This window comes from Pinus tabuliformis, chromosome 2_1 (assembly GCF_031772625.1).
Source record: "Pinus tabuliformis cultivar Carrire ecotype Pingquan chromosome 2_1, CPIR1, whole genome shotgun sequence".
NCBI lineage: Eukaryota > Viridiplantae > Streptophyta > Pinopsida > Pinales > Pinaceae > Pinus > Pinus tabuliformis.
The window spans coordinates 938692043-938812676 of record NC_142299.1 but is presented as its reverse complement, the minus strand read 5'-3'; the positions used below and the strand labels follow the sequence as shown (position 1 = coordinate 938812676).

The following is a 120634-nucleotide window of genomic DNA, read 5'->3' as shown; positions in this document are numbered from 1 at the left end:
TTGATATTATGCATGTGATGTTTCTATGAAGATTAGTATGATGGTGGATGATGTTTATATTGATGAGTGTGATTGTTGATGTGATATTGTTGTTGTCATTACATCTTGTCGCTTTTGCCAATTTAGTTTATCTTGCAGAAATGCATCCTCCATATGATGATTATTGTTGCTACTATGTCTTACTATAGAGATCTGATATATTGGGCTGATTGGTGTGCTATATTTCTAATTCATGGTGCTTCCATATGCTTTTGGTTCATGATATTGCTGATATCTGCTATTGTTAGGCCATCGTACATTGCTTTCTGTTGTTAATTACTACTCGTTATATATAATTCCATGGTTAATGATTTGGAGAGGCAGACACATGTATCTTATGTTATTTATATTGACATTATATTGTTTTCATAAATATGACATATGGTTGATCATATTCTCTATCTACTTGCATTATGACATTGTATTAGACATGCATTACTAAGAGGATTTTATGATTTCTATGTATAAGAGAGTCTCATTCTTCTATGTTTTATGCATAACGTTGAGATCCATGTTTTTCATATGTGTATAATGAGTTATGTGAGTTGATGCAGCTATGTATGGGCTTTTAGTAGTTTCAGTACAACCATGTATTTCATGTGTTATTCACGTATACTCTCACAATTATCATGGAGAGACTATCTAGAGTCATGTATGGATTGAGAGAGAGTCATGTGACTCATAGTTCAACCATATGTATAGGCTTATTAATTTCATTGTACAATCATGTATCATCTTTTATAGCCATGTAATAAGTCTATGAATCCTTGTACTCTATTGCATATCATTTGGTCATAGTAATTGGTCCATGTGGAGTAACCTCTTGCATATGGAAAGGAGGCATTGGCAATGATATATATATATATATATATATATATATATATATATATATATATATATATATATATATATATCAGTTCAAATTCAATCATGGAGATGTTTGCATTCGGTGGAGTATGGTTGGTCATGCCATTGTGGCCTTGTCATCATATTTGTGCTGCCACCATATTTTCCTTAGAGGATGTTATAGCTACTCATTGAGATAGGAGTGATAGATGATGCTTCCAAATAATCATTGCTTTTGTTGATGTATGAGTTTTCTGCTACTGGATAGTATATTATGGAGAGGATGTATTTGCTGTTGTGTTGGATATATGTTGTTGCTACTATACATTTTATCAGAGCTGCTACTACTAGTTGGTCACACTATGTTGTTGTTTCTTTGTGTTGGTGATTTGATCTATTGCTACTATTATGACATCAATTATGCTTCTACTACTTTAGGAGAGAGAGCATATCTTTCATTTATTGTTTTTTTTCTTATTGTTATGTTGCCTTAGGAGTGAGAGAGTTTAATATTGTTGTCAATAGGATATGTTTACTACTACTCTAATGTGTTTTTGATTGGGAACATCTTGTGTCCAGCGTGGCTTTATTACACATATTTTTCATTTATGTGGAAGAGTGTTGTTGTCTTTCAGCCTTGCAATCCATTTTTAATCACCTGCATATGATTTTTAGTGAAGTTTATGTTTTTGTTGATGGAGCCCATTACATGCAGAAGAACATATAGAATTTATCCTTGACATGTTTAGCCATTTTCCGTTGATGTACAAGGGAGAGAATGTGACGATGAGAATCATTTTCTAGACGATAGTTTCAGATGCTTATTTAAGTTGGAGTTCCTATCAACGCCATACATGGATATTGTTGGCATTGATGTGTGTTGTAGTGTTCTAGCTATGTTGTTCATTGGAATTGATGTCAACCTCATTTCTTGGGTTGCAGATGTTGGTGGTTGCTACACGGTTTAGAGTTGAGAAGCCTTGCTGATTAGGCCTCCATGTCCTAGATCAGGTCCACATGTTGATTCTATGATGTATATAGGGCTTGGATAGGACTTGAGATGGATTTACATGTATTGGAGTATGTCTAAAAATAACTAGAGCTACATATTGATGGAAGAGATGTTGTCAAGAAGTTTGATCGCCCAGATATTTAGTATGGTTGTTTGTTGCCATCCTATTCAACCTTGTTTGACTTGTGTGATGATACTAATATGGAAGTCACTTAGTGAAGTGTTGAAGAGCTGTCAGTAACTTCTAGAGCACTTCCAAAGGTCCTACAGAGGCTTGTCAAGATCTAGAAGAAGGTTGAGCAGGATCTAAGTTGATTTGACTAAGTTTTGACCATCCTTTGCCCTAGTTGTATGGATGATGTCCCATGGGAGCAACTAAATATCTCCATTTGCTAGTAGATAGGCCTCTACAAGTGACTAAGAAGCTTTAGTCAAATCTAGCTAGTGTTGTGCATGCAACTGGAATTTTTCACGAGAATTTCTCCGCATTCCTTACACAACTCAGCTCATTTCAGTAATATGGAAAATTCCATAATTGGAATTTTCCAAAAAAAAATTGAATCAAGTTGTGTGGTCTATATAATCTTTTCAAGGCTGAAGTTATCAAACATATAGTGGATTTAGTGGTTGATTTGGTGAAGAAGCCTATCTCAACCAATCCAAAGTGTGTAAAAATAATTGTTGAGTGATCCATAACCTGTAGCATTTAGTAAGTTACTGAACATATAAAAATGATAAATAGAGGAAGGATTTGAGTCTATTTGTTTGGTTGTTTGAGTGTGTGAGAGAATGCCATTGTGAGGTTCTTGAGAGTGAGTGTAGATTGTAGCTGCTGCATACATTGTTTTGCATAGTTATATCAGAGTATTATGTGCAGAAATATCAGATAGAATTGATAAGAAGATTTAGAATTTATGTGTTGTTTGTGGTAAAAAATTGGAAGCTTTTGGTGTGCTTGAGAGTAGTGTCTGGTGTGATAAGAAGTGAAGGCATGGATGCTTCAAAGTAGATAGTGATTCGGTGGATTCAGTAGAAGGAGCAGATTTCTCCATCCAACAAAGGTTGGACAGTCCAATTTTTAATCTTTATCTTTCAAGTTCTGATTTAAAATATCTTTTGTAGCTAACGTGTGAAACAGATCTGTGGTTTGAGAGTTAGCTATGTTTATTTTGTTTATGAGATACCTTTCTTGCATTTCTCTTATTCTCAATCTCTATTTTAACTCATTTTGATCGGATTGTGCAGAGGACTCTTTCCTGCACCAATGCATGTTGTTGCCTATACTTTGTTTTAATCATTCTTTTGCAGCGAATAGTGAATCACTTCTCTACATATTGTTTCCAATTATTACGCAAGTGACTAAATAATTAATTTAGTAGTTGTCTTCGGTATCAAAAGTACATCTTTTAGAGGATCTAGAAGCAGATGCGTAAAAATCATCATAAACATATTATGCTTGAAAAGAACATAAGCATCTTTGAATGGATTAATAAAGTTAGATAACACATGGAAAAAACTTAGACTACTGTCTAATTCTTTTGAAATGCTTTTACTTCATGAAGTTTATTTCATTTGCAAGGTTTAATGAATTGACACATTTCCCTTTTCACAGATAATTTACTTCAGAATTTCATTTACAGTTGCAATTCTTTTCCAACATATCTTTTAGTCTTTTCGAAAGTAATTTGGAAACTAGGTGAAGGAAGCTCTGTTTTGGTGCAAGAGGTGGTCTCTTATCACAAGAACAAAGTTCTCTAAGCCCCTAGGCTTAGATCACCTTCCCTGAGACATAAGTCTTCAGTAAGGTAGGTCACATATACTTTTGTACAGAGACATTGTACCTACACTAGTGAAAGCATATTGTAATAGTGCAAGGACATGTTGTTTGTGTGGAAGGAAGATCAGAAGGAAGACAAAATTCTACAAGGGCCCACTTGTCAGACTGTTAGCCATCCATCTGAAGATGAACATAGAATTTCATTTCAACATTTAAGATTGTTTCCATTGTGTGGAATTTCTTTACTTTATTTACATGCAAATTGTCTTTTACATTCCAACACTAGAGTTGCTTTGGTGTTAATTACCTTTCTGATTGTTTTCTATCTGATTCTGCAAAGCATTTCCTTTAAGAAGTAGGATTAGAGATAGGAAAATTTCATACCATTTCTGGCATTTCCTATGCTTCGTCTCTAAGTTTACGAAACCCTCAGGTTGACAATTAAGTTTTGAGGAGTTTTCTCAAGCACAATTCCTCAACCCAACAGTTACCATGACCAACAATCCTTGTCCAACTTCCAACATCACACAACTGCAAACGAAATATCCACACCTTCTTTCTGAATAACGAAAGTGAGAGGAGTAAATGAGCTGGGTTGGTTGGGCCCTAGCCAACTAGCTTGTTACCCTTCTAAGGAATGAAAAAGCTTATCACTTCGAAAGATAGATCAAAGATAAACTAGATGTTGTGTATGAAAATCATGACAATTCTATTGTATTACTTGATTCGGCAAATGTACATGACAGAGCAGTCAAGCCCCCAACTTGAGTCGATAACCAGATTACATAAAAAAAATTGAAATCAATGGTTCTCTACCTACCAGCCTTCTCTTACCTATATCTATATCATATATATCCTTTCGGCTCTAGTCATTTCAACTAATTACAGACATTTCCTGTTCAGGCCTTTCGGCCGAACAGACTTAGAAACCAGAATTATAAACTTGGCCAGTAGTTATAATACACATGCATCTTGCTTAACCGAAACTTAACTTTGGAAAATATTCCCTGATTGCATGCCACCTGTTATCTTGCTTCAGTTCATCAACAGCTAAACTCGGAGTCAAGGATTGCAACCCGTCCTCATGGAAGATTTGGCTTCTCGGAAATCTTGGACAATCCTCATGGTGGTGTAGGAATCTACCTGCACTAGTCATACTTATTCATAATTAATACTAAGTTCCATGAATACTCTAATAAATTAATATGATTTACAAGAGATATGTAAATATGCATGAAATCCATATAAAATTATTAATAAAGTGCTGAAATAAATCTTAATATAAAATATGAGCATGTGAAGGAATGGGTAACTATATTGTACTAGTGCAGGAAGGAAGGGTCTTTTATTGAGATAAAACAGAGGTTGATTTTGATGGAAATGGGGTAGAAAATAGGGAAATTTAGGATACCAACATCCTCCCATCCCTAAGTTGTTGTGTGTCCTCACACAATGTTTTACCTCTGCAAAAAAACCTTCAAAAATGAATGGCCAACTCCTCAATCCTGAACTTCAATGTTTATTCCTGCCATTACTATCTTTGGCTTCTTGTCTCGGGCTTTTCACAACTACTTAGTCACCTTCTTGAGGCGTCTATAGCATTTGGAAGCCCGATACTTCCATACCTTTACTTGCTGCTTCTGCCTCTTTACTTCTGCAAGTAACTCCACCTCAGTCTATTTCTGCCAACTATGCTCTTTCATGACCTTGTTCAAAGCCTCCAGGTCATGGACTTGTTGCTCTAGATCTACTATTTTTCTATTGAGGAAAAGAGTGGACAGTGTTGTGCTAAGAGCTTTGGGTGTGAACGTCTTTTCTACCATGGACTCGAAACAAGTCCCATCATCATCAAGGTCAAGGGTGTCGAAATCTTGCTTTATAACATCGCCGAGTGTTTCTATACTCAGGGGTTTCTCATTATTGAGGGTTTTGATGTCCTCACCAATCTCCGTGCCTTGTGCACTCAATTCCCTAGGGCTCTTAACACCTTGTTCTCTCAACTTCTCTGGTGATTCAACACCCTGTCTTCCTAAATCAGTAGGAGTTTTGGTTCCTTTCTCTTCTACAACTGCAGGGACTTTAGTACCCTATCCTTCGAACATCGCAGGATCTTCAGTACCATGACCTTCTAAAATTGTAGGGTCTTCAGTGCCCTGACCCTCAAAATCATTAAGGGTTTCTACGTCTGGTTCACTGAAATTATCAAGACCCTTTGCATGTTGTTCCTCTTCATTCTATTTTTCTTGCACTTCACCAATATGCGGTGTCGATGTCATCTTCCTGCTTTTTAGCCTGCTGAAAAATGTTGACAACAGAACGTCATCTTCTGCATTCTCCTCATCGTCCACAGTGTGTGCCACTACATCTGCAAGCACCGAGAGATTGGAGAACTTGACTAGTTCATTCCTTGTGGACAGTTTTTCTCCTCATGGAGGCTCTAGTCTTCCTCTTCCTTTCTGTGGGTGGAGTGTTCTCAACGGTCCTCTTCTCTGCTTGCGCTGGTCAACAACTACAATGATCAGATTGCAGTTAAGCTAGTAATGGTCAGGCAGTGCAGAATCATTTCAAGGAGGGTGTGCAGGTTATCGGACAGTAGTACCATCCCGTAGTCAGCTTTATAATTCAATCAGACATACTTCAAGATGTATTAAAAATATTATATTCCAAACCTTACACACCTTTTAATCTAAAGATTTGTTCCCAGATTAGTAAATAACGAAACAAAGCATCAATTAAAACATGGAATCAGATAACATATTAACATATGTGTAGGGAAGTACAGGGCCATAAGTATCCCTGATAAACCACTCCAAGATTATGTAAATTGCTTTCACAGTCAACTGTGTTTCTGCACTAAACCTGCTTGTACTGGTGTGCCTACACTATGTTGTGCTTGCATTGCACTGTACTTACACTAGAGAATTTTACCAAACAGAGAATCTGATAAGACGTACTCCTGTAACTGGACTTAAAAAATTTTCCTTGTTATACAAGAAAAATTATTCGCCATCCTTTGGTGTTTCTTGAACATGCCTTCTGGATTGACTGCACCAAATTCTGCAATCAATTTATGAGGAAATAAAGGAGTGGGAAAGGGGTAAAAAAATTAAAATGGGAAGGAATATGATAGTAGGGATTTCAAAAACAATATCACCAAGAGGGATAAATGAAATGGGATGTGGGAAAAAATTTAAGGGAAAAGAGGGATTTTACGAAATCAGGTAAGGGTAATTTCTTAGAAGAAAGAGGAAGGTAATTCATTGGGGAATTTAGAAAAGAAATAGTGGGAAATTTCAAAATGGGAAATAGAAGAAAGACAATCCTTTTATCTTGAAATCTACCTGCACTGGTGCAAGAAAAATAACTGGAGCGAGAAGTAAGCGTTTACTTGGATAAAAATGTACATGCTAGTTACCCCAAACATGGGTAAGTGCTCGGTTTCATGAACCTGCTTCTTCTTGGTGGAAGCCAACATATCTAAATATCAAGTAACATTCCCTTTTTATTATAATTTTGATCTTCCTGCCAGCATGTTGGTTTTCAAGTCGATCCTTCTGTATTCATGTCAGTCAACTGATTTTCATAATTACAAAAATTTCTTTTTTATAATTTTTATTTTTGTCATTTTCTTCTTTTTATTTTCTTTGATTATTTTTTCTTAATAAGGAAAAGAAGGAATCAGTTCTTCAATAGGTTGGTGTTACCACCTACTAACTCATTTTCAAATGGTTATTAGACTTGCTGCATAAAATCTCCTTTAGTAAGGGGCTGAAAATATACCTTCAATCTATGCCCATTTACCAGGAACACAAAATTTCATCCATCAATAGTTTTGATTTCTGTCGCTCCATTTTCGAACACTTTGACCACCTCATAGGGTCCCATCCAGTGTGTATGGAATTTTCCTTTAAAATGTTTGAATCTTGAATCCTAAAGGAGTACCTAATCACCTAGTTGGAACTACTTCTTCTGAATGGACTTGTCATGCCACTTCTTATGCTGCTATTGAACCAAGATGTTTTGCTGAACATCATCCCTTCAAATTTCATCTAACTCATTTAATTGTAGAAGGTGTTGTTGTTGTGCTTCAGAGAGATCTAGTCCCAATTGGATTGCAGTCCTGAAAGTCTTGATCTGGAATTCTATCGACAAAAGGACTTGTTTCCCGTACACCAACTCATATGGTGTGTGTCCTGTGTTGTTTCTCCAAGTGCTTCGGTAGGTCCATAATGCTTTCAGTAATTTTTCAGCCCAATCCTTTCTGTGCATGTTTACTGTCTTTGTGAGGATGGACTCAATCACCTTATTCGTGGACTCCACCTAACCATTTTCTTGTGGATGATACGGTTTAGATTTCCTATGTCATACTTTGTACTGCTCCATCACACCCTGTACCAAATTATAAATAAATTGTGATCCATTATCAGAAAAAATTTCTCTAGGCACACCAAATCTAGTAAATATTTCAGTAGAAAGAAAATAAAAAACTCTTTTGGTAGCAAAAGAAATAGCTTTAGCTTCTACCCATTTTGTAACAAAATCTGTACAAACCAAAATATGCTTTTTATTTGATGATGCAAGATTTATTGGTCCTATGAAATCAATGGCCCATTTTTCAAAAGGCTCAATAATAACATGAGCACATGGAGGAATTTCATTGGTTTGATTAGGCTGGCTAATTCACTGACAACTATCACACCGCTTGACATATTGTTTGGCATCCTTGAATAAGGCCAAAAATAGCCATCTTGTAATACTTTGTATGCAGTTTGCTTATCGATGAAGTGACCTCCACCAGGTTAATCATGGGCAGATTTTAAGATATCAAACACCTCTTCCTCTCTTAAACATCTACGGATAATGAGATCTGCTCTGGTGTAAAAGAGGTATCCTTGGATCCAAGAATATGTAACACTTTTCTGAATGATATTCCACTTTTCACGAGCAGATAAGTGAGGTGGTAATTTTCTAGTGACTAAATAGTTAGCTATGTCAACAAACCATGGAGATTTTATTGACAGAGAAAAAATATGTTCGTCAGGAAAATCATCATCAACAGGAATTTCTTCACCAAGATTATTTAATCTTGACAGATAATATGCAACTACATTTGACTTTCCTAGTGTATCAATAATGGTAATATTAAATTCATGCAATAATAGCAACCACCTAGTCAGTCTACCGCTAGTTAATGGTTTACTCATCAAATATCTTATAGCAGAATGGTCAGTGTTTTACAAAAACTTCATATCCTGTAATATAATGTCTGAATTTATTAATGAAAAAAATTACGACCAAAAACTCTTTCTCAATAACCGTATAATTGAGTTCAATGGGTGACAAGTTTTTACTAATGAAATAAAGAGCATAAGATTGTTTATCTTCTTCATGTCCTAAAGCTACACCTATAGCAATATTTCAGGCATCAAAGGAAATATGAAATGGCAGGGACCAATTTGGTCCTCTCGACACTGGTGTTTGAACTAATTTTTCGTTCAATATCTCAAAGGACTGTTGGCAAGTTGTAGACCAAGAAAACTCATTATCTTTATCCAATAGTCGGAAAAGCAGGGTAGCTATCCTTAAGAATTTCTTAATGAATCTCCTATAGTAGCCTGCATGTCCTAGAAAACCTCTCACTTCCCTTTGAGTTTTGGGTATAGGAAGACTCGAAATGACTTCTATTTTTCCAAGGTCAACCTGGATACCTTTGTCGGAAATAAGATGGCCAAGAACCACTCCTGCCTTGCACATCAATCTACATTTCTTGTCACTCAAGGTGAGATGAGCTTCTTGGCAGCGAAGAAGAACTTTTTCTAGATTCTTGAGGGCTTCTTGAAATGAATCACCAAACACAGAGAAATCATCCATATGGATTTCTACGCATTCAAGGTAAGCAAAGATAGCCAAGAATGCCCTTTAAAAGGTAGCCAAGACATTGCATATCCCAAAGGGAAGCACTCAATAAGAAAATGTACCCCACGGACACGTAAAAGTGGTTTTTTCTTGATCCTCAGGTGCTATCTGTATCTAGTATATCTACTAAAGCCATTTAGAAAAGAAAAGTACTTCTTACCAGCGAGGGTACCGAGTACCTGATCGATGAAAGGAATGGGGAAGTAATCTGTGAGAGTGGCTTTATTCAATTCTCTGTAGTCAATACAAATGCACCATATCCCATCTTTCTTCAAGACTAATACTAATGGAGAGACCCATTGGCTATTAGAAATGGGATAGATAAAATCGAGATCTAAGAGTTTTTGCAATTCTTCTTTTACAATGTCTCTTAGAGGTGGGTTCATTCGCCTTTGGGGTTGTTAGACAGGTCGGGCTCCATCCTAAATATAGATATGGTGTGTGCAAGTTTCAAGAAGGATGCCTTTCATATATTCATAACCCCATGCAAAGGCATTAAGAAGGTTTTGCAAGAAATTCACAAGCTGCTCTCGCTGAGAAGGATCCAAGTTCGAACTGATATACAAGGATTTACCTAGACTAATCTCAACAAGAGTAGTATCAGGCTCAAGAGTATATAAGGGTGTTGCTAGAGATGGTGATGGTGGGGGTATAGAGTCATATCCTTCCTAAAAATCTAGACTAAAAAATTGACTCAATGACACGAAATTAGGCATGGTGTCTAGATTGTTTAGGAAGTCTTGAATCTCTCCCTCCAGTGAGGACTCAGCATTTTGATGTATCAAGGAAACAGGCTGAGTCTCCTCATCACTACTGTAGTCTAACCATAAAGTGTCTCGAAGCTCCTGAATGGATTTAGCAGGTGGATATAGGGTGACTTTCCTTTTGGAATCTCCATGGGAAATATACATGTCACCAGAACAACATCGGATATAAGCATTGGTCGTAGCAAGCCATGTTCGTCCCAAGATCAAGGGATGCCCTCCCACTGGGTTCTTTGGCTGAAGTACAATGAAATCTATGGGATATTCCAAATAATCTAAGGAGACAACCACATCATCTAGATCTATTTGCCAGTTTAAGCACAGTGGGAGTAGGACGAATATTGACCAGTCCAAGTTGATCCATGGGTTTCTTGGTCATAACATTAATGGCTACCCCTAGGTCTATAAGTACATTGGATACAAGAAAATCACCTATCTGATTAGAGACAATAGGGTCTCCAGCATCAATATATTTTTCCATGTGAATACATCCCATCGTTAACTTTGCTACTCTACCAACAAATTGAATGGTTTAGGGTTCCAATATTCTCCTTCCTAGCTTCTTAAGACAGAGTTCCCTAATGATTTTTGTAAAAATGGGGATCTCTTTGATAGCTTGGAGCAAAGGTACCCTTATGAAAAGGTTCCTAAGCTCAGAATCCGGGCTAGACTCAAAAAATGGGATCTTTCTTCTCCACCAATAACCTCTCTGGATAGGGAGGTCGATTGGAAGAAGATGACAAGGGCTTAGAATGTACAGGGATAGGTTGAATGGTGTCATCTTTTTTGGAATGGTAAGGACTTTCCTCCTCTAATTTCTCATCGATAATCACCATGGGCTGCTTTTGATTCTTTGAGGTTACTACCTTCCCTGATCTCAATTGGAGATCATTGACTCCAACTGGCATAATCTAAAATTTGGGTGAAGAAAGTGGGGTCATAGAATGTATCATTTGTACCACTTTATTTTTGGGGTTGGGTAAAGGTTGAGTAGGGAGCTGAGAAGGTCGAAACGGTGGAGGTAATGGTAATGGTGGCATAGGTTGACTCAACTGAGGAAATGATGGTTGAGGCATTTGGTAAGGTACATATGTAGGAGGGTATCATTGCATAGTTGCATGATAGGAATTATGTGAATGATGTGAGTGGTTTCGCCCCCTCCATCCTTGTTGCCAAGATTGGGGGGTTTTTCCATATTGATATTGATTCCCTTTCTTCCAATGTTGAGAGTGACCAGTGTTAGGATAGGAATATGAATGTGCATTATAACCAAAAAAATGTGGTGGAGATTTAGGAACCATACCTGCACTTACATGAGGCCAATTCCTTCTTGCTCCCATAGCATGCAATGATTCGGCTTCAGGTTGTCCCCCTTCCAATACAACTTTCAGCCCAGGTATAGAGGGACATTTATCCATAGCATGGTTATCTGCACAAATTGCACATTTATTAGTTTCTTTAATATCTAGAGGAAATTCTCTTAAAGGATGCTTTCTTCTACATTTAGGACAGAAAATAGACTATATCTCTTGCTCTTCTACAAGTTTTTGTTGAAAATTTAGAGTCTATTTGTTTACTAACAATATTTATTATTTCAATTTTGATATTGTCCATTTGTTTTCTAATCCAATAATCATAGCATCAGTAGATTCGATTTTTCTGTTTTTATTCTGAATTCCTTTACCGAATCTATATTGATTCCTCACAAATTTCCTGCACAAGTCACAGATCTGATCAAAAGTATTTTGAGCAATATTCCCTTGTCCTAACAGATTTAAATTATTTTTGGCGTTATCAGTGAGCCCATGTAAGAACAAGGTTCTAATGGTACTTAGATCAAATTTGTGCTTTGACCTTTGAAGGATATACAAGAATCTATCCAAGTAGTCCTCTAGAGTCTCATCATCGTTTTGCACAATTGTAAAGATTCATCTTGAGTATCTCTAGTTTTACAATATTCCTGATATTTTGATAAGAACACTCTCTTCATTTTCTCCCAAGAAGACATAGTGTTTCCTCCTAGTCCTATGAACCAGCGGAGTGTTGCGTCCTTAAGGGTTGCAGGAAACAACTTTAACTTTTGGGCATCAGATGAATAATCATAACTCCTATGCAAAATATCAAACTCAAATAAGATAGATTCTGGGTCTTCATGTACCTTACCATAAAAATGAGGAAGAGATGATGGTCAAATGTTTTTCATTTGTACTTGTGTATCAGGATCCACAATCGGGAATCTGAAAGTGGATTGTTCCTCATTTACCTGATTTTCACCACTTCCTTTTGCATGATCTTCCATATCTGCCATTGTTGTTCTTCCACATGAACTTCTCTTAACAAGCTGAGAAGGCTGACTATGGATTCCAACAATCCCCTTCTTCCCCTTTATGGGATGTGTCACACCTGAACCACTGCTACCAGGGCCTAGGTGGACTGTTCCTGCATGATGAGTCCAAGTTTGTTTGGACTTTCTTCTTGCAAAAGAAGGAAAAATGTGAGTTTTGGTTTCATCTTTGTCATTGTTTCTTTGGCCCCTAGTGGGCTTCAGACCCCTACCTATTTTAGGCATTCATCTCAAAAAATGATAAAACGAAATTCAAATAAAAACTTGCAAGATTCAAAAAATAAATCAGCACCTATAAATTCCTTCAAACAATAGAAACACGTTGTAGAAAAAATAATAGCAGACTTACCCCCATTGCAAAAAAAATAGAAAATTCTTACCAATTCAAATCGCCTCGCTGACAACGGCACCAAAATGTTGGGTGCAGGAATTGTGCTTGAGCAAACTCCTCAACACCTAATTGTCAACCCGAGGGTTTCATATACTTAGATACGAAGCACAAGAAATGATAGAAATGGTATTAAATTTTCCTATCTCTAATCCTACTTCTTAAAGGAAATGCTTTACAGAATGAGACAGGAAACAATCGGAAAGGTAATTAACACCAAAGCAACTTTAGTGCTAGAATGTAAAAGACAATTTGCATGTAAATCAAGTAAATAAATTCCACACAATGGAAACAATATTAAATGATGAAATGAAATGCTATATTCATGTTCATATGGATGGCTAACAGTCTGACAAATGGGCCCTTGCAGAATTATGTCTTCCTTCTAATCTTCCTTCCACACAAACAACCTGTCCTTGTAGTGTTACAATATGCTTGCACTAGTGTAGGTACAATATCTCTGTGAAAAAGTATATGTGACCTCCCTTAGTGAAGACTTATGTCTTACTGAGGGTTCTCTAAGCCTAAGGGCTTAGAACACTCTGTTTCTATGACAAGAGACCAACTCTTGCACCAAAGCAGAGCTTCCTTCACCTAGTTTCCAAATTACTTTTGAAAAGACTGAAAGATGTGTTGGAAAAGAATCACAACTTAAAATGAAATTCTAAAGTAAATTATCATTGATAAACGAAATGTTTCAATTCATTAAACCTTGCAAAGGAAATAAACTTCATGAAATAAAATCATTTCAAAAGAATCAAACAGTAGTCTAAGTGTTTTGCATGTGTTATCTAAATTTATTAATCCATTCAAAGATTCTTATGTTCCTTCAAGTATAATATGTTTATGATGATTTTTATGCAATTACTTCAAGATCCTCTTCAATATGTACTTTTAATACCGAAGACAGTTACTAAATTAATGATTCATTCACTTGCGTAATAACTGGAAACAATATGTAGAGAATTGATTCATTATTCACTACAAAAGAATGATTAAACCAAAGTACAGGCCACAACATGCACTGGTGCAGGAAGGAGTCCGTTGTGCAATCTGATCAAAACGAGTTAAAACAGATATTGAGAATAAAAGAAATGCAAGAAAGGTATCTCATAAACAAAATAAACACAGCTAACTCTCAAACCACAGATCCATTTCACATGTTAGCTACATAAGATATTTTAAATTAGAACTTGAAATATAAAGATTAAAACTATAACATCACGGAGCTGCAAACGAAATATCCACACCTTCTTTCTAAATAACGAAAGCGAGAGGGGTAAACGAGCTAAGTTGGTTGGGCCCTAGCCAACTAGCTCGTTCCCCTTCTAAGGAACAAAAATTCTCAGCACTTCGAAAGATACATCAAAGATAAACTAGACCAGCGTATGCAAATCATGACAATTCTCTTGTATTACTTGATTCGACAAATGTACATGATAGAGCAGTGTAGCCCCAGAGTTAAGCCGATAACCAGATTACATAAACAAAATTACAATCGATGGTTCTCTACTTACCAACCTTCTCCTAGCTATATCTATATCATATATATCCTTTCAGCTCTAGCCATTCTCACTAATTACAGACATTGCGCACCACCTGTTATCCTACTTTAGTTCATCAACAGCTAAACTTGGAGTCAAGGATCAAGACCCGTCCTCATGGAAGATTTGGCTTCTCGAAAATCTCGGACAATCCTCATGGCGGTGCAGAAATCTACCTGCACTAGTCATACTTATTCATAATTAATATTAAGTTCCATGATTACTCTAAGAAATTAATATGAGTTACAAGAGATATGTAAATAGGCATGAATTCCATATAAAATGATTAATAAAGTGCTGAAATAAATCTTAATATAAAATATGAGCATGTGCAGGAATGGGTAACTATCTTGTACTAGTGCAAGAAGGAAGGGTCTTTTATTGAGATAAAACAGAGGTTGATTTTGATGGAAATGGGGTAGAAAATAGGGAAATTTAGGATACCAACATCTTCTAGCAGATGGTAGTCCACATATCTATTCCAGAAATAGGTTTCATATCTGAGACGTTCCAACATACTGTGAATGAAGCTGAGTCTTCTAGCTTATGAGTGTAAGCTAATCGATGTAAAATTTGTTCAACAGATTAGAAAAAAATTGAGTAGCGCAACGGCAACAAGGTGGTTTTCTCTCGAAAGGGTTTCCACTAGAAATACTTATGTTTTTATGTGTGCATGTCTATTTTTATGTTTCTCATGATTATTATGCTTTGATTTTATTTTTTCTTTAATATCCAGTTAAGCTAATGTTGTGAATGTGCATGGCTATTTGATATTGTGGTAAAAAAATTGAAATTGAAATAAAGGAAATCACTACTGATTCACCCCCCACTAGTGGTGATTTAGTTTCCAACAGATTATGAAAATCCCAAAGGATCAACACGACGATATCTGAAACATGCTAATAGGAATGTCCAAAAAAGTGTACAAGGAGATGATCAAATAAATGGACATTATTGCATCACAAGTGGAGCCATCACAAAAGCAACGTGCTTCAAATGTATGTAATCGTTGAATTTTTCTATTAAGTACATATAAACAAATAATCTAGCATTAAATATTAATATTCAAGTGTTTTCTTGCATAAAAGAAAACAAAATGGAACCCCTTCAACACATAAAACTAGAGGACAAGGAAGAAAAGAGTCGATATCAAAGTTTGTGAGTAATCGTTAATATTATTATAAGAACTTAAGATTCATTCTTGTATATTTTAAGTTGTTTTATAGCAACCATCCTTCACTAGTACAAAATGGCTAATTAGTTACTAAACAAATGACTAAAATTTTCATATAAACAACAATTTTTCAGTCGGTGACCAATATTGGGTAATTTACAGTATCTTATAACACGACCAGCTTTTAGTCATATTTAGCTTAGTCATTAATTGATTGTCTCAAATTTATCATCTAGTAGTACATTTAGTCATTAATTACCACAATTAAAGACCAAATACACAAAAAAATATACTACTATATGATCGCCCAATAAAACCAATTAATGGCCAAATAAATATGATCAAAATTTTGGTCACATTATAAGATATTGTAAGTAGCTACTAATATTCATATATATGCAAATTTTGGTCATTGTTTGAAACTAATTAATGACCAAGGATAATTTTAGGGGCGAATGTTCGCCCTTTGGCGAAATTAAGGGGTTTTAAATTTTTAGTGGGCGAATATTTTGTATCATAGTACATTTTTACAAATCACCTCAAATAACCCACCTTATTTTAAGGGAGAGGGTAAAAAAGGTAAATTTAGCCCTTGAAATTAGGACTTACAACCTTCCATTCGCCCATTTTCAAGAAGAGGTTTTATTTAAGCGAATCCATTCGCCCATTTTCAAGAACAGGTTTTATTTAAGTGAATCCTATGGGCCAAATACCATATTTATAAAAGAGGTATGGTAAATTAATAAAAATATAAATAAATGAAAGATATGGTAAATAAATAAAACATTTTTTATATTTACTCCATAAGTCACCTTATATACATGTAAGGGTGTAAACAAATAAAAATATAAGTAAAGTGGAGGTATGGTAAATAAATAAAACGTTTTTTATATTTACTCCATAAGTCACCTTATATACATGTAAGGGTGTAAACAAATAAAAATATAAGTAAAGTGGAGGTATGGTAAATAAATAAAACGTCTTTTATACTTACTCAAAATGTATGGTAAATAAATAAAAATATAAATAAACTAGACGTATCGTAAATAAATAAAACCTCTTTTTATATTTAGTCTATAACCCTCGTTCTATTTATGAAGGCTCAAGAAAGAGGTTTTATTTAAGTGAATCCTATGGGCCAAATACCATATTTGTAAAAGAGGTATGGTAAATTAATAAAAATATAAATAAACGAGAGGTATGGTAAACAAATAAAACATTCTTTTATATTTACTCCATAAGTCACCTTATATTTAGGTACACTCAAAAAATGGGTTATATTTAGGTGAAACCTATGGCCAAAATACTATGGGACAAATACCATGGACTAGATTGTTATTAATACCATGCAAAAAACCATTATTAACCCTAATATTAGAATTAATAAAAACAAAAATGGCACATGGTATTGACCCATGGTATTCACCAAAATGGCACATGGTATTGACCCATGGTATTCACCTAGAATGTAGCCTATTTAAATGGAGGAATTAAACCAGCATGTAGCCTATGCTAAGATTCACTAGGACTTTACAAAGTTTTATTATTTAGTGAAAGACTCGCCAAGATCTTACAAGATTTTATAATTCAGTAAAATATTCGCCATGCCTGGTGAGAGATTCGCCAAAAAATTATATATACATATTATATTATTGATAAAATCACCTTCCATTTTTCCTATATACCATGGAGATTCGCCCATTTATTATATTTATAAATTTAGGGGGGGTTCTTAAAATTTTCCCTGTTAATGACCGAAGAAATATGACTAAATTTTGGTTGTGTTATAAGATACTGTAAATTAGCTACTAATAGTCATATCTATTCAAAATTTGGTCTTTGTTTGCAATCACAAATTTATCATTTATAGTATTCATTTTTTTTTGTAGTTTTATATTCATTATATAAGTGCCTAATTTAGTGGTTTATATTGATTTCATTTACATTCATTAATAACCATTATAAACAACTAATTTACTCATTGTATATCAATTTTATTTGTGTTCATATTTAGTCGATATAGTCTACTAATTTAGTAGTTTTAGATTGATTTCATGCGTTCAACACTAATTGACTTAAATTAATTAGTATGATTTTGCGACTAAATTAAAAAAAATAGCATACAATGTGAATGTTCATCTAATATGAAAACACAAAGTTACATATGTAATGAAAATACTAAATAATATCAAGTACAACTATAACTAATTTCAACCACATAAATTATTTTCTATGAAATGTCGAGTATTACAATATGAGTTTCCAGCTTAATATTGGTTGGACTATAATTTACACACGAAATATTGTTTCATCACTTCAAAACATTAACGTTGTGTTGCCAAGGCATTGCAAGTGAATTCCCCAACTCTAAAGACTTGACCATTAGTCTGGATCTCATGTCGGATATTGGCTTTAAGGGTATCAGTGGACCAATTCTCTTCTCTCTCTCTTTCTACACCCATTGGCCCAATGTTATTGTTCTCCTTTTTCTTCAATTCCTACTTTTTACCACCAATATTGTGTTTCCCTTATGAAAATAAAATAAGGTACAATTCAAAGTATAGGACTAATTATTGTTTAATTCCTCTCTTGTCCACCTTCTCCAATAGTAAACAATGTAGGAGTGTAAACCTTTCCTCAACTCCAACCAACCAATGCTATTACGATAGCATATAAGACAAAAAGTCCAACCTGAATATATGGAAAGTATATGTCTTTCAACATACACTTACTTGATCTTCATTCCAATAATTTGACTTTAACTTGGATATATGCACCTGTCAACATTCCAAAATAGTACATTATTCATCAAAAATTTTATATTGAAGACATATGCATAAACACCTATATATCGTTGCATTTATTATGATATTAGTAATTACCAGAAGTTTCACATTCTACTTCAATATCATCCAAGATATTTATATATTATCCTTTCTATATTAATATGGAAATCGTTAGCAATTATGACCTAAATTTGAACTTCTAAAATCCATCACCTTGAGCAAGGATTCTACTGTAATAGTTACACATCACATTTCAAACTCAAAGAGCTATTTACACTCATTGTTTTCCAATGACAACACTATTAAATGTGTGAAAAGGGTATTTCATAAACCACTAATAGCATTAAACAATTCTAATATGAAAAAAAATTTCTAACAATCTTCATCTAGAAGTAGTAAATTTGTACTCAAATCTTCTTCAAAGCTTGATATTTCAACAATAATATAAGCTCTTGAGATTCAATTTCTTTGACAAGAATAAATAATAGTTGATTGTGTAGAATATATCATGGTGCCTAATGAATCACAAGTTTTCTCCATAAATTACAAACAAGAATTGTCAATAAAGCTTGGTAGCTTGGGTTATTTGCAGGAAGAATCATTATTTTCCCATCTGGGTTAAAATTCCACTTGTGACATATTCATAATATTCATTCTTCTTGAGCTAATTGTTGAATGAGGCTTTTCATAAGCCAAGAGTTATATCTTACTCTTGCTTAGGGCAAGATAGTGAGGAAATTGGTTGCATGTTTGAGAAAAAAAGAGAGGACAAACAAGAATTGTTCCCACACCATCAAAAGAATTTCCAAGAAAATATATAATTTGGGTACCCATTATACCACTAAGGTTATTTAATTGAGTCATTTAAAGCACTAATTACATTTTCTAATCTCATCCAAGTTCTTTTGAACATAATAATGTAAATGCATTATCACTGAACATTTGGGAAATGAATCTCAATTACATCAAATCCTCATCACAATGTTTAAATAAACTAAAGTTCAAAGGGAGATTTCCTTCAAATTTTAGACTACTTACCACACTAACCAGGATACACTTTATAATTATTGGACCTAAGTATTTCCTCGGTGTTTCATTGTCTGTTATTTGTGTTCACATTTGATTCAAATGTTTCATAATTTTTATAGATCAATATAGAATTTTGGCATCAATGCCATTTCTCAAAATTGTTTCTTTAGTCATCATTTTTTTTATTCCAGTACTTTAGAACCTTAGAAATGATATTATGATACATAACCATTTCGCCTATGTGAGATTATTTCATGGTTCATGTTGGAAATTTTTGAATAAGTAAATGAATGGCAAGTGAAATTATATATAGCAACAAATATCTTACTTTTTTTTCACATTCCTAGTATATGATTGTAAACAAAATATTTTTCAAAAATCTGGACAAGAAGATCTTGAACTAACAATCAAGCTACAATTAAATCACTACAACAAAAGTGAATAGTTACATAATCAAGACAACAACCACTTCCATAGAATCTTACACAATAAAGCATGACTCCAAATACATATTCCTTCTAAAAAGTGAAACATAGAGGCCATGAAAACATTAACATACAAACACTTCAAACCACATACGTTTTTAAAACTCCAATGAGGAGACATTCCAATCTATTCCTATGAGACCTCCCTTATGTCTCATGTTGTCTGTAAACAAACCATTGGTGAACATATAGTAATTTATACTTTAGTCACATTGATCTAGATGACTTGAATCCATTTTCAAAGGGAAAAATTAACTCCTTTTTGTAATTATATGAGAAACACATGCATATAAGGTTTTAACTTTTCATCCACTATTAGTAGAATGAGAGGTGAAAGATACACACTCTAGATATGAATATCTTTAGATTTTTGTAAAAGCATGTCCTATTCTAGTTTCATCATAAAAACATTATTTGACATTTTTGTCTTCGATGATACCATAACCAGCTTGAGAAACAATTGCTTAAGAAGAATGAAACAATATTGTAACTCAAATCTTGAGTCTAGAGATAATATTCATAATTCCATATAGGAAAATTGCCAATTACAACAATTATCAATGTTGTGACATACCCTCTCTGATGCATGGAAGTATGATGGCCTCCAAAACCATACATTTGAAATCATGGATGGATGGCAAATATTTTATTATGGCAAATATCAAGTAGCAAAGAACACATAAAAAAAGAAGTATTTTTTTTTTTGAAACCACGTAATGTATTATAAACGAGATAGACTAAGAAAACGAAAATACTTCAACCTTGGCACAAATGTTTGAAAGAAAATTACATATACATTTTGATCCTAATATATGCTCTTCAGTTAGAAGTGAGGATACTTTCATTCAAAATCCACACTAACATTCCTATGTTTGGCAATTCTTTAGTGAACTTCTACCATGAAATGTCGAATAGTGATAAGAATGCCATACCAAGAAGCCCACAATAAGGTAATTGGCTCATTTTCAAACAAGCTAAATGATTTCATATTTTCTTAGTGTGCATAGTTGTATGCACATGCAACTTTTTTGTGCACCTACTTAGTTATTAAATCTTGTGAATATAAAAATATGGCTACCCAATTGACATGATTTTGTTAAAGGCCAACTAGTATAAGCCAAATTGGTAATTAGAGTGGAAACTAAAATGGAAAATAAAATAAAAAATCTAGTAGCAACATAAAAAATTTAGCCTTAAATTGTTCCTAAGTACTAGTAGACATCAATCATGAAAAATAGCCATTACAAACAAAGTATTAGAAACTCAAATTTCATTTCAAGATAAGTGGCAGGCAACAAAAGGTTACAAAAATGAGATATCGAAGAATCAAAAGAGATGAGTTTTCTCAACTATGAATGGATTATAGTCTTTTACTTAATAATTATTTCAACTTCTAGTTTCCTTTGATGGGGGATACCTTCCTAATTTAACCAAAAATGGAGCTGAGAAGGCGATAAAATACTCTAAGAAAGACCATATGCATTTTTTAGTGATATTTGTGGTTGAACCACTAAATTGTATAGTGTATTCTTTTGTGGTCATATAATGTTTTATACTTAGTACTGAGGATCAAAGGAGCTTAGTTTTCTCGAATATGAATAGATTCTAACTCTTTTACTCCATAGTTATTTCAAATTCTAATTTTCCTCAATGTAGGGCATGTTCCTTATTCAACCAAAACTATAGCTCAAATGGTGAGAGAATGTTCTAACACAAGCCAAATACAATTGTTTGTGATATTTCCTGTTCAACCCTTAAATGAGAGTTAATGTTTTAAAGGTCATGGTGTGCACTATACTTGGTACTTTCTTAGTTCGTTAAGGGGAAAATACATCCAAAACTAGATTACAAATAAAGTTGAAATCCAAAGACAACCCCAAATGCCAAAGTAGTAAGAGAAAACCATAGACCCCAAGTCACCAAGAGGAGTTGCACGCCAATGAAGTTTTTTTTCACTTTTCTGGTTCACGAATACTCGGGTCAGTGGGTAGCCGCTACGTCCAAGGTTGTTTAACACTGAGTGGATGCCACCCGAAGGGCATCAACACCCCTCGGCCTATTTTATTGACCTGACCCCAAGAGCTTTCGGGATTCGACCCTGTGACCTCCCAGTGGCGAGGCACTTGATTTGACCAATTGAACTAACTCTTGAGGCTGCACGCCAATGGAGTTGTCCTTGAACCAACATATAATATGAGTCCCACACCATCTACCAGCATGATCTAGCAAAACGGCACTAGCAGCTACTTAATGTGTTTGTGTTATGAGCATTTAAAGAAGTAAAGTGATTTCAACATTTAAAAAAGTCACATGTCCTTTTTTAATTATTGCATTATGCAATGTTTCTTCTCTACGATACATATCTCTCTCATAGATATATCATTCTCCATGGCTTTACACACATTGAATAATACATCAGATGTCTCTCCTCTCTCTACAAGTGTTTTGAATATGGGCAAGTGCAATTTTGATATGGAAATGATCCCAAGCTACATAGTTAGCATCTAGGAGGTTAAAGCCCTAACTAATAATTGAGATAAAAACAAGGACCCCAAGTCACCAAGAAGAGTTGCAAACTAATGAAGTTGTCATTGAAGAAGAAAATAATGAAAATCTACTACCAACCACCACCATGACCTATCAAAACTACACTGGAAGATACTTAGTACATTTGGGTTACAAGCATTTATGAATTGATTTAAGCATTTAATTTACATCTCTTTTCTTTATGGTTTCAATTCCTAATGGCAGTGGTCTACCTTACATCTCTCTCTCTCTCATGAAGATATCATTTTGTATTGATAATTAAACATTGAATAACATATCAAATGTCCCTCCTCTCATTACGAGTGTTCTGCATATGAGCATCTACAACTTTAATATGGTATCAATACCAAGCTATAAAATCAACATATGTCACATAGCTCCTTTCTCAAGTGTTGATAAATTTTTTTTAATACATGTCTCTTTTTTCTAGCACATTCGCTTAAGTGGTATTTTGTAACCCTTTTTTTACAACAACATCCTTTATATATTCCAAATTTAACTGGAAGTACACTCTCGAGTGTCGTAGGTGGTGTAGGCACAATTCCAATGCTTAGAAGCAGCCAAGACTTGGCTTATATTGTTTTGGGCTTCTCTGGGAATAAGATTATTCTATTATACAATAAGAAAATTCTTTTAGAAGTTAGCAGGAATTCCAAACTAAGTGATTTCCATGGCTTGGGATGTTGTGCAGCCATGTTACATTCATTGTTAGAGTCTTAATCTAAAATAGACAAACAAGACTTTTGTAGTGTAGTATGAAATTTTTATCTTAGTGTTAAATGTGAGGTATCCAAACATGACTTCCATTTTGTGGCAAGATGTTTCACTTCCAGTATAAAATACCCATTTTGATTGGAAGTTTGAGTAAAAAAAAAGCAAGTAGATATTAGAAGGCATGTTTGCATTCAAGATATGGTTATCCTTGATAAATAGGTCTAAAATCAATTTCAATAAAATATCACTCCCTTCCACTTGACAAGAAATATGTTATTATTGCTTCATAAACAAGGAGAGTTCTTTATAATAAGCTAGTTAGTTTTGAACGGTATTTATACATTCAAATTCAATACGAGCTACCCAAGGACATTTAACTATCATCTGCCCTGTAACATATGCCATAAAGCCAAAGGACATGGTTTCTCTTGCTTAAACATGCTTGAGATTACTGTGTTTATTTTTTTATAAAGGAAATCCATGATAACAGTTACAAATATGAATTCCTTGTATAAATAGGAAATGGGTACTCATTTCTCAGTCTTACAATATATACTGATGTTAATGGATCTTGGCAACTTACTAGTCATTAAATAATGAATCCATACAGGTGAGGATAGTTTTTAGTAGAGGAGGAATGACATGTTATAGAGTTTTGTGAACCCAACGTTTGGGACTACCAAGTGAGTCCATCATCAGGGGATGTGTCAGTAGATATTTTCAGATCTTAATGATGTATCCAGGGGCTAGATTTAGGTTATATATATATAGGATATTAAGGAAACTATGTAAGAAAATAGGTCGGCTATTATTTTACTAGTTTTTCCTTTATTTAATTAATTAATTAATTTAATTATTATTATTATTATTAAATTTCATTTTTAGGTTTAAAGGATAAATTAATTAATTAATAGGTTAAAGGGATAACTTAATTAATTTTATTATTTATATAAACTTATTATGTTTATTTTATATTTTTTGTTTAGTTGGTTTAATTGATTTATTAATTATTTTAATTAATTAAATAATTAAAAGAACATTGATAAATTAATTAATTTTATTAATCATTCTTTATTGATATGTTATTAATTTATTATATTAATAATTTGTTAATTTTATTAATTATTTAATTTTATTGTTTGTTGATTTAAATTGCTATGTTTATTTCTTTAATGTGAAATTAATTATTTAATAACATGATTAATAACTTTTATTAATATTTTAATAAAAGTAATTAATTTGTTCAAACAAATTAGATAATTAGTTTGAACAAATTATTTAATCATATTATTAAATAATTAATTTCACATTAAAGAAATAAACATAACAATTTAAATCAACAAACAAATTAAATAATTAATCAAATTAACAAATTATTAATATAATAAATTAATAAACATATCAATAAAGAATAATTAATAAAATTAATTAATTTATCAATATTCTTTTAATTAATTAATTAATTAAAATAATTAATAAATCAATTAAACCAACTAATAGAAATAATAATAATAAACATAATAAGTAATTATATAAATAATAAAATTAATTAAGTTATCCCTTTAACCTATTAATAAATAAATTAATTAATTAATCCTTTAAACCTAAATAATAATAATAATAATAATAATATTTTACTTAATTAATTAATTAATTAATTAAAGGAAAAACTAGTAAAATAATCGCTGACCTATTTTCTTACATAGTTTCTTTAATATCCTATATATAACCTAAATCTAGCTCCTAGATACATCATTAAGATCTGAAAATATCTATTGACACATCCCCTGATGATGGACTCACTTGGTAGTCTGAAACGTTGCTTTCACAAAACTTTATAACAGGTCATTCCTCCTCTACTAAAAACTTACTAGTCTTTATTCACCCTTGCTAAATCTTATTAAAAGGGTTCTTTTATTATAACATTCTAGGAAGCTCTGATGTATGTATCTTGAAGCCATGATTTCAAGGGATTGAAGGAAACAACAACAAACATGTTCTAAATATGTTCTCTCAAAGGCATACACGACTATGTTTTCCCTTGTGGAAAGTAAAAGTCTAACCAATCTTTCTCTTGATCCTTAAAAGGCCAGATGATTGTGTTGCAATGTTGTGGTGTGCTTGGGTTCTTCTACATTTATTTTCCTATATAAATTTCTATTCATAATTTAGAATTCCCAACTATTATAAAATAACATTCAGTCTTGTATGTTTCTTCACAACCATGCAAGAACTTTAGCAATTTGCTTGACATTGATTACTCTCAACCAAGAAGCTCGTTTTTGATGTTTTCCAGCATCATTATTGAAATTTAGAAGACATAGAGGTGGATTTTATGCAGACTTGGACAATGACTATGCTATTTTTCAAAATTCTAGGGATCCTCATCCAACTGAAAAGCATGAAAAATTTCTCTTTTTCTAAAATTTGAAGTTGCATCCTTGCCAAGGATTGGCTCATGTTGGTGTCTATGTGTTGTTAACTCTATGTGTAGTAATTTTGGCCATTTGTGCTTTTCATGAATAGGCAACACCTTTTGAATCAAGAATCTCAAAGAAATATCCTTCTTGAACATACTACTTTAATAGTGTTTGTTTTGGTGTAGTAATGAAACAAAATTTCCAGTACACATTTAAAGAAATTTTATCTTTACCCTTCGGCTACAATGTGCTTACGAAAAATTCAAAGATTGTTTAGAATAGACTATTATAAAATGAATCTAGAGTGAAGACAATTTGCTATCATGCATCATGGCTACTCAAATATGGTATTGTTGCTAACTATTATATATTCCCCTTATTTATCCTAGAAATATACAATCGTAATTAATTTAGGGCTTGTGTTCTTATACAAAATTGAGCTGCCTGTAGAGGCTTAGCCTCACCCTACGTCATTGAATTTCTTGTCCTCTTATATAAATAGAGGAAGGAGAGATCCCTCTTATACATTGTTTTGACCATATTATCTTAGAGATGGGTAGCACGTTGGACATGCCCCTTTTCTTGATACTCTTCATCACCTTATCTTCCTATCCTGGGGTACTAGGTCTTGGAGCAGCTCAAAGTTCCACTAGAGACAGTATTTGATCCTAAAGGAGGTATGCCCATGAGAATGGTGCTCATGTTGACCCTAAATGAGATAATTGACCGAGTAGGTGTAGGATACAAACAATTGAAAAGCTTAAAAAAAAACATGCATTCAACATGATTGAATGTCATAGCTAGACATATGTAGAATGGTCTTGGGAATGATAATTTTGTACACATATATATAAAAAAATAAACCAACATTTATTCTCATATAGAAAACTATGGTATTATTGATTCTAAACCTGTTTTGGGTGGGAAGAGTATGGAAGTTTAGAATACAACTAGCTACATGAGAGAGACTTAGCGAGTTCTGCTACATTTTCTTTTGTAAATCCCATTTTTGAAATGTGCATTAGATAAGATTCTTCAGTTTTGTTTGTAATATTTCAATGTGCTCCAGAGGTTGCATGAATGCATGTGTTTGCAAGAGTTAAGTGAAGATATGGGGTATCACCTTGGTGGATTCAAAGGTGAGATAACATAGCTAAGAGAAATGATGATGTCTTCCTCAAAGAGTTCTTTCGAGGAACAAAGAATTGCTAGTTGCAGGACTTACAACAAAAAGAGATGCACCAGCTTGTAATCCATCAAAACTGTTGTTTGATTAGTTATAGTTCTTCCATTTCAAAATGTGCATTAGATAAGCTCCTTTAGTTTTGTTTGCAATATTTCAATGTGCTCTAGAGGTTGCATGAGTGCACGTGTTTGCAAGATTTAAGTGAAGATATGGGATATCACCTTGGTGGATTCAAAGGTGAGATAACATAGCTAAGAGATATGATGATGTCTTCCTCAAAGAGTTCTTTCGAGAAACAAACAATTTCTAGCTGCAAGACTTATAGTAGAAAGAGATACACAAGTTGAAGATCTAGAAGGGAATTTATATGAGATCATAGTTTCAACTGATAAATTCAAGCCAATGGAAACTAAAGTAGTGATCATTAAGTGTCTCAAAAACTAGTGGTGTTAAAAAAGGACAAGGATGAATGACTTCTTTCAAAGGATAACTTGAACAAATTTTCTTGTAAGTTTCATTTTGATGGCGTAAGAGTCTTTGTATCAAGTTATCTTCCCCTCTTTGTTTGTATTTTATCCCATTTTTCTCGATATGTGTCAAGTCATACTCCAAATGCTAAAGAGGTTAGACAACTACATAACTAGAAACCTAGCAATCCAAGGTTGTTATATAGTGAGAACATTTTACATATAGAATGCATGGTAAACAAACATGGTTGATAGTCTAATGAACTAAAGATGTACATTACTGCAATTTAAGGGCACCCACTATGGATAGAGGATCCAAGCTATAATTCATGATGGAAATGCATAGTTTTATGCATTGTAAAAATATAAAATATTGATGGAACAAGCTTCGAAGATTACACTTTGTGCATAATATCTGGTAGCATATTTTTGTCTCTATCAATCCTTGGAGTGAAAATATTTTTATCGAGGAACATAAGAGACTATTTGATTGCAGAGTTAATAATTAAGGATAAGAAAAACACCAAAAGCCAATCATGAGATGATTGGATGTGTGCCTGGATTCTCTACTATTTCTAATTTATTCAAAATATAACATCAATGTTGATATCTTCGTCAGTTTCTGACCATTAACAATGTCTATTTATGAAGAGATGAGCTCCTCTTCTGAAATAAGTAAGATGAAATAACCAAACTGCAAGTATTTGATACCAACCATAGGATCCATGTTCACCTCGTCATCTTCCATGCTTTGGTGCTTTTGTGTCTATGTGGCCAATGTAGATGCAACTACAACCTGCATTCAGAATGAAATTAGTGGCAACTTAAACCCCTGCATTCATAAAGAGACTATTACAACCCATAAACTCCAATTAAGGAAGTCTACTTCACCCTGGAAAATTACATAAGATACTATAGATTAATATCAACATTTTTTTAAAAGAGGTTCCATTAAACTTTAGAAGAATTGCAATGGGTCTGCAATATCAGGCACCACAAGAAACCCACTTTCATGGGCAAGACACGCCCTCGAGGACAAACAATTAATCACAAGCACTTTAGCTAAGTTGTCGCAAGAAGGAACCTCAAAATCACCAGGACCTGCAATGTTGAAACATCGATATTACTTACAACCAATACCCAAAGATGAAGTTTGCAGTAGTTAAAACCAATAAGTATTAAAGTGTTGTGGAGATCATTTTCCAGTAAATGTCCAAATAAACTTGAATAAAAAATTATAATTATGACAAATTGTCCTAATTCAACATAATAGATATCAGCAATGAAGAGCTAAAAAAGGATAATGAAATCCAAGCATTTACCTTCTTTGAGATGCCTCTCCTCTTCCTTCAAGCAGACATTTGCATCCATCATCAAAGCACTGTACACAAAACATATCCTAAATAAATAATTATTGTCTACGTTACTCTGAAGCATTAAGCAGTGAAATGGCTTCAAACCTTGGCAATGCATGTACACAAAAAAATTGGAAAAACAACAAGTGTAGGGACAAAATGATGATTTTTTTTTTCAAATGAAAATCACAATACAAGCTGATTATTTAATCAAACAAATCTCTGCGTTGCAACCACAACATTTTTCAACACCTTTGCAAGGTAATTCTTCCTGGCTTCCATGTCATCAGTGGGTCGTTGATGTTGTGTCCAACATGGCAATCCCATAAATAACCTCATTGCCTTGACATAATTGGTGGTATCGAGGGTAAAACGGTGGTACATGCCCGAAGGGAGGACTATGAGATGCCTTTTATTTATGCGAAAGCATATCCATTTCTCATTATTGTCCTCGATGTCGAAGTAACCTCCTCCTTCCATAACAAATCAGATATCCTCTTGGGAATGGAGGGTAGGAGGCATTGAACTCGTGGACATTTCCATAAAAGAGGAAAAACTCTCCAAGAAGGCATATCCTAGTTTAGGAAATCATCCTAGAGCCAAGCTTTTCTTTATGTCTAGCCTATGATGTTTAATAAAAAAGTCACAATAGAGGTGGTTTTGAAACTTTTTCAGAACCCATTTTACAATCTAATCAACCAAATTCGCCTTTTCAACAAATCATATTCACATTAAAATAACTAATAAGAAATTCCCAAATAATTTTGGAGGGTTATATATCCATTAATACAACAAACGAATCAAAAGTCATACAAACATTTAGAGTTGGATGTCTCACCCATTGAAAGTGCTACTTTCTCCTACAACTTTAGAAAGAGCCTCCCTCCACTTTTCAATAGTGTCAGAGTCAAATATTTTCTTCTCTTGGAAGTTGCGTAGTGATTGAAAATACACCCCATCATCTCTCTTCGTCCATCGTAGTTGCGAGGGATTGACACCATAGAAGATAGGAACAATGGATAAGTTTGATTATGGGTCCTTCATTGAGTCCATCCTAAGCATGAGTTCATTAAGATGCCAACTTGACCCTGCATGTCCAGGAGATAAAACTGCTATATGGACATGGGCTTTTCAAACAGCACCTTCAATTTCAAAAGTTAGCTTGTCTTCCCCTTGGAATTCTAGGTGGTTGAAAAACACTTGAAATTCCGATGAACTCATTTGAGTAACTCAATAATATTTGCAGTACAAGGTTAATAACCATTGCGGATATCGGATCATATGGAACTCATAATAGTCATCCTCTGGAACTTCCATCCCTTGAACAGAAGTCATTAGATAATACCTACTAGATTTGACTTTGTCTTAACCCATGATTTCTATAGCCAGTAACACGGACCGTAGAGGCGAAGAAATATTTTAAGAGTGTGAGGGTGACCCTCAAATGAATCAACTCTTTTCCCTTATTCTATCTCAAAATCCAATCTATAAGGTAAGCTCAATCAAGCTCTATGAAAAACTAACCCCCCTATCTTCCCATGTGCTTGATCTTTCCTTCATAATCTTCAACCTACCCTGGGGCAACCATCATTATATCTTAATAGTTGTGTTGATGGTGTTGGACCCGCTAACATGTAAGGGGATATCCCTAGTAAGAAGTCGTAATTAGACCTTAGACAGTTTGGTGTAGGAGTCCTAGCAGTGGGTCATATAGCAATGCCTTGACCATGATTTCGCACAAAGGCAAGTAAGATAGCTCTATTAGTAACAAGGGTGTGACCATTGTGGTGAGTCAAAGAAGGTGCATGAGAGGTTCTAACACATGTGGGTGAGATTAGTGCACCCCTTGGCAACCTGCAACAGTACTCGGATGGGAAGGGAGCACACAAGCGAAGATGCATCACAAGCTAGAAAGCGAGTCATTTGGAAATCCAAAGTGATGGTTAAACCAATCAACACATTTTAGAAAGATTCATACATGCTCATATGGAACAATGCGTCCATGACTGCATAAGAAAGAAAATACATATGCCATTTAGAGTAAAAAAGATAGTTGGAATACAATAAAACATATGCATGAAGCGTGCTGGCTCTTATTATATAAAGAAGTGTAATTTACAGGCATACAATACATCCATGTACACCGACTAGCCCCAACAGTGGAACGTTACAGCGACATCTGCCTGCTCCTCTGAAGATATGTACTAGCTTCGTGTAGTGGAGAAGCCAAGGTGCATTATAATACTGTCCAAGCTCTCTCCAAGATAGTCCTATCAAAATCTTGGCTGAACAAAAGCCTCTACAATGAGTTATGAGGTTCTATTTATAGAAAAGGGTGGGGTCATCCTTAACATTCCCCTCTGTGACAGTTCATCTACCCTCATGACTCTTCATCTACTCTATGACTGTTACATCCAACTATTGACACTTGAACTTCCACTTGACATGACGTTACATTACAATGCACATGTGCTCATGTGAGATGAAATGCCTTGAGCAAGCCATGCAAGACATCATTGAAACTTGGTTTATTGATGTGAGACCAACTCTTTGACATACGTGTGATGGTGAAGGTGGTGCACTGATGCCAAGCTTGGTCATCCGTGATGGTATGCATGCACCCATGGTGACATCTTGTTGAAGCGAACTGTTGCCTTTGTTGCAACTGGTGCATTGGTTTAGCTCCTTCATCCAACTCGTCCGTTAAGATGTGCATGGTCTTCTTGGGTGTAGCTGAAATGGCAACACACTGATGTATAGTGTCTGTGCTGATCTTCAAGTGTGTGCTGGTGGTCATGCGCATCAACTTTCCAAAGTACATGTTCAACTCTAATTGGACTTTGTTCTTGTCTTCGCCTTGGTAAGTGTGCTGAATGGTTTGGATTGCATGCGTGCGCATAATGACGTTTATCCTTCTGAATCCCTTGCATGTGATCAACAACACTTCTCACCATGTCTGCTCCATGCCAGCTACTGGGATAGATCTAAAACTTGTATGGGAACAGTTTCATCCATGAGCGCATGTTGTATCCACTGTTGTTCTTGTTCCTACTGCGACTCATTTGTCTATTTGTGTAACTTCATGTTCTTCCTTGAGTTGTTACTTCAACACATGCAACTCCTTCTTTGTTCCATTCTCTATCTTTGCACGATCTTCATGTCACACCGTCACTTCATAAATTCTCCAAAGTTTATTTCATCATCAATGGATATACTTGAGATTTCAACTTTGTTTTGCCTTTGTGTTTTCAACAACATTCCTCTTGCATTTGTTGCATTCGTTGCATTCGTTACATTCGCTGCATTCATTACATTTGTTGCATTCACTGCATTTGGTATGCTACCTTCAGCTGTTGTTCATGATGTTGCTCATTGTGATGTTTTTGTTGTCATATTTTGATGTCCTTGTCTATGAATAACTTGATATCTGCGTGAGTAGGAAAGCTCATAGATATTTGATCGACTGCATCTCCTAGTGTTCTCTAAACAGTGTCTTTGACTCTCTTTTCTTGGAAAGCATTGTACCTACACTATTGAGAGGCAGATGAACACCTACAATACCTGGAGACATGGAAACACTCATGGAAAGAAATCTATCAGTCAAAAACCAAAATGACTTTACAACATACATGTGTGACTAATCATGAAGGTTGCATAATTTCAGTCGGGAGGTTGGAAGACTAACTACCAAGACTACACAAGGCATAGTCTGGGTTGCTGAGAGACTGACTAACTACTGGAACTACGTAATGCATAGTCCAGTCTGGTTTTTGACTGCGAGAATTGCACAATGCACAATCTCAGCTGGCAATGTCTACAGGCTAAGTGATTGCATTGCGCAATTTTTTGGGCCAGTAGCCACTATCCTTCAGAAATGTGAAAAATAGTCCTGGAGGATATTCATTGGGTAGAAATGCATGTTTCCTAATAGGAAGGCAGAGCCTTCCCTCTTAGGATTACACATTTCTGTCTTGGCAAGGCTCTTGGTGACGTAGAGTCCGGGCTAAGGCTACCTAGAGTCGCTGACAACTAACTGAAAGAAAATGTGAATGAGAATGCAGGGTGATACTGAGTGTAAGCATAAGTGAATGATCATGAATGCAAAGGAGAATGATAGATTTATAAAATGGAACAACATGAATGAGGGTGAGGCGAGTCACCGAATCGGTGATTGTTCACGAAAAACAATTTCATGCATACGAAAGCAGTGAGATGTTGACAAAAACTGAAATGGTGCTAGTACAAGCTATTAAGTATCAAAATGATAGCAAGTGCTCATTGAAATCATGCCGACAATTTTCATATGAAGTGAAACACAAAAAGTGCTAGAAATGAAACACAAGTCATGGAAAGAGGGCCTACCCGAAAACAGTTGAGCTCAGTGTGCCGACAGCTCCTAGATGTGATGTGGTATGTCAAAGATACAAGGTGGATGTGAGGAATGAGCTCGAAGGCATTCAGTTGATGAGTTCTGATAACATCGAGGTTTTGACAAGGATGCCACAAATATAGGGAAAGCAACATTTGGTGGGAGGTTTAATAAATGATCCTTGCATGTAACCTCCAACTACTAAAAATAGATCCCTGAAACAAGGGATGCCTTTGCATGTTGCCTTAGGAGAGGCAACCCATGCATGCAAGTTAGTTTTGCTTGGTCCCGGAGGGAACCAGTCAACTCAGTTGCACATGCAAGAGAATGCTTGATTGCTGGGAGAAGATGGTCATTTCTGGTTGGGAGCTGGGCTGGCTGCCTAGGATATTTGCATAATTTTTGGGCAGAACAACTAACTGTTGCCTAGATTTGTGTAAATTTTTGGATGCGCAACCCTTCTGGGGAAACCTGCATAATTTTCACTGTGAGTGTTGACTGTCATAATTGCACAATTCTAGAGCCCAGAAGACTGTCTGTCAGGATTGTGAAATTTCTAGAGGGAAGGTTAGGTTCCCTCCAGAATTGTGCAATTTCTTGGGGGAACTACTCATCCTGTAGCTGGACCAAGTCCAGCTGAATAGCTTGTGAGGGGAATGCATCAAGTTGTGATCGACATGCTACCTTTGTGCAAGAATATCACTGAAGCTTGTGTACTTAACGAAGCAAGACATGATGTTGTGAAGGTTGGAAGGGAGGCTCCAAAATGAAGATAAGGAAAAATTTTGGAGGGTGATGTAGCTGCTACAATGCTTGGCAACACACTGGTAGAACTCCAGCTCTCTGAATGGACCTTATTTGTGAAAAGCAAGTCTGACTCCTCTGGAAGCATTATTCAGTTCTCAGCTCCTCCTGGTTCCACACTAGCTTAATTGTAAGATGTAGCATCTGCTAAGCTCTTAGTCGATTGAAACACATTCCAAGCCAACGAAACAAAGATGATTCAATTAGGGTTGAGGGGTATATTGGTGCACAACCAATATAGTCGTCGAAGCCTTAGTTTCGTCTCTGGTGTCGGTTCACTGCCAACAGGCATGGACAGTACCCTGACAGACTCACATAGGAACACAAGAATGGTTCTGCTATCAATGAGCTTGGTCTTTACCCCGACGGAGTTACTTGCATCACCTCTATGTGCATGAAGCCTTTCTCTTATTTCGCCTTATTCATTTTCATTTTTTCAAACTTTTTTTTACTTTTTTCATTTTTTAATTTTTCTAACTGTCCATAACACTTATTCATTTAAGAGGAAGAAGAGGGATCCTGACATATTGAGAGCAGAAGAGGTTTTTCCTACATAGAAGTAGTTTATTATACCTCTGATGTGCCTGTTCAAGTTTTCCCACTCACCTTACTCTACTTGACTGTGCTAACAAGGGTTAACCCAAAACAACCAACTAGAGTAGGTGACACTAGTTAGCACGCAAGCATTGTGTTTTCAGTAAGGTTCACTTCGAACAGTACGTTTTTTCCTTCGACATATCATGAACTAAAAGTAACATGTTCTTCATACAAAGGCATAATGACAGATAACTAAGTAGTGATAGCAGCACAAGGCCTTTTGTACTTTACCTAGCTTGCTTCAAGAGTCATACATGGTTTCATGTGAAACTATCCCATGAAATGAAACAAACGAACTAACAAGAAACAAAGAAAAGCAAGAACATAAGAAAAAGCGAAAGAAAATCAATTAATAAAACAAGCAAGCAGGCAAACAAACAAATGAAGCAAGTAAGCAAATAAGCATGTAAGTAAACTGACTAGAAACAAACACTACTCCTACTCCTAAGGTAATGGTGCATGGGCCGTCTCATGTGAAGTGATACTTCCAATGTAGCCATCGGCACATTGGTTGAAGCATGTTGGTGAAGGCATGGTTCGCGAATAAGACAACTGTGTGAATCAACAAACAAAAAATATGTAACAATGAAGAAAAATATACTCCAAACTTACAAGCAACCATAGAACAAAGATGAGTGAAAGTGCATGACATGCATTCTATGGAGTTGCCATGATGTTGTGCCACACTGCATGAAAATTTTAAGTGTATGCATTCTCTTGACTATGACATGCAAGCAAATGTGAGAAGGTAGACCACTTGTGTTGTGCATGTGTGCTTGTTATGTAAGATTCTTCCAATGCATGAGCGATGGGATCATGTAGTTCGAGTCGAGGAAGCGAAATTGGGTGTTTGGCTGACATTCAGTGCAAAGCAGATACTGATGAGGAACCTTGATTGTTTCAACAATTTCCTGACCAGAAGTGAAACCAACCTCAAGATAGTGAGTGCCTGACATAACCATTAGCTTGAGCTGAAGTGCTTCAACAGTCTAGGGGGTTTCGACCTCATTGACAGATAGATCATCGTAGATCAGTGTCTTGGATAGGTTAATAATGGTTTAATCAACATCATGATCGAATGAGGAAGTGAATATATCACGACAACCAAGATCAGAAAATTCAGGATTTTTGTCGGCATATGAATCGGGAAAAGGGGTAGATGGGAACCAAAGATTTTCAACCTCTACATTTTCAAGAAAGATAAATGATAGACTGAACAGATTTTTCGAGAAAGATGTTTCCTCTCCACACTATAATGACAAACTAACATCTGAGGTGTCTTGTGAATGATCATAAGTAGAAACATCCGGAAATGGGTTTTCACAGGGGAAATCAGCAGTGGCAGAATCACAAGGGATGTGAGGATGAAACAGATGAGGCACGACTAGAAAGGAGTCATCCTTCACCATGATCTCTTCTTTAGATTCCTGCACACACTCATCATGAATGATGGCACAGGTTGGCTGCATAACACCTAATCCGTCGATAGCTTGATACTCATTCACAACAGGTGAGGAGTTTGGAACGGGAGAATGCAATACAATACAATTTGGAGGATCAACAAAATGTGAGGACAAAGGTAGAGGGAAAGAGTCCACGTGATAACCAACAGGATTGCAAGCCAAATCTGTGTAAATCTCAAGAGAAGGTGGGGTGGGAGAGTGTGACAATTCAACAAAGGCATATGCATGATCTCCCACATCACTCTGCGGTGGTGGAGTTGTTTGATGAGGTGAATGTGGATAGCTACTTGTGACAGTGATTGTGAGTGCCTGTGATTACGTAGCTCCATCATCGAAGTGTTCAGAGTGGGGTTTAGATATGTGAAGAAGATACTCGAATCTTTTATAAAGAAATTCCAAATCAATTTCATCTTCAGGGAATCGATATGGAAGATCACAAAATCATGTGTAAAACTAATCAACAGATTCATTGGGTGCTTTCATAATTTCAGAATTTCTTGATTAGGTTCTTTCTAGTTAAAGTGATTGAAAGCACAGTCTATCTCTATGATCAGATGAGAAAGAGAATGAATATATTTTTTGGGCAGTGTGGCACACCAGTGCCTCAGGTGCCCTCGAAGTGTGTAGACGAATAGCTTGCAACTCATGTATTCTTCAAATAATCCATGTCTGATGCAAGAGGTTGACGAAAATCAAGTGGTAGTCTATAATTCAACTACTATTTAGCTTTAGAGCCAATCAACTATGCACAAATAGGTTCTATACATGTATTTTCCCTCTGGGGGTCATGATTTTCTGACCAATCACTATCAGTCCCTCGTTGACTTCTCCTTTTGGTTCATTGCTTTAATCCACACCGTTGATCTCACTTCTCTAGATCCAATGGATATCGCGTCGTCCGCTCACTAACTGACTCAAGTGATCTCCATCGTCAATGTGACCTGTCCTATCGAACGGTCGTCGTGCAATCGGATTCCTGCACAGACTCTATCAGGTCAAGAGCAGGTGAGAAAAGTGGTTTTTCATGCAACGTGGTGACCGCTAAGTTTGATCGTGTGAAATTTCCCAATACCACTTACAACCTTTTGGGCACGTGAGATACTGATTCCCGCTTATCAAATAGAACCCACGTGATTTATTTCATTCTTTAAGAGAAGTGCTTTAAGGAAAGGTTGAGTGCTTTAAGCTCAATATTACACTTAACACTAATTGACTGTGATTTATGAACAAAGCGTTTTAATAGAGAAAAATAGCTAATTAAGCTGAGAACATCGATACACAAATACGAATGAACTTCTGCATCCAGATTAAAATGCAACACCACACTTAATCATTTACTCAACAAAATGTAAATTATAGAGTCTTGGCCCTCTTGGCTCAATAAAAACAGTTTTCTGACCTTTGTTCAATCTCAAACCCTATCTCTGTCACACAAACTCTCTCTCACTCACTCCGTTCTCAATCATCTAATCTTCTATCATTACATTATTTTCTCTTTTATGAATCAAATCCTATCCTAACTGCATTCACAACTAGATCCCTATTTTTATCAGTCTAACAATCAAATCCCTATTTCCAAGCTCTGAGACACTCCTATACTAACAACTTATCTCTTAGTTAAAAAATAATACAATATTATAATTATTACAATAATTGAGATAAAGATTAATTCGACAGATCCAACCCTCTCTACTAAAATTGATTTTGACCACTTAGGTCAATGGAATTCATCTCTTATAAGCCACAACATGTGAACATACAATCACATTACTGGCTAAGCCTAGATGCTCCTGCATCACCAAGGAAGAAAATAATTCTTCATCAAACTTTCAGTATTTAATCCATACTTCTGTAATTCTGTTGTTGTTATCCAACTAGCATACTCCACTAGTTTTCCCTTCTATTTGACTAAATACTAAAAATAAACCTGTCCTCTAGTTCTTTTGGATACTCTTTTCTTCAAAACAACTTCCACCTCTTTCTTGACTGTCTTTGGCATTTGTTCTTCCCAGTTTAAAGTTTGAACTTCATCTCCTGTGGGTTCTTTTTGTAGCTTTGAATATATCTCCTTGTATTGATACAAATCTGCAACATTGAAGATAGGTGATATTCTGATCCCTTCTGTCAATTCAAGTTCATAAGCATTAGTTGAAAACTTCCTCACAATTCTGCATGGTCCTATATTTTTCATCTTTAGTTTATTGTAAGTCCCAACAGGAAATCTTTCTTTTCTCAAGTATACCATCACTATATCTCTCACTTGGAATTATTTTTCTCTTTTCTTCATATCAGCTCCATGTTTGTATTTGCCACTACTTTCCTCCAATTTGTCTTTGACATCTTGTTGTATTCTCTGCATTTTCTCTGCAAACTCTTCAGCTTTTGCACTTTTTGTCTCCTGTTTACCCAAATTTCTGAGTTCATACACACCTCTTGGATTCATTCCAAAAAAATCTGAAATGGACTCATCCCAGCACTTCAGTTTGGAGTGTCATTATAAGTAAACTCAGCTTGAGAAAGTACTAAATCCCACTGCCTCAAATTGTTATACATTAAAATTCTCAATATGTTTCCCAAGCTTCTGTTTACCACTTCGGTCTATCCATCCATTTGAGGGTGATATGTTGAACTAAAACTAAGGTTGGCACCTAGTTCCTTCCAAAGAGTTCTCAAGAAATGCGCAACAAACTTTGTATCCCTATCAGACACAATACTTATAGGCAATCCATGTAACCTTACAACTTATAAAAAAAAAAAAATAGCAATATGTGTCACATCACTAGTCTTTTTACATGCAATGAATGTGCCATTTTGGAAAATCTATCTACCACAACATAAATGGAATCATTCCCTCTTCGAGTTCTAGGTAACCCCAAAACAAAATCCATACTAACTACATCCCATGGTCAGTATAGTATTGGCAATGGCTGGTAGAATCCTGTATTTTGGCTTCTCCCCTTAGCATGCTGACATATCCTACACCTCTCAACAAATCTCTTAACATCAGTTTTGCATCTTTGTCCAATAGTAAAAAGCATTTACTTGAGCAAAGGTAATCCTCCACTGTGTTTCTCCTTGATTATGTTTTCCCTCATAGAACATTTGGGAATGCACAATTTGTTACCTTTAAATAGTAAACCTCCTTGGATAAGATAATATAACCACTAACTTCTGTTATGAATTATTGGATTTTGTAAAACTACATAAATATCTTTGAATTCTGCATCATCTTTATACATATCAGCCATTTCTTCAAATCCTACAACACCAACTCTTAATTCTTGCACAATGAAATTTACTCTGCTAAAAGCATTCACAACTTTGTTCAACATACCACTTGTGTATTTTATCACAAAAGTAAAACTCTGTAAAAACTCTACCCACTTCACATGCTTTTGGTTCAATTTTGGCTGGTTGTTTATGAACTGTAATGCATGATTGCCATAATACAATACAAACTCCTTTGGTAGCAAATAATGTCTCCATTTTTGTAAAGCTTGCACAATAGCATAAAATTCTTTATCATAAGAAGAATACTTCTTCTTAGCTTCATTTAGTTTCTCACTAAAGTAGGCTATTGGTCTTTGTTCCTGACTCAAAACTTCTCATATTGCAACTCCACTAGCATTAGTTTCAACTTGAAATACTTTTCCAAAATCAGGTAAATCTAAAACTAGTTTCTCTGTGATTTTCTTCTTCAGTGACTTAAAATTTATGTTTGTTGCTTCTATCCACTTGAATGGATGATTAGTATCTTTGATTGTTTCAATAATTGGTGCACAAATCTGACTAAAACTTTTGATAAACTTTCTATAAAACTTTGCAAGACCATGAAAGCTTCTGGCCTCAAATATTTTTCTTGGAGTAGGCTAGTTCCAAATTGCTTGGACTTTCTCTGGATCCATTTTCAAACCTTCTTTAGAAACTACAAATCCAAAATACACTAATTCTTCTTTCATGAAACTACATTTCTTCATATTTATCAGCGGTTTCTCTTTCTGTAGAGTCCTTAAAACCAACTTAACATGCTCTAGATGTTCTTCTTTTCTTCTACTGAAAACTAAAATATCATCCAGGTAAACAATGACAAACTTGCCTGCATATTCCTTCAAGACTTCATTCATTAATCTCATGAATGTACCAGGTGCATTAGTGAGTCCAAAAGGCATCACTAACCACTCATACTTTTAGGCCCCTATACTACTAGTGTAACCCCTTATTGTTATTAGTACAACCCCATTATTATATTGTTGTACCATGTAGTCCCCATATTGTTACTATTGTGCCCCATAGAAGCCCACTATTGTTATTATTATGCCCTCACATTATTATTGTTATGTTGGCTCTAATTATATTATGACCCCTTAAACTCCTATATATAGAAAGGAGGTATTTTCATTTGTATCATCCAAGAATTGTTTATTTATCTAATGTAAAGAAGGTTTCCCCCTCGAAGAGGCTGAATTCTAAGGCGTTGATCTATCTTTTCTATGTTTTTGTGAGCTAGTTTCACAACATTTGGTATCAGAGCTATGGATTCTAGGGTTTCGCTGCTCCAAACAGGTCATCGTGGGATTTTCACTATAACTATTTTGCTACGAAGTTTCAGAAGCTAAGAAAAAACCCATTTGAGACAAAATTGGTCTGAACCTTGGCTCCAAATTTCAGATCCTGTCTCGCTATATTTTCAGAGATATAGTCTAAGGAAGTTAGGGTTTTTGCAGACTCTCGAATTACATTCCAAACAGGTGACCTGGGAAAATCGTCATAACTTTCTCTCTGAGCATCGGATTGAAATTTCATAAGAAGTTATAGAAAGAGGATGGACTGTAGTTTCTTTTGTAGATTGTTTAGATCCAAAGGTCGAAACAGTGACAAGTGGCACATAATACAAGTTCGATATACTAAACTAGTTTATAATCAAGTCACCGTGGGAGATTTGGCATAACTCTTCCTTGGAGAATCCAATTTGGATCAGACAGGTGGCCTTGGAAAGAGGATGCAAGGGGCTACTACAGGTCATGATTTCAGAACTGGAAGATCTGAAATTACAAAGTTACAGTCATTTCAAGATCGAGCTCCTAAAATCAAGAAAAAGCGAGATGAGGAAGTTTGATGGCAAGGATCGGTAAATTGGATACTACAGATGGAGAAATATTTTGATCTACATGGTGTACCACTGTTACAAAAGGTATGTATTTCATCTAATTATTTAGAACCGAATCAATTTTTATGGTATGAAGAGCTTTGTTCTTGTAAACCACTTGTCACGTGGTCAATTTTCATGGAGGAAATGATAGCGCATTATGAGGATACAAAGAGAAACTCCTCCTTTAGCCAATTGATGAATCTCAAACAAAAGGTTTCAATGGAAGAGCACATTGAAGACTTTCAAATATTGAATAGAAGGGTAAATTATATTCCAAAGAAGCAAAAGATTGATGTCTTCATAGGGACTTTAAAGGATAAGGTTCAACATGAGGTTCATTTTTGGGAACCTGATTCATTGGAGGAGGAATTCGCGCTGGAGAGAAAAATTGAAAGTGAAATTATGAAAACAAGGAATCTCGCCACTCATGACTATAATAATGGAAGTGTTTCTTCTCCTAGCTTTCCACAACCTACAAGGCTTACAACACAACAATTGGAAAGGAAAAAGAGAAAAAGGGCTTTGTTACAATTGTGATAGAAAATGCACTAAAGGTCATAAGTGTGCTGAGAAGAAATTATTTTACATAGAGTATGAAGAGGAGGAAAAAAAGGATCAAGAAACATCAAAATAAGAGGATATACGCCATGACCCAACCCCAGAGAAAAAAGAAGTGAATCTGACCATATCTTGTAAACCATTGGCAAGAATTACCACTCAAACTCTCAAGATAGAAGGACATATGAAGAAGAAAAAGGTTCAAGAAGTGAAAGATCACATCGAGAAAGAAGAAATGAATCCAACCATATCCTGTAATGAATTGGCCGGAATTACTACTCCTCAAACTATCAAGATAGAAGGACATATCAAGAAGAAAAATGTTCAAGAAGTGAAAGATCACATCGAGCATCAAGAAATGAATCCGACCATATCTTTTAAAGCATTGGAAGAAATTATCACTCCTCAAACTCTCAAGATAGAAGGAAATATCAAGAAGAAAATGGTTCAAGTAGTGAAAGATCACATCGAGCATCAACAACAAGTTCTCTAACTTTTAAAGGATAGTGCCACTTCGGTGTAGAATCGAATGAAAAAACAGGTAGATCAACATCGCAGTGAAAAATGTTTTGATGTAGGTGATTGGGTATTTTTATGGTTACATCTCAAGCAAGCTATTTATGAGAAGGAAATGTTGGCAATACTACATGCACTTAAGAAATGGCGACCTTACCCAATGGGAAGACACTTCAAGGTAAAAATGGATCATGATAGTCTTAAATACATTTTAGAACAAATAATATCATTAGAAGAACATAAAGAATGGGTCGCAAATATGTTGGGTTATGACTTTGACATCATCTACAGAAAAGGGAAGAATTTTTTTTTTTGCAGATGCACTCTCAAGAAAGGATGAGGATGTGGAAGCATTGTTTTGTGCTATTTCTATTATCCAACCAAATTGGATAAATGAAGCAAGGGATGAATGGAAGAAGGACAAAGAAGTGTGGCCACTCATTCAAAAGTTGCAGAATATCCCAATTCAAACAATATTGCCAGAACTTGAAGAGGAAGGAAAAATCATATTGGAACCTGGAACAGTCATAGAAACAAGAACCCGACAGCTAGGAAATCGATCAATTTCAAGTATCTCATCATGTGGAAGAACTTACGCACTGAAGATTCCACATGGGAGGACAAGAATTTTATACAGAAGCATCAAAAACTACTCAAGCGTTGAGGACAACACTTTTTGAAGGAGAGGGGCATGTTAGGCCCCTATACTACTAGTGTAACCCCTTATTGTTATTAGTACAACCCCCTTATTATATTGTTGTACCCATGTAGTCCCCATATTGTTACCATTGTACCCCATAGAAGCCCACTATTGTTATTATTATGCCCTTACATTATTATTGTTATGTCGGCTCTGATTATATTATGACCCCTTAGACTCCTATACATATAAAGGAGGTATTTTCATTTGTATCATCCAAGAATTGTTCATTTATGTAATGTAAAGGAGGATTCCCCCTCAAAGAGGCTAAATTCTAAGGCGTTGATCTATCTTTTCTATCTTTCTATGAGCCGGTTTCACAACACATACAAACCATTATTTGTTTTAAATGTAGTCTTCCATTCATCTCCTTCTCTAATCCTTATTTGATGATATCCACTTTTCAGATCTATCTTAGTAAAATACCTTGACCCACTTAAACAATCCATCAAATCATCCATGCTTGGTAAAGGAAATACATACCTGATTGTGATTTTGTTTATGGCTCTAGAATATGTACACATACACCATTCACCACCTTTCTTTGGACTGAGTACTGTTGGTACAACACATGGACTAAGACTCTCTCTCATTTATCCCTTATCCATCAGTTCCTATACTTATCTTCCAACTTCTGAATTTTCTTGAGGAGTTAACCTGTATTCTGCTTTGTTTGGAAAACTTGCCCCAAGTATTAGATCAATATGATGACTAATATTCCTAATCGGTGGTAATGCATTTGGTAGCTCATCCACAATAATATCAGCACAATCATTCAATAGAGTTTTCATTTCTTCAGGTAAATCATCTAAGTTTGTGGAAGTTAAAATTACTTAGGTCTCCTTATGACAACAACATGCATATGTTCATCCTTCTTGACTTCTTGCATAAATTCTTTCCCACTCATCAGCATAACACTCTTTCCTGGCACTTCTTTGCCTACTTCATCCTTCAATGGTAGCAGTGTGTATTTATTTCCATCCTTCTCTAGAGTGTAATTATTTCTTCTCCCATCATGAATAGATTTTCGATCAAATTGCCAAGGTCTTCCCAGCAACACATGGAATACATGCATTGGCATTACATCACACAATATCACATCCTTATAAGTACCAATATGTATCTCTACCTTGCATTGTTCTGTCACAATAAGCTAATGTCCTTTTTGCAGCCATGATACTTTATAAGGAATAGGGTGTGTTGTGTTCACTAGTCCTAACTTGTCCACCATTTCTGTAGAAACAAGGTTATCAGTGCTTCCATTGTCAATTATCACTTTGCAGCATTTTCCCTTGGACTTGCATGTAGTTTTGAATAAACTCTTCCTCTGAGCTAGTTCTCCTATCTCTTTCTCTGCCTTAAGTAATACCCTTTTCAACAATAGGGATTCTCCTTCTTCAGGTGATTCTTCCTTTTTTTCAATTTGAAGTTTCTCTTCCTTTGCCTTAGCCACATTCACATTCCTCTGATCTTTTGCTTTATTATGAGGACAATCCCATTATCCATGTCCCCATTCTCCACATGTATAACACTGAATTTTTCTTCCCCAACCTCCTCCTCTGGGTGCAAATATTCCTCTACTAAAGTCTCCTCTCTGTTCTGGTCTACTACTTGAACTTCCTGCTTCACTCTCATGATGCTAAAATCTTGCTCTGGTAGTTCCTCTACCTCTTGCTGAAATTTTCCCTATGTTCCTTTGATTTTCTTTCCTCAACATCTTCTCTTCTACCTTCAAAGCTACTTGATAGGCATCTTCAATTGCCTTCAGACTCAGCAAGCTGATTTAATCCTGTATGTCATATCTCAAGCCATTGATGTACCTAGCTACCTTTTCTACATCATCCTCTGAATGTCCTACTCTAATGCTCGGCTTATAAAATTCTTTTGTATACTCTTTGACAGCCATAACTTTTTGTCTCAAATTTTTCAATTGTCTGAAAAGATTTAACTGATAATCTTTTTGCATAAATTTATCTTTCAATCTACTTACCATTTTATCCCATTATTTGATCTTAGACTTTCCTTTTTTTACTCTGGATGTTTGTAATTCATCCTAGTAGATAGCTGCATGACCCTTCAATCTGGTAACTGCAAATTTCACCTTCTTTTTGTCATCAACCTCCTCCTCATAGTCAAATACTTATCCAATGAACTAATCCAATCCATCAACTCTTCTACATTGAGATTCCCATCATACAAAGGTATTTCCATCTTTGGTTTTCCACTTGCTTTGGCCAATATCTTGATAGCTTTGGTAGTTTCACTTTCATCAACTTCTTCTTCCTCAGAAGGTTCTTCTGTTGCATTGGCATCTCTTTCATCAGGTGCTCTCCTCTGAGCAGTCTCCATTGTCTCCAACCTTTTACGCAGAATTCGAATCTCATCCAGCAGAACTGCATTTGCTACAAGTCTCCCCTGACCTATGCTAGCACCTCTCCTCAATGGCATGTTTACTGTAGCATGAGTTAATCTTTGTGCTCTGATACCAAAATGATGTAGGAGATTGACGAAAATGAGGTGGTAGTCTATAATTCGACCACTATTTAGCTTTAGAGCCAATTAGTTTTGCACAAATAGGTTCTATATGTGTATTTTCCCTCCGAGGGTCCCACTTTTCTGACCAATCACTTTCGGTCCCTCGTTGACTTCTCCTTTTTTTTGAGTGCTTCAATCCATACCATTGATCTCACTTCTCCAAATCCAGTGGATATCACGTCGTCTACTCACTAACTTACCCAGATGATCTTCACCATCAATGTGACCCTTCCAATCGAACAACCATTTTGCAATCTCGCGCGAATTCTTTCACAGATGCTATCAGGTCGAGAGCACGAGAGAAAAGTGGTTTTCTTGTGGTACGTGTCAATCGCTAAGGTTGATCGCGTGAAATTTCCCAATACCACTTACAACCTTTTCACCACGCGAGATACCTCTTTCCACTTATCAAATACAACCCACATGATTTATTTCATTCTTTAAGAAAAGCGCTTTAAGGAAAGGTTTAGCGCTTTAAGCTCAATATTACACTTAACACTAATTGACTGTGATTTATGAATAAAATGTTTAAACAGAGAAAAATACGTGATTAAACCCATAACGTCGATACACAAATATGAATGAACTTCCACATCAGGATTAACATGCAACAGCACACTTAATCATTTATTCAACAAAATGTAAATTAGAGAGTGTTGGCTCTCTTGGCTCAATTACAATAGTTTTCTGGCCTCTATTCAATCTCAAACCCTATCTCTGTCACACAAACTCTCACTCACTCACTATGTTCTCAATCATCTAATCTTCTATCATTACATTCTTTTCTCTTTTATGAATCAAATCCTATCCTAATTGCATTGACAAGTCAATCCCTATTTTTATCAGTCTAGCAATCAAATCCCTATTTCCAAGCTCTGAGACACACCTATACTAACAACTTATCTCGTCATCCAAAAATAATACAATATTCTAATTATTACAATAATTGAGATAAATATTAATTGGAGAGATCCAACCCTCTCTACTAAAACTGATTTTGACCACTCAGGTCAATGAAATTCATCTCTTGTAAGCCACAACATGTGAACATACAATCACATTGCTGGCTAAGTCTGGATGCTCCTGCATCAATGTTTTTTCGCATGAGCCTAAAAGGCCGACTGCATGCCTAACCAAGGCTATGTTTTCTCCACCATCAAATGTTTTATCAGACAAGTTATCTAAGAGCTTTTTAAAGATAATGAAGTCATTTGCATAGGACATGCACTACGGAAGAGAAACTCAGCAGTTAGTCAAGATAGATGTGTATAGATTCAAAACAAATGTGAGGACTCTACTTGTCATTTGGCCCTCCTTCTAGCACCAAAATGTTGATGGCGGTGGACCTGCCAACGTGTAAGGGGATCTCCTCGGTAAGAAGTCCCAATTAGACCTCAAACCATTTGGTGTAGGAGTCCCAATAGTGGGTCATATAGCAATGCCTTGACCACGATTTTGCACAGAGGCAAGTAATATAACTCTGTTAGTAGCAAGGGTGTGACCGCTACGTTGAGCCAATGAAGGTGTATGATAGGTTCTAACACATGTGGATTGATATGAGTGCACCCCTTGGCAACTTGTAACAATACTCAGATGGGAAGGGAACACACGGGCGAAGATGCATCACAAGTTGGAAAGTGAGTCAGCTGGAAATCCAAAGTGATAGTTAAACCAATCAACACATTTCAGAAAGATTCATGCATTCTCATACGGAACAACCCATACATGGAGAATACATGCATGCGTAAGAAAGCAAATACATATGCCATTTAGAGTAAAGAAGGCAACTGAAATACAATACAACATATGCATGAAACGTGTTGGCTCTTATTATATAAATAAGTGTAAGTTCCAATCATACAATACATCCACATACACTCACTAGCCCCAATAGTGGAATGTTGCAGCCACATCCACCTACTCCTCCAAATAGATGTACTAGCTCCGTGCAGTGGAGCAGCCAAGGCACATTACAATATTGTCCAATCTCTCTCCAAGATAGTCTTATCGAAAGCTTGGCTGACCAAAAGCCTCTACAATGAGTTATGAGGTTCTATTTATAGCAAAGGGTGGGGTGACACTTGACATTCCCCTTTGTGACAGTTTATCTACCCTCATGACTCTTCATCTACTCTATGATTGTTACATCTAGCTGTTGACACATGAACTTCCACTTGACATGACATTACATTACAATGCAGATGTGCTCATGTGAGAAGAAATGGCTTGAGCAAGCCATGCAAGACATCACTAACACTCGGTCCATTCAGGTGAGACCAACTCTTTGACATGCTTGTGATGGTGAAGGTGGTGCGTTGATGTGAATCTTGGTCGTACGTGATGGTGTGCATGCACCCCATGGTGACATCTTGTTGAAGCGAACTATTGCCTCTGTTGCAACTGGTGCATTGGTTCGTCTCGTTCATCCAAATCGTCTGCTAAGATGCACATGGTCTTGTTAGGTGAGGATGAACTCGAAACACATTGATGCATAGTGTTCATGCTGATCTTCAAGTGTGTTCTGATTGTCATGTGCATCAACTTGCTGAAGTACATATTAGACTCCAGTTCGACTTCTTCTTATCTTTCCCTTGGTGGGTGTGTTGAATGGGTGGGATCACATGCATGCACCCAATGACATGTATGCTGCTGAATCCCTTGCATGTGATCAACAACATTTCTCACCATGTCTGCTCCGTGCCAACTACTGGGATAGATCTAAAACTTGTACAGGCACAGTTTCATCCATGAGTGCATGTTGCCTCCACTGTTGTTCTTGTTCCTGCTACAACTCGTTTGTCTGACTGTTCAGTTTCATGTTCTTCCTTGAGTTGTTGCTTCAGCACATGCAACTCCTTCTCTATTCCATTATGTTACAGGTCTATTTGGGCACATCACTCCCGATGGCCAGATCAATGTAAACATGGTCTATCAAACCCTAACTCAGTTGCTACATGCCCTAGACATGCCACCTCATTGATTGCTTTCATCCATGAGCGTTTCTTGACTTCAAACCCTACTGAAGTGCTTCCTTGGGTCGCAAGAGAACCCTTGGTTAGGGGTAAGATCTCTATAGAGTAGTTAGCCCCATTCAAGGTTGCGTTGTATTGCACCTAATCCCACTCAAGCCTGCGCTGGGCGAGAATCCTTAGAATGTTCGTTGGATCTTGAGTATATTCCTCCTTTCTAGGGCCTTCTAGAAGGAATATACCTCCTATCCTATCAAGATGAGTTCGACTTAGGATAGCCTTGAATCATCTAATCCTCTATCCTCTCATCCCTTTTAACATGGAAAATAATCATCCAATTATGGAAAACCATTCAATTCCATATTAATGACAAAGCCACTTACATTCATCTATAAATTGGCTTACCATCATAGAGCTAATGAGCTTGGCTATTATAGAGAAATATTGCTAGTTTAGAGACTTGAAATCATTGTCAAAGTAATGTTATGCTACTAGATTGATGTTGTTATTGGTGTGATGAGGGCTTGGACTAAGCTGGATGAGTGACACAAGATCGAATCACATTGCATGTAGCTTCTCCTTCTATCAATAAATAAAGTTGTTTGTTCCTTTTCCAATAATTTTCTCTACACCTATGATGAATGTATGTTCAAATGTCGCCGATTCCATTTGTTTACAGTAAATAGATCATATGCTTTGATTGTTGTCATCTTCTATTTATGTTGGCAGGTACCAATTGAGTGAATTCAATTTGAGCGGAAGCAATGGGAGCAACTCAAAGGAGATCAAAGGAAGCAAAGGATCACAAGTATGTTCTTTTATCTTATCTGTTTATTGTAGGAAAAGGTTAAACATATTTACTTCAGTTGTTCTAACTGTAACTATCCACTTAGGGAAGATATACTTATTCATAGGTATAAATTTTGTATAACAAATTAGCGACCATACTGGGGATACAAATTTGTCATTCCTGGTAGTTATCCCTTGTCATAGCAGCACTAGTAGACTTTGCTTGAGTTCACTTACCCATATTCAATTATTTTGAAGCTTGTTTGGTCAAAATGTGTGCTTATTTGTGTGCTGATAGTGCTCTCTAGCATCAATGCACTGTTGTTCCTGACACAGTGCTCTGCAAAGAAGCCTTAGCCTAGAGACAATGCTCTATAATGCACTGTCTCCCACTCAGGGCTATGCTAGTCCCTGTCAAGCCAAAAACCCATCTTCTTGCATGATTTTTTCCAAACTATTTCACATCTTGTTTGCTGGATGTTAAATGTTACTTTGTCTCTAAAGTCCAAATTAGCAATTATTTTCCATGCCCACTTTGGTCTTCTTTGCTCAATGTTTCTTTATGTTTTTTTTATCATTGTTGAATCAATCCCAATGTTATATTACATTGATTAGTATTTACTTTTCTGAAAAATAATTGTCGTAAAGTCTTCATTTCTTTGAAAAAGAAACTGTCGCAAAGTCTTCGTTTCTTGTGAAAAGCATTGATTGATCATTTGTGAATTTAGATTCTTTATGTTCATCTAAAAATTAAAGGAATGAAAAGAAAAGCATGCATAATGCATCTAGAAGTTTGTGTGTGCTTGTAGGAATGGAATAGGGAAAGTTTCATTAGATGTGCCCTATGCTCTTTGTTTAGAGATTCTCATTGCTCTATCCCTTTCAGTTACGGTTTTCATTGTTTAAATCAAATGAAAAGAATGTCTCCAATATTAATTGCATTCTAGGAGTTTCATAAATATCAAGCGATGAACCTGAAAGGAAAACTTTTAAACAAGATCAATGAAAATTTATCTTAATTAACGTAATGGAGCATTGTAACTTAACACATAACATTTATAGGTCTAGGCTAGAGACGTGTTCCGACGTCATTAAAAATAGCAGTTGTTGCTAACAGTCTGTGATACATTCCGAGTGTGATACTTCACATACATAAGTATATCATCACTCGTCCACGTACTTTCGGGTATATCGAGCGGTGTTATACTACAAAAAGTATAAGGGAATGCTATAACTGTGTTGTTTCACATTAGACAGCGCTAACACTGATTGGGCCTCCATGTACTTTTGGGTATATTTGGGAGGACTGCATTAGGTTGTTATCCATCCATAAGAAACCAAGTCGGTTGCCTTGCATATTGTGATACAACGAAAACAACATTCGTGGAGATTACCTATACGTATGTTAAGTCCTTGGCTCCTTCGAGGTGGTATATTGCAGTTCATAGTTACTTGGTAATTCTTTTGCCAATATTGCCCACTCTTTTTTTTATTTATTTTTATAATAAAATTAATCAGCAATCGTGGAAGAAAATTAACCTTTACCTCATTGTTCGCATAGGACAGCGAGTAAACCACCTTTAACACCTGAAGCTACACCTAGTTGGTGAAAGTGGTCTCGTTTAACTAAGGCCAGTACATCACAAACTTCTGGTTCTTCATCTAATTTACCAAAGTCACCTATAAGAGTACGCACTACGATTCTACTTACTCCTACTATTACTGGTTTATCTGCTACTGAAGTGGAACCTTTACAATTACCTAAGGACACTAAAAGTGAACTTAGTGAAATGGTAACTGAAGTTGTCCAATAAGAAGTTGATCCTCATCCAGAAGTTGTTCAAGAAATTCATCCTGAACCCGTTGTTCTCATACCAAAACACTTGGATCTCGATGTTGAACAACCACAAGTTGTTCTCGTACTGAAAGATGATCGACTAGTTTATCCTCAAAAATCTATAACTGTTGAGACTTCTCCTTTACCGCAGAGTCAAACATCAAAAATTTATCACGGACCTGATAGTGAAATTCTTACACCCAGTTTGATTTCTATTGAAGATGAATTATAAGAAGAAGCTTCACCTAGAACTCCAACTTGTTTTGGACTAGGACTTTATCTTTATCCTTCTTCTCCTCGGTTAACATATACTGCTCCTCTTGATCTTGTTTACTTTCAAACTCCCATAGATTTATTAGGACAATTATTTGGTCATTTGACTATGGCTGAAACAACATCCCAGAATATATCATCTGTTACAGCTACGATAGTATCTACTATCGCTACTTCTTCGATGTTTACCACAACACCTGAGTCACATCTATATGGTGGTCCATCTGTCCCACTGGGTTACCAATCATTATCTGGAACTCACTCTGATGTTTCTTCTAGTCCATGCTCTTCACCCATGTCGTCCACAGGAATTTTACCTGGTTCTTCAATTACGGATACTTAACAGTTTGATCCATCAAGTCAATATCAAGCTGGTCCATCCGGTTACCGTCCAATGTATCCACTTAAGACTAGATTGCCTCCATATGGAGAACAATATGCCCAATTTTCTTATTCTTCATACTCTAGGGGGCCACCGGATGGTAGTATACCACCATCTTTAGGTCCAACTTATTCTGGAATGAGTGTTTTGCAATGGAAGCCTTCAATGCTTGTTCAACGAAGGCTTGTGTATTCATCACAACCAATACAACCTATTTCATCCATACCTACTACACCTGTCGTTATGACTTTACAACATTCGCAAGCTCAGTTGATTGTATCTCAACCTTTGCAAGTTGATCCTTCAACCTATTACCCTCAAGTTTCTCGTCTACAGGCTCAGTCTTCTCAGACCATTTTACAACAACCGTTTGTGTTTGAAATCCAACAACCTCAGGCCAGGTTACCATTAACTGGGATGACTCAGACTTATACTAGTCCAATTTATCCACAACCTGGTCAAACTTATACTGGTGGGAAACAACCTTTGTATCAACAACCATGGCAGCCACAATACAAAAAAAAACAATTCCAGCAGTACCAAAATTATCTTGGACTTGGTCAAAAAGCATATGCTAGGTTTGATCAACAACAAGCTTACCTAGGTTCTAGTCAACAAGCCTATGTTGGGTTTGGTCAACAATAAATTTATCTTGGTTCCAAACAACAACCTTATACTAGATATGCTCAACAAACCTACCCCTATGAAGGTTACCAACAACAAATTCCTTATGCCGGTATGCAAAGGCCTATTGCCCAGGAAATTCCATCTTACCTTGGTTATGCTTAATTCGACCTAAGCCGACAATTGCCTTTTGTCGCAACACTTGAATTACTGGATTTAAATCAGCTTACCAGTGATCCAATTCTTTATTCAGCTTGGTGGTCGGTGTTTCCACGCAAATTGCCTTTTGGTATTCCTAAGTTCAATGGAAACCCTTGAGAAGATTTGTCCAATCACGTTATGACTTTTCATTTATGGTGTTCATCAAACTCACTAAATGATGATTAAGTAAGACTATGTCTTTTCCAACTAATGCTCACTAGTCTGGCTGCAAAATGGTATATTGAATTACCACGAGCTTCATTTGACAATTTCACAGCCTTAGCCACTACAGTTTTAACCCATTTCCAATTACTCATTAGATATGAAACTAGAACGGAACTATTGACCAACTTTAAACAGACCACTGCTACTCACATTTCTGATCATATTCATGAGTGGCATCGTCATCGTCAAATGGTCAAAAATTTTATTTGGTCAGCTTTTAGCTGAGTGATTTATTAAATCCTTCTTGCCATTTATCACCGAGGATGTGGCTAAGGAGGAGTTGTTACTAAAGAACAAGTAATTTCTCGTGCCCAATACTTAGACATGATTTACACCTAGTCTAGCATGCTATATGATAAGATTCCAAATGCACCTAGACCATATTTTACTGTTTCACCACCTCCATCCAGTAAGGATTCTCATGCTAGTTACGATGTGATAGGTTCTTCAAGCACTTAAACAGCAAATAGGACATCTAGTCAAACACTTGCTATTTCAAATCAAACCTCTAGTACACCTAATAATACACATGCTTCCGAAATAAATGTCGTGTCATCTAACAAAGTTAAAAATGAAAAGCAACCTGGAAGCAAGGAAAAGGGGAAAACTAAAAGGAAACAAAATTCTCCCCCTCAAGAGAAATCATCTAATTCCTCTTCTCTGGCTAGGAAACCTCGTTACACATGTTTAATTTGTAATGAGGAGCACTTTATGTGAGACTATCCTCACGTCTCTGAAGTCTCAAAACTTCTTAAGACTTCTATTACATCCGTTTTGTTGATAGACCCTTTTCCAAACCCAGAGACTCATTTGGTTGCTACAGATCATGCTTGCACTTCACAAGTTCTTATGCTATCTGCCACTAAGCCTAAGACTGATGTTTTGGTGACTACACGAAGTTAATATTATGGTAATCTACCATCTTCGTCAAATAACCAGGCTATAGATCAACCCAATACTTCAACTTCGACTTCGTCTGATTCCATTCCACCACCCATGGCACTAGCGTTAAAAGTAAAACCACTTAAGGGAGTTGTACATAAATCTACATTCAACACTTGAGCTTAAGAAACATAAAATTATAACATAGTAGAATATTTGGCTCAGTCACCTTTTGCCATGTCGACGCTTGAGGTGCTTCAAAATTGTACCTCCCAAAAGCATGATTTATTGTCAATAATTGGTGGAATTGGTCCAACGGTTTCCAATCTCATAGTTTTTAACCATGCGGGTTATATGCCACAGTTACCAACATAGTTAGGATTCTTGATCCAAGTAAATGCTTTGAATCACCTCATTCACCGAACCGTTATTGATGAAGGTGCATCTACTTGTATCATGTCAATGAACTGCTCGAAAATTATTGTCTCACCACCTTTGTCACAAACACCTACAATGTTAAAAGCTTTTGACGGTCGCACTTATACACCTTGTAGAATTTTAAGTAACCTGTAGATAGAACTAAGGGGAAAAACTATAACTTTTGAAGTTGAGGTCATTAACGGATCGCTTGACTACAATATTTTACTAGGAAGACAATGGGTTCACGCTATGGATCTTGTGGTTTCGACATACTTTCATATGATTGCTTTCCCTCATAAAGGCAGAACGAGAGTAATTGATCAACTCACTTTCTTCACCTCTAGTTCATAGGCAACTGGAAGTGTTTCAATAGTTCACAGACCTCTGCTATCTCTTCAGAACATTGGAGTAGGTCTCTTCAAGTATTCTTCCCTAATGGGCACCTTTTCACTACCGTCAGCATCAAAAATGGTGGAAGTTGCAAAAGTTGAGACCTGTAACATGATATCTTCCACTTCATCTAACTCATGGAAGATTTACAATAATTCTGAAGTTGATATGCATAATGAAACCATGCCGCTAAGCCTAATTGAGCTCGCATAGAAATCAATATTTTTGGCTTGCACAACAAATCCAATTCCATCATCACCGATTGCATGGATTGGTCATTCGTTAGAATATGGTACTTCCTCTAATCCTTTATCACGTATTGTTAGCTCTGTTATGCAGCGCTGACTTTCTAAGGTCAGAAAGAAGCATGGTCTGTTTGGTTGTGTCCAAAGGGGGCTCACATTGGTCACTTTTCCCTTCCTCTTCCTCCACCCCGCTCACCTCTAAACCTTTCCCATTCCCTAAATAAACCTTCTAAAATTCGACAAAGTCCCTTTTGGCCCCAACTCTAAGTGCAAAGCCAAACCAACCATAAAACCCTACCCATAAACCCTCATGTGCTCATAAACCCCTCATCGCTTTCCCACCGTTGATCATTCCCCAACAATCTAATGGGCCACATCACACTCGATAAAGGTGACCCACTCGACCATTTTCCACCATCAGATCATCTCTGCCAGATTTGATGGTCTTCGCATACATCACACAGGCAACTTGGTCGAGTGATAGCGTGCGATGAGAGAAGTTTTCTCTCTCATCCGCTACTACGTGTCGATCATTGAGTGGAATCGCTCGGCCCTAGGCATTTACCACATAGCACCTGAAAGCGATGCGATGAAAATTGTTACCGCCCTTGCCCGTTAAATGCCCATGCAACTCCATCGCTCGATGACTGTCCGATCTGTCCGCTGAAGATCCAATGGCCCTAACACACCCTGCTCCCATCTCGGTCGATAGCCTCCACCGAGCCATTTCCGTCGTTCATTTCCCCGATCCGACGGTCATCCTTCTCTCTCTTCCCAACTATCCATGTACCCATGCATCCCACATCCTTTACCATTCTATTGCTCGAAGAAGGAGATGACCAGCTCTGCCAGGATCAGTTACTGGAATATCCCCAACAACCACATTACACAGAAAGCATGGCCAAAAGGAGAAAAGGACATAGCACAGCTTTGTAACAGAATTTATCGGAGATGGACTTCACTGCTTCACACATTCCAACCACCTGAAGGATAGCATAGCAGTTGTATAGATCATATTTGCCCAGTGAACCAAGAAACCTCGTCCAGAGACTCCATCAAACAACTAAATGCAGTTGGTGGTCAATTAATACCCCTCCATACCTAAACGGGTAGGTGCCATTGTAATGTAAATTTATAAATATCCAAAAGAAATATGTAATCAAGGTTGGAATTTGATGTAAGGTTCAACTTCTGGAGACTGTAGACACTTTGTCACTTGCAACGTCTCATCTTCATTTTCAGCAAATACAAGCTTCTTTTGCTATTAACTGCTCACTATCTATTTTCCTCTGTTCTAAGCTTGTGCCTAATATGCTGTGTTCTTGATCTCTTGATGTTTAGCACTAGGTAACTATCATCTTATCTCTATTTTAGAATCTCGAATGCGTCACTGAATAGGTTGCTTAGGTTTCTTTCTATCTAATGTAGGAGAGCTGTCATGTTGTCTTTGAATTAATAGATTAGATTTGTAGGTTTCTGTACTAATTGTAGCCGGCCATCACATGGTCTTGTGTATCTACTGGTGTGGTTAGTATTCTCCATATTCACTTAATATCTAAACTATGAGAATTGGTGGTATAAAGCCTTGTATTCTGAGGATGTTCATGCATGCCTGGAGTGAAACAGAGTAGAAGTGGTTATCTGGCTTGAACCAAACCATCATTCCTTCCATTAAATCTTGCAACAATAGTTGAATTTATATGTTACCAAGCATCTTCAAGCTACAACCTAGGAGAGTTTCTTGGAATCCTAACATAATTGGCGCCGTTACTAGGGAGAGGAGATTAAAGCTTAGCTTCCCTGGGAGAACGACACAAATCCAACTTTGATGATGGATAATTTCTAGACACATTTTTGGTTGTAATCATCTATCTGGCAACTCTACTGGAGGCCTAACTTTTTCATGACTCCACATCACAGTTCTGGCTCAGTTTGTGAGACACACTCGAAGAAATCCTCAGAAATCACCAGCTGACCCAGTGCCTGACCCTAAGAAGATTGTCAAGCAGAGAAAGACATCACAAAAAGGAGCATTAGGATCAGGTAAGCCTAAACAATCTTATGTATCTCTTCCAGAAAGGCTTGTAACAGAGCATCTAATGTTGAAAATATAGCCTTTAGTACTAGCATTGAAGAAATATTTTCAAAGATTCATAAAGCTCCATATTTAGTAAAGTTCCCTTTGGATCTCAGTCCAAAGGAAACCACCCTTCTAGTCCATCATATTCCTTTAGCCCTGGCAGTCATCTCTCAACTCCCTACCTTTCAAACTACCAGTCATGGGAGGCCCACAAGCACCCACCAAAATGGAAAGAATTATAGTTGTTGGGTATGGACCCCTGGTCCTACCTATTCCTTTGAATGCCATGCCAGTAGAAGAATATCATAAATACATGCATAAGTTCACTGGTACAGAGGGAGTAACAGCTAAAGAACACCTTGAGTCTTTTTATAGCTATGCTGATAAACTAGATATCAATGAAGATGATGTGTGGATGAGAGTATTTGTTCGAAGCTTTGATGGAGAGGCTAGGAAGTGGTTCAGAGCGCTGACCCATAGGTATATAGCAGACATTGATGCATTAGATGATGTGTTTTTAAAGCATTGGGGAGATAAGAAAGATCTGCTATATTACCATACTAAGTTTGGAAACCTGAAAAAGGGAAAATGGGGAGTCATTGTTTGACTTTAATAAAAGATTCAATCGTATGTATAGCAAGATACCAACTGAAGTCAAGCCTACCCCTACTTCTACCAAACTCACCTATGCCAACGCCTTTGATTCTGATTTCCACCTACTGTTAAAAGAGACAAGATGTGCTTCTCTAGCTAAAATGCAAGATGCAGCCTTGGAGGTGGAATCCAATATCATGGCTGCAGAGAAACTCAAAGGACATGCTGATAGAAGGAGGCAGAGAGGTGAGTCTTCCTCTTCTTCTTCATCTTCACAACCCAAAATAGACAAAATGACTAAAATTATAGAGTCATTGGCTGCTAAAATATCCAAACTGAAGGTCGAGTAGAGTCTTGGGAAAGCAAGGTTTCCTAATACATTTGCTCCTAGAAATCCAAATCCATTTAGAAGAGAAAATGAACAATTGCATGTCATTTAGAGGGGCAAAGAGACCAGTGAAGAACAAAGGGTTAAGACTCTTTTCCAGAACGTAGTCATGGAGGAGGAGAAGTTTGATGAAGGGGATGAGATTCACTGCATGGAAGACAAGGGAAGTGCTGCGTTTTTGACATTAGCTGCCTACGAGGAGTCATTACTCAGGGACCAGACCAGTCAAGAGTGGGATAGGGAAGCTATTATGCAGACTGAAGACCATCAAAGATACAACTTGAGGTCAAGAACGAATAATGTCAAAGAGAATCCTACCCAAAGAGCTGATGTCCCCATAGAGCAGCAGATCAGCAAGCAAAAGCGATCGACAGCTAATCCCACCTTCCCGAAAGCACCAGCTCAAGAGCTAAGAGGCCCTGACAAGTTCCCTTCCCCTTTCAGTTTTGAATCAAAATTCCAAAAGTTAAAAATATATGTACCTCTGATAGAAATTGTAAAGAGTGAGGTCTTTAAGAAGCCCATCCTTGATGCCCTTGTGCTGAAAGCCACAACAACATCCAAATACTATGTGAACTTACAAGATGATAAACCTGAGGTTGTGCTCAGCCCAATGACTAAACCTGCTGATGACAATTCCCCATCATTTTATGTTTCCTTGACCATTCATGACAAAATCCTCCATAACTTCCTACTGGACATAGGTGCCAGCCATAATCTGATGCCCAAAGATGTCATGGAAGAATTAGGCCTTGATATTACCAGACCTTATCATGACTTGTTCTCCTTGGATTCGAGGAAAGTGAAATGTCTGGGGTTAATCAAAGACTTAGCCATCACCCTGACTCAACTACCCATGAAGAGCATGATAATGAATATTGTGGTGGTAGATGTCCCCGCTAAGTTTGGTATGCTACTTTCCAGAGGGTGTATTAAGAGGTTGGGTGTGACATTGCCAAATGACTTATCTTATGCCATTGTTCCAGTTTTTGGAGGAGAAAGCAAAAGACTATACAGGGAAGCCCAACTGGCCTATATCATCAGTGATGAGAATAATCCCACTAATCATCCCATTTACGCTATGGACACTGATTTTGGAGCATTTATTCTCCAAATTGAAGAATCCCATAGGGTCTCGGTACAACTCAAGAAACTAGTATGCCAGGCCATGGAAGAGGAAGGGGCACAGGCTTGAGATATGTTCTTTGATGGAGCCCGTTCAAAGGAAACTACAGGAGCAGGAGTGGTGCTGGTGTCTACAAAACAAGAAAGCACACAGTTGTCTTTTAAACTGAATTTTCAGGTCACCAAAAATATAGCAGAGTATGAGGCTCTGATATTGGGCTTAAATGTTGCCAAAGACATAGAAATCGGAGGCATAAAGTTGTTTGGAGATGCTGATATCATCATTAAACAAGTGAACAAAACATTCCAAGCAAGGCACCCAAGGCTGAAAGCGTACAGAGATGAGGTATGGAGACTCAAATAATATTTTGATAGCTTTTGTATCTCATATATTCCTAGAGTAAAAAATTAGCTTGTTGATTCCCTTGCTGTGTCTGCTAGCATGTTCTCCCTCCCATGCCCCCTAGATTGGCTTATCAAGTCCAGGTAAAATATAGACTATCCTTCCCTGATAATGTCCAGCACTGGAAACTTTTTGAGGATGATGATGAAGTAAATAGGTTTCTGCAAGTCATTGATGAATTCTCTGAAATTTAAATTGATCAAGAGAGTGAAGCCTTGGAGGAATGTCAGTAGCCCCAGCTGAGGAATAGAATTGGCCAAGACAGCATAGTTTAGTTGCCTAGCAATCATATACCTAAAGGGATAGTGCCTCTAAAGAAGTTTTTTGACCATAAAGACGTGCCTCATAAGATTTCCCAAAAATAAAATTAGTCTGCAGCCCATAGTCATAACATAGGGAGTCCAGATCATCCAAAGTATATAAATCTGTCCACCCATTTATCTGTTGCCCAAAGTTCTGAGTACTTCACCTTAATGAAGCAATTTGCTGATGTCTTTGCTTGGGAATACAATGACCTTAAAACTTATGACAAAAATATCATCCATCATAAGATCCCATTGGAGAAAGACACCATTCCTTTCAAATAGAAGTTGATACCCATAAATCCTTTTCTCCTCCCTCTGATTGAAAAGGAAATCAAGAAGTTGTTGGCTGCCAAAATCATAGTTCCTCTGAGGTATTCAAAGTGGGTAGCCAACTTGGTAGTAGTGAGGAAGAAAAGTGGAGAAATCAGGCTGTGTGCTGATTTTAGGAACCTGAACAAATTTTCCAGAAGGACAACTATCCTGTCGAAGATGGAGCATTTGCTACAGATAGTCTCAGGAGCCAAAGTTATGTCCTTCCTAGATGGATTTTCAGGGTATAACCAAGTTGTTGTACATCCAGATGACCAAGAAGAGACTGCTTTCACCAGTCCTTGGGGCACTTGTATGTACTCCAAGATGCCCTTTGGGCTGATGAATGTTGGGGATACCTTTCAGAGAGCCAGGGATATAGCATTTGTAGGAGAGAAGGATAAGTATGTCCTCATCTACCTGGATGATATAACAGTATACTCCAGCAGCCATCAAGATCATTTGTAGCATTTGAAGAGAGTGTTTCTGAAATGCAAAAGGTTTGGGATATCAATGAATCCTAAGAAGTCACAATTTTCTTTAGAAGAGGGCAAGCTTCTAGGACACATTTTTTCTACTGCAGGTGTCAAGATTGACCCAGAGAGAGTGAAAGTGATACAGACCTTGTCTGTCCCAAGATCAAGAAAGGACATCCAATCCTTTCTAGGTAAAGTAAATTTTGTAAGAAGGTTTATTCCTAATTCTGCAGAATTGTTAAAACACATCACCTCTATGATGAAAAGGGGATGAGAGATAAAATGGACTGATGCAGGAAGAAGATATTTTGAAGCTATCAAAAGATCTATTATGGAAGCTCCCACTTTGATCAGCCTAGAATATAGCAAGGAGTTCCATATCTTCTCCTTTGCTTCCGGTGACACCCTTGCAGTAGTCTTATTGCAGAAAGATGATGGGGATTCAGAGCATCTAGTGGCATTTTTCAGCAAAACCTTAAGGGATGCTGAACTAACGTATGATATTATCAAAAAACAAGATTATGGTCTTATCAAATCTTTAAAAGCTTTTCGAATCTACATTCTGTACTCCAAGGTAATTGCATATGTGCCCTCTGCTTCAGTAAAGGATGTCCTGACACAGTCATATGTTGATGGAAGAAGGGCTAAATGGATTTCGAAGCTTATTGGATTCAACATAGAACTGAAGCCCGCCAAGCTTATTAAGGGTCAGGGTCTTGCCAAGTTGATGGTTGAAGAAAATTGCAGGATGTTGGACATGAATTAGATAAACACAAACTCAGATGACAGATAGACAGGGGGAGAAATAGTTGAATGAGGACAGAACCAATCTTTGGTTGAAAATATGGCCTCTTGTGAATGGTATAATAAGATAGCTCACTTTCTGTTTAAACTAGAAGTCCCTCCAGGTCTTAGCTCGATCCAAGCCAGGACTATTAAGCTCAGAGCAGCCAAGTTCTGTATTCATGAAAACTTTCCTTATTAGAGGGACCCATCAAGAATCCTCTTAAGATGTCTGAACAAAGAACAATCTGTGGAGGTCATGCATCAGTTTCATTCTAGCATCTGTGGAGGACATCACTATTGGAAAACCACAGCCCACAAGATCCTCAGAGATGGGTATTATTAGCCCACTTTGTTTTCTAATGTCTTTTCATTTGTAAGATCTTGTGAAAAATGCCAGAGGTTTGAAGGAAAATAGCAGTTGAAGTCCTTACCCTTGAAGCCAATACATGCCAGTGGCCCTTTCCAGTAGTGGGGCTTGGATTTCATAGGGGAAATTAATCCACATTCTAGTGGGCAGCAAAGATGGATCTTAGTAGCCACTGATTACTTCACTAAATGGATTGAGGCCATCCTACTAAGAAAGTTGATCAACAAGTTGTCATGAAGTTCTTGACAGAAAATATTTTCACTAGGTTTCGCTGTCCACACAAATTGGTTACAAACAATGTAGCAGCCTTCAGGGCAAAATAATTGGTGGAAATGTGCAACTCAATGGGCATTAAGCTAGTGCATTCCACCACATATTACCCTCAAGGTAATGGTCTAGCAGAATCATCCAATAAGAGCCTGATAAGGATAATCAAAAACCTACTGGAAGACAACAAAAGGAACTGGGATTCCAAACTGAAGTTTGCATTGTGTGCTGACAGGGTAACCACCAAGAAATCCTCAGGGAATTCTCCATTCAAGCTGGTATATAACACTGAGGCTGTATTCCCAATCGATTTGACCCTCCCTATGGCCAAGTTCTTGCAGGAAGAGCAGAACGAGGAAAATGACATGGCAAAGAGGATTAGTGACTTGGTTGAAGTGCATCAAATCAGAGATCAATTGATTGAAAAGTCTGCAGCACATCAAAAGAGAATCAAGGAAGCTTTTGACAGAAAGGCAAAGATGGACAATTTTCATATTGGAGGCTTGGTTCTTAAATGGGATGCACTGAAGGAAAAGAAATGCAATCATGGGAAGTTCGATGCTCTGTGGACTGGACCTTTTGTCATTGCTCAGGTCCAGGGGAACAACACTTTCATGCTGCAAAGTATGGAAGGAGAAACAATTTTTGATGGCCCAGTCAATGGGCGGTTTTTGAAAGTTTATGTTAATTAAGGCCTTTAGGCCTCAACATTGTAAATATGTTCTTTTACAAAGTTTTAGTGTAGGCTTAATTAGACTCCATGCCCAATGGAACACTAGGAAATATTGTTGATCTTGTTTTTGTATGAAAGGTAGTGGTCTACAGTTCTTGAAACCTCATAGGGAGGCTTTCATCCCCAGAAGGAGCTAGTGTTAGCTCTACTATGCAGTGCTAACTTTCTAAGGTTAGAAAGAAGCATGGTCTGTTTGGTTGTGTCCAAAGAGGGCAGGCATTGGTCACTTTTCCCTTCCTCTTCCTCCACCCCATTCCCTAAATAAACCTTCTAAAATCTGGCAAAGTCCCTTTTGGCCCCAAATCTAAGTGCAAAGCCAAACCAACCATAAAACCCTACCCATACACCCTCATTCGCCCATAAACCCCTCATCGCTTTCCCACCATTGATCATTCCCCAACAATATAACGGCCCACATCACACTCGATAAAGGTGACCCACTCGACCATTTTCCATCGTCAGATCATCTCCGCTAGATCTGACGGTCTTCGTATACATCGCGTATGTAACTTTATCAAGCAATAGCAGGTGATGAGAGCGGTTTTCTCTCTCATCTGCTGCTACATGTCGACCATTGAGTGGAATGATCTGACGGTCTTCACATACATCACGTAGGAAACTTGATCAAGCAATAGCAGGTGATGAGAGAGGTTTCTCTCTCATTTACTACTACGTGTTGACCATTGAGTGGAATTCCTCGGCCCTAGGCATTTATCACTTATCGCCCGAAAGCGGTGCGATGAAAACCGTTACCGCCTGACCAAACCACCCTTGCCCATTAAACGGCGTGCAACTCCATCGCCCGATGACTGTCTGATCTGTCTGCTGAAGGTCCAACGACCCTAACACACCCCACTCCCATCTTGGTCGATAGCCTCTACCGAGCCATTTTCGTCATCCATTTCCTCGATCCGACGGTCATCCTTCTCTCTCATCCCAACTGTCTGTGTACCCATGCATCCGACGTCCTTGACCGTTCTGTTTCCCGAAGAAGGAGATGCCCAACTCTGTCAGGATTGGTTACAGTAATATCCCCAACACCCACATTAAATAGAAAGCATGGCCAAAAGGAGAAAAGGACATAACACGGCTCTGTAACAAAATTTATCAGTCATGGACTTCACTGCTTCAAGCATTCCAACCGCCTGAAGGACAGCATAGCAGTTGTATAGATCAGATTTGCCCAGTGAACCAAGAAACCTTGTCCAAAGACTACATCAGACAACTAAATGCAGTTGGTGGTCAATTAAGACCCTGTTAACACCCAGGTTGTTCCCTTTGACTCCTGAGGGAATACGGCCGGGGTAACCACTAACCAAGCTTTGGATTACAGGTTCTAGCCTACCTGTAATCAGAGAGGGCTCTCTCTTTTAGTTTTAACTTTGTTTTTTGAAGATTTTAGGCTAGCTGTGAGGTGAGAGTTTTGTTTAAAGTTTTGGTTGAATGATGTCTTCCAGTAGCTGAGATGAGATCTTCAGAAGGTTCAGTCCATTGGGCAATGGAGTCTGTGATTATGGGTTGTTTGAGATATTGAGTAAAATTGCTAAAACTGCAGGGCCATATAGATATATCATGAAACAAACTTAAAATTGTGAGAGATGAAAATATGTCTAGCCAGTGAGAGGCAACTAAGATTCTTTCACTAAGCTGGTGATGTGGGAAAAGGATATATCACTCAGGAGCAGCTTTGAATTCCTGAATAATACTCACTGTGAAAGTTTTAGTATGAAGGTGAAGCAACTAAGAATTACACTTTCATAGCTAATACTGAAGAAAACATTCATAACAGCATAGATTGAGTTCGGGGTGTTTAATGAACAAATCCTGAACTATTCTTTTTCTGTGCTATTAAACTGTGAAATATAGAGCATGAGCGGATTATGATAGAATGAAATACATAACAAGAAGGTTCAGGAAACTTATTGTGCCATGAAATATGTAGGAATCCTGTAGCAGTAAGCAATCACACCACAACACATCAAAACAACTCAGAACTTTAGAAATTCCATCAGCTCCGTGTATTAAAAGTCTGAAATTTACAACATAAGTTCTCCAGAAGAAAAAATCAACAACCCCAGCAAGCTTATGCAAGGGGATATATATACAATCGGTTTTACAAAATATCTGAACGCTGAGTCATTTGCTCAATAACTGCGTTCACCAACTTTCAGAATAGCAGATAAAAAAGTTATTGCTATTTTAAATATACAATGAATACCCTTCAGTTTTGTCAGAAACTTTTTTGACTTTTGGAGGCCACTGAGTCGGTTGGGCACTTTATATTAATTCTGAATGATATGCTCTTTATTGCTTGGTCGAGGTGCAGCTATCTCAGCCCTGTCATCTGCGTCTGTCGGTGTTGCTTTAGTGTCCACATTTGTTTGCTGAGTTGGCTCTGTCCACTCATCTCCAGTCATAATGAATATATCAATTTTCTGAACATGATGATTTATATTTGATGTACAAAATTTTGATGAGAAATCTGTTTGTTCACAGCAATGTTTGTATCATGCTTGTCCACCATTCCTGAGTAGGCAACTGATGTCTCAAAATTGTGCCTAAGGTTTCATCTGCCTCAGTATATTTGTAGAAATTTGGAGGCACTTCAAACAGATGTCTAATCTCATTCATGATAAAAAACAAATTTTCTATTCTGTCATAGAGGCTCTGCCCAGATGCATGCCCTGTTTCCTCTGGTGTACTTGATGCTGCAGTGATCTGATTGGTGGCAAATGTATTTACCCTCTTGGCATAATTTTCATGGGATAGTAGCCTTCCTACACTATTTAGTAAGCTGGGAAGGCCTCTGTTATGCAATGCTGTAAATTTCTCTGTGAACTTGTTCACCTCTGTTTGCATTTCCTGGCATCTTCTATCCAATGTTTGCACAAGATTTCTCAAAGTGAGAACCCTTTTTACAAGCAAAATGGTATCTGTTTTGTTAGAGATACCCATTGCTGCCAACTGAGGGCCTGTGCGGTTGTTCAGGACATTGATCATCCTATTGGCTATCTCAGGCATATTGCCTAGAGATTCCCTTGCTCTTTGACTCTCCTTGTGGGCCCTGCCTATGAGATCTATGTGCTCATGGATGGTTTCAATATATTGCCATCGATCTATTATAGACTGACCAATGTTGGCCCATAGGACTTTCTTGATTTCAGCCACCACTTTGTCAAGAAAGTGCTCTTTCTCCAGTTCTTTTATCTTCTTGTCAAGAGCCTTCACCTCTCTTGTTTTTTCAGCTATAGTTTGCTTTGATTTATCATACTTTTCACTAAGTGTAGCCAATTTTTCTTTGGCCTCATTTAGTTCTGCCATCTGGGCCTCCAGAACTTGAAGTTCTTTCATCATATTTTGCATATCCAGGCTGGGTGCCTGTCCTGATGTTGTTGCTGGTGCTGCTACTGTATTTGGTGCTGATGTTGAAGGGCCTGCCCCAGCTGTTTGTCCTGTGGGAGGACTGATAATTTGAGGAGGTTCCTCAAGGTTAATCACTGGCTAAGGGGGCTGAGATGTCTGCCCTCCTTCTTTCTGTTTCAGGGCTGCCTGCAGTGCACCCTCTGTTTCTACCAATCTCCCTTCTATCTCTACCAATTGTTTGTGTAGTGTTAGTAGCATGGCTGCTACATCTTGGTCCTTTCTCTGCTGAGCAACATCTTCTGTTTGAGGGTGAAGGCTTGCTGGAATCTTGACCATCTTCCTTAAAGCTGCTATATCTGCCTCTTTTTCCTTTAGTAATGCCTGCACAGCTTTGGGATCACTTGGGTCATGCCCAAGATCTATAATGATATCTTCCAAAGACCTAATTCTGTTGTCTTTGGCTTGAGAGGACGCTTTCTCCAATTCTAATTGGGCAGTGGTATTATGGAGACTATTTTGCAATTTGTGTGCAAGAAGGGTTTTGTCTGCAAGAGTGGAATAGACCATCTCACCCATTTGCTTATGAAGCTCTATCTGGTCCATTGGGTGGATGTCTTTTGCAAATACCTCAAGGTTGGCTCTTATGTAATCTGCAGCTGACTGTGGCTGCAGCATAGTAGGCATGAAATGACTCATAGTCATCTTCCCCTCTGTTATTTCATATGCTGACATAAGCCTCTGTTGCTTTGTGGGAGCCATTTTGAGCAAATGATTGTATAGCTGGAGTCTGACTAGCTCATTTCTCTTCTTAATATCAATAAATTGCTGCTTTATGCTGGATTCTACCTTTCTCTGCTGGCTTGAGGAGCTGACCTCTCCTCCAAGTGTTCTTTCTTGTTCATGTTGGAAGGAACTGGCTGATGCTTCCATGCTGGGGGGCCCATACCCATGGATGGTCCAATAGGCATCTCTTCTTCAGAAAGAGGATTTAATCTTTGCCTTTTCTCCCCTTGTTGACTTGTTGATGTAGTGAGGGGAGTTTCTTGCTGTCTATCCCTCTTCCTGGTTCTCTCTTCGTTCAATGGGGTTTGGAGCACCGAGGCATCCACTACTGTTTCCTGCCTTGGAGGCATGCTTTCTTGAGCCTGTTTCTCTGTAGATATAGGGGCCTCGGCCATTTCTTCTTGCTGTTTGGGCTGCTCTTTCTGCTGTTCTGCTGTTGGGAGCGGCTGATCCTGCTCCATTTCTTTCCCTTTTCCTGTGCTAGCTGCTTGAGGAGTAGTTTGAGCTGCTTGCTTGGGGGCTACAGAGGATGAGGCAGTTGCTCCAAGTTGAATTTGGTAAGAAGAGGAAACCTGCCCACAATTTTCCAAGTCAGCTTCCTTCTCAAGTTTCTTTGCTTCTTTTTGTAGTATTTCGTCTTTAGTACTTGCCTCTTCTAATGTGCCCTCTTTCCATCTTAACAGATTTGCATATTTTTCAATATGGGGCAGCCTGACATGATCATAGCTAGCCAACTTATACTTAACCCTTCTAAGACTAATGAAATGATTGGGATCATAGGGTATCCAGAGGAAACTGGTTTGCAACCCAAGGCACTGCAGGATCTTATCTGCCTCTTGCCATGCCTCTTCTCTTTTATTATAAATAAATGGGCCTAGCTGATTTCTGACTTTTAGTTGTACCTTCTTATTTTTGCTGTGGAAATGGACCATGTCTGCATTTCCAAACTGTCTGAAATACTCTAAGGTAAAGAGTCTCATAGGGACATACCTTGGTAGCCTATATGGGGCTAACTCACAACCATATATTCTGATCACTGTATGGTGTTGGTAAAAGTACCAATCCCCAATGTTGTAGGCCTTTGAGAGCTGGAGGATCCTTTGCGTCTCATCTGTCAGTCTTGGAGGAGGAGAGCTTAACAGCAAGGACATGGCTGGATGGATGAACAGGTCTATGAATTACAGTAGTTATATGGTGAAAAGGATATGTGATGAAAGACTGAAGACCAAAATACTACAGACCTTTGGTTTCCTTGGGCATCAAGCTTCTTGAGAGTAATAGGGAAGCTATCCGGCTGATAGAATAGGAACAAGTGATAGATGTAAGAAGTGTATCTAAATATCCTCTCCCTCTCTAGATTCATCAATTGCTCATGAATCTTGTTGGCAATGTAGGTAGCATAATCATAGTGAACAGCAGGAGGCTTTCCAGGGGAGAAGATAGACATCATGGCCATAATGGTTTCATCAACATCCTCAGATGTTCTGTATCCCAGGACATAACTGATCATATCCACAAGAATTTTGCCCAACTCATTGAGATATACATTTCCAATGGGAGGAGTCCTCACAGTTTCAGAGCTTTATTGAATGAATAATTGATTGATCTTTAAAATATGGGCACTAGATAGCTTGCCTCCTTTCTTTATCAAATCCATCATGGAGAGAGGAGTCAATGGCTTTGTAGTATGAAAGTGCAGCATTTGATTTATGGCCTCAGGGGTGACATGGAACAAAACTGAGCCTGAGGGATTGAGGATAGCTCTCTGACATGGGTCATAGTTGGCACTGCATCGATGTATCAAATTTGGGAGGATATTGACTTGAGGGAGATTAAAAATAGGCAAATTGGAGTCCCAAATCCCCAGAATATCATTTCCACTGAGATGTTTGGCTTTGAGGTCATTGAGTACATGAATGTGGTATTTGTTGTAGTCTGGGATCCCCTCTGCCATTTGGTAGTCTCTGTCAGCCAAGGGCAGCCACTCTAGCTCTCTTTGTGGGGCATTTAGAGGTGCAATGTTCAATGCTACTGGTGTTTCCATGATTTTGTGTGTTTTAAGAAGAATTTTAGCGAATTGCGGGCAAATGCAACGCTGGCACAGTAGGTTGATACAAACTTGGAGGATTTGCAGTGACAACAAGGTAACTGAGGTACAACTGGGCACAATTGGGTAATATGAGGGCAATTGACTTAATTACAGGGCAATACAGCTTATAGTCTCGGTGAAATTGGCAGTTTTACGGTGTTTTAACAGTGCAGAACGAAATAGACCAGGCACAGGAAGAATGTAGTAAATACCTGGTCGCAGCGCAATGGTGGAGGCTTGGTTCGAGTTGACATGTAGGCGGCCACAGCTCTGGAGTGAGTTTCAGCAGGTTGGTGGCGAAATGGTCGTGAAATTGCATGCAGGGAGCACAGTAGTATTTTGTCGAAAAAGTGCGAAAAACCGTGATTTTTGGCCAAATATGGACATTTTGGGCTTTGGCGCGTTTTTTGGATGACGTCAGCATGACGTCATTGGGTGGGGTCGGGTACGGAAAGGTGACGTGGCGGCCTGTGAGTGGTCCACAGGAACTGACGAGGTGGCGGACAGAGTGGAGCAATGGCGGGCCAGGCGCTGATGCGGGGTCGACTTGGCATGACGTGGGTAGGCAGTAAACAAAAAGCGGTAAGCGGTAATATCGGACCGCTTGTTGTACGGGAGCGGTTTTGGCAGGCGGCCTCCCGATACAACTCAGGAGCGACGCGTGGCCGAGCCCTGACGTCACCCTCTGACATTTTTCGGGAGCTAACGTACCGCCATCGGGAGCGGTCCGAAATCACAGAGAACTGTTGGATGGGAGGGCCCAGATCCGATGGTCGACGAGGCACTGATCTGATTGGGTGATACGGCGGGGAAGCGGAGAATAAACAAACATTTTTCTGGAAATGCGCGCCAGGGCGGGACTTTAGTCTTCGGCGGGTTTTTTGGGTTTTTCAATGTTTTGTTGGCGAAAATGGGTTTTTTGACATTTCTGCAAAATGGGGTTAGGGCTATAAATCAAGCGGATCTTGATTTAATCCCAAAACACTATATTAGCGTTGTCTTGCCTTTAGCGCTTTAATTTCTTTGCACTTCAAACCTTTAGGACTATAAGGCTATATTGCCTAGGGGAAGGGGAAATATATACTTTGGGGCTTTCTATATACAATAGTAATATGATGATAGGGAAAAGGGGAATTAGGGAGTTAAGTATAGATAGGGTTAGTAGTTAGTATTGGATGAGAGATATGGAAGGGAGGATGCAAAGACTAAGTTTTTAGAAAACAAACTTAGTTAGGAGAGTAGATCAAAATGAAAAGATTTTTACACAGGAAATGTGGCTCTTCTATACAACAAGGATCAACAAAAGAGTTTGACTTCTGCAATGCACAAAGGTGGTATTGGGATGTTAGCAAGGAGTTTGATGGGGGATGATTGGGAAGTTAGACATGCTTCACTTTGTTGCTACAGAACTGCTGAATAGGAAGATCTACACTGGCCACCATGTGTTTCCTTTGCTTAGGCCAGAGATATGAAAGAAATCATGCTTCTGCAACCCCATCTACCTACCCATTCTACTGCCTAGCATTTTTTGTTACTTCAAGGAGGGTGCACTTAGACTTGCAAAACCTCATGTGCCTTTTTCTTTTCCTTTGGCATTTTCTTTTGATTTTCTATCTAAGGCTAGCCTTATTACTTCCAAGGCCCCAGGTTAAGCAGTTGGGAACCTTCATCCTCTACCTAACTACTCATCTGCCAAGATTGAACAGTTTGGATAGATTTCTTTCTCTATTCTATAACAACAATTGAAATATGGCATGACCCAGCTTAGACTATTGGATCACCCATTCAAAAGTAGGACAGCATCAAACAACTGCAGATAGGTGTTTTCCACACAAATATGAGATCTTTGCACCATCAAAGTAGGGCATATTTGGAACTTCCCCTGTCAATCATGAAAAATGAAACCTATTGATATAGGTAGCTAACAGACCCCTCCATACCTACACGGGCAGGTGCCATTGTAATGTCAATTTATAAATATCCAGAAGAAAGATGTAGTCAAGGTTGGAATTTGATGTAAGGTTCAACTTCTGGAGACTGTAGACACTTTGTCACTTGCAGCATCTCATCTTCATTTTCAGCAAATACAAGCTTCTTTTTTTGTTAACTACTCACTGTCTGTTTTCCTCTGTTCTAAGCTTGTGCCTGATATGTTGTGTTCTTAATCTCTTGATGTTTAGCACTAGATAATTGTCATCTTATCTCTATGTTAGAATCTCAAATGCATCACCGAATAGGTTGCTCAGGTTTCTTTCTATCTAATGCAGGAGAGCTGTCATCCTGTCTTTGTATTAATAGATTATATTTGCAGGTTTTTGTACTAGTTGCAGCCAACCATCACATGGTCTTGTGTATCTGCTGGTGTGGTTAGTATTTTCCATATTCACATAATATCTAAACTTTGAGCATTGGTTGTCTAAATCCTTGAGGTATGAGGGTGTTCATGCATGTCTGGAGTGAAATAGAGTAGAAGTGGTTATCTAGCTTGAACCAAACCATCATTCCTTCCATTAAACCTTGCAACAATAGTTGAATTTATATGTTACCAGGCATCTCCGAGCTACAACCTAGGAGAGTTTATTGGAATCATAACACATACGTTTTCTACTGATGAAGGATTCATCCAATCAATGATGACAGAAGAAGAACCATGGGAAGATTATCATCATTGATCCCATATTCCAGATCACATAGAAGATATTCCAAATGAACTAAATCACCCTTCCACCGTTGATTTCCTTTCGAATTCTATATTTATGGAAACATTCGGTTCGTAACGAAATTTATCAAATATCGAAGAAACCATTTATATCAATATCACGACCAAACCTAGAATTATAGGAAACATCCATGTTGGCAAATCTTGTTCTCCATCGGAACTTGAAACTTACCGTGCTCTTCACCCGCAACATTTGAGAGCCATTCTTTTATGGTGTCGACACTACAAATTTCGAATCAATCCACATAAATGTGTGTCTTGTGTTGGTTATGGTTATTTGCTTGGTTTCGTAGTATCCAAAGAAGAAATTCAACTCGACCCCTTGAAGGTTAATGCAATTCATGATCTACCTCCACCTTCCAATTTACTTCAGTTACAGAGACTCCAAGGGAAGGCTAACTTTCTAAGGAGATTCATTCCCAACTATGTCGAAATGGCTAAAGGATTTACTTGTCTTTTGAAAAAGGGAATTCCCTTCCATTGGGACCAGGTTGCGCAAGCTTCCTTTGATGCTCTCAAAGATACCCTGATCTGAGTGTCATTAATGTATTCCCCTAATTACTGGAATGACTATTTCCTGTATCTCGCCACTATAGATACAACCATTGCTACATTTTTAGTCCAAGAAGAAGATGAGATTGAACATCTGATCTATTATTTGAGTCGCAATATCAATGATATGGAATTTAAGTATTCTTATGTGGAGAAGCTATCTTTCAATTCCGTTAAACCTTTACAAAGATTTCGCCATTATATCTTGCTCCAAAAGACCACTGTCATTTTGGATTGCAACCCTATGACATACATATTGTCATGTCAATTGCTGGGGGAGAAATATTTAAAATGGATCGTCATCTTGCAGGAATTTGATTTGGAATTCATCAAGTTGAAGTCAAAGAAATATCTAGTTTTTTCCGAGCTTCTTTGCAATATTCCCTCTACCGCCATCGACTCAACAATGGAACCAGCAATTCTGGATGAGTCTCTATTTCTGATCTCCTCATCTGACCCTTGGTATGGAGATATACTAATCTATCTCCAAATCCAAACTTTCTGGTCTGATACCTCTCACTCACAATAGCGATGTATTCGATATCAAGCCAAAGATTATCTGATCATTAGCGAAATCCTTTACCATCACATTATCGATACGATTTTTCGTAGGTGCCTCACACATGAGGAAGTCGAGAAAGTTCTAAACGATTTCCATTCTGGTTCTTGTGGTGGACATTTATCTAGTTATGCTACTACACAAAAAATACTCTGTGTTGGTCACTTCTGGTCTACCATATTTAATGATTGTGTTACTATTGTCATAAGTTGTCATGCATGCTAGATTTTTTATCGTAAAACTTGATTACCACGTGCACCACTACATCCTATCATCACTGTTGGAAAATTTTCAAAATGGGGCATTGATTTCATGACATGTAACCCTCACTCGGCTGGGGGGCATGGGTATATTATTGTCACCGTTGACTATTTTACAAAATGGGCCAAGGCGATGCCTACATTAAACAACAATGGTGAGATAGCTGTACTTTTTTTCTTCAACCATGTGGTTGCACGGTTTGGTGTACCACAAGCTATAGTTACAAATCATGGTTCACATTTTTTCAATCACATGATGACTATATTAACTGCCAAGTTAGGACTCTCACATGATACTTCTACTCCTTATTATCCACAGGCTAATGGATAAGTTGAAGCCATCAACAAAGTCCTTAAGTGAATGCTTCAATGAATGATAGGAGTTCACAAATGAAACTGGCATTTGATCTTGTACTCAACTTTGTGGGCTTACCAAACCTTGGTAAGAAACGCAACTAGATTCACACCTTTCCATTTGGTTTATGATCTTGAGGAAATCTTGCCAATACAATGTGAGATTTCATCACTAAAACTTGGAACTGACTTGTTACCTAACACGTCTAATGAGGAATCATGTTTCTTAGAACTCATTCATCTAGATGAAACACGTCGTGAAGCCACATTGGCCAACAAGGCACATAAGAAATGAATTAAGGCCCAATATGATCGCAATGTCAAGCCTTCCATATTCTCAGAAGGAGACCTAGTCTTACTTTATGATCAGAAAGCCGATAAATTAGGAACAAGAAAATTTGAACCACTATGGATGGGCCACTACATTGTCAAGCATGTTTTGGCAAAAAGGCACTTACGAGTTGGTTGATTATGATGGAATTCCATTGTCGCAGCGCTGAAATGGGTTGTATCATAAATGTTACTATGCTTGATTGTGCATAGTAAAAACACTGTATGTATGCTTTGGTTGCCTGTGTGTGTCACACTGTTACTTTTCGTGTTTTTATGTGGTTAGTAATCTGCTTTTTGGAGCCATTTGTTGGTTATGTCGATGGTGCTAGTCGTAGTACGCAGAACCTATCCTCAGCAGCATGGGCCATATTCTCTCCAAGTGGCGAGTTAGTGAGTTTTCAAGGGATTTGCATCGGTCGTTCTATGAACAATACCACTGAGTATAGCGCATTGATCGAACTCCTCTCTGATGCCATTTCACTTGGCATTTTCCAAATCATCATTAGGATAGACTCACAACTTTTCGTACTACAACTTATGAATGTTTATAACTTCTAAAATCCAACTATTCATCGTATATTCCTTAGAGTTCATATCTTGGAAAGACATTTTGATTAAATTCAATATCAACACATTTCCAGAAACTTTAACACATTGACTGATTCTTTAGCGAATTACATTTTACACAAACATTTACAACATATGTAAAGAGTAATTTTTCAATTCACATCAACATTTGAATAGGATTACACATAAGCATACAAAAACACTAAAAGCAAAATAAATATATGTTCAATTTTTTTACAAAAAATTGTGTCCAATACATGTTGGTCATTTGACCTCAACACCTCAAAATTCATATAGTTAGCATCATAAGTAGATCTAATGATACTCATGATAACAGGTCACTATCTAAGCTATCATGAGAAATAGCCTCATCCAACGGCTAGGAATACCAATAGTATGGCATTGTAGTCTCATTGGTAACTCCTCAATTTGAACATCCAGTATACCGAGGGTTAACCCCTCTTTATGATGTTGCAACTCCGCTAGTGTCTCAATCAGATCCAAATCCTAGAGAACTGTTGTTCTGACATTTATCCCTATTGGTTCACCTGCCTCCTATTGATGACCCATTGTTTGAACAGTGCCAACATCTGTATACATGAGAACATTTTTAGTTTAGTCTTGGAAACATCAAAAAACACAAAAACATGTAAAAACTCAAAAAATAAAAAATACATGGTCAAAACAATTTTACTATACCATCCCATTGAGCACCCGCTGGTAATCTCAAATCTGGATCTCCACGAAAATCCATCCCTTCATATGGATGCTCCTCTATGATAATATGGTGTTGACGGAGCCAACTAAGCAATGTAGTAGAAAATGAGATTGATGACTGACTAGCATGTCTAGCCATCAAATCTACCCATCTCTACATCCATAGATCTCTAGGACCAGCTAAACTCAGTGTCACATGCTGAGGTTGAATCAATGGAATTCTCTCCAAAGTAAAAGTGATCAAGATTGATCCATAGATGAAATTTTTCATCTTACCGTTTTTTACTTTAGTCAGCTGCTCTTTCATCAAAGAGAGTACTGCCCCACACCAGTTGAATGTTGGCATTATGATTCTGGTATGGCTTTATGATACATATGTTGTACTTGATGGCAACCCACTCATCTCAGATAATAAATTAGAGTGTAGAGAAAAGTTCACGCACTTATATGCAGAGAAAAGTTTATTTCATGTAGAGAAAAGTTCACGCACTTTTATGCAGAGAAAAGTTTATTTCATGTAGAGAAAAGTTCACGCACTTTTATGCAGAGAAAAGTTTATTTCATGTAGAGAAAAAGTTCACGCACTTTCATGCAAGGAAAAGCGCGTATATGTTGGAGAACTTACCTTTGGTCCATGGCAGTTAGTCCTTGGTATTTGAACTTATGGTTTTGGACCATGGTACCTCGTCAAAAGTGTTGATCTCACGTACTTTCATGGTTGGTTCATGGTATTAGTCCAACAATTTTTTGATCCTATGGTTTTGGCTCGTGGTATTGATCCATGATTTGACGAAGAGCTTGCCTATATAAAGCAAAGGAGATCACTTGGCTAATTCATTCTTGCAAATCGAATATCTTAAGATCTGAAATCTTGGGTTATTGTTTTAAAAGTTTGATATATGAAAGGGAAGTTGAAAGCGAATCTGTGAAGGGAGATCTCTCGAGTGCTGTAGCTGCGGAAGTGCGGAGGCGCCACAGAAGGCGCAGTGCGGAGGCGCCACAGAAGGCGCAGTGCGGAGACGCCACAGAGGCGCCACAGAAGGCGCAGTGCGGAGACGCCACAGAGGCGCCACAGAAGGCACAGTGTGGAGGCGCCACAGAAGGCGCAGTGCGGAGACGCCACAGAAGGCGTAGTGCAAAGGCGCCACAGAAGGCGCAGTGCGGAGGCACCACAGAAGGCGCAGTGCGGAGACGCCATAGAGGCGCCACAGAAGGCGCAGTGCGGAGGCGCCACAGAAGGTGCAGTGCAGAGACGCCACAGAGGCGCCACAGAAGGCGCAGTGCGGAGGCGCCACAAAAGGGGCAGTGTGGAGGCGCCACAGAAGGCGCAGTGCAGAGACGCCACAAAAGGGGCAGTGTGGAGGCGCCACAGAAGGCGCAGTGCAGAGACGCCACAGAGGCGCCACAGAAGGCGCAGTGCGGAGGCGCCACAGAAGGCGCAGTGCGGAGGCGCCACAGAAGGCGCAGGTGCGGTGGTTACGGTGCCACAGAATGCGCAGGTGCAGAGGTAGTACAGATATCTGCAGATCTATACCAGTGAAGTTGCGATCCTTGCTTAAAATTTGTTTTAACTGCCTTTGACTATTCTACAGGGTTTTGGGTGTATAACTGATGTTTGGTTACTGGTATTGAGTTCATATAACAACATGATTAATGACTTATCTTTATGTACTAGATCTGGTTGATAACTCTCATAATATCATTGTATATGTATGGATCTGGTGATTGGGTGATTCAGAAGGTTGTTTGATTATGAGCTTCAATGTTGTTGTTGGATCCAGTTTGAAAATTTATGAAAAGTGGTCCTTGAAAGAAAAGAAGTAGGGGGTTGTAGCTCCCTTCCAGGAGAGACTGGAAAATGAGAGAGAGTTGTAGCTCTCTGCAGGTTGCAGCTTGCGTACTGGTAAAGGACTGCACCAGTACAAAATCATTGTAACAGGAGTTTCTAATTTGAAAGAAGATAGAGACATATTGCAGCAGGTGGTTTTCACCCACATTGGGTTTCAACCTTATATCTGGTGTTCTTTGGTGTGACTATCTGTTTTTCTTGTTCATGCTCATTATTTTATGGTACTGATATGAAAAAATAATTCAAAGTGTAAATAAGGAATATTTGTTAAAAGAACTTGATAATACTGATTCACCCCCCCCTCTCAGTATTATTTTCAACAATTGGTATCAGAGCAGGTCCTTCAGAGAAGCTTGATCGCTTGAAGGTAGATCATTCATCATGAGCAACTACAAGAGAGAAGCATCAATCAGGCCACCAATTTTTGATGGGATGAACTTCAATTATTGGAAGATAAGATTTACTGCCTATCTTCAATCTCTTGGTACAGAAGTTTGGGATATCATAGAGACAGGCTACACTTTTCCTTCAGCTACTCCTACAGATTCGGCCGAGAAAAAGAAATATGAAACAAATGCGAAAGCAGTCAATACTCTATTGGGATGCTTATCCAAATCGGAATTCGTGAAGGTAATGCACTATAAATCCGCAAAAGAAATATGGGACAAAATTGTCACGAGCTATGAAGGAGACGAACAGGTAAAGCATGCTAAACTTCAAACTTTCAGGATTCAGTATGAGAATCTCAGAATGTATAATGATGAAAGTGTGGCTAACTATTTCCTTAGGGTAGATGAAATTGTTAACTGCATGAAAAACTTGGGTGAAGAAATAAAAGAGGCTATTGTGGTTGAAAAAGTCCTAAGATCCTTGTCCCCCAAGTTTGAATCTAAAGTGTCCGCTATAGAGGAAAAAGCAAATCTACAAACTCTCACCATGTCTCAACTACATGGAATTCTAACTACTTATGAAATGAGAAAGGGAGGTCCATCAGACAGAAGAGAAGCGGCTTTCAAGGCTTCAGGCAAAGGAGATTACTATGAAGCAAGTCACGTGCCAGAAGAAGAAGAAGAAGAATCAAATTTTGTCAGAAATCTTCAAAGGGGTTCTGGAAGGTTCAGAGGTAAGTTACCTTTTAAATGTTTTGCTTGTGGAAGAGTAGGTCATTATGCTGCAAAATGTCCTTATAAGGATAAAGGAAAGGAACCTGCTAGATGGAACAAGAAACAGAGTGCAAACAAGAAAAGTTACTACACTCATGAAGATAGTGGTGGTCTATCAATTAGTGATGAAGATGAACAAGTTAATGACTATAAACTGTTAATGGCATTTGAAGATGATGATTATATGGATGCTATAGATGTGGATAGCCTTTTTGAAGAAATTACTAGACTCAAGAGATGTATAGAAGAAAAGAATATGATCATTGATACTCTACAATTTCAAATTGATGAAAAGGAAAAACATCTTGAAAAATTAGAAGGTGAAATTGTTGGTCTTAGAAAAGAGATTGAGAAAACAAAAGCTATTAATCTTAAGTTTGTCAAAGGATCTGAAACTTTGGATGAGATTATCAATGTACAGCGTTCTCCACTAAACAAGATAGGTCTGGGCTATAATGGAGAAACTTCTCAAGCAACCACTTCAAAAAGTTATCTTGATGCAGTAAGAAGGAATGAGCAAAAGCACAATGAAGACCATCAGGCAAGGCAGGGACGCATTGCAAACAGAGACTATCAAGGGAAATCCGTTTTAAGGGTGAACAAAAGCCACAACCAGCCACAGGTAAAATCTTCTCAATTTAGTTCAAGAATGGATGACAATAGAAATTACAATCATTTGGCCGGTAGATTTGAGAACTGTAGAAATTTCTTCAATGGACAATGTTTCTCTTGCCATAACTTTGGTCACAAAGCAGCTCAATGTGTTGCATATAAAACAATCATGACTAGAGAATCTCAAAAACAAAGAAGTATGATCGGAATTACAAAAAGGACCTATAACAACTTTTCGGCTCTTGAAAATGAAGTTGAATGTTCTATTTGCAATAACTTTGGTCATGAAGATTCTGAATGCAGGAGCAGGTTTCAGCAGACAAAGGAACAAGCCTCAAACACCAAAACATGGAGAATAAAGGAACCACAAACAGAAAGATGTGGGATAGCATTCTATGTAGAGGGACAGGAAAATCTATGGTACATTGACAGTGGATGTTTGAAGCATATGACAGGTGATAAAGAAAAACTTGAGTCATATTCTGCTCTAGAAAAGGGAAAGAAAGTTTCTTTTGGAAATGATACTCCTGCAACTATAAAAGGAAAAGGCACTGCTCAGTTAAAAGAAAAGGTCAAGGCTGGAAATGTTTTGTATGTTGATGGATTGAAACATAATCTTCTAAGTGTCAGCCAGATGTGTGATCAAGGAACCGAGGTGATATTTAGAACAAATGGATGTCTTGTTCGTGATCTTGATACAGGTAAAACGGTGGTCAAAGGTAAAAGAAATCCAAATAATCTATACGTATTTGAAGAAGGACAACAACAATGCTATCTAAGCAAGGATGATGAACACTGGCTATGGCATCAGAGGTTGGGGCATCTAAGCTTTTCACAAATAAGGAAAGCATGCAAATATCAGGCAGTTCGAGATCTTCTAGATATCAAAATTCCAGACAACACCATATGCAAATCATGTCAGCTTGGAAAGCAAACCAGAACTAATTTTCCAGAGAAGGAAGGATCAGCTAGCATGCCTCTTGAGCTAGTACATACAGATACATGTGGTCCATTCAGAAAAAGAACACCTCGAGGAGAAGAATACTTGATATTATTCATTGACGATTTCTCCAGGTTTGTCTGGTTAGGACTAATGAAGCACAAAGATGAAGCATTCGAAAAATTCAAATCCTTCAAAGCCTTGGTTGAAAATGAATCAGGATACAAAATTAAGTGCCTCAGATCTGACAGAGGTGGGGAGTTTACCTCGAATGAATTTTTCGATTTCTGTGAAGAACATGGGATAAGAAGAGAATTCTCTATAGCTAGAACTCCTCAGCAAAATGGAGTTGTGGAAAGAATGAACAGAACAGTCCAACAAATGGCTCATGCTATGCTTGATGAGTCGGGTACTCCTGCAACTTTCTGGGGTGAAGCTGCACATGCTGCGGTTGTTATTCTCAACAAAAAAAATGTCCGTGTTAACAGCACTCAAACCCCTCATGAGCTCTGGTGTGGTGAGACTCCTTCGGTGAAGCACTTCAAAATCTTTGGGAGCAAATGTTATATTAAGAATACTGATGAGCAACTTGGCAAACTTGAACCTAGAGTAGATGAAGGCATTATTCTTGGTTATTCTCCACATAGCAAAGCATACAAGTGCTACAATAAAAGACTTGGCAGAATTGTTGACAGCATTGATGTAGTGGTTGATGAGAAGGGATACATTCCTAGGCAAGTACATCATGAAGACATCGAAGAAGATGAAGGCTACCCTCAAAGACAGAATGATGAAGAAGAAGAACTAGAGGAGCAGACAAGAATAGAAGAGAAGACTCCATCCAGATATGTTCAGAAGAATCATCCAGAATCTCAGATTGTGGGGCAGAAAGAAGCAGGTGTACAAACAAGAAGAACAATTGCAGAAGCTTCAAGCTATTTGGCATTACTCTCTTCCACTGAACCACAAAATGTGAAAGAGGCATGCAAAGATGAATGTTGGGTCAAAGCAATGGATGAAGAACTTGAGCAGATCGAAAAGAACAACACTTGGGAGTTGGTTCCTAGACCAAAAGATAAGAATGTTATAGGAACAAAATGGGTCTTCAAAAATAAATTGAATGAAAATGGAGAAGTAATTAGAAACAAGGCCAGACTTGTTTGTAAAGGGTATGCGCAGCAAGAAGGAATAGATTTTGAAGAAACCTTTGCTCCTGTTGCAAGACTTGAGGCCATCCGAATGTTCCTTGCTCTCTCAAGCTTTCAAAACTTCAAAGTATTTCAAATGGACGTGAAATCGGCCTTTCTGAATGGAGACTTAGAAGAAGAAGTATATATTGAGCAGCCAAATGGTTTCATTCTTGGAAATGATCCAAATCTTGTATGCAGATTGAAAAAGGCTCTCTATGGTCTCAAACAAGCTCCAAGGACTTGGTACTATCGTTTGGACAAATATCTTCATCAACAAGGTTTTTCAAAAGGATGAGCAGATAGCAATCTTTATATAAAAGTTGAAAATGACAAATTGCTAATACTTGTTGTGTATGTAGATGACATTATCTTTGGCAGCAATGAAGAAGCTATGAGTCAAAGCTTTGCCTTGGTCATGCAGAAAGAATTTGAAATGTCCTTGCTGGGAGAACTGACATATTTCCTTGGTTTGCAAATCCAACAAAAGGAAGGAGGAATCTTTTTGTCTCAAACCAAGTATCTCAAACAGATTTTGAAGAAATATGGCATGGAAGATGCAAAACCATTATGTACACCCATGGTCACAGGATGTAGCCTCAGTGCAAATGATGAATCTGCAGCAGTACATCAACCAACCTACAGATCTATGATTGGAAGTCTACTTTATCTGACAGGTACCCGACCGGACATCATGCATGCAGTTGGAATAGTTGGAAGATTTCAGGCAAATCCGAAGGAGACTCATCTTCAGGCAGTGAAGAGAATTTTCAAATATCTTCAAGGGACTCAAAATTATGGTTTATGGTATCCTAGAGATACAAATCTCACACTTCATTCTTATACAGATGCGGATTGGGCCGGAAGCGTGGATGACAGGAAGAGCACAAGTGGTGGCGCATTCTTTATGGGTTCCAGACTAGTATCTTGGTTCAGCAAGAAACAGAGTTCGATTGCCTTATCTACAGCTGAAGCAGAATATGTTGCTGTTGCATCTTGCTGCACTCAACTCCTTTGGATAATGCAGACCTTGCAGGATTTTCAAATCACTTGTACACCACCTATCTCCATCTTATGTGATAACACAAGTGCAATTAGCATCTCAAAGAACCCAGTCATGCATTCAAAAACCAAGCACATACCAATCAAGTATCATTTTCTTCGGGAACAAGTGCTTGAACAGAAGGTCAAGTTGGAGTATGTTCCTTCTAAGGAACAAGTTGCTGATATACTCACCAAACCATTGCCCAGGGAGACTTTTGAATACCTCAGGCAAAAGCTGGGGGTTGTTGATGCATCATCTTGTTGTTGAATCTCTTCTGATTGTTGGTTGTACGGGAATATGCGTACATGTGCTGGGTTGCGGATTGATTGAAGATCAAATAGCACTGGTTCAGGGGGAGCTTATAATGCATTGTTGGCATTATGGAGGATGTACAGAAGGCGATCATGGATGCTGATCTGAATATTACTGCAATATGTCTGTATCTCTTTCATGGTCATTTATGGTGTTTGGTGGATTATGTTTCTTCTTTACAGATCTGGTTCATATTCAGGGGGAGCATGCTCTTAGGGGGAGCATAACCCTTTGCGCTTGATGTCAAAGGGGGAGAATGAGCTGAAGATTTTGAGGTTGCCATCAAGTCCAAAGGGGGAGATTGTTGGCATTATGATTCTGGTATGGCTTTATGATACATATGTTGTACTTGATGGCAACCCACTCATCTCAGATAAGAAATTATAGTGTAGAGAAAAGTTCACGCACTTATATGCAGAGAAAAGTTTATTTCATGTAGAGAAAAGTTCACGCACTTTTATGCAGAGAAAAGTTTATTTCATGTAGAGAAAAGTTCACGCACTTTTATGCAGAGAAAAGTTTATTTCATGTAGAGAAAAAGTTCACGCACTTTCATGCAAGGAAAAGTGCGTATATGTTGGAGAACTTACCTTTGGTCCATGGTAGTTAGTCCTTGGTATTTGAACCTATGGTTTTGGACCATGGTACCTCGTCGAAAGTGTTGATCTCACGTACTTTCATGGTTGGTTCATGGTATTAGTCCAACAGTTTTTTGCTCCTATGGTTTTGGCTCGTGGTATTGATCCATGATTTGAGGAAGAGCTTGCCTATATAAAGCAAAGGAGATCACTTGGCTAATTCATTCTTGCAAATCGAATATCTTAAGATCTGAAATATTGGGTTATTGTTTTAAAAGTTTGATCTATGAAAGGGAAGTTGAAAGCGAATCTGTGAAGGGTGATCTCTCGAGCGCTGCAGCTGCGGAAGTGCGGAGGCACCACAGAAGGCGCAGTGCGGAGGCGCAGTGTGGAGACGCCACAGAGGCGCCACAGAAGGCGCAGTGCGGAGATGCCACAGAGGCGCCACAGAAGGCGCAGTGCGGAGGCGCCACAGAAGGCGCAGTGCGGAGACGCCACAGAGGCGCCACAGAAGGCGCAGTGCAGAGGCGCCACAGAAGGCACAATGCGGAGGCGCCACAGAAGGCGCACTGCGGAGACGCCACAGAGGCGCCATAGAAGGCGCAGTGCGGAGGCGCCACAGAAGGCGCAATGCGGATACGCCACAGAGGCGCCACAGAAGGCGTAGTGCGGAGGCGCCACAAAAGGCGCAGTGCGGAGGCGCCATAGAAGGCGCAGTGCGGAGGCGCCACAGAAGGCGCAGTGCGGAGACGCCACAGAGGCGCCACAGAAGGCACAGTGCGGAGGCGCCACAGAAGGCGCAGTGCAGAGGCACCACAGAAGGCGCAGTGCGGAGGCGCCACAGAAGGCGCAGTGCAGAGGCGCCACAGAAGGCACAGGTGCGGTGGTCGCGGTGCCACAGAAGGCGCAGGTGCAGAGGTAGTACAGATATCTGCAGATCTATACCAGTGAAGTTGCGATCCCTGCTTAAAATTTGTTTTAACTGCCTTTGACTATTCTACAGGGTTTTGGGTGCATAACTGATGTTTGGTTACTGGTATTGAGTTCAGATAACAACATGATTAATGACTTATCTTTATGTACTAGATCTGGTTGATAACTCTCATAATATCATTGTATATGTATGGATCTTGTGATTGGGTGATTCAGAAGGTTGTTTGATTATGAGCTTCAATGTTGTTGTTGGATCCAGTTTGAAAATTTATGAAAAGTGGTCCTTGAAAGAAAAGAAGTAGGGGGTTGTAGCTCCCTTCCAGGAGAGACTGGAAAATGAGAGAGAGTTGTAGCTCTCTGCAGGTTGCAGCCTGCGTACTGGTAAAGGACTGCACCAGTACAAAATCATTGTAACAGGAGTTTATAATTTGAAAGAAGATAGAGACATATTGCAGCAGGTGGTTTTCACCCACATTGGGTTTCCACCTTATATCTAGTGTTCTTTGGTGTGACTATCTGTTTTTCTTGTTCATGCTCATTATTTTATGGTACTGATATGCAAAAATAATTCAAAGTGTAAATAAGGAAGATTTGTTAAAAGAACTTGATAATACTGATTCACCCCCCGCTCTCAGTATTATTTTCAACAATTGGTATTAGAGCAGGTCCTTCAGAGAAGCTTGATCGCTTGAAGGTAGATCATTCATCATGAGCAACTACGAGAGAGAAGCATCAATCAGGCCACCAATTCTTGATGGGACGAACTTCAATTATTGGAAGATAAGAGTTATTGCCTATCTTCAATCTCTTGGTACAGAAGTTTGGGATATCATAGAGACAGGCTACACTTTTCCTTCAGCTACTCCTACAGATTCGGCCGAGAAAAAGAAATATGAAACAAATGTGAAAGCAGTCAATACTTTATTGGGATGCTTATCCAAATCGGAATTTGTGAAGTTAATGCACTATAAATCCGCAAAAGAAATATGGGACAAAATTGTCACGAGCTATGAAGGAGACGAACAGGTAAAGCGTGCTAAACTTCAAACTTTCAGGATTCAGTATGAGAATCTCAGAATGTATAATGATGAAAGTGTGGCTAACTATTTCCTTAGGGTAGATGAAATTGTTAACTGCATGAAAAACTTGGGTGAAGAAATAAAAGAGGCTATTGTGGTTGAAAAAGTCCTAAGATCCTTGTCCCCCAAATTTGAATCTAAAGTGTCCGCTATAGAGGAAAAAGCAAATCTACAAACTCTCACCATGTCTCAACTACATGGAATTATAACTACTTATGAAATGAGAAAGGGAGGTCCATCAGACAGAAGAGAAGCGGCTTTCAAGGCTTCAGGCAAAGGAGATTACTATGAAGCAAGTCACGTGCCAGAAGAAGAAGAAGAAGAATCAAATTTTGTCAGAAATCTTCAAAGGGGTTCTGGAAGGTTCAGAGGTAAGTTACCTTTTAAATGTTTTTCTTGTGGAAGAGTAGGTCATTATGCTGCAAAATGTCCTTATAAGGATAAAGGAAAGGAACCTGCTAGATGGAACAAGAAACAGAGTGCAAACAAGAAAAGTTACTACACTCATGAAGATAGTGATGGTCTATCGATTAGTGATGAAGATGAACAAGGTAATGACTATAAACTGTTAATGGCATTTGAAGATGATGATTATATGGATGCTATAGATGTGGATATCCTTTTTGAAGCAATTACTAGACTCAAGAGATGTATAGAAGAAAAGAATATGATCATTGATACTCTACAATTTCAAATTGATGAAAAGGAAAAACATCTTGAAAAATTAGAAGGTGAAATTGTTGGTCTTAGAAAAGAGATTGAGAAAACAAAAGCTATTAATCTTAAGTTTGTCAAAGGATCTGAAACTTTGGATGAGATTATCAATGTACAACGTTCTCCACTAAACAAGACAGGTCTGGGCTATAATGGAGAAACTTCTCAAGCAACCACTTCAAAAAGTTATCTTGATGCAGCAAGAAGGAATGAGCAAAAGCACAATGAAGACCATCAGGCAAGGCAGGGACGAATTGCAAACAGAGACTATCAAGGGAAATCCGTTTTAAAGGTGAACAAAAGCTACAACCAGCCACAGGTAAAATATTCTCAATTTAGTTCAAGAATGGATGACAATAGAAATTACAATCATTTGGCCGGTAGATTTGATAACCGCAGAAATTTCTTCAATGGACAATGTTTCTCTTGCCATAACTTTGGTCACAAAGCAGCTCAATGTGTTGCATATAAAACAATCATGACTAGAGAAGCTCAAAAACAAAGAAGTATGATCAGAATTACAAAAAGGACCTATAACAACTTTTCGGCTCTTGAAAATGAAGTTGAATGTTCTATTTGCAATAACTTTGGTCATGAAGATTCTGAATGCAGGAGCAGGTTTCAGCAGACAAAGGAACAAGCCTCAAACACCAAAACATGGAGAATAAAGGAACCACAAACAGAAAGATGTGGGATAGCATTCTATGCAGAGGGACAGGAAAATCTATGGTACATTGACAGTGGATGTTCGAAGCATATGACAGGTGATAAAGAAAAACTTGAGTCATATTCTGCTCTAGAAAAGGGAAAGAAAGTTTCTTTTGGAAATGATACTCCTGCAACTATAAAAGGAAAAGGCACTGCTCAGTTAAAAGAAAAGGTCAAGGCTGGAAATGTTTTGTATGTTGAGGGATTGAAACATAATCTTCTAAGTGTCAGCCAGATGTGTGATCAAGAAACCGAGGTGATATTTAGAACAAATGGATGTCTTGTTCGTGATCTTGATACAGGTAAAACAGTGATCAAAGGTAAAAGAACTCCAAATAATCTATACGTATTTGAAGAAGGACAACAACAATGCTATCTAAGCAAGGATGATGAACACTGGCTATGGCATCGGAGGTTGGGGCATCTAAGCTTTTCACAAATAAGGAAAGCATGCAAATATCAGGCAGTTCGCGATCTTCCAGATATCAAAATTCCAGACAACACCATATGCAAATCATGTCAGTTTGGAAAGCAAACCAGAACTAATTTTCCAGAGAAGGAAGGATCAGCTAGCATGCCTCTTGAGCTAGTACATACAGATACATGTGGTCCATTCAGAAAAAGAACACCTCGAGGAGAAGAATACTTGATATTATTCATTGACGATTTCTCCAGGTTTGTCTGGTTAGGACTAATGAAGCACAAAGATGAAGCATTCGAAAAATTCAAATCCTTCAAAGCCTTGGTTGAAAATGAATCGGGATACAAAATTAAGTGCCTCAGATCTGACAGAGGTGGGGAGTTAACCTCGAATGAATTTTTCGATTTCTGTGAAGAACATGGGATAAGAAGAGAATTCTCTACAGCTAGAACTCCTCAGCAAAATGGAGTTGTGGAAAGAATGAACAGAACAGTCCAGCAAATGGCTCGTGCTATGCTTGATGAGTCGGGTACTCCCGCAACTCTCTGGGGTGAAGCTGCACATGCTGCGGTTGTTATTCTCAACAAAAAAAATGTCTGTGTTAATAGCACTCAAACCCCTCATGAGCTCTGGTGTGGTGAGACTCCTTCGGTGAAGCACTTCAAAATCTTTGGGAGCAAATGTTATATTAAGAATACTGATGAGCAACTTGGCAAACTTGAACCTAGAGCAGATGAAGGCATTCTTCTTGGTTATTCTCCACATAGCAAAGCATACAAGTGCTACAATAAAAGACTTGGCAGAATTGTTGACAGCATTGATGTAGTGGTTGATGAGAAGGGATACATTCCTAGGCAAGTACATCATGAAGACATCGAAGAAGATGAAGGCTACCCTCAAAGACAGAATGATGAAGAAGAAGAACCAGAGGAGCAGACAAGAATAGAAGAGAAGACTCCATCCAGATATGTTCAGAAGAATCATCCAGAATCTCAGATTGTGGGGCAGAAAGAAGCAGGTGTACAAACAAGAAGAACAATTGCAGAAGCTTCAAGCTATTTGGCATTACTCTCTTCCACTGAACCACAAAATGTGAAAGAGGCATGCAAAGATGAATGTTGGGTCAAAGCAATGGATGAAGAACTTGAGCAGATCGAAAAGAACAATACTTGGGAGTTGGTTCCTAGACCAAAAGATAAGAATGTTATAGGAACAAAATGGGTCTTCAAAAATAAATTGAATGAAAATGGAGAAGTAATTAGAAACAAGGCCAGACTTGTTTGTAAAGGGTATGCGCAGCAAGAAGGAATAGATTTTGAAGAAACCTTTGCTCCTGTTGCAAGACTTGAGGCCATCCGAATGTTCCTTACTCTCTCAAGCTTTCAAAACTTCAAAGTATTTCAAATGGACGTGAAATCAGCCTTTCTGAATGGAGACTTAGAAGAAGAAGTATATATTGAGCAGCCAGATGGTTTCATTCTTGGAAATGATCCAAATCTTGTATGCAGATTGAAAAAGGCTCTCTATGGTCTCAAACAAGCTCCAAGGGCTTGGTACTATCGTTTGGACAAATATCTTCATCAACAAGGTTTTTCAAAAGGATCGGCAGCTAGCAATCTTTATATAAAAGTTGAAAATGACAAATTGCTAATACTTGTTGTGTATGTAGATGACATTATCTTTGGCAGCAATGAAGAAGCTATGAGTCAAAGCTTTGCCTTGGTCATGCAGAAAGAATTTGAAATGTCTTTGCTCGGAGAACTGACATATTTCCTTGGTTTGCAAATCCAACAAAAGGAAGGAGGAATCTTTTTGTCTCAAACCAAGTATCTCAAACAGATTTTGAAGAAATATGGCATGGAAGATGCAAAACCAGTATGTACACCCATGGTCACAGGATGTAGCCTCAGCGCAAATGATGAATCTGCAGCAGTACATCAACCAACCTACAGATCTATGATTGGAAGTCTACTTTATCTGACAGGTACCCGACCGGACATCATGCATGCAGTTGGAATAGTTGGAAGATTTCAGGCAAATCCGAAGGAGACTCATCTTCAGGCAATGAAGAGAATTTTCAAATATCTTCAAGGGACTCAAAATTATGGTTTATGGTATCCTAGAGATACAAATCTCACACTTCATTCTTATACAGATGCGGATTGGGCCGGAAGCGTGGATGACAGGAAGAGCACAAGTGGTGGCGCATTCTTTATGGGTTCCAGACTAGTATCTTAGTTCAGCAAGAAACAGAGTTCGATTGCCTTATCTACAGCTGAAGCAGAATATGTTGTTGTTGCATCTTGCTGCACTCAACTTCTTTGGATGATGCGGACCTTGCAGGATTTTCAAATCACTTGTACACCACCTATCTCCATCTTATGTGATAACACAAGTGTAATCAGCATCTCAAAGAACCCAGTCATGCATTCAAAAACCAAGCACATACCAATCAAGTATCATTTTCTTCGAGAACAAGTGCTTGAAGAGAAGGTCAAGTTGGAGTATGTTCCTTCTAAGGAACAAGTTGCTGATATACTCACCAAACCATTGCCCAGGGAGACTTTTGGATACCTCAGGCAAAAGCTGGGGGTTGTTGATGCATCATCTTGTTGTTGAATCTCTTCTGATTGTTGGTTGTACGGGAATATGCATACATGGGCTGGGTTGCGGATTGATTGAAGATCAAATAGCACTGGTTCAGGGGGAGCTTATAATGCATTGTTGGAATTATGGAGGATGTACAGAAGGAGATCATGGATGTTGATCTGAATATTACTGCAATACGTCTCTATCTCTTTCATGGTCATTTATGGTGTTTGGTGGATTATGTTTCTTCTTTACAGATCTGGTTCATATTCAGGGGGAGCATAACCCTTTGCCCTTGATGTCAAAGGGGGAGAATGAGCTGATGATTTTGAGGTTGCCATCAAGTCCAAAGGGGGAGATTGTTGGCATTATGATTCTGGTATGGCTTTATGATACATATGTTGTACTTGATGGCAACCCACTCATCTCAGATAAGAAATTATAGTGTAGAGAAAAGTTCACGCACTTATATGCAGAGAAAAGTTTATTTCATGTAGAGAAAAGTTCACGCACTTATATGCAGAGAAAATTTTATTTCATGTAGAGAAAAGTTCACGCACTTTTATGCAGATAAAAGTTTATTTCATGTAGAGAAAAAGTTCACGCACTTTCATGCAAGGAAAAGCACGTATATGTTGGAGAACTTACCTTTGGTCCATGGTAGTTAGTCCTTGGTATTTGAACCTATGGTTTTGGACCATGGTACCTCGTCAAAAGTGTTGATCTCACGTACTTCCATGGTTGGTTCATGGTATTAGTCCAACAGTTTTTTGATCCTATGGTTTTGGCTCGTGGTATTAATCCATGATTTGAGGAAGAGCTTGCCTATATAAAGCAAAGGAGATCACTTGGCTAATTCATTCTTGCAAATCGAATATCTTAAGATCTGAAATATTGGGTTATTGTTTTAAAAGTTTGATCTATGAAAGGGAAGTTGAAAGCGAATCTCTGAAGGGTGATCTCTCGAGCGCTGCAACTGCGGAAGTGCGGAGGCGCCACAGAAGGCGCAGTGCGGAGACGCCATAGAGGCGCCACAGAAGGCGCAGTGCGGAGATGCCACAGAGGCGCCACAGAAGGGGCAGTGTGGAGGCACCACAGAAGGCGCAGTGCGGAGAAGCCACAGAGGCGCCATAGAAGGTGCAGTGCAGAGGCGCCACAGAAGGCACAATGCGGAGGCGCCACAGAAGGCGCACTGCGGAGACGCCATAGAGGCACCACAGAAGGCGCACTGCGGAGGCGCCACAGAAGGCGCAATGCAGAGGCGCCACAGAAGGCGCAGTATGGAGGCGCCACAGAAGGCGCAATGCGGATACGCCACAGAGGCGCCACAGAAGGCGCAGTGCGGAGGCGCCACAAAAGGCGCAATGCGGAGGCGCCACAGAAGGCGTAGTGCGGAGGCGCCACAGAATGTGCAGTGCGGAGGTGCCATAGAAGGTGCAGTGTAGAGGTGCCACAGAAGGCACAGTGCGGAGGTACCACAGAAGGCGCAGTGCGGAGGCGCCACAGAAGGCGCAGGTGCGGTGGTCGCGGCGCCACAGAAGGCGCAGGTGCGGAGGTAGTACAGATATCCGCAGATCTATACCAGTGAAGTTGCGATCCCTGCTTAAAATTTGTTTTAACTGCCTGTGACTATTCTGCGGGGTTTTGGGTGCATAACTGATGTTTGGTTACTGGTATTGAGTTCAGATAACAGCATGATTAATGACTTATCTTTATGTACTAGATCTGGTTGATAACTCTCATAATATCATTGTATATGTATGGATCTGGTGATTGGGTGATTCAGAAGGTTGTTTGATTATGAGTTTCAATGTTGTTGTTGGATCCAGTTTGAAAATTTATGAAAAGTGGTCCTTGAAAGAAAAGAAGTAGGGGGTTGTAGCTCCCTTCCAGTAGAGACTGGAAAACGAGAGAGAGTTGTAGCTCTCTGCAGGTTGCAGCCTGCGTACTGGTAAAGGACTACACCAGTACAAAATCATTGTAACAGGAGTTTCTAATTTGAAAGAAGATAGAGACATATTGCAGCAGGTGGTTTTCACCCACATTGGGTTTCCACCTTATATCTGGTGTTCTTTGGTGTGACTATCTGTTTTTCTTGTTCATGCTCATTATTTTATGGTACTGATATGCTAAAATAATTCAAAATGTAAATAAGGAATATTTGTTAAAAGAACTTGATAATACTGATTCACCCCCCCCCTCTCAGTATTATTTTCAACATTGAATACATTTGGATTGAGACACTCAAGTGCATACTACATGTATGATCTATTCGCTACATGAAGTGTCATGTTACCTGCCAATTTTGTTATACTAAAGAGGATTGTTTGCAAGGGAAAATAACGAACATCCCTGATGTTTATCTTCCAATATTTGCTAGGCTATGTACCTGGCCGGCAAAATTGTCAAATGTAGTCCCTCAAGGATTCACCCCCACCGATAGAACCTGAAAGAGAAATGTGGGCACCACGTCTCGACAATCCCATGAGAAAGTAAATATCATCGATCAATATAGGGAGCACTTTGTCCCCTATGTGAAAAAGTTGTTCCACTAGATCCCATGAATGAACCAAGAAGTACAATAGTTCTAATTGTTGCCTCATCTTAGATAACCTGAAATATTTGAGTAAACCACAATCTCTGAGGGCTTCAACAGTACCAGGCTTGTTTAGGGAAACCATATCCCGTTCTTCATGTTGTCTTTCATGCCATGTGATAGCCATTCTAGTCTGATCAAAGTCTGAAATCACACCATAGGCTTAGTTAGGATCCATTTCATGCAAAAAGAGGAAAAGATTTTGGGTAAGAATGATGAATCATATTTCTAAATTGCTCTCAACGCACCCCTAATCTGTAGGCAGTGCGTTGCATAGTAGCTTCCCTTATGTTTTGCTGCTTTGCAGTGCAGTCTTCGATGCATAAGGGCGTGATATATTTACCCTAGGGACCCCAAAACCCTAAAACATTTGCCTGAAATTGAAAAATAATGACCTTAAATGAAATAGCAGAGGTAGATATCCTACCTGGTCCTAACAGCATGAAGAATGATCCATAAAATCTCTCGCAATCAACTACTGATGTTTGAGGTAAAAAACTAGTTGAGAGCACAAAACTGAATGGTAAATGTCAAATGGTAAAATGAATTGGTAAATTCTTGTTTTATGGTTATTTCATGTTCATTAAATGAATAAACTATAGTTTTTACCTATTTTTACCAATGAAATAGGTATGTTTAATCCTTTTGGTGGTTCTTTGAGTAGGTTTACAACTGACATACTGAATTTGACGTGCATGATCGTAAAGTTTACTTTTGATCACAGAGCATACTTTTATCTCTTTTTTGAGCTCTGTTAAACATCAAAAAAGGAAACCCCCTATAGTCCTCTTTCAGCTTTTTTCAGAGTCTCAAAATATGAAGAGATTGTCGGTTGCTTGTCCTTTTTAGCTCGTAAATGGATTGGAAATGACATCTACTCAGTATAAGTTTAACCCTTTTCCAGACTAAGATAGATTACTTACAAAAAAGGAATAAATTGATCAAACATGGTCAATAGGTTATCTCTTGTATTATTTTACACTTTTTTGGACTCGAGAGACAAATTTACGAAAAATAACTTGTGGAATTCTCTTTATGTCCCTTTTCAAACTCTCTAAATATGAAAAGGACTGAGTTCTCATTGTCATTAAATTCGTTAAAGCATCAAATAGCAACAAACTTTTCCATCATGACAAGACCGAGTTTCACCTTCACTAGACTTCTTAAAAAATGACATAGCAATGGATTCACCCGAAAGGTAGAATTATACATCAAGCATATGTTATCCTCCTCAAGTTTATTAAAAAATAAAGAGGTACTGGTCAACAATGATTGGGGAAAATGGGAAAAGGGATAAATCACTTTATGGTAGCAAGTCACTCTTGAACATGACACTTTCACTTCATCTCTGTGACTATTTGTGTTGGGTTATCTTCTTGATGGTTATCATACTTATGGTCTATCACACCATACATCACTTTGGTTTTGGGTCAATGCTGCCAATTCATTCAGTGTCATCGACATGTTCAGGAGAAGTCATTCAGTAAACTTCATCCTTTGCAATATTCATAAACCTGCATTTTCATGACCGCCATTCCTGAACATTGTGTCATTAGTCACATTCTGTCTTCAAAACCATTACACTTGTTTCGTGTCATTGATGGGGGATACATAAAGGCCCTCCTACAATGAGTCACTTCTTGTCGACATTAGCACATTATCTACGAAGTTGACTTAGAAACACCCCTCCAGTACCTTGAGGCTTGCATAGATCAATGGCAAGTTTCTCGCTTTTGGCTACAGGTTGACATCTTCGACCGAAAGACTTTGTATGGTGGTTGACATCAAAACATCTATTCACACCATGCAGAATGTACTGTAGTACCTTGAGAATCAGTATCATTATTGGTGATTTATTTCGCGTCTGTTAACAACTTACATCATTAGCTAGTAATCAGATGGTGTCTTCCCATGTTTGACTTTAGATCACATTTTCACATGGTTAGACTCATACTTGAGAAAACAATTGGATGAGATAGAGGACCCCAAATCTAGTTTCATCCATCCAGGCTACAATTTCAGGAGAGTACTAAGTCATCTGTATGATGGCTTTACACAGATAGTCATCTTATCATGGATCTATATATTTATACGACTATCTGATTTATGTACATGTAATTAAAAGTTTATATGTTGAGCATGGTTATGCCTTCCCTCAGCAATTCATGAAAAATTCAAAGATATCATGATATTATGTTATTTTAATTAATGTAGGTCATTGTCTACTTTAGATCCTCCTCATCACATCATAAAGCATATCACTCAACACTATGATTTTTGACTTCATTCTTTAGGGGGTAGTTGTTACAAGTCTATTTGGGCACATCACTCCTGACAATCAGATCAGTGTAAATAGGGTCTATCAAATCCTAATTCAGTTGCTACATGCCCTAGACATGTCACCTCGTTGAGTGCTTTCATCAATGAGAGTTTCCTGACTTCAAACCCTGCTGAAGTGCTTCCTTGGGTCACTAGCGCACCCTTGGTCAGGGGTAAGTGCTCTGCATAGCAGGTAGCCCCATTCAAGGCTGCGTTGCAGAGCACCTAAGCCCACTCAAGCCTGCACTGGGCTAGAATCCTTGAAATTTTCATTGGATCTTGAGTATATTCCTCCTTTCTAGAGCCTTCTAGAAGCAGCCTATCTCCTATCCTATTAAGATGAGCTCGACATAGGATAGCCTTGGATCATCTAATCCTCTATCCTCTCATATCTTTGAACATGGAAACTAATCATCCAATTATGGAAAACCATTCAATGGCATATTAATACAAAACCACTTGCATTCATCTACAAATTGGCTTCCCATCATAGAGCCAATGAGCTTGGATATTATAGAGAAATACTATTGTTTTAGAGATTTGAAATCATTGTCAAAGTAATGTAATGTTTCTGGATTGATGTTGCTATTGGTGTGATGAGGGCTTATACTAAGTTGGATGAGTGACACGAGATTGAACCACATTGGGTGTAACTTCTCCTTCTATCAATCAATAAAGTTGTGTGTTCCTTTTCCAATGCTTTCATCTATATATATGATGAATGTATGTTCAAATGTTGTCAATTCCATTTTTTTACAATAAATAGATCACATGCTTTGATTGTTTTCATCTTTTGTTTATGTTGGCAGGTACCAATTGAGCGAATTCAGTTTGAGTGGGAGTGATGGGAGCAACTCAAAGGAGATCAAAGGAAGCAAAGAATCACAAGTAGGTTCTTTTATCTTATCCATTTATTGTATGAAAAGGTTAAATATCTTTACTTCAGTTGTTCTAAGTGTAACTACCCACTTAGGGAAGATATACTTATCCATAGGTATAAATTCTGTATAACACATTCTCTATCTTCACGCGATCTTCATGTCATGTCATCACCTCATAACATGAGTCTCCAAATTTTCTTTTATCATCAGTGGACCTGCTTGAGCTTGTAATTTTGTTCCGCCTCTATGTTGTCAACAACCTTCCTCTTGCATTCGTTGCATTCTTTGCATTTTTTGCATTCATTGTGTTCGTTGCATTCGTCGCATTCGTTATGCTACCTTCAATTGTTGTTCATGATGCTTCTCACTCTGATGTTTCTACTATCATATCTTGACGTCCTTTTCTACGAACAACTTGATATCTTCGTGGGTACGAAAGCTCATAGATATTTGATTGAATGCATCTCCAAATGTGCTCTAAACATTGTCTTCGACTCTACTTTCTTGGAAATCATTGTACCTACACTGCTGAGAGGCACATGAACATCTGCAATACCTGGAGACATGGAAACACTCATGGCAAGAAATCTGGCAATCAAAAACCAAAATGAACTTAAAAACTTATTGTTGGGTTGTGTTATACTCTTTCCACAACTAGCCTACGTAGTTAACAGGGGGGTTAGAGGGGGGGACGAAGCCCCCCCTTCGTTCTGCTGATTGTGTAGCGGGGTGGTCATAGGGGATTTGAGGGGGGTGGGTATCCCTCCTCTATGGGGTCCATGGCAGCACCCCAGGGAAAATGTTTTGGGACCCTATATTATGTAGGCAGACCTACCTATGGTTTTGTGCATGGTTTTCGCACATGGTTTTGGATGCAATGGTTTTTGGTCCATGGTTTTGGACGCGATGGTTTTTGGTCCATGGTATTGGATGCTTCAACATGTATAAATATGTATTGTAATATTGAAAGGAAAATAATGAAAAATCAAGCTAGTAGCCCCAATTTTGGGATCAAGGGGAAAATATCTGTGTATATGTGTTTTATGTGTTATGCTCTCACATTTTTTTATTTTTTGTTCTTAGAATTCATATGTAGGTAATTTTTGGACAGGGTTAAAACCGACATTTGTTATCAGAGTTGTTTTGGCTTCAAGGGGATGCCTTTGTTGCTAAGGGGTTTTGCTCGGACCTGTGGTAGACCCTATTCAGTGGGAGATCTACGGGATCAATTCTGGTGGTGAAAGAATATGGCGAGCAGTGGAAAGATAGAGATCAAGAAATTCAATGGTCAGATTTTTGACTTATGGAAACTCAAGATGGAGGATTTGTTGGTGGATAAAGATCAGTGGATCGTGGTAGATCCAGGTACTAAACCAATGGGAGTGTCCGATGAAGAATGGAAGAAGTTGGATCGGAAGGGAAAGAGCGCAATATGATTGTGTGTCTTAGATTCAATATTGTTGAATGTATCAGGGGAAGCTATGACGAAGGCTTTGTGGGACAAGTTAGGGACTTTGTACCAATCTAAGTCTCTGGTGAATAAATTGTTCCTATGGAAAAACTGTATAACCTAAGGATGAAAGATGGAGACTCGGTGATAGAGCATCTGAATGCATTTAATACTATGGTAAGTCAGTTATTGTCTATTGATATTAAAATTTCAGATGAATATAAGTGCATTAGTTTGTTGTGTTCTCTACCAAATTCGTGGGATACTCTGGTTATTGCAATAGGTAGCAATGCAACTGCCTTACAGTTTGATGAAATAGTCCCATCCTTGCTGACGAAGGAGATGAGACAGAAAAATATGGAGAGCCAGAATGGTGATGCCTTGTCTGTACGAGGATGGTCCCAGAACATAAACAAAAATAAGTCATCGTGTGGGAGATCTAAATATAGAGGGATATCTAAATCTCCAGGAAAACCTATAAAGGTGGTGTGCTATCAATGCAGAAAGGAAGGGCACTACAAGAGGGACTCTAAATATAAAGCTCCTGAAAAAGGAAAGGGATTTGATGATGCTCCTTATGCAAAGGTGAAAACCACCTTAGATGAAGGTGGGGATGTATACTTGGCTTCTTCAAGTACACATGTAGATCATGAGGCATGATTGATTGACTCAGGTGCATCTTTTCACTGCACTTCCTATAGAGAGTGGTTCTGTGAGTATGAGAAATATGATGGTGGTGATGTCTTCTTAGGGGAGGATAGGAAGGCTAGAATCGTTGGTTGTAGAAAAGTAAAGTTGAAGTTGCAAGGTGGAAGGGTTAGAATACTTTTGGATGTTCTACATATTCTTGCATTGGCCAAAAATCTGATTTCTGTAAGCAAGTTGGATGATGCAGGTGTAAAAATAGTGTTCGAGAAAGATACCTGCAAGATGGTTCGGGGAGCACTGGTATTGATGTGGGGAGTTCGGATTGGAAATTTGTATAAGCTACAAGGTAGCACTATTATTGATGGGTGCAACAGTTATGTGGTTCCTGAAAGTGGAGCAAAAAATCTAGTGGTCTCTGGAGAGAAGACCATGCTATGGCATCAAAGGCTTGGACATATTGGAGAGAAGGGCCTCTGAATACTTCATGGTAAAAGTATGGTAGACGGTATGACTAATAACTCTCTGGATTTTTATTTCTGTGAAAATTCTGTATATGGGAAATAGAATTAGGTGAGTTTCCCCTTTGGTGGTAAGAGGTCGAAATAAACATTAGAGCTTGTGCACAGTGATGTGTTTGGACCTGTGAAGGTTCCATGACTGGGTAATTCTGTGTACTATGCATCATTTATAGATGACTTCTCAAGGAATACATGGATATATTTACTCAAGAAGAAATCTGAAGTCTTTGACAGGTTTAAATAATTTAAGGCTCTGGTGGAAAACCAGATAGAGAAGAAGATAACGGTGCTGAGGACAGATAATGGTCAAGAGTTTTGTAGTAAGGAATTTGAAGAATTCTGTAAGAACTGTGGTATAGCACTGCAGAAGACTACTCCATATACACCTGAGAAAAATGGAGTTGCAGAAAGAATGAACAAGACGTTGATGGAAAGGGTAAGAAGCATGCTCAGTGGTGTCAGGCTAGGATAGGAATTCTAGGCAGAGGCGGTGGAGACTACATGTTACCTGGTCAATAGGTCACCTTCATCAGCATTGGAGGATAAGACTCCACAAGAGGTATGGACTGGTAAGAAACCCTCTCTTTCACATCTGAGGGTATTTGTATGTGATGCATATGTACATGTTCTAAAGGAGAAAAGAACAAAATTGAATAGTAAATCTGAAAAGTGCATCTTTATTGGGTATAAGGATTGTTTAAAGGGTTATAAGCTTTGGAACCCAGTAACAAGGAAGGTTGTGTACAATCAAGGTGTGGTGTTCAGAAAGGTTAAAAATGTTATTAAACATGAAGTCTAACGAAAGGAACCTGAGAAGATAGAGTTTGAGCTAAAGGAGGAAGAATCAGACTCTACAACAGAAGAGGAATTAGAAGATGAAGAGCCAAAAACTCCAAGTGTGAGAAGATCAATTTGAGAAATAAGGCAGCCAGAAAGGTAGAGTCCATCTACTTTCTGTTTAAATTTTGCTTTATCTATTACTGATGATGATACTAGAACTATGAAGGAAGCAGTTGATTTGAAGGATGGCAAACTCTGGAAAGAGGCCGTGGTTGATGAAATGGCATCTTTGCACAAAAATGAGGCATGGGATCTGGTGGAGTTTTCGAATGGAAGGAAACCCATTGGTAGAAAATGCGTGTTCAAGAAGAAGACAAATGAAGAAGGAAAGGTGGAGAAATACAAAGCTCGATTGGTAGCAAAAGGTTATTCCCAGGCGACGCGAATTGATTTTGGTGATATTTTTTCTCTTGTTGCCAAGGTAGATTCTATTAGATTACTTTTATCTATTGATACTGCTTTTGATTTTGAGGTAGAACAAATGGATGTGAAGATAACATTTCTTCACGGGGATCTAGAAGAGGAGATATGCATGAAGCAACCTGAAGGCTTTGTAGTGAAGGGTAACAAAGAACTGGTATGCAAGTTAAAGAAGTCTCTGTACGGGTTAAAACAGTCACCAAGGATGTGGTATCTGAAATTTGATACATTTATATGGGGACTTGGCTTCACCAGAAGCAAAGAAGATCACTGTGTGTATTTTAAATTAATTGGTGACCATGTTATTTATCTCGTATTATATGTCAATGATATGTTGCTGGTTGGAAATGACAAAGAAATTATCCAGGATTTGAAGACCCAATTGTCCTCCAAATTTGACATGAAAGATCTTGGTGTTGCAAACTATATTTTGGGCATGGAAATTAAAAGAGATCAGCCAAAGAGGAAGCTATGGTTAAACCAGAGGAAGTATGTCGAGACAATATTGCAGAGGCTTAATATGTAGGATAACATACCGATGAAGGTTTCTATTCTTGTAGGTGTAAAGTTATCTGTTGAACAGTGTCCCAAGGCACAAGAAGAGGAAGAGGACATGTCTTGTGTTCCATATGCAAGTGCAGTCGGTAGCTTGATGTATGCGATGGTTTGTACTAGACCAGACATTGCACATGCAGTGGGAGTATTGAGCATGTTTATGTCAAAACCAGGGAAGGAGCACTGGACAACAGTGAAGCGGGTTTTCAGGTATATGCGTGCCACTAGTGATTATGGCTTGTGCTACCAAGGAAGACCAGGATTGGACAGGGTGTTGGATATTCATGGCTTTGTTGATGTAGACTGGGCTGGAGATCCGGATCAGAGAAGATCTACAAGTGGGTATGCGTTTAACCTATTTGGAGGTGCAGTCAGTTGGATGAGTAAGAAACAATCTGTAGTGGCACTATCAACTACAGAATCAGAATACATGGCAGGAACTCATGCAAGCAAGGAAGCAGTTTGGTTGCACATATTGTGTTCAAGTATTAGGTTAGTACAGGGAGCTATAAAGATAGACTCTGACAGCCAAAGTGCAATTTTCTTGGCAAAGAACCCTGCTTATCATTCAAGGATAATGCAAATTGATGTTCAGTATCACTTTGTGAGGGATATGATAGAAGACAAAAAGGTGTTGCTGGTAAAGGTGGACACTTTGAAGAATATTGCAGATACATTGACAAAATATGTGAGCTTTGAGAAGTTCTCTTGGTGTAGAGAAACATTGGGCATTGCAGGGCTAAATAAATAACTAAGCTCTCCTGTGGCCCCCTGTGGAAAGAAAACAAAAAGTGGGGGAATGTTGGGTTGTGTTATATTCTTTCCATGACTAGCCTACGTAGTTAACCGGGGGGTTAGAGGGGGGGCAGAGACCCTCCTTTTGTTGTGTTGATTGTGTAGTGGGGGGATCACGGGGGGGGGGTGCGTAGCCCCCCTCTATGGGGTCCAAGGCAGCACCGCGGGGAAATTTTTTTGGGACCCTCTATTAGGTAGTTGGACCTACCTATGGTTTTGTGCATGGTTTTCACACATGGTTTTGGACACGATGGTTTTCGGTCGATGGTTTTGGACGCGATGGTTTTTCGGTCCATGGTGTTGGATGCTTTAGCATGTATAAATATGTATTGTAACATTGAAAGGAAAATAATGAAAAATCAAGCTGGTAGTCCCGGTTTTGGGATCCAGGGGAAAATATCTATGTATATGTGTTATACTCTTGAATTTGTTTATTTTCTATTCTTAGAATTCGTATGAAGGTAATTTCTGTACGGGGTTAAAACCAACACTGACTTGCAACATACCTGTGTGATTGATCATGAAGGTTGCACAATTTCGGCTGGGAGGTTGGGAGACTGACTACCAAGACTTCACATGGCACAGTTTGGGATGCTAGGAGATTGATTGATTGCTAGAACTACACAATGCACAATCCAGTCTGGCTTTTGACTGTTGGAATTGCGCAATGCGCAATCTAAGCTAGCAATGGTTGTAGGCTCAGTGACTACATTGCACAATTTTCTGGGCCAGCAGTCACTGTACCTCAAAAATGTGCAAAACAGTCCTGGAGGACAATCACTAGATAGAAATGAGCATTTCCTGAGAGGAAGGTAGAGCCTTCCCTCTCAGGATTGCACAATGTTGTCTTAGTGAGGCTCTTAGTGAGGTAGAGTCCAGGCCAAGGCTGCCTAGACTCGCTGATGGGTAACTGAAAGAAAATGTTAATGTGAATACAAGGTGATACTGAGTGTAAGAATAAGTGAATGATCATGCATGTAAATGGTGAATGACATATTTAGAAAATGGAACAATGTGCATGTGGGTGAGGCGAGTCGCTGAATCAACGACCATTCATGAAAAATAGTTTCATGAATGTGACAACAATGAGATGTTGACGAAAACTAAAATGGTGCTACTACAAGATAGTAAGTATGAAAGTGATAGCAAGCACTCACTAAAATCAAGTTGACAGCCTTCATACGAAGCGAAACACAAAAAGCTCTAGAAATGCAACACAAGTCATGGAAAGCAGGCCTACCCCAAAACAGCTGAGTTGAGTGTGCCGACAGCTCCTAGATGTGATGTGCAATGTCAAAGTTGCAAGGTTGATGTGATAAATGAGCTCTGCAGGCATCTAGTTGATGAGTTTTGATAACATCGAGGTTGTGACGTGCATGCCACAAATCTAGGAAAAGCGACACTTGGTGGGAGGTTTCTGAAATGATCATTGCATGTAACGCCCAACTGCTAAAAATATGTCCTTGAAACAAGGGATTCCTTTTCATGCTGCCTTGGGAGAAGCATCCCATGCATGCAAGTCAGTTTTGCTCAATCTCGGAGAAAACTGGTCAACTCAGCTACACATGCAAGAGACAGCTCAACTATTGGAAAAAGTGTGCATTTTTGGCTAGGAGCTGAGTTGGCTACCCAAGAGATTTCTGCAATTTCTGGGTAGAGCTGCTAACTTCTGCCCAGATTTGTACAAATTCTAGGATGAGCAGCCCTGCTGGGGAAATTTGCACAATTTTCATTGTGAGTGTTGACTGCCAGAATTGTGCAATTCTGGAGCCAAGCAGGCTATTAGTTAGGATTGCGCAATTTCTAGAGGGAAGGCTAGGTGTCTTCCGGAATTGCGCAATTTCTTGGGGGAGCTGCTTAGCCTGTGGCTGGACCAAGTCCGGTTCAATAGTCTGTAAGGAGAATTCATCACGCTGTGATTGATAGGCTACCTTTGTGCAAGAAAATCACTAAAGTTTGTGTACTTGACGAAGCAAGACATGCTATTGTGAAGGTTGGAAGGGAGGCTCCAAAACGGAGCTAAGGAAAAATTTTGGAGGGTGGTTGTAGCCTCATTATTTCTTGATGTTTTCAAGGTTAGGGTTGTTTTCCTAGTTATCTGTGTCCAACTCCCATACAAGAACCTCAATCTGTTGCAGATCATGAGGATAAATGGGGTGATTGGGGTGATAATGGTGCAAGAACCTCTAGTCATTTCTGGACGGATTGTAGTACCAATCTTTCACGGCAGAAGCTTCCTACATGGCATAAAATTCCATTGAATACTAGATGCAACAAAATAGTAGGGGTGACTCTGAAGGAATATGTATTCCTTCAACGTCTTGGCTGAGCTACTAGTTTTGAGTGGAAATAATCAGGAAAAATGGATGAATATAAGAGCCATTATTATGTATGATTAATGAGTTCTGCTAGGAACAGTTGCAGGGGTTGCATAGCATGAGGGTTCCCGTTGGGAAGTAGACATTGATTTTTGGTCCTCTGTAAAGTTTATGATCATGTTTGTTGCTTCCAAAATCCATTTAGCCTATTAGGTCCTCGAGGAAGACTGGCTCAATGTAAAAAATGTGGAACCAATAGATATATATTTCTAGCAAAACTTGGATAAATTTTATAAGTAGGGTTTTGATCAGAACTCCTTGTTCCACATCAACTAGAGCTAGGAATAACATAATGCTACTACTCTTTTATTTTTGCTTCTTAAAAAGAAATGTGGTCTCTCCAAAGGCTAATCAAGAAATATCGTTGAGACGAGTAAGACATCTACTAATTTGTTAATGGAAGAGAAACAATGGCATGAACTTTCAATGAAAATATCATTCTTAATATTATTTTAAGAGTTTTTTAATTTCTTGTTATTTTATTAGTTTTTTAATTTCTTATTATTTTATTAGTTTTTTAATTTCTTAGGTTTTTAATTTATTGGGACAAATTTCAATTAAAAGATCATTTTTAATATTATTTTATTAGTTTTTTTATTTTTTAGGTTTTTAATTTATTTTTTAATTTCTTAGGTTTTTAATTTATTGTGAATTATTTAGCTCCTCCACTTTTAATTGTGGTTAGAGGCTTTCTAACCTTTATGGTAGAGATGTTGCCATGTCTAGTTAAAAGTGTAATGTCTCGTTAAACATTTTGACTCGGTAAAAATAAACAAAATGAAATATAAATATAAATAAAAGCCTAGCATAATAGAGATGTTGTAATGTTTTGTTAAACATTTTGACCCAATAAAAATAAATTAAATTTAAAATTATTTATAATTAATAATTAAACTACCCTAGATCCATCTTAACTTCAGATCTACCAAGCACCAAGAGGGATCAAATATCTTGAGATGAAAATCTCTTTTAGAGTGAAAATAAATTTGATCCCTCTAAGTGCTTGGTGGATCTGTAATTGGGATGGACCTAGGTTGGTATAAAAGTATGTTATGATTATTTAAAAAAAATATAGAAGACGACGACGAAGAAGAGAGTAAGAGAGAGGTGTCACAATGTTAAAAATTTATTTTATTTTAAAATATTCCTATATAATTATAAAAATTTAGTAATTATTTAAGCATGTTATATAATTATAAAAATTTAGTCATTGCATTGCATTGATAGACTTTGCTAGTTAAGCATAATGATCTATTCTTAACTAACATGTTTTAATTGAACCTGAGGGAAGCACCTTAAACTATAAAAAATATTCAAATGTCCACCACCACCACCGTCACCATCCGATAATAGTGGTAAGTAATGCTACATCATCACCACCCAACCATAGGAAACATTCTACCACCTCCTTTAAGCCAAGCACTCTTGAAAAACTAACCACCCAATATAGAATTGTGTTGTCTCCATCAAGGCCAACCCATTGTAGTCCTCAACGATCATGTACCTAATGGAAACAAGATTCCACTTACATTTCACTCATCAATGATGTTTCCTTTCCATGGCTAACACATTATTCAACACATTGCCAATTTACATCATCCTCCCCTAAGCTTGTGTTACAATGCTTTGTCAATGATCAACCCTTGTTAAGGGGATCTCCTAGTCCACACCAAACTAGTACACCATCCTAATTGTCTCATGAAACAACCTAAGTCACTCACAAAGTATACCAAAAATATAAACTCATTGTCCACTCTTAGTCATGTTTACCTGACATGACATCCATTTTTACATTTCTAATGGCCCCTCAAATAAGATCCTAGCATTCTTCCCCCACATTGATTGTTGGCATCTTCATCAACATGGCTCCATTGTCTTATCTAATGTAAAGGCATTGATGGTGAAGATACACTTTGTAATTTTTTCATTTAAACATGGTGTTGATACCATTTGTCACTAGTGTAAACTTTTCAATCCAACTAAGCATCTAATACCACTAAATAATCCTAGTTGTTATGGAATTGATGTGACATTACTAGTTGTGGATGTCCATTAACCTCTTGTCCTAACAAAACCCAAGTTAGGCACATTGAACTATAGAAAATATTGTAGTTCTTGTTTCATTATAGGCGATGTTTTGTCATCACCACCCACACATAAACAAACTTTCACTGTCTCCCTCAAGCCAACACTCCAATAACTAACCACGTAGTATAAGACTACGTTGTCTCAATCTATGCCAACTTGTTGTAATTCTCTAAAGGTCATGTACCTAGTGGAAACATGCTCCCACCTACCTTCAATACATTCATCAATGATGTTTCCTTTCCATGGCTAACACACCATCAAACACATTTCCAGATTGTGTTATCCTTTAATGGTGAATTTGTGTTGCAACACTTCATTGATCATCCATCCTTGTTAGGCTACACATCCTTCATCCTTGTATTCCACACCAAGCTAGTGAATCATCCTAAATGTCTTAGGGATCATAATTGTGAGATGCTTATGACGGCTATGAAACATATAAACTAGTCATGCACCCTTTTTCATGTTTTCTTAGCATATTATATAGGATAATGTTTCTAGTGGCACTTCAACGAAGTTCCTCACATTATTCCCAACTTGAATTGTTAACATCCTCATCAATACAACCCTATTAGCTTCTCCAATGAAATGGGTGTGGATAGTGAAGAAAAATTCCACAATTTTTCATTCAAACATGGATTTAATACCATTTGTCATGGGGCTAGAATTTTTATTGCACTTGAGTGTCCAATACCACTCAAGAAACATGCTCACCAAGCATCTTCAATGTGACCTTACTAGTTAAGCATGACCACCAACCACTTGTATCACATGTGTTGCACTTAACTTCCATGTCCTAAATAAAACTAGGCTAGGTACCTCAAATTGTGTGAAACATTGTAGTTCTCATCTCACTCTAGGTACCTCAAACATGAAGTAACCCTCAAACAACCACATAGATACTCTTTAAGGGATATTTAGATTTCAACTTGGATATGGGAGCCATGGCATGTTATTATACATAAAGAGCCACAAGAATTGTTAGTATGTATGGTTTTTTAATAATAATGTGTGCACATTCTAAGAATGTGAATGCATTATTAGAATTTGTGCATATTTTTGTAATGCATGTATCTGGCTTTATATTAATCTAGATTTATATTAATTAACCAAGTTTAAATCAACATAGTTTAAATTGAAATTAATAAAATCATTGTCTCTATGAATTTAGTGCAATAATCAACCATGGTATGTAACAACACCACAAAAACCACACAACAAATACTGTGTAGTCTCTCTAAGATGTGAGGAATAAATTATTATTAACCCTTAAAACACTTCTATAGTAGTTTAAAACTCTTTTCTTCTTCCTCCTTCCAAAGGGTGTATAAAACTATTATATATTGTAAACTTATATTGTATATTGTATAAAATTGTTATAATTTTAGCACTATAGATGGAATCATAAACCCCTTTAAGGGGGGCGTTGAATCCATCTACTAAATTTTAACATTGCAAATTGATTTAGAGACCCCCTTAAAGTGGTCCCTAGGTTTTAACACTCTAGATGGATTCAAAGACCCCTTTGTCTCTAAATTTTGACACTATAGATGGATTTAAGGGTCTATAAACCCATTTGCAATGTTTAAAATTAGTGAAATGTAACACTTTAGGATCAAAATTTCAATTTTCCATTTCTGGAGTGACCCAATTATAAATTACTAGCATAAATAACTAATTCGTATACTTGTTGTACTTTTTAGTTGGTCATATTTTTATTCTTGGACTATAATAGTCTTTTATCTTAATCATTTTCAATTTTGTCACTTATTATCTAGTCATATATTTTAGTCTTGGACTAAATTAGTCATTTAGGTTTATTTTTTTTAGTTGGGTCACTTATTATCTAGTTGTATATTTTATCCCTAGACTAAATTAGTCATTTAATTTAGTCATTTTTAGCTCGGTCACTTAAAATTTCTTAAATTTAGTAGTAGTTAACTTAAAATAATTGCGGTGACTAGATTTTTTAGTTGTGTAGTCACTAATCTGTCATTTTGTACTAGTTCTTGAATGTCTTCAAATAGGTGCTAACATAGAAACAAGATGCATCAAAAGAATTGATTGACATTGGGTTAAATATGGGTTGTGAGGATATGTTGGCATATCAAAAATTAATTGTGAAATTTGTAAGTATCTATGTTGTTTTACTTCTTTGAGTTTATAATTAATAAAACAAAAAAAAATATTAAATCTATGATTTATTATGGGCTGATTATGTGGTATAAAACTTGTAGGAAACAAAGTATGGAACTACACCAACAGAAGAGTTGTTGAACGAAGGCATGAGATTTGGTTTTGAAAGAATGTCTATAGTTAAAGACTCATTTATTGTTATCGTACATTATTTTTCAATTTATATTGATGTTTATTATTTATTTCATTTTTCATTATTCTCACTAATGTATATACAGTCATTACACTTTGTTTTTATATTTGTAGATGGAACTTGAAGAAAATGAAAACAATCGATGCAATCAACAAAACAATTGTTCAAATAACCCAAGCCATGGAAGTAGCTCGAGAACTAACATCAGTTACAACAAAGAATGATGATCTATTCAGATATCAATGCAGGCTATTATATTTTTTGAAATACTTATCTGTGAAAATTAGATATTTTTTTTGGTGCAATGGACCTAGTGTCCAAAATTAAAGACAAGCGGTTACCGATAACTATCCCATTTTGTATGAAAAAGAGCCTCTTATTCATATATAATAAAATACATTTTGATGTATTCTATTGCATTGTCCAAAGTTGTTATGAAATGTTACACTACTGATTAAATATATGGATGATTAAATAGTATAATGAAGATATGTGAAATCTGATGATCTAACAAATTAATTGAAACGTCATATCCAAATGCACTAATGAAAAATAATTTAGAGGAATACTGTTATAAGATATATGTCAATTTTTCTTTGAATAATGGATTTAAAAATTCACAATAATTGCATTGTTATAGGTTGATGTTTCTAAGAAAGAGAAAATGGCTACTGGGACTAGGTATATTAATGTGCACCACAGCTTCGAATACGAGTTTTTCAACAACAATATTTATAATAGTAAAAATTGGTATAATGGTGCATTCATACATTCAAAATCCTGGTGTGTGTGTGTAAAATCAATACGCACTAGGAAGATATACATTTCATGCACAAGTGTTACTGACCATTAACGCATTGGTGCATTGTTACCATTAACACATCAGTGTGCTAAATTACATAAAATCATTGGTACTGCAAGATTTTTTTCCCGTCCTAGTGCCTTCTCTGAAAATCACAACACCGGGGCTTTTGAAAACACATAACAATTAGGGAATTATACTTTTCAAGAATTGGTGTTTTTTGCATTTAACTCCCTGTTGCATGGTATCATAGATTGTACGACCTGGTGCATTTTTATCATTAAAGCACTTGTTATTTCATAAAACCAATGCCTCGATTATTTTTAGAAGACATAAGCATTGGGGTGGTATACTTTTCACGTACTGGGGCAATATACATTTTAGGCACTAGAGTGTTCTTAGAAGACATAAGCATCGGAGAAGTATACTTTTCAGGCATCGAAGGTTTATGCATTCAACACCCTAGTGCACGATATCATAGATTGTACGAGCCATTGTTTTTTTATTTATTAATGCACTGGTGCTTTTATAAAGTTAATGAACCAATGTTCCAAACATTTATCTCCAGTTCTGGTGATTTTATTTAAATTTACTGTAGAAGTTCTTTTATATTGGTAGCACACCAATGTGATTTATTCAGTAAGTGCGACGCTAAGAAAACATCGACTAAAACCTCTGACTACCCATATCTTTTTAGTTGTGATGAGGTTTCATTATCGGCCCTGATAAAACATCCACTACCCCGAACATATGTTGTAGCAGAGGTTTTTCTTTTGCAATTTTTTCCAATTTTATAACAATAAAATCCTTTGTTATAACATCCGCTAGAAGGTATTTTCATTTTAGTGTATGGTCAGGGTCTGTTGGGCCCTTCATTTTTGAATTGGTAAATTTTGGCCAGAAACTAATGGAAAAAAATGGGGGAAGTAGAATCCAAAAATAAGCCATTCTAAGTTGATAATTTTTTTCAAAATAAAGTATAAAAAAGGGAAAAGTGATCACCAATAGAGATAGATGGAGCCTTCAAATGTATCGAGCAAGTGTGAATTAAGCGGGCATGAGGTGGATTTGGTTTTGTCAAAAGGATGAAAGTTGAATCTATTAAGCTATTCAAAGAGATAAGATATACTATATTGAAAGTCCGAAGTTATAAAGGAAGCACGGGATAAAGGTGAGAAAGGTATATAAATGTAAAAGGGCCAAAATTATGCCAAGATTTAGTCTCACCTTGCAATTTCCATTTTTTTTAATTATATTTATATGTTAATATCCAATGTAATGGCATATATATTCTTTCTGAGTACATGTTGGGGATTTTAATGTGATGTTTCACTCTCATATAATATAATAAATAGATTTGTTATAGGTCAGAATATCTTGTGTTGTGCGTGTGAACGACTCCACTTAAATTTTATCTTTAATTCTTTGAATGTTGCACAATATATGAAATCATTTTCTATGTTATGGATGAATGATGGAATATTTACATGTTAATTCTATTAAATTTTATTTTAAAATCCCCCAACAACTTCTAAAGTATTGGCATGCCTTGGTTGATACTTTCTTCCTTTATGGAGGATCGAATATGTCAGTTTTATGTTATATTATGACAAAATCTTTTGTTGGCACCCTATGGAAAAGCCCTAGGTCTCTCTAATAAAATTTCGCCAACACTCTCTTCTCTGCACCACTTTCTACTTCCATTCCTTCTCTATACTCCTAACAATCCAAATCTCCACTATTATTCCTCCTCTGATTCTATGCAACAAATTTCGTCTCAGGTCTTTAGTCAATAATAGGCTTCAATGCAAGACTATTTATTGCATCAATGCAAATAGCTACTTTAATTTCCTAGTATGCCATTGATGCTTGTCATCGCATGCCTCTTGTATGTCTATGCACACAATGTCTCTACCATCTTGGAAATGTATTACATCGAACTGACTAAATCTTCTTCATGCCTTATGTTAGGTCCCTATAATACTAACGTAGCCCCATATTGTTATTTTTGTGCCCCATATTATTTTTGTGCCCCATAGAAGCCCACTGTTGTTATTATTGTGCCCTTACATTATTATTGTCATGTAGCGCCAGATTATATTAAGACCCTTTAGACTCCAATATATACCAAGGAGGTATTTTTATTTGTATCTTCCAAGAATTGTTCATTTATGTGATGTAAAAGGAGGTTTATCCCTCGAAGAGGCTTATTTTCAAGCTATTGATCTATATTTTTTTTGTGATCTGGTTACATAAACTTTGGTATGAGAGCTCTAGATCCTCAAGTTTTTCTTCTTCAAACATGTCATCTTGGAATTTTATCTAAATTTCTTTTACAAAGAATTATAAGCTTAAATTTATACCACATGGTGCACAAGTCTTGATGAACATCATGTAGAAATTCTTGATATTGGATCGCTAATATTTTGGAGATATGTTCCATGGAATTTAGGTTTTTTCATGCTCTAGAATTTTGTCCCAAATAGGTTTTCTAAGGAAAATTGTAATAACTTTCTCTTCATGCATCAAATTTGAATTTCATAAAATGTGACTAAAATTGCATGAAATTTAGTTACGTGTTTATCATTTTTAAGGCTAAAGGTTAAAATGGTGACATGTGATATCCCATACAAGTTCACTTTACTAAACTAGTCTATAATCACATCATCTTGGGAAAATGGCATAAATTTATCTTGATGAAACCAATATTGATCTAACTAGTGAGGTTGGAAATAAGACACAAAGAGCTACCACATGACAAAATTTCATAGTTTTGAGAGTTGAAATCACAGAGATACAATAGATTTAAGTTCAACATTATCAAACAAGCTCAAAATCAAGTTCTAAAAGGTGTGTATTTTTAAATTTCCATAACTTTTATTTGAAAAACTAGTCTGAAGTTATTCAAATCGAATAGTGAAGCATAGATATCATTAATTGGTTCCAATATCCCTCCAAAAAAAAAAAATTATACACCTATTAAGCCATAAAAAAGCTCGATTATGATGCATGAAGAAGAATAAATGCAACATGATATATCAAAATTGTGGGAAAAAATTGTTCTCGCAAAGAGAAACCAAAATTGAATTGGGAGTTATGAATCTTAATATGGATGATTTAGAAGAAAAAAAAAATGGGACATGGATGGTTTAAACGGGGACATGGAAGGTTTAAAAGTAGACATGTAATGTTTGAAAGAAGGTTTGAAAAAGTTGTTGCAGGAAGGGCTTCCTAATGGTGACAATGTAGTCCATGAAACTCATGATCAGAAGAAAAGGAATGTGAATCATGATTTTAGAGAATCTAACTCATGGCTGAAGATCAACTATATTCCAAATATTTATATGAGGAATTTTTATGATAGTGATCTGGTAACATGGATACTACAGATGGACAAATTCTTTGATCTACATGATGTGCCCCACACAAAAAAGGTATGCATTTCATCTTTATATTTATAACTCAATCATTTTTTGTGGTCTCAATGGATTTGTTCTCTTAAATCAATTGTCTATTGGAAAATTTTTATGCATGAATTTAAAGCACTTTATGAGGATACAATGAGCAGTACCTTCTTTATCCAATCGATAAATCTCAAACGAAAGGGTTCAATGGTAGATCACATTAAGGACTTCAAAAGATTAAATGTCAAGTTAAATGATATTCTAGAGGAGTATATGCTTTATAGATTCATAGTGACTTTAAAGGATAACATCCAACATGAGGTTCTCCTTTGGGAACCTAACTCATTGGAAAATGCATTGTGGGTGGCAAGAAAAGTTGAAAGCAAAATTATGTAAATAAGGAGGTCTACCACTCACAACTATAAAGATGGAAGTGTTGAACCTAGCCTCCCACAACCTACAAGGTTAACACCACAACAACTCATTGAAAAACTATCAAAAGGGCTTTGTTACAATTGTGATAGAAAATACACTAAAGGTCATATGTGTTCCGAGAAGAAATTATTTTACATAGATTGTGAAGAGGAGGAAGAAAAGGAACAAGAAACATCATAATAAGAGGATATACACCAAGAACCAACCCAAGAGAAAGAAGAAATGTATATTATAATACATTGTAATGCATTGGAGGGAATTACCACTTCTCATACTTTAAAGATAGATGGATAAATCAAGAAGAAAAAGGTAATAGTATTGATTGATTCAGGTAGTACCCATAATTTTATTCATTGTAAGATAGCTGAGGAATTAAATTAATATCTATATCCAACATTATAGTGTCAAGTGATGGTTCCAAATGGATGAATTATAAATTTTTCAGGGAAGAGCCATAATATACGACTAACCATGGGGGCATATATATTGAATGTTCAAATGATTTCCATTTCAATGGTTGGTGTTGATGTTGTATTAGGATTCCAATGGTTATAATCTTTGGGGATGATAGATTTTAGTTTTTAAGATATTTTCTTGAATTTTTTTTTGGGAAGGAAAATAAAATGAATTAATAGGTATAACATTAAAACTTGGGTATATAATCAGCTCTAATGGCATGACAAAGCTTTTGAGGAGAGGACAATGAAGCGTAATTGTACAATTATGCCCACTCAACGTTCAAAGATAAAAGTCATCCAATTCTCTAGATCTCCAAAGAGCCTTGGGAAATCATTCGAAGGTATTTGAGACTTCCAAAGGTCTCCCACTTATTCATGATCATGATCATGTTATTCACTTAATTCTAGAAAGTGTTCTTTCAAACATCAGACCTTAGAGACATCCCTATGCCCAAAGGAATCAAATTGAACGTATGGTTGACGAAATTCTAGGAGGTATAATTCAACCTAGCCAAAGTTATTTATCTTATCTAGTAGTATTTTGTGCACAAGAAGGATGGATCGTGGTGTATGTGTCTATATTATAAAGAGCTCAATAAGCTCATTATTAAAGATAAATTTCTCATTCATTGATGAATTGTTGAATGAATTACATGGAGCAATTTACTTCACCAAGTTGGATCTTCATTTCAGATATCATCAAATTAGAATGAAGGTAAAGGACTTACGACATTCCCAAAACAACATTCAAAACTCATGAAGGACATTATGAATTTTTCGTCATACCTTTTAGCCTTACTAATGCACCTTCTACATTTCAATGTTTGATGAATTCCACTTTCAAACCCTTTCTTAGAAAATTTGTTTTAGTATTTTTTCATGATATACTAATTTACAACAAATCTTGGAAATATCATGTCCAACATGTCGAGAGGGTGCTTAAACTATTGGAGGAGAAACAATTGTATGCAAAACCCTCCAAATGTTTCTTTGGGATACAATAGGTGGAATATTTGGGTCATATTTAATCTAACAAAATTAAAGACAACAAGGAATGGAAATTCCCCACAACCCTAAAGAATACTTGAGGATTTGTGGGGTTGACCGAGAATTATTGTAATTTTGTTAAGAATTATGTGAAAATGGCAGCACCTCTAACAACATTACTAAAGAATGATACATTTTTTTGGAATCCAGAAGCAACTAAGGCATTTGAACTTATTAAAGAGGAAATGTACCAATCTCTGGTCTTAGCTACATAAGACTTCAAAAAATCCTTTATTGTGGAATTTGATGAGTGAAGAAATGGAACTGGTGTTTTTTCAATGAAAGAAGGAAGACCCATTTCTTTTGAAAGTCGTCCAATGAAGGGAAATTATTTACAAAAACCTATTTATGAGAAAGAAATTTTGGAAATACTACATGCCCTAAATAAATGTCACTCTTACCTACTGGGAAGACACTTCAAGCTAAAAAACAGATCATGGTAGTATTAAATACTTTTTGGAACAATCATTATCTCTATAATAGTAGCAAAAAAGAGTCACAGAGATGTTGGGTTATGAATTTGAAATCATCTACAAAAATAGGAATAACATTTTTATTGCAGATGCACTCTCAAGAAGGGATGAGGATGTGGAAGCATTTCTCTGTGTCATTTCTATTATCTAAATGGATTGGAAAACTGAAGAGACATATGAATGGAAGAACAACGAAGAGGTGTGGACACTCATTCAATAGTTGTATCAAGATCCTAGTACATATAATGCATTTATCTGGAAATTTGATTCATTATGGTACAAAGATCGCCTACATCTATGTAAGAACTCCCAACTCAATAAAAATATTCTTTTGGAATTGTACACCTCTCCTTTAGGAAGGCACTGAGGATTTTTCAAAACTTAACACAGGTTCAAGCAGGATTTTTTTGCGACAACCTTAAACATAATATTCATAATTTTGTGACATAATATCTGGTTTTTCAACAAAATAAAGTTGCTACGATTAAAACCCCACATCTGTTACAATCGTTATCCATTCCGAGTCAGCGTTGGGAGGTCTCAATATATTTTACCACAATTTTACCCAAGTCTGAAGGAAAGAGTGTCATCATGGTGGTAGTTGATAGAATTACCAAGTATGAAAAATTTTGTACACTATCAAATCCTTTCAAAGCTAGTACATTCACTACTACATTTATGGAAACAATTCAAAATCCACATGGAAATGCAAAGATTATTGTAAGTGACAAATATCCCATTTTCACTGGAATTTTTTGATATAATTAATTTCTTGTCTTGGTACTCAATCAGCTCAAATCTCATTTTTCCATCCTTAATCTAATAGGAAAACTGAGATAGTAAATAAATGTTTGGAATGATATCTTCATTGCTTTGTAAACAAACAAAATGGGTCAAGTGGTTAGCTCTGGAAAAATGGTGGAATAACACTTCCTTCCATACCACAGCAAAAATGAACCCATTTATGGCACTTTATGGATATCATTCATTGTTCATCACATCATATTTAAGAGAAAATTATGAGGTTGAAGTAGTAGAATATCAATCAAGCTTCAAAAACAAGTTCTCCAACTCTTAAAGGATAACCAGACTCTAGAATAGAATCGAATGAAACAACAATCACATCAACATTATAGTGAAATAAGTTTTGACGTAGGTGATTGGATATTTTTAGAGCTACAACCATATAATAAAATTTCTCTCAAGCCAGCTAAGAAGGATAACAAATTATCACCCAAGTACTATGGTCCTTACAAGGTGTGGCAAAGTATTGGTATTATGGCATACAAATTGGAGTTACCTGCATCTTGCTAAGTACACCCATCTTCCATGTTTCAAGCTTAAATAAGGTTATAGGTGACAAGATTCCACTTCAAACAATATTTCTAGAACTTCACAAGGAAGGAAAAATCATATTGGAGCCTGAAGTAGTCACAGGAACAAGAACCCAACAACTATGGAATCGATCAATTCCAGAGTAGCTTGTTATGTGGAAGAACTTACCTACTGAATATTCCACATGGGAGGATGAGTATTTTGTAAATAAGAAACCAATACTACTCAAGTGTTTAGGACAACACTTTTTTGAAGGAAAGGGGCATGTTAGGTCCCTATAATAGTAGTGTAGCCCCCATATTATTATCATTTTTCCCCATATTATGGTTGTTCCTCATAGAAGCCCATTATTGTTATTATGGTGAAATTACATAATTATTGTCATGTAAGGATTGATTATATTAGGACCCTTTAGACTCCTCTATATACCAAGGAGGTCTTGTCATTTGTATCAACCAATAATTATTAATTTATATGATGTAAAAGGAGGTTTCTCCCTCAAAGAGGCTTATTTTTAAGTTATTGATTTATGTTTTCTTATATTTTGTGATCTAGTTACATAACACCTTACTCCATCCCTTTTCCTTTCCTTGAATTATATCATACTCTAGTATGCCCCCCATCTCCGTTCATTGCACAAAAGTTTACTCACTCATTTCGTTAAATTCCAGCAACATCACACATTTGTCGCAAAGAAAAATAGTGATCCATATAAGTAATGACTTCAAATATCATCCATGTGGTCAGTGGAAAAATTCTCTTTCAATTGCACTATTGGATTGAGTATCTTCCACATCAAATTCAACAATGTATCCCCCTACAATGTTGTATAAACATAAATAAACAACCCTAGATACCTTGTTCCTGAAAATATTTACCCTCTTGACATGATCTACCATCCACACTTGTAGCTTTAGAAGATTACAACTTCCTCGTTTCTCTTCCTGTCTTTGTAACCACTGTCAAAATTTAATAGGAAACTCAGTGAATAAAATTTCATGAAAGTTAGTATAAAGATACCTCTACAGACACTTCTCCAAATTGATGTGTTTATTCTTTGATTCCTCTATTGCAAACGTGTACTACTTTTTCTAAATTGTTTCTCTTTCTCCTTTTTTGATGGTCTCCACACCCACCTGACACAAACCTCAAGGTCCCATTAATGGAACCATTTGTTAGTGTGTGAAGGGGTAACCTAGGGTTTAGGAATTAGATAAAAAAAAAACCCTCAAATACCATCATATTCAACACCGAAGAGAAATTGAGGGCTCACATGGGGCATCATGATGGGATTGTAAGAAACTTTCAGGGTTCAGAAAGAAAAGGGGAGATAGAGGTGACCTAGCTTAAACTATTTCCTTTGATCACTGAGATTCAAAATACAGTGCAAATATAACCAATTACATAGTAAAAGTATGCATGTCTCATGCAATGCATAAATACTATGTCAAAGAGCTTCATATGAATACACGTTACACCATAAATTAGAGATATACATTTAAAAATTATTCATTAGGATTCCATTATATAGAAATAGACCCAAATAATATTATTTCAGAGAAACTAGACAATTCGAATTTTATTCATCATACCAAGATCTTCATGTTCGACTCTCTAGAAATGAGATATTTCTCATACATGCATCCTCTCTTTCTCGTCAATCTCCTGTCCTCTCTTACAATTTCAATTACAAATCATCCATTCCATTAGAATATCTTAACAACTTCTCAACAGTCATAAAAAATTCTACAACAAGTTACAACCTATCATAACAACAATAACTACTCCTATATTACGACTTTACTAGCTAAAATCTCCTAAACAACTTTCTACTAATGGCATGGATCTACGCATAAAAAACAAATATCACAACTAGCTTTTTCAGAAGGATCTAACAATAGTTAGACATGCTATAACTAATTTATTGGAAGATTCCTTTTGTTGCTTCTATCGTGGTCCTTCCTATCACTATCAGACATCTACGTAGTATCCCTACTTACCAATTTGTTGCATGTGGTGTTTATCATTATTTGTAGTGCATGATATCCTATGTGGTCCTCCCATACTTAGCTAAAATTCCAAACGTTTGCAAAACTTTTCCTTTGGTTACCCTCTACTCCAACATTACCTAAGAAAAGTAGTCCAATCCTTAATACAATTGGTAAACCCTCAATCTGTCTTCTAAGATTTCAACTCAATGATGAAGGTCCTTATTAATTTTCTCTAACATTTCATTCCATCTAATAATTAACAAATAGAATTATTTTATAATTGTGTACCTCTAAATTTCTATTTCTTCTTGGTCCTATGAATTTTATTCTGTATTCACACATTGGCACTAGGGTTTTGAGTTTCTATGGTTGTCCCCTATTTTTTGTTTCTTCCTCTCTTTTTGCAGCTTAATTACGCTTTATCTACTCCTCTTCCACATTATTTTCTTTTTTTGTTATTTTTTTGAAGGAGAGTCCTTGTCCACATATAGCCCTACTAGTTTCTATGTTTCCTCAAGGTCCCTCTCTATATCTAGACCTATTGGTTCTTGTGTTGAAGCATGTAATTTTCCACATCCACCCTCGCTGGTTCCTATGTTTCAACAAATTCCCTCTCTTCTTCATCCCTTTCTATTTCTTATGTTGAAGGAGGGTCCCTTTTCATGTCCAACACCACTAGTTCTTATGTTTTAGTAGGTTCCCTTTCCATGTCCAACCCTATTAGTTCTTATGTTGTAGCAAAGTTCCTCTTTGAATATATTTTCCACTTGTTCTTTTACATGGACATGTAAGAGGGCATTTCAGTACCTCATTTTGTCACATGCATGAGTATTTTGGTTGGGGGTTGGCTCTCAATAATTTAAAGGTCACTATCATGACCTCCTTATTTTGGTAGGCTTACCTCATCCTTTGACCACTATCCCCACATAAATGGGAACAAATGAACCTATAAAAAAGTGAAAAAATCATAGTGTCATGTGTTTAATTACCCGAACATAATTAAAATATTGAATATAGATGTTACAATTCAAAGGTCCATTATGTAGTTAAAAATGTACAAAAATATATTATTACCAAGTTGTTGCACCCAATCCCTACGTTTAGTGCATCCTCTTCATCATACGGGTAACAACTAGATGCACTATATTTCTCTCTAACTTCGTCAACAACCCAACTGTTGAGGCATATCGTTGGCATATTTTATTTTAAATGATCAGGATAAGAAATACTTTCAACTTTCAATCATCTAAAATTTTTCTTATCATTGTCCCATTTTTCCTCTTTCATTCATATAATGCGACCCGCAACTATTTTTCTTCCAAATTATAGAGAATGAATTTGTTGATGGCTTCAATTTCTGAATTCACCGATGAAATCAAACTGACATGTATAGTACATATGAGATCAAAATATACATTATGAAGTTCAATGAGAATAATTACTATGTATAAATTTAGAAATGATAAGTCACTTACTCTTTATCAAGTGCCCTTTTCAATTCATTTGGAGAAGCTCCACTTATCTTTTGTCTTCATCCCAAGAGGGACTAGCCTCTCCTCTACTTTCTTGTCTTAGCCAATGCTTCTTTTTAGTTTTTTAATAAGTAAGATCTCTCATAATAGCCAACGTGTCACTTTATTTTGATGATATGTTCCTCCATAAAGAAGATGAAACATTTTTCAGTATATGCATGGGATCTAGTAAGCGGGAATTCTAAGATGCTCCCAATAATCTCATAAAAGATAAATTTCCTTTTCATCCTAATGGGAAATTTCTCAACATAGGTTTCGAAGGATTTTGGATCATCAAACATAGGCTCCCCATTTGAATCCAACATTTTTGTAATGTCCTTCTACTTCGCTCTCTGATATGCTCTAAGCCATTCAAATAGTGTCATTATTGAAGGCCCTTGGGTTCTCTCTAATTTACCATTAAAATGGGATTTTTCTCTTCTATAAGAGTGTTCTTCTGGGAAGAATACCATGGAGTGTCATACACTATATTTCATAGGTGTTAGGACCACCTAGCCTTCAAAGAAGGTCCACAAAATTTACATCCATGATATTCTTTTGTTATAATACTTGTGAAATTATTGTATATAGGGCACATTAGCAATCATGAAGATCAGAAAAATTGCAACGAATTAAATCAATATGTGAAGCAATATTATTACGTATAGAAACAAGTAAATAAAAATGTGATTTAGGAGAGAAAACTCCTAATCTCGGATAATCATGTGTGGTGTAAGCACATATGTGATACAACATAAAACTCCTCCCTATAGTGATAGATATTGATACATCATATACATGGATCCCTTCCCATAATTCCTTCAATTCATCTATCAATGATTGTAAGTAGACATGCATGTTCTTCACTTGTCTTCTACTATATACTATGAGATCCAACATAAGATGTTCAATATTAATCGACAACCATGGGGGAATATTATTATTGATCACTACTACAAGCCAAACAGAATAGTTGGTGTTTTGGGGGGAATATGGATTGATGCCATCCATGTCTATGCTAATTTGTAGAATTCATACTTCATCCATGAATTTTTCGGGCCATGTATCCACTATATGATTCATCGATATTGAACTTGTTGGGATTTGGATAACTCCTAACTCACTTATGTGTGAGGCATGCAATCCTTGAAACATATCTAATTCTTTGCAATGAAGGATCCTTTGAATCCTTGGTATTATAGGCATGTGCCTCATTATCTTATGAGTGGGACCATCTAATTTACCCTTTTATTTTTTATGGTACCTCTCATGCCACATTTCAGACATATATCTTTGTCTGCATATTCTCCTCCATATAGAATACAATCATTCATACATGCATGATATGATATGTACTTAGTATCCAACATTTTCAAAAATTGCTTTGCCTCTTCGTAGCTACTAGGAAAGACATTATCACTCAAATAAACTTATATTTCAATAACCTACAATTGGTGGGAAATATAGATGTACAATGTCAATATTTGTGTTCATAAAATTGGCCATTTTTAATGTTTATTGTGTGACAAGATTTATCAAAAGATAAAGGAATTGACCGTGGTCAATTACCTCAATATTTCTAAGAAACATGCATTCGACATGCCAAACGTTTCTTTCAAGTTGTATAGTAACATTGTTTTCCCTAGCTAGGTAGAATTTGACTACTTGTCAGGTCCAACAAGAGGGGTGGTGGAAGCAAATTTCAAGATTTTGAAAAAGGTATCAGTGATATGAGCATCATCCCCTAGCTCAGTGTTATAGAATGCATCTAACAACATTATATCCATGGAAATCGTATCATGTAAGTAACCGTCCATACCAACCACTATTTGATTACCTCTATTTCCAACTTGTGATGAAGAACTATTATTATCGTATTCATTCCTAATTGATGAATCTAGATGCAGAGGGAATTGAATAGGTGGTTGATTCAACCATTCTTGGTATGCTTGCTCTTCGATTTTTTCTCTTGATGCAGAGTTCTCTCAATTTGACATGGTATTGGGGTGCACCGGAAGATGGTAGGTGGGTATCTCATCATCACTAGAATCATAAATTCAAAAAATATTGAATATCAGCAAATCAATGATATTAGTAAGAATTATGCAATTAGTTTGTTGAAATTACATTATACCAACAATTATTACCATCGTTGACCCAAGATTGTCGTTGGAAGATGGAATATTACAATTGGAAGAGTAAAGATGTTGTCCATTTTCATCTACCATCTACTTGCGATATGCTACTCCTGATAAAATCTTTCAACATTTTTGAACTGGTGGAATATTTTTTGCATCTGAACTTGATTCTAACTCAGCGTCCTGCAAATTTGGATACATTTTTATTAAAATTGAGATGGATAAAAATAAATAAATTGAATT

At 37.3% G+C, this 120634-nt stretch overlaps 1 pseudogene; it reads right to left on the bottom strand.

Moving 5' to 3' along the window:
- Nucleotides 1–28396: 28396 nt before the first annotated feature.
- Nucleotides 28397–115374, bottom strand: LOC149203725 (uncharacterized; annotated as a pseudogene).
- Nucleotides 115375–120634: the final 5260 nt, after the last annotated feature.